The sequence below is a fragment of the Talpa occidentalis genome, unplaced genomic scaffold (assembly GCF_014898055.3).
Source record: "Talpa occidentalis isolate TD23 unplaced genomic scaffold, MPIMG_talOcc4v2.1 talOcc4.7, whole genome shotgun sequence".
NCBI classification, from domain to species: domain Eukaryota; kingdom Metazoa; phylum Chordata; class Mammalia; order Eulipotyphla; family Talpidae; genus Talpa; species Talpa occidentalis.
Window position 1 is genome coordinate 97,197,288 of NW_023605083.1, and position 144,179 is coordinate 97,341,466.

At 40.4% G+C, this 144,179-nt stretch overlaps 2 long non-coding RNA genes across 4 annotated transcripts; both read left to right on the forward strand.

Moving 5' to 3' along the window:
- Window positions 1–49,882: 49,882 nt before the first annotated feature.
- On the forward strand, window positions 49,883–91,300 carry LOC129144841 (uncharacterized). 3 transcript variants are annotated; one of them, XR_008549558.1, is made up of 3 exons: window positions 49,883–49,969; window positions 72,312–72,382; window positions 91,286–91,300. It is a non-coding gene; the product is annotated as an uncharacterized LOC129144841 (long non-coding RNA). The 3 variants fall into 3 exon arrangements; XR_008549556.1 differs by lacking the exon at window positions 91,286–91,300 and adding an exon at window positions 73,714–73,789; XR_008549557.1 differs by lacking the exon at window positions 91,286–91,300 and adding an exon at window positions 72,756–72,768.
- On the forward strand, window positions 91,299–92,857 carry LOC129144842 (uncharacterized). The gene is made up of 3 exons (XR_008549559.1): window positions 91,299–91,396; window positions 92,017–92,102; window positions 92,822–92,857. It is a non-coding gene; the product is annotated as an uncharacterized LOC129144842 (long non-coding RNA).
- The last annotated feature ends 51,322 nt before the right edge of the window (window positions 92,858–144,179 follow it).

Below are 144,179 nucleotides of genomic sequence, written 5' to 3' on the forward strand. Positions count from 1 at the left end.
CATTGTTGGGGGGGGGGGCGGATTGGGGAGGGGGTGGAGGCCTGCGGGGAGGTTTGGTGGGGGAAGTGTTCATGTGTGAAGCACAGAACATATGAAGGGGTCTGCATTACTGTACACTATGCGCTTTAAAATCCAAAGGGATTTTAAAATATCTCTTCTGAGCACATTTTGAAAGATACAGAGCTGTGGGCAGATGTCAGGCTGTTGGGGAGAGAGGTGGTCAGGGGAGATGGGGAGAGTAGGTGGCAACTCACAGCCAGGTGGGATGGACAGCTTGGGAGCCGAGTGCTGGGAGGAGAGTGCCTAACCCCAGGAGTCCATCTGGAAAGACCCAGGACTTAAGGCCTCTGCATCAGACAAGTGACCAGGCAGGAGGGGACAGGAAGGGACACTGCTTAGCACCCAGGTAAAGAGGTTTGAGGCCACAAGAGCATAAGTCTGCAATCAGCACCTCAGGGCTGCTGGGACTGGCTCCATGAAGCAAGAAACAGGCATCTCCGTGCAGCTGGTGCAACAGGGAGACAGGAAAATAAACAGAATGAGCGTCTCATTTCTTCGGCACACTGGCGAGGAGTTATCACTCCTTCATTACTGAAAAGAAATAGGAATGACTAAAAATTATGGAGATTATTATCTGAAGTATGTATATGGTAAAGTATATGTAAATATAATATATAAACTATAATGATATAATAAAAATAATGTATTAGGTATATATATTATATATATAAAGAAACAGAATATTATTAAAGTGGTAATAAAATATTTTATTGATATATATTTAAAGCATATTTACTTTAAGTAGATGTCCATAGACACTTTACTTATATATAAATACTAAATATATGTGTATGTATATTTATATTTATCGTTCCAAGAAATAAAGTTTACTAATAAACACTTTATTTCTTGAAAGCTTTTTTTATTTACAACAAAAATTGGCAAAGATAGTATAGAGAGTTCCCATATAGCCTAGTCAAGTTCCCCCAGACAGATATCAAATCATTTTATTATACATCTGAAACTAATATAATGTTATGTTATATCCAATTATTTAATAAAAAGGCTTAACGTCAGGAAAAGTCCCTGTGGGGGTGCTCTGATTCCCAAGCTGCGTCAGTGTCTGCCGGCCTGGGGCCTCTTGAGGCTGCAGAGCGGGAGAACCGGGTGCACGGGTGAAGCCTGCACCACAGATTGGCCAATAAGTCAGAATAGTCCTAGGGACCCTGTGCACTTTGACTGGAGTCGCTTTTGGCTTTACTAATGTGGAGGTCATTTGCCTCCCGCTCCGCCAAAACAGGAAATCAAGGTCCTGGTGAGGACTCTTGCCTTGAGTGTTAGAAACCTTTGATCCACTCCGGGCACCCTGGTTGGACTTTCCATTTCACATTTTTTTTAAATGGGTATAATAATTGCCTTTTCCCCTGTTGTGTCAAATAAAAGAATCTATGCCTATAAATATCTTGGCCTGGTGCTTGGCACACATTTGCTCCAAAAGAGGAACTCTTCTGAACTCTAGCAGCTGGTTACTTTGTAAAATGGCAATGCTGCCCCCTGCCTTGTTCGTGTTGTGGGCAAGCAAAGGATTTGAGTTAAGATCGCTGCTGGCTGAGTACTGAGAAAGTTTTAGGCTCTGCCTGGGAGGCACTGGAAAGGACAGTGACTCTTGGGACAAGGAGAACAGACAGTAGGCTACGTGGGCAGCAGCAGAGAGCCAGGAGTGACTTCTCTGTAAGGGCACCAGGCGGGCACACAGAATGAGACTCCTGGTGTTCAGACCTGTTGCCAGAGGCAGTGGTGGTCCCTGGCCTGACATGGTCGTCAGGATGTACTGACCCGTCTCCGCTTCTCCTAAGAGCCTGTTGTGCACAACCTAACCGAACTGTGTGCACAGAGACATCAAGTGGGTAGCTTGAAATAGGCCATTTAAACCACAGAAATTGGTAAACATTACAAATGAGGGTTTCTTTTTTTTTTTTCTTTTAATTTTAACAGGTTTACCTGCACATCAGTTTGAAACCGATCCCAGCCTGATACTTGGGTGGCATGTTCACAACCCTTCAAAACAAAACACCGTGTGTGTGACAGACATTGTTAAGCATTTTGTGGCACAAGCATCTCTGCTATGGGCCCCCATGCAGGCACAGGGGAGAAACTTTCACCTGGGCTTCCAGCACCCTGCTCAGCAGTCCCGCTCCAGCAGGGCGCAGAAAGCCGGCCTCGGCTGACCACCAGCAGATGTCCCTTGGGGAGGGGTGTGGTGGCAGGCTGGGCAGAGTGCAGAGGCCAGCCCTTGGAGGGCACCGTGGAGGGTGCAGGGGACTGTTGCTGCCTGAGACAGAGCTAGGTCATGCTGGAACTAGGCACATTGTCCTTAGAGGCTCTCAGAAATTCTTGAGCTAAGGGGCTAAGTATTTCTTTTTTAATGTGTGAAAGGATTATTAATAAAACCATGTTCATAATTTTCTATTTTAAAACTGCCAAATAGCCTGAGAACATTTCAATAAACTGAAAACCATTTTTGAATTAACAAAGGATACCCTTTTATAAAAAAATAAATAAGTGCCCTTAGGATGGATCCAAAAGGAAACATACTTTAGAATCAACTTGTGTAGAATGACAAGGAGTCTCATATCTCAACGAAAGCCAGGACTTGCCCGTTTGCCCTGTACAGACTGGGATGGCCTGAAGCCAGAAATACAGTTCATCAGGGTGCTGAGACCTTCCTGCTTGTTTACTCTCTAGGCCCTAAAGGAAGTGCAGGAGAGCATGGGGTGGGGGAGAATCCAGAAAAAGAATGAACATTTCATCAACCAAGTGACTGAACAGGCTAGCAGAGAGTAGCCAGAAGATTCTAGGAGGGACCCGGAGGTGAGAGTGGGGATGCTGAGAACCTAGCCAGACAATTGGCAGCAGAGAATCAATAACAGCAGGAGGCTCACAAGCCAGGGACAGCAAGAACAAGCCAGGGTCTGTGGTTCTGGAGAGGTGTGAATTCAAGGACTTTGGCTAAGTGAACACAGCACAGCGAGAGCCCAGGGTGGGCAGTGGGCTGGAGGATGAAACAGAGTTCCAGTGTCAGGTCTGGCACATGGAGGTTTCCTTGGGGACCAAGGAAACATGCTGCAGAGACCCAGGGCATCAGACAAAATATGTTTAAAATGCTTCTTCCCAAAGCCAGCACAGACTTGGGGAAGTTTTCCCAAGTGGACATAGCATCTTGAGAGGCGAGGTAAGCAGGCTATCCTCACTTTGTATGTTTCAAAGAGAAAAACCTCAGGATAGAGCATTTTTAGGGTTTTTTTTTTTTTTTGCTACAGGGCCCCTGGAACCTGCTTCTTGTTTGTGTTATTAGGTTACAATGGTCCTTGTCGGTTGGTTACCTTGCAAACCTGGGCCAATACCCTGCTCTTCCCTACCCAGCCTTACTGATTAACCCCAAAAAACCAGAGCCCCCTGCTGCCCTCAAGACAAGGGTGTGGCTGGGCACCCTCCTATCCTGTTGCCCCTCTCTTATCCTGTGATCCACAATAAACATTCCTCCCTTAAAACCACACAATTTCATCAATTGTGTGGGATGAATTGGTGGAAGTCAGACAAGGACACTTTCAGAATGAGTGACATTTTCATTGATGGGGTAATTTCAAGGGGGCTTAAGTTATTGGCTTAGTACACCTTTGTTGTTGAAAGAAAAAAAGGAAAGGTAACTTTCAAAATTGCAATTATTTCAGAAAATTCAGAGAAATGAAGAAATGCTCCAAGAAACAAGTCCATTTGCATTGAAAAGCGTACATGCAAGCATATGTACATGCTGCACTTCATAATTTGTGTTTGCTTTGTGTACATTCAGTTATTTATTCAATGATCATCACTTCATGAGCATTTGAAAGGCCACACAATATCAGTATATATTGACTACCTAATATTCTAACATATGAATGGCTATCTAATATCGAATAATCCTCCCCTGTGAGGGAATTTAAATGTTTTCCTGTTCCTAGTCTTATGTTACTGTGATCAGCACCTTTGATTACTTTCATAGATAGTGTCTGAGATTGAAATCGCTAGGCCAAAAGGTGTATTTTTAAAGCTCTTGTTATCTATTGCCAAGTTGTCTTCCAGAGATGGTGTTAATTTACACCATTTCCTTTGTGGCATTGAATAACACTATTAAAATACAAGGTGAAAAGAGGTAGATGTTGTCTTATTTTTGCATTTGTTTGTTAACTCAGAAGGATGAGTATACATTCCTGATTAGTATTCCCGTCAATTTTAAGAATAAGTGAACACATGAATGTATTCAGGTCAGCTGTATCCCAGATCACAATATGTGAGCTGAAGGCCACATAAGAAATGCTGGTGTGCTCGCCCTGGGTGAAGCGCCACCTTCTCTATGATGACAGCGTTTGGGATGACATTGAGATGACTGGTTTTCCAGGCACAGTGGTGTGCTCTTCCACTCTTCCTTGACGCTGGCAAATGCCCAGAGATTAAGCTGGAACCTCAGAACTCAGCATCCTGCCACCTCCCACTTCCTGACCACCCCCACCTACTTTTAGATCTTAATCTATTCAATCCTACAGATGCTAAGATTGCTCTCATTCCGCCCACACATCTGGTTAGATTAGTGTTTCCCTGGCTGGCTTGCATATCACCAGCATCTGTCAACCCTATTTAGTCTTAATTGCTCTGGGGCATTTGCAGGAAAAGCCTGCCTTGGGATCTACACACTCACGAAAACAATTCAAACTGCTCGCAGGCAGGAATGCATTTGCAAAGGGTGGTTAAAGTTGATTTTTTATGATTTATTGCTGAATTCTTGAGTCATCATGAAATCAGTGTCCAGCTGACAACTCGCTTTGGTATTGTTCAGCCAGATGTCCTCCTGGTGGAGTGCTGGGTGCCTGGTAGGGCACAGGCATGTGAAGAAGGCAGAAAAAAGAGGGAGGCCACCAAGTTCCCCTGAGGCCATTATTTGTTTTATGATGCAAACACCTGTCTTGTTTTATATCGGCTACCCTGTGACTGTGGCACCTAAAAACAAAAGCAGCATTTGTAACACTTCCAGGTGCCAAGGCATGGAAAGGATCTGAATACAGCACCAGGGAGAGGACAGTTATAAGTCACCGAAGATTGGCTTTGATGCCCAGTTGGGTGGAAAAATAGGGATGCTCCCCAGGGACGGCTACGGGCACTGGTCTTGTTTAACTCTTTTGCCTCCCAAGTAAATGACCCAGACAAACAGGCACCATGAAATCTTTAAATGAGCAGATGGCACAATGTTCTCCAGCAAATGCCCTGTCGTGCCAATGGGATACGACAGGAAAAGCCCGGGAGGCTGTGTGGTGGGTAAGAACATGGAAATGCGTTTCAATTAGATGAAGTATCACGTAATGAATTAAGGCAAGAGGAACCCACTGCGTGGACTCCTCTTGACAGCATGAACTCTGGGGTTTGGGGTCCAGCCTGAAGAAGGAGTCTGGCAACACTGGGCTGGGCTTGAAGGATAATCTGTCATGGCTGTCAGGACTATCGTGGAAGTTTCAGGAAGCACCAAAATGAGTACTGGTAACAACAGAGAGAATCTTATTCTACTTTGTCATAAGATCTGTACTGCTCTGGGTAGTTCTATTTGTTCCATTTCAATGATGATCTGATTATCAGGATTTTCTGGTGATCTTAATAACCAAGTCAGTGAGAAGCCACTCCAAGTGTGTGCACGCCTCTGACATTTCTGGGTCCATTGTGTCCAAGCCTCCTCCACCAGAAGGGCATATAAGGCACATAAGGGCCTATAAGGGCCTACATTTATATGCCCTTATATCCCTTTTGCTTCCTAAGACTAACTGGCTGCTGTGTTGGGCAGAGGACTCAGGGTCTCATGGCCCTCTCTCCTTCCTGCTCCTGGGTCTCAGGGAGCAACAATGTAGCAGGAGAAGACAGCACAGAAATTAAGTGTATTGTACCTGATATTGTTGATTGCCTTCCCACATCCGTTGCCTCATCTTTCTGTGCTATTGGAACCTCAAATTTTAAAGCCATATGACTTCAGATAAGATTGATCCCATCCTCAGCTCAAAGGCAGGCCCTGGTTACTTTCATATAATTTCTTCATTCTATTTCCCTGGCCTCTGTATTTGGTTCAGCATTGAGCATTTCATTTTAAACCAAGCAACTGAGAGGAGATTTTGTTAGGGGCTTCTGGGAAGAATTTTTTTTTTTCCACAGGAAATGCAATGCACTGCTCAACCAGCCTTTGAGGGACACTGGCATGGTAAAAGCAGAGAGGAAAGAGAAAGAAATGGAAACTGGGATCTAGGTGACATCACTGAGCTTCTGGATCAAGTCACACCTGAAGTCTAACATCACTAGACTTTTCGCTGTTATCTTGAACCATAAGAAACTGGCAATATCTGACTATTATTGTCCTGATACATAAGTCAGTAAAAAACAGCACAAGGGATTATTTACAACAAGCCCTTTCATGTACACATGAACCATATCATTCCAACAGCTACACACATTGGCTCCCTAATCTTAACTTAGCTTCAACAAAGTTTGTGTTTTGACTGCCGCTTTTTCCATGCTTTTGCTTCAAAACCAACAACAGTGCTCTAGTTTTCTGTATAGGCTTCATCTGACCGTAGGTCTTGCCACATTCCACCACAAGTCTATAATGAATGCTCTTCTACTTATATATTCTCTTTCTCTCTATATACCTTCCTTGTATACATTCTATTTAAGACCATCTTCATCACCTGTTTTTTTGTATTTATTTATTTATTTATACAAGCACTGTGTACAGTCAGAAGCGTGGGAGGGTGAGAAAATTCACCAGAGCCAGAGGGGAGAGCAGAGCAGGCAGACTGACAAAGTACACTGCTCAGGGGAGCAGCGGGCGACAGGAGAGTTCTGCGCGCCATGTGGGACCCTCACCTGGCAGGGATCGAACCGGTGCTGCAGAGGCTGTGGACAGATTTGCAGCCCAGTGCTCAACCAGGGAGGCCCTTCATCACCTGTTTTACCACATTTTTAACCAGAACTTTCTCTCCCCACAAAATCCCTGTCACTCTTGAAATTCATACCATGCAATTTGTAGTTAATTATATGTTAATGATTTTACACCTATACGCTCAGGCTAAGGTAGCATGAACCATATATTATATCCATTTTATAAAGTTTCTAAACAGCACAGTCAGGACACAGCAGGAAAAGAGCATAAATATTGAAAGACTCACAGTTTTTCAGAGTTAAACATTTAGGCAATTAAATTTAGCATTGGATAAAAATGAGATCATAACGCCAGCAAATGAGGGCTTATCCAAGCTGATGTTTGGAACTTTTGACTTCTGCATATTTCCTAGCAAAGCTTCATCCTGCAAGACTATTTATCTGACATCAGTGCTGATTCTAACACAGTCTTCCATGTACAGACTAACCGATTGGTTTCAGCACAGACAATGAGAGGGAAACATTGATACTCAAACACAGACGCAGCTTGAGAACCATTGTGGATTGTTGAATTCAGACCCTGCTCAGATTTCTTGTGCTGTGAAGAGAGAGCTGAACCAAAGTTTTTTGCCATTTGGCTTCTGTTTCAATCCGAGCAAATGGAACCTCTCAGTTGAGAGGCAACTTCCTTTGAATCCCACAAGACATCTTGGACAATGAACAGGCTTACAACCCCTTCTAATGAGCTCAGTGTAAATGGACCCAGAAACACCAAACCTATGTTTTTCTTAAAATAAACAAGCATAAAACATTTAGAGGAAAAGTTCTCAGGGGCAAACCACAGTTGGATTTTAGCAAATCTGAAAACACTTGAAAAATAGTTGAAGACTTTTTGCTAATCCCAAGATATTTGCAAAATGCTTCAACATTTTTGTGGTCTCCTGGCTCTTCAAAACCCCCATGTGTACACCTGTTTACCCACAGAAAAATCCCCACTCGCTCAACAAGAATGAACTCATCAAGGAAGCATCAGGTGGGCACTGGCTAGCACAGATGGGTAGTGGGGACCATTCAGTTGACAGCTCCTTATTTATTCTTTTCCACCATCAATCATGACCTTGAACACATACTTTATGTCTTACACTTCAAATTCTCAAAAGAAACACTGCTACACATATCAGTAGCCTACCCTGGTATTCCATAAATCTTAAACTGCCAGGAAGTATTCTTCTACGTTAATATCTTAAAAATCCCATTTTCTCTTTTTCATACTTCTTTGAATATTTGAAAACAGTAATATTTAGGCCATCCTTTTTGAGGGGATTTAAATGATCATAATATCTTTTTCTCTTGGCTCTAACTTTCTAACACTATTATAATTTTTCCGGCTTCTTCTATTTTTGCTGCATACGAGAGAAAGCGAGTTTACAATAGACATTAACACCTATGCCTCTGAGTATCAGCTGTAGGGATATTTTTGAGTGTTAATTACCAAGGCAACTCTTTGAGCTCACCCTTTCTCTGTAGCTTTGGAGAAATCCTATATTTATTTAGTTTTACTGCCACTCTTGGTATAACTGGGTTAAAATAATCTTATTAATTGAACTCTCTGATAGTAGGTTGGATTTTAGTTTAACCAGAACACTACAAATAATCCAGGAGAATAAGACATCTGAAAAACCTGCATTTTATTTGGCACTTTTAAATAGTTCCCAGATCTCATAAAACAACACGGGGAGGTGACAGAATAAAGAAATGGAATCCAAATCAAATGGAATCTGAAGGAGTTTCTTGCCTATTGCTAATCTCCATGAGTAGAAGAAAATTTCCTTTACTTGGCTGTACAGAATATTACACTGAAAAACCCTTAATTTTAGGTGCTGAAAATCAGCTATTTCCTATAACATACACTAGCCCATACATTAAAAAAAACTTATTTTTTTTCAATTACAAAAGTAATCAAATGTTTTTTTCCTGGGGAAAATTTTTGAAGAAACAAAAGCAAAAAGAAAAAAATGTAAAATTGCCCAAATCTTACCACATGGAAAAATATAACTAAAAAATTATCTAAATATCTAGGAGTTTCTTTTTATTTTATTTCTATTCTCTCTCACACATTCTTTATATTTTTCTTTCAAAAACTAGAAATTGAAATCATATTAAATTTGCTAGTTTGTAAGTTACTGTTTTTCATCATAGAAATGATTCCTAAACAGGTTTTTATTTTTTATTTTTTTGCTGAGAATAAGATTATATCATAATCCCTATAATATATAGAGATAGAGGCATATTTTATACATGCAAGTATATGTATCTACCTATATGCATATAACAATTATATATATAAATATGTGCTGTAGATATAAGAATTAGGTATATATAGATGGTTTTCTACCATAAACAATGCATCCTTATATAACATACATCCCTGGGTTTAAATCTTTATACCAAGCCATTGTCATTCCTTACAATGCATTTCTGGAAGAAAATTTGCTGGGTCAAGGGAAAATTAAAATTGTAGGGCTTCTGGATACTAACTGCATTCTGGAAAGATTAAAGTGTTTGGTATACCCATCAGTGTTTGGTATACCCACAAATTCCGGTTATTTCCATTAAAAATTCTACACTTGATCTTAGTCAAAAGGCTGAGAAGCGATCCATTAAAAATTCTAATGGAGAAATATAACACAATAGTTCATTGTTTTTATTTCATAATTAATGAATTTGAATATGTTCATATAAAATATTGCCATTTATATTTATGTTCTTTGCTTATTTATCAATAATAAGTTATATTTAAAAGTGAACTTGTTAATTAATTGAAATTTCATTTATTATATAGAGGAACTATGTTTTCTTTTGTATGATGAAAATATTTATATTCATTTCAATTTTTGATTGTTGTTCATGATGTTTTTGTATATACTATAATCAAAGCATGGGCATACTCTTAATTGAACCATAATACTATCAATGATACCACCTATACATCTTCTTGGCCTCATCTGTATTTGGAGAAGTTTTGGGGGGGATTTTTTGACAGTATTTTCAATTTCTTCTTTAGCTTTTTTGCTTGGTTAGTGAATTTCAATAATTTGTATTTTCATAGAAACTGTTCATTTTATGCAGTCTTAAAAATGATTAATATAGAATTTAGTAGAGTTTAGCTTACAAAAATATTTTCAGACTCCTTTGTGTCTGGACTAGATGCTTTCTCTTAATTTTGTTGCAAAACTTATTTCCTTGGGTTTGATTAAGAGTTTGTCCATTTTATTAGTTTTTAAGGTCTCAGTTGCTGAATTTTCAAGAATCAGTTCCATGATTTAAAAAAAAAAATTTGTCTTACTCTTACTCATTTACTGTTAGATGTTTATTGCCCTCTTCCTGTTTCTTTCCTAAGTTGCTCTTTTGTTTTCTCAAATTATTTTGGCATAGATATTGGGGTCAGCTTTCCCGGTGTGCCCTTTAAGGCCTCAGCCCATTGCCTGGCCCCACCTCACACCCTGAGAACCCACTCCGTTTCCTTATTTCTTCTTAAAATGTACCTTCTCAATGTGATCTTCCAGGCCATTTAATCTAAAAGGTTAATAAATCCCTTCTCCTTCTGCCAGTTTCTCCCTCTGCCTTTGTGCTTTTATTTCTCTCATTAACCCTTAATCACTGTTGAATACAAATAATAGATTCATCTTGTTTATTTTCTGTCTCCCCCACCAGACTAAAAGTTCCAGGGATGTAGAGATTTAAATCATCTTGTTCAGTACATTTCTCCAGTTTTGAAATTTCTGGCTCATAGTGGATCATTATAGAAATTCGTTGACAGAGTCAATGAATGCATGAATGAATGAGTGAAACAGCCCAGGGCACTTCAAATCAGGAAACTTTGAATAGTAGGCCCAAAGCATCAGCTCTGTTGATGAGCATCTCCTTCATAAGCTCTGCATTTCTAACTGGTTAATTGCACATCTGACTTAGTCCCACCTAATGTCTAAGAGTCTTGAAGTAACTTTCACTACTGATGGATGTTAATGACCTATGATAGGACCCGGAGTCTTGTAACTGAGCCTCTTTCTACTCTACCCACCATATTGGTCCTTGGGCCCAGGACACGGACACACAGGAGGAAAGGTCAGCCACACTCCTGATTCAAATGATGCTTGTGAGCCAGAAGATAAGATCCCCTGGTGAGTTCTTCTGGAGCATGGGAGAAAATCCTTTCAACATGAGAAAGGAAGCTGACATTTCCTCTCCTTCCACCCCACACTGGAATCTTGACCTTTGGCTTTCCCTCCTATAATGGTAAAAGAACAACCCCTTTTTTGAAGACACAACAATCAGCAAAGGCAAACACCTAGGGCTGAGCTGATCACCTCTAGGTAGGTGAGTCTTAGGAGTTCCTGTCCTCTCAGACCTGAAAGAGATGTCTAAGACACCATGCCAAGAGGCCCAGAACTTAGCTGCCCCAAATCTCTCTTCCTCCCACTACTTTTCTGTGCCCACAAACATGGGCACTAGTGAGCGAGTTTAAGGTCGACACTCTGAGGGTCACAGAGTCCTGTAAAGAGGGGATTTGGAGTCTGGGAGAAACTGCACCACTTCTAAGGGGCAGCCTACTTCATTATCAAACAGCTGTCCTCCCTGGGAGATAGGCACCCACGAAAACTCTACATTTCCTTTCTGCAGCGACCCCTTGAAAAATGTATCTAATACACTTCCCCCAAGGGAGGTTTCCACTGGTCTAGTTCTTTTTAGAAGGTAATTCCCAGGAATGGACTGAGCATCACACATCTCCTGCGCAGAGCAGAATAACTAGTCTTTTTGGATAAGAACGTTATCCATCAGGATCTGAGTGTTTCTAGAAGGAAGAAGCTGGCAGACTGAAGGAAAAGTGTGGCATTCATGTTCTCACAGAAAACCTGGAAGCATTTGTACTCCAAGGGTGACATGTGGTGACTGTCTGAGTATTTGCAAACCATTATGTGCATTTTCCCAGTGTCTTCTCAGAAGGTGGAAAGAGCTCAGTGGATGAGGGCTACAAGGAGGTGGTTTTAGCTTAAAGGAATAAATGTGGCACAACATGCTGGACAAAGTTACCACTCAAGAACAGAGCTTCTGCCATTGGGCTGCTTGAGCCTCTATTCCAGAGCCTGCAGAGGGGTTCATGCAGAAGATGAGCTTGAACTAGTTTACTTCTGAATTCTTTTTTAACATCTGACATCCTTCCTCCTTTTCTAATCTTAGAAATCATGCGACCCACTTCATTAGGAGAAAGTCCAGGTCAGGGTGTCCCTGTCACCATCTCCTCAGCCTCAGCAGGCTGGGGTATGACAATGTGGCTCCACGCCACCTGCTCACTCCTAGTCTGTGGGTCCCACCGTGCCTGGAAGGTGCCTGACAAGTGGAGCATGATGGAGTCCCTCCTTCCTACCACTCGCAGGTGGCCATCAGCTGAATCCTCATACTGAGTCTCCTAGCACTGCTGTAACAAAATGCCACAGGCTGCTTGAAAGCTCCAGAAATTTATTCTTGCAGTTCTGGAAGCCAGAAGCTCTAATGGAGGGGACAGAAAGGCCGTGCTCACTCTCAGACTCTGAGCAGACCTCTCCCTTGCCTCCTGGTTTCTGGGGGTGACCGTCAACCTTTGGAGCTCCCTGACATGCAGTCTCTGTCTCTGTCCTCACACAACCTCCCTCTGTCTCTGTCCTCACATCCCCGTAAGAGCTCCCATGTCACAGAAGCACCATCACCTCATCCACACATCTCTCCTTAGGCCATGAGCCCCTGGCTGTCAGGGTCCAATTCCTCCTCACGTCTCTCTCCCCAGAAGCACATCCTACACAATACAGAGGGAGATCTTGGAACATACACTGAATGAAGACAGCATCCTTGCTTCTTGTTCCTTGCTCTTCCATCCAGTGTCAGCAGAATTACCTTCTGGAGAGGTTCTGAATGTTTCTCTTGCTCCAAACCTCCCAAGCTTGTCAGCTTCTCCTCCTTGTGGTGGCGCTAAGTAGTATGGGTACTAAGCCCAAACAGGAGGGATACTTCAATTTATTCAGCTTGATTTGCCTTGTTGGACAGACCCTCGTGCCTTTGCTGTAGCTACCCTGTTTCATCTCACGCCTCTGGGGCCCTAAGTTTTTCAGGAGGTGCCACAGCATTGCCAGAGACACCTAAGAGAGGTCATCTTTTTGACCTCATGAATTTTGTGTAAACTCCTCCAGGGCAACCATCAATTCTTGTTTAGCTGCACTTAGCACCAAAAGGGGCGACAGGCACCTCTCAGGAAATCCTTCTGAAAGAGTGGGTGTGAGAAAGATAAATAAATTAGGAGAGGCCCCCTTGGCGAGAGCACAGAGAGGGCAGCTCTCCGAAGCTGCCCAAGCCACAGCAAGCTCCACAGCAGTGCCCGGTGCGTGATTGATGGACGCAGCTTGCGTCTGGGCTTCCAACCCGAAGGGCCTCTCCTCACCTTGAGGAATGTGCCATTGAAGGCTCACGTTGCTCCGCGAAGCCAGAGGGTTTCCCGGTACGAGGCAACATCATGTTCTACTTACTGAGTGGTGGGCTTTCCCCTCCCCTGCGATTCTGCTCTGAACCTGAATGGGCTGCGCCCACGGGAGACCCCTTGATGTTCATGCTCCGTGTTTCCGTTCAGCGCAGCATCCGATTACCAACGTGGACCAAGCTGTGCTCGGCTCCCCCTCCCTTGTTATTGCTCATGATTTTCATATGTTTTGGGTCTGTTTTCAAGTTCCCCCACCCCCAGTCCCTGCTCAGCAGAGCTATAAAAACGGAGAGCCTTTCATCTCTTCGCCAGCAACAATCCTCCCTGCTCCCTTGATCATTTGGCGAACTTGTCTCTGAACTCAGGCCAAACTGTCTGTCTACTCAGGATTCCTTGTCTCCTCAACCAAGATCAGCCTCCCAGGTGTGGCGGATGATTAGTACAGAGGAAGGAGTTATGTACACTGTGATTAGCACAGTAATAACAGTGATGTTCATAAGAAGAAGAGCCTGGCGCTGACAGTGCACCTGGGCTGAGGGAAGGCAAGGAAGATGCTAGTTCAGCCTGGGAAGCTGCTCTTTCCTTCTTTACATTGTAACCTTTATGGCTCTTCCTCTCATTCCAGCGGTGATATGTGTTCATTGTGGAAAGTTTGAAAAATGCAGAAAATTATAAAGGTTCAATGTAAGTTGCCCATATTCCTGCCATACACAGGTAACCACTGTGAACAGGTTGGTTTTTTGTTTTTTTTTTTTTGTCCAGGTATGTGTGATACACATATGCTCAGATTTATAAATAAATACATTGACACATAAATGCAGTGGGCTTCAAGCTATACTTATAATTTGGTGTTCTCCTTTTTTCTTTAATACGATGTCACAAGGACTTTCCTACATCATGAGATACTTTCTGTAGAGTGTTTTCAATGGTTGTGTAGCAGTCTGCCATTTGATGTTTGGCCATTTTCTGGTTGTACCTGTCGGTTGTTGCTGAGCTGTGTCATTATGAAAGTACTATGGAGGAGGCACTTGGGATGGAGCAGTGACAGCGACCTGAAGGAGCAGCCTGCCATCCAGAAAAGAGCTCACCTTCTACATTCCTGCTCACCAGGTGAAGGTGGTTGGCTAAGATTTGGCCCAGTTGGATGGGAAAAGGGAAGAGCTCCTTGATTGGGTTAGGAGTTTGGAACAATTTTTATGTCTCTGATCATATAACCCCTCTGATCAGTATAATCATACACTGCCCACCCACCTCTGGGGTGGGTGGTAGAGATCCACCCACACTGCACTGCTAAAGTGGGATCCCCAGCAAGCAAACCCATGACCTGCTCTCTGAGAGACAGTGAGAAAATGATTTTGTGGGGCCAATATCCTCCAGAGCATGAGAATGTAGCAAGTCAAAACTCTTCCAAGAGAAAAATTAATCTGCTTCTATTTTACTTTTCTTTTCCTAGCTGGACTAGACATATCCAATCCTTTCTAAGGAGTTGGGATGAGGATTAACTTTATTTTTTTAATTTTTAAATTTTTTTAAATTTTTAAATAATATTTGCTTCCCCCCACCCCCTCAGATTGAGTCCCCATAGAATTTCCTCCCCCAAGTCACTTGTGCACCATCACCTCAGTCCCCTGTGCTCCTCCCTCCCTCCCTCTGACCCCTCTCCCTCCTCCTCCCCTGCAGGATGTCTCTGGTTTATAATTGTCTGTTTTTGCTTTGTTGTGTTTTGTACTGTTATCATTTTTTTTACACTGATGTCTTATTTGGTTCCCCTGTATTCCTGCTATAAGTGAAACCGTCCGATATTTTTCTTTTTCCTTCTGGCTTATTTCGCTGAGCATAATTCCTTCTAGCTCCCTCCATGTTGCTGCGAATGGCATGAGTTTATCTTTTTTGATTGCTGAATAATATACCACTACCTCTCACCATGCACAAAAATCAACTCAAAATGGATGAAAGAACTGGACATAAGACCTGAAACCATAAAATATATAGAAGAAAATATTGGTAAAACACGCCAAGACGTACATCTCAGAAACATCCCTAAAGACTCATCACCCAAAGCAGGGATAGTGAAGGCAAAGATAAACACCTGGAATTACATCAAACTGAAAACCTTCTGCATAGCAAAAGAGACATTAACCAAAACAGAGAGACACCCCACTGATTGGGAAAAAATCTTAGCACTCCATTCAAATGATAAGGGACAGATCACAAAGATTTACAAAGATCTCACAAGGCTCAACAAAAACAAAATAAACAATCCAGCCAAGAAATGGGCAGAAGAAATTAAAAGACATTTCTCCAAAGAGGAAATGCAAATGGCCAACAGGCTTATGAAAAAATGTTCAACATCCCTGATAATCAGGGAAATGCAAGTCAAAACCACACTGAAATACCACCTTAGACCAGTAAGAGGATTAACTTTAAAGGGAATCAAGGGGTCTTAGTGCGAGGATAAAAATTATCTAAAACTGATTTATGGTGATGGTTGCACCTCTCAATAAAGTGATTGATGCATATTTGAATTATACACTTGAAACAGGTGAATGTTATGAATATGTCAAATACTCTTCCTGCAAAGTTATTTAAAAAAGGAAAATTAAAAACACCTAGCTTCAAAAATAAAGTCTGTGTGAAACAAAGAAATCAGACATTGCAGAGTTGACTAGTGATTGTGAAGCCAGAGGATGTGTGGAAAACAAGATGGTGGCCGTGCAGTTGGTCTGGCCCCATGTGGCACCAGAGGCAGGAGACTGCACACAGCTGAATGCGGTAGAAATTCCCTTAGCCATCCTTTCCTCCTGCTCTGTGATTCCTAGAAAATAGCTCTCCATTTCTCAGCCTTGTTCAGTGGTCATTTTATCTTTAGTTACAGAGATGATTACCTGGAATGAGAAGACTTTGACCTTGGCCTGCTGCGTGACTTTGGATAAATCATTTTGCCTTCCTGGGACGTCGATGCCACGTGCAGGGAGTGAGCGATAATGGCTGGTTCTCAAAGGCCAGTTTAGTTTGAACATTTCTCTAACACCATGATTCAGGCTTTACAAATGGTCATAAACAGATTTTGCAGTCAGTGTTCTACTTTCTCTTGTGCCCAAGGGCAAACGTAAATCATGTTAATGATGAGTATTCTTACATCTAGGTATATCACAAGATTAAATGAAACAGTAGATGTGAAAGGAATTTGGTGGGGAAAAAACCCTAAAACACCCTCACAACATAAAATATTAGCACAGGTACCACTCTACCCTTCCCTGTAAATTAACCCTCAGTACTTTGCCAACGACCTGCTTCCTACATTTGGAGAAATAGTTTCATTCACTGGAATTTACAACATTAAGTCGAAGGAACTTAGGTGAGTACTTAATGGAGGCCAAGAATTCCAGAAAGCAGTTGAGTGGCAGAGATGAGAGCCTTTCCTTCTGTGAGCCTGTAGAATAATACTCGATTGCCTAATATGCTGGCTTTGGCAAGAGAACAGACTCTAGATATTTGTCATGTGGTTCTTTACTTAATTTTAATTTTATTTTTTTACATTTTAAAAGGACAGCTTTATTAGGAGAAGGAGAAAAAGAGAGGCACCTGCATAGTTAGAGGTGGGCCGAGAGCTGCCAGTTGTATGGTCTTTAGAGTCTTTCTAGAGTGGACCCAGGTCCCACAGGCCTGTGGTTCTTATAGTTGGTCCTCACACTGACAGTGTATCTGCCGCATCCCCTGTGACCATGTGGGAAGGAGCAGTGATGGGCATGAGGAAAGGCTGGGCTGTGTCCTGTGGTTCAAAATGCAAGGCAGTAGGGCATGCCCTGGAGCTAGGCAGATGCAGTAATGCCCCCTGACACATCAGTTTGGCCCTTAAACTTATGTTCTTTCAAATGGCCAGTTGCCAAATTGGCCCTTTGCTTCTTGATGCCTGGGCAGAGCCCTAGAAGTTCTTTTCTTTTTTAAACTCAGTGACTGCTGGTTTCTATTTGTGCAATAACGTTGAATATCTTGGTCTAACAGTTTTTCTGGCTGCGCTCCCACAGCCCTTCCTTGGTGGAGAGTTGGCTGGGCAGCCTAGAACACATGTGAGGCTCTGCTCGTAGCATACAAATTCAGTGGCTGGTGGGGTGGCTTACTCTGGAGGCCAGGTGAGTCTGCAAGATGAGATTGAAATAGATGCAGCCCCTCTCCCCACTCTTCTCTCACTTCCTCTGGGGGTGTGAATGGAGATTTTTTTTCAGATTTGAAATGAATGCAAGCCAAAATCAAAAGTCAGCTGCTTCAAAACATTGGTTCACTCACTTACTCATCCCTCTATTCACATGCTCACCTGCTCACCCATTCTTTCATTTTCCTCCATAGTTTTAAAACCCCTTGTTGACTGCCATCTCCACATCCAGATCTGTATTTGGCTCTGATGCCAAGACACTGAATGAGACACAGTCTAAGGAGAAACAGAAATAAAAACACAGAAATGCAAACTATTGGGATAAGGATGGTCGCAGATTCAGCAAATACAGTGAAGTGTGGGGTGGTTCATCCTGCTCGGAGGACATCACAGGTGTCCATATTAGGCGAAAAAGTGAACTTCTTTGACCACAGGAGAAAGTGAATCTTTTGACGTGGTTTAACTTTCTCACAGATTGAAGCTTTTGAGTTTAGAAGGAAAAGGCATTTCTGAAGAGTTCTAATCTCGGTCTCTCTGTCTTTCTCTTTCTGTCTGTACTTTCTCTTTCTCCCTCTCCTACTCCCTCTCCCCCGCCACAAACACATTTTTGTAAAGGGGGTTCTTCCTTCAGGGCCTCTCTCAAGGTGGTCTACTTCTCTTTCTCAGAAGTTCATCCTAATGATTTCAAAGCCCTGGTGTGGGGAAGATGGTCAAGGGTCAACAGGTGGCAACTGTTCTTAGGAGACAGAGTCCAAACGTGCACATTGCCAGTCACGTCAGGTTTCCATCACACTCATCCTGATTTGCCATTCTGAAGGCAAAAGGCAGATGCTGGCACTATTTCTTTGTGACTCCCATGTTTGTGAATCATTTGGAAGAAAACTTCCTGAAAGTTCAGTAGAGGGATACAGCAATGACAGTTTTCTTGTCTTCAAGAGGCCATTGGCATTTTCCTGAAGAGATGATCATAGGTGAATCCCATTTAGCATGTTCAGTCAATTAATATGAATTTTTATGTGTGCTTTTTTTTTTTTAACCTGAAGTGCTAAGCCCAGGACTCACACGACCACATCCTGAAAGACAGAGAGAGAGCTGCTTCTCCCATGCCTGCATCTAGGACTTTGTTTCCTCTCTCCTACCCCCTTCCCCTGGCCTTTTCTGCTCCATTCTCATCAGCACTCTGCCCACCTATCAGGTGCTACTGCACTGATTCAGTCTCTGCTCTCATTGGATCAATCATTAATCACTCTGCCTTGGGTAGCTTCCCTGCAGGGCCCCTAAATAATGTATGCACTTAGATTGCTCTAGAATAGCTTTGGAGGGCCTCCCCGGTGGTGCAGCGGTTGAGTGCTGGGCTGCGAAGCTGCCTGCAGCCTCTGCAGTGCCAGTTCAATCCCCGGCCGCCAGGTGAGGGTCTCACATGGTGCTCAGACCTCTCCTGTCATGTCCGCTGCTCCCCTCAGCAGTGTGCAGTGTACTTCGTCAGTCTGCCTGTTCTGCTTCCCACTCTGGCTCTGGTGAATTCTCTCACCCTCCCGCACTTCTGACTGTACCCAGTGCTTGTATAAATAAATAAATAAATCTTAAAAAAAAAAAAAAAAAAGAACAGCTTTGGAGTCTGAACCTGGACCCCTGGTGGTGCAGCTGCAGCATGTGCTGAAAATTCAAAGTATTTATGCTTCCAACTCTAATTCTTCTCCAAATGAGGTTGAGATGGAAACTAGACTTTTGGTGGTGTTTGGGGTGATCATAACGCAGTGTATACTGATGTTGAAATAGAAAGCTGCATACCTGAAGCTTAGGTTATAAATGATTGTTGATTCCAAACAATTAAACATAAAAAAAGATTGCATTCCTGGCAAGAGGGAAGCAGAAGGAAGTGGTTTTCTTTCTCTGACACTTGGAGATAAGCTTGAGAGGACCCCTCTGAGTGCAATATTTGATTCATTTGTGCTTCTTCTGAGTCACCAAATGCTGAAACTGGAAGCAACTTGATGTTCTTTTAGACTACGCCTCTGTAGAACACTGGTAGCAGAGGAGAAGATGAAATAGGTCCTGGGAGGATGTCAGAGGTGTGATCTATCAGATCACAGGATCAGCAGCACCAGGAGTACTGTGCTAGACATGCAGACATCCAAGTTCCTAGCCCAGCTCCTTATGAGCGTATGAAACTCAGTCTCACCGTCCCTGCTTTGTCCCAGGAGGCTGCTGAGCTCTCTAGTGACCACACTGAATTATTATTATTCCTAAGATTGAACTAAACTCTTTGCTAACTCTCAGCACCAAAATTATTATCAAACCACGCCTCCCCACCCACTCAAAATGTACACTGTGTTAAGCTATAAATAACAACAAGAAATTCCAATAATATTGTCATTTTCGGATGAGAGCTATTTGAAGCATATTTTGAATTATTAAATTTCTGTGATTGTTATCATTTGTGATTTCTCTTTTTACTGCTATCCTAAGCATGCGCTTGGCTTGCTCAATGGATACTCTAGACTTGATCCATCATTCCTGTCCTAGGGTCAGGCCATCCCTAAACTAAGTAACCAAAGCCCCAGATGAAGCCCTCTGCTCTACACACCAGAGGCCTGCTCTTCCGGATGATCCGAGGTGACAGGCTATAAGGGTCTGACTCACTGGAACCAAAAAACACACAGACCAAAAATGACACCAGAATGCACATCTGGTAATTTACAATGAGTGACTGTTGTCACAATGACAGGAACACTTAAAGTATCTGTGATCAGCACATTCTCTCTGTATGAAAATCCAAATACAATCAGACCAAGTTATAATCAGAAGCTCCTTGCCCAATGTGGAGCCAAGACTGAGAACTTGATGAATCAGCTGGTAAAAGTCATCTATCTGATTTCCCTGTGTGGGCACGGGCACTGCCAGTATCTGGCTCCAGATCTCTCCTTTTGCTCTAAGACTGACCAACTACAGTGCTGACTGGAAATTGTTTAGGTGTGAAAAGAGATTATGAATAGCTGGAAGCTATTCAGTCTGCCCCAGTTGATTTTGTATCTGTGATTCAATCCATCATGTGTTAATCTTAAAATGTGATCCTCATAGGCTCTTATTTTCCTCATTCCCTGATTATTTCAGGGGGAGTTGGGAGAAGGGGCAGGATGGTAAAGAATGATAACATATTGTCATTCCTAAGGAAGGGTATATTTACTCTCATTTCCAGAGAAGGAAACTTACATGATTATAGACATACAGTTGAGACAAGGCTGTAAATAGCATCAAATATGATTTTATTCTTTTAGTTCACATGTGCTAATTGAGCACATTTTGTGTGACAGGTATTGTTCCAGGTTGGGGGAAAACAGGACAGAAGGTTTCAGCCTTCATGGAGCTTGCATTCTAGTGTGAGAAATAAATAAGCAAATTATAATTTCAGAGAGAGAATTAAATCAAGATATGATGGTGACAGTATGTGAAGGTGGGTTATTTCAAGGACTTTCTTTTTAAGATGACATTTGAGTGATGAAGAGAACTAGACCTACAGATGGCCCAGGAACAGGGTTCCAATGAGGTGAAACCAGTCACTGCAAAGATTGCTTGTTCAAATAACAGAAAGACTAAAAAACAGTTGAGATTATAAGAGCGATGGGAGGTTTCAAGGGTTCAAAGCAGATGGGTGATGTCCTCTGATTTGGGATTTAAATGGACCATTCTCACTGCTGTGAAGAGGATGGATTTCAGGGAATTCAAAGCAGAAACTAGTTCAGATTTTGATTTCTGACCTTGTGATTTCTTTCATATCATCTCATGCATGTGCCTTCTGAGAATAAACCTTAGTCTAGGATGCATTAGGACTTGCTCTGAATTACTTACAAGAATTGGAAAAAATGGACTTAGTTAAGATGGCTTAACTAAGCCTTTTGAGACTGGATTTTCAATGTTAGGAACCAAGGAGCACTGGACAAAAATTTCCATTCTCTCCCTGAAGGGTGTGTGTGTGTGTGTGTGTGTGTGTGTGTGTGTGTGTACACACACACATAGTTAAGTATAGTAACTTTGTTCTCTTAATTCTAGTTAGTCTTCAAAACTGTAACGGGAACTATTTTTTTTATATCTACTCTAAGAGTTTTGGATGAAAAAATTTAGGATAAACCTGAGGTAGAATTGGTGCTCTGAAAAACCATCAGCCAAGAGATTTCTGACATCAACTACTATGGCTCAGAAGACTCTATTTCCTCATGCAGCCTCTAATATGACTCAAACCTGTTTGTAGAAGCTTCATGACTTATGCCTCCTTTCGGAATATCAAAGTTTCAAAGTGACTTTAATGAATAATCTTTCCTCAGAGTTACATTCCCACTGATGTTGGCGCCTCACATTCTGTCCTATGGAGCCAAGATTGATAAAGAAGATTCTCCTATGTTCAGGCACTGCTGTTTGTTTGTTGTAATGGTCTCTCTTGCTTGTGATTATTCCACCACTATTTCTACTTTATGTCCCTGGAAGACCAATTAATTCCTTGTGAAAAGTAGGAGGGAGTTATTTGAACTAGGCCGCAGTTCGTGGGAACATCTTTTTAAGCATACTTCTCTGAGGGCTGGCAGGAAGATTTGGGGGACGAAAGCTGCAGTAATCTAATCTGGTCATTGGGGGAAAATAAATTACTGCTCTCTGTAGTGTACATGACCTTCACCCCAGTTATATTTTTGAAATAATTACATGAGTCTGTCAGTAGTGTCTATGGGAGAGTAGAAACAGAATTTACAATGGGCTGGTCTGTTCACCCTTGGATGCAGCTCAGTGTCTTGAGATAAATTTGCAGTTCAAATAATAAAGTGTCTGAAATTTCTCCAGAGGAAGCAGTTCATTCAGAAAAGTCATTAAATAATATACAAATTGGAAAGAACCAACCTCTAGAGGGGCTACTGACTGGATTCTTATCTAATGGCTAAATATTTTGATTTGTTACATCTAACCAAAATTGAACACTTGTTTAATTTTTCTGATGTATCATTTCAGTTGAACAGTAGATCCTAAAGCTCATTACAATTCATGCTGGATATAATTATATCCATAGATGGATATAATTGATTATTGTTTTGGTCAAATGTGGACTCAATCTTATATTACCTTTTTGTGCTAATGATGTTTGCCCATAGCTCTTAACTGACTGATACTGATGTAGGGGAAAAAAGCCAACTTTCTTAGTTGAACTTTTTTTTTTTTAAAGATTTATTTATTTATTTATACAAGCACTGGGTACAGTCAGAAGCGCGGGAGGGTGAGAGAATTCACCAGAGCCAGAGTGGGGAGCAGAGCAGGCAGAAGGACCGAAGCACACTGCTGAGGGGAGCAGCGGGCGGCAGGAGAGGTCTGCGCGCCATGTGGGACCCTCCTCCTGTGGCCAGGGAACAGCCGGGGATCAAACTGGCGCTGCAGAGGCTGAGGGCAGCTTCGCAACCCAGCGCTCAACCGCTGTGCCACCGGGGAAGCCCTCTTAGTTGAACTTTTTAACATTGAAGTTTATCTTTGTCAGTGGTCTTAGAGATACACATGAGATAAAGTTGCCACAAAAAAATGTGTAACTATAGACCAAATACGTATTGCTACAGGGGACACATCTTAAATACAATCCATGTAACCGATAATCCTAAGAAAGCATGAGTGCCTATATTAACATCAGAAAAATGTAAAGTTCAAGACAAGCATTCTTATAGATAATTTTCATAATGACAAAAACAAAATCTGACAGAAATAAAGTGAGAAATAGACAAATACAATTATAACGGAGAATTTTAACAATTCTCTTTCAATAATTGTTAGAAAAAGAAATGGCATGATAAGTCAGAATATAGAATATTCGAGCTTCAGATCATTCAACTTAATCTAATTGACATTTATTAAATTACACCCAATCCTAGTAGAATATGTATATGTATAAATACATACATACACACATATATATATATATATATATATATATATATATATATATATTCTTTTCTGGGGTACATGGAATATTCACTAAGATAGGCCATATGCTGGGCCATAAATCAAATGTTCATAAATATCAAGGTGTGGGATTATATGGAGAATGTTCTCTGACTACTATGGAATTAAAATAGAAATAAAAAATCATAAGAAAGCTGGAACTCCCTAGCTACTTAGAAAATGGGCCATGTACTTGTGCATAACTCATGTGTAAAAAGAGAAATCTTGAGAGAAATATTTCCAATTAAATGATAATGTAAAGTATAACATATTATACTTTATACATATAAAGTTTGAGGGATGCAGCAAAAAAGGAATTTACAGGATCATTTATTATTCTAAATGCTTATATTAGAAGAGAAGAATGGTTTAAAACCAATCACCTAAGTTTCCACTCTAAGGCATTAGGAAAAAAGAGCAAATGAAACCCAAAATAAAGGTAATAAAGGAAATAATAATATCAGAGACTAGTGAAGTACAAAATGATCAAAGAATAGAGAAAAATCATTAACAGCAAAGGCTGATTCTTTGAAAGATCAATAAAATTGGAAAACCTCTGGTTAAACAACTGATAAGTTGTTACTCCTCTAACTATGCTGGTAATAGATGAGAGAAAATATAAGCAACTAATGTCAGGAATGAAGAGAGGCATCTGTACATTGTCTATAGATATTAAATGATCATAAGGGACAAACTGGATGACAAGGAGCATATTTTTGAAAGACACAATTGCAAAACAGAAAAAAAAAAGAAACTGAAAATGTGAGTAGCCTCAAATAGGGAAAATTAAATTTAGTTCAAAATAAAAATTTTCCCTCCAAGAATATTCCATGTGAGATGGCTTCCCAAGTAAATTCCTTGGAACAGTTAAGGAAGAAATAAAACAATTTAATACAAATCTGAAAACATGAAGCCAGACTAATCCTGATTTCAAAACCAGACAAGAGCATTATTAGAAAACCACAGACCAGTATCTCTCATGAACACAGATTCCAATATCCTTAACAAAATATTAGCAAATTGAATTCAGAAATATATAAAAATGATAATACATCATGAGTCAGTGAGTTTTCTTCTCCAAGAATGCATGACTGTTTTAACAGTCAAAAGTCAATCAGTGTATTTTGCTACAACAGAATAAAAGAAAACATTTCATTATCAACTCAATCTATGCAGAAAAAGTACTAGATAAAATTTAAAAGCCACTCATGATAAAAATTCTCAGCAAACTAAGAATAAAAAACTTCACTTGCTAATGGGTAACTGAAAAATCTATAGCTAGCATCATAATAAATGATGGAAAAATGAAACACTGTGCTCTCAAGATTTAGAACGAAACAAGAAGTAACCATTCTCTTAGCCTTTCAAAGTATTATTCCCCTACTTCTTTTTTACGTATATGTATGCAGTTTAAAATTTTTTAACCGCCAGTATTTTCTTTTGCTTATTTCAGAGTTTTATGTATCAGATGTAATTCAGGGATTTGCTTTTCATTCAACACTATACTTCTAAGATTCATGTATATCATTACTATAGTTTTAATCACTTGTTTTCCTCTGTGTGTTTTATTCCATTGTGTGAACGTATCACAATATACACGGTAAGCTCATCGCCAGATGTTTGTTTGTGCTTTTTTGGTTTTTGTTTTCATCTCATTGTTCTTTCAAATAAAACAGACTATCTTGGTATAAGCTAGCAATTTAAATCATATTTAAAGACAAAAATTGCAGAACTTATCAACACTGAACATTCCAAAGTTGTGTGCTTTTGTCTTTGACACCCTCCCTTGGCCTCCAGGGTTATAGAACCAAAATGAGCACTTTTTATTTTCCCACAAACTTTTTACCAGGCTGAATACTTTCTCCTACTAATTCCCATGTCAGGTTTAAACTGTCACTTGTCCTGACATTTTGGGGTTTTAATATGGCTGCACAGGTAGCCTAGAGTGACAGATAAATTTCTGTAATACTTATACATCTTTTCTAGGGAAGGGGTCCAGGGAACGGTCTATTCTGCTATATATTGGAGACTACAATTATCCCATTTTAAACGTGAATGGAATCTTAGCATAATGTAGTTTATTTCTAACAAATGAAGAAATTGAGTCCCAGAGAGAGAAAATAATAAAGTCATGAAGGTTATTAGAGGCGTAGCCAAGACCCCAGCTTCTTTGGGGTGAGTGATTGTCTCTAGATACCCAATTAGCATGCAAATAAGTTACATTAGGGAGAAAATGCATGAACCTGCCAGGATCATTAATGCATTAACAGAATTACTTTTATTAGATTGGCTCACTGTTACCTAGCAGAGAGCAGGCCTGAGGGAAAGGGTTGCTGGAAGGGTCAGTTTTGACTGTTTCTTTAGCATGTCCTATTGTCTAGAATGTCAGACTTGGAGGGAAGGCCCAGGAGAGGGCCTTGGGGTGGGTCCCAAGGAGACAAATAAATCCCTGACTCCTTTGGAGGTCAGGGTTGGAGTGGGAGCTGAGGGCGCAGATCTGCATCCAAAGAGAAGAGACAGGATATTTCGAAGCAGGATAAATGTGTGTGTTTCTGCATGTACGAACATTTCTGGGTGAAGAGAGAGAAACTGCTCCTTCGTGTGTTTGTATAAGGCAGGTTGCAATCATCACAAAGCCAGCTCCCTGACAAAATCTCTTTGTTATAGGACAGGGAGAGGGGCATGCCAGAATCCCCAAACCTGCCTGTTCTAAATAGGTTCTGCCATCTGCCACATCAAGACAAAACATATAAGTCATTTAATGGACTTATACAATTAGTGTGCAATACAGAAAAGGGGAAGAATAGAGTTTTCAAATCAAGCACCCAAAGTTACCCATCCTCTCATGGGTAAATGCCCAGCCAGACATGGTTGGCCCAAAGCAGGGCTACTGAGGCCCGAAAGCCTGCCACAAGTCTAAGGCACCTTCCAGTGGGGACCCATAAAAAAGGGTCAGAAACAGCCAGACAAGTCTGGGAGGAAAAGAGCAAAATCAAAATCAAGATAAAAGCTGCCATTTGTTAACCTCCCCACGGTCTCTCACCCTCGTCTGTTTCGCCCAGCCCAAGACCAAGAAGCCAGTGCAATTTCTTCACGTGTCTCTCTGCTCCATGTGCCTTCTCCAGGTCTCCTTCTGGCTCAATCTTGCTTCCTTCTTCCATTCTCCTCTCCAGCTTCTTCTCTTCTCTGCCCAGCTCCACTCTCCCTTGGGTGGGCCAGGGAACCTGGTACCTCCCTTTTCCTGGGGACCACCCTGTTACGCAAAATCTTGAGTTTTGGGTTTTCATTCTCTATATTCCTTCATTGTCATTTGTTCTCTTCCTGCTCCCTTTCCTTCCAAGGCCTCTGTGCTCTTCAAAGCTGCCACCAGTTCTATGTTGACTTTTGACAACTTTCTTAACCAGGCTACTTGCTTTATCCTCCCCTGCTGCAAATTCACTCCCCCTACCCCTCTCTGCCCCTCCCCACCCCTCCCCGCCCCTCCCTGCCTCTCCCCGACCCTGCTGTTCCAAACTCTTCTTTGGCTCCTCCTCATCATTATAAAGCAAGCTGCCATGGCACTCCAGGACCACCAAACCTGCCTGCTGTAGGGAGTCCTGCCATTACCTTTCTGTGGATCTCACACTATTACCCCACTGCTTCGCAGTCAAAATGTATGTCAAATGTTACCAATGACAGCGGACATCTCACTCATGCCGGGCTTTACACCCCATCAGACTCCCTCCATCCTTGTAACCTCTCCTCCACCTAATCATCTCAAAACCATCGCTGTGGACAGCTGGTCTTCTCAGTCTAATCGCACAACCCAGCCTTGCCCCACTGAGCACATCACATCTGGGAGCCTCTGCTGACTTCTGTTCTGCGCACCGCAGAAGCGAAGAGGGCCCCAGGGCCCAGCTGGCCCAGCTCAAGGTCTGTTTTGTCAGCTGGATCTCTGTTGAGCTTTCTATGATATACTTTCAGTTTTGCCTTTTAAAGGCCAATAATAACTAATTAAAACAGTACTAATGACTGTTTATTGAGTGCCATGGAATGCAGACACTGTTCTAAGTGCTTTCCCTGCAACCTCACCTTCTGTAAGCTCCCCAACAGCGCCCGAGTTAGGTCCTGTTATTTTTGCCCACATTTTACAAAGATGAACACTGCAAGGGGCAGAGGGGGCTTTAGAGATGGTGTCTAACTCAAAGTGCTCCAGTGTTACAGGAGAGTGAGAGGGGAGCCCCAGAACCCCCAAACCTGCCCATTCTAAATGGGTTCTGCTATCTGCCACATCAAGACAAAGCATACTCTAGTGCAAAAGACCTTCAATGGAGAGGAACTTTAATACAATTAGTGTGCAATACAGAAAAGGGGAATAGAGTTTCCAAATCAAGCACCCAAAGTTACCTATCCCCTCTTGAATAATGGTCCATCCAGACAGGGTTGGCCCCAAAGCATGGCCTCTGAGACCCGAAAGCCTGCCACAAATCTAAGGCACCTTCCGGTGGGGGCCCATAGGAAAGTGTCAGAAACAGCCAGACAAGTCTGGGAGGAAAAGAGCAAAATCAAAATCAAGATAAAGGCTGCCATTGTTAACCTCTGCAGGGAGCTAAGCAGAGAGAGAAGCTGGAGAGGTTTGGGGGTTCTGGGATGCCTCTCTTCCTGCCCTATAACAGAAGCTTTCCACAGTTCCAGTTGCTACTTTCTTTCTTTGTACTCTTAATGGCCATTCCCTAAAAAAAGGATTTTTTTTTGGGGGGGGGAATCAGGGATGGGGGGGCTAACAGTTTTCCTAATGCCTGAGCTCAAAGGTCAGAGAAATATGTCACTTCTGCTCACACTTCCTTTTCTGACATTAATACACAGGCCTAAGGAGCTGCAAAGTGCCAAGGCAGGAGAGGAGGGTCAGTGTAATTGATAGGCAGAAAGGATGTCCTGAGCAAACTCCATACAGGCTTTGCAGATTCCATCCCCACGACACTGGGAACTACAAATCCCATGATCAAAAGGGAAGGTTGCGAGGACCTGAGGGAGGAGTTAAGCAACTAGGCTCTCGGTTTGGGTATTTAACTGGCCATGTGGCTGGGGGTGGCTGGCTTGGCCACAAGGTGTGCTAGGTTTTTGCCAGCTCGGCGGGTCATTGGGATTCCAGGTCAGCGGAACAGGCAGGATGCATTTACGAACTTATCTCTCTCTTTTTTCTCTCTGAGTTATTTATTTCCCATTTTCCCTTCCCCTTATCAACCTTTTGTATGTATCTGCAGTTTAGCATTAATAAGTCCCCTTTAAGTGCGCGGGTGAGGACCCACAGTCAGACAACCTCATTTTATATCGGGGTTTGCCCTGTAACATGACAAGCCTTACCTCAACTGTTGATAAATGTAAGGGAAGGGACACAATCTGACTAATAGGAGATACAGAAGACCCTCTTTACACAAAAGGATATATACTGAAAATTCGTTATTCCTGAATAACACTGTGGTGTATAGTTTGTATCAGTAATGTTTTCCCTACAGCTCAAGGTACCTTTTTCTTCTCTTTCCTCACTCTGATCACCAGCAGCAGTGAATACATTCTCTGAGATTCAAATTGCATTCTGTGGTCTGAAAACAGAGAAGCTGTGTTTTAATTTTTAAATTTCTCAGGGTTACTGGGTACCTGCTTGCTAAGCAGTAGAACCCAGCTGAATCCCAGAAAGAGGGAGGTGCTAGGCCCCAAGCTGGCTGCCACTAGATCATCTCCAGCTCATCTCTTTCCCCCTGTGTGATTCAAATTCTTGGCTCAGAAAAATAGCAAATTGCTACATGACAGGGACCTTCAAGGTTACTCTTAAATAATGGAAACCACACAGATTAAACCCTTGAATGCTCTATTGTGGAGCTATAATTTGAGGGAGGGGCTTATTTCAATTATGTATATTTTTTGAATTCAATGTAGCAAATATGACCTTTTGGCCCTTCATGGGTTATGTCAAAGCAAAGAGAAAAGAAAAAAATATGCACTTAGCTTTGTACTTCAGTGGTTTATGTGTTCCTTTGTTACCTCTGAAATAACCAAAGAATGAATCAACAAAAGATGCTTCATGAGGGTGGAGAGGCCCCTGCCATGTCATTCTCCACCCCCTTGGTGGAGTCCTGCAGTCCAGGCCCCTTTTAGTGGGATCCTTGCTCAGCAGCCTAGCCGAGGGCAGTGCAGGGGCCTGGCAGCAGCCCGGTTCCATTGCTCAGTCCTCACGCACTGGCCATTGTGAGAAGCAGAGAAATCTGCCTGTGTGGAAGTGGAAATTGTTAGCTGTTCCCCTAGTCCAGGACCTTGAAAGGACTGGAAAATAATACTGCACATCAAATTAGTAGGATACAATTCATGGTATCTTCATTTTGATCCAATTTCCCTCCCCATTAGCATTAATGTTTCATAGTTGATTAGCTTTAAAAATACAAAACAAAACTATCGTGTTGTGTTATTTTTCCGGCTGTTGTTTTTGTGACACTTCTTGTTTGGATCATAAAAACGCTGCCTTTCACAAAAACAATAGCCGAAGACTTAGGGGTTGATGATGACGCTCCACGGAAAACATTCAGAGTGAGTCTGTTTTAGGCAATTTAGAAATACAGAAAGGTATGCGATAAGCAGAAATATTTTTTTTTCCCTATTACTGAGGTCATTTGCATGAAAACTACTAATTGGTTTAACTTGGCTCTTCTAATATGTGCATTATGTCTTGTCTTCATCTTCAAAGTGTTCCATGAACAATGGGACTGCTTATTCCACAAAGCTCCTGCTAAGTTTGTCCATGGTGAGCAGCAAAGTCCCGGGGCTCAGTTCCCTGCACTGGGCGGAGTCTAGGTGGGGCCTGAAGGCCCGGCTGACAGTCAGCTCCACTGATCTCAGCTGAGGACCAGGAGAGAGCACCCCAGGCTCCGAGGGGTGTGTCACCCAGGGATCCCACATCACTCAGGAGACAGTGCCCCAGGCCCGGAAGGTTGTGTCATTCAGGGCTCCCGCAGGGGGAGAAGGTCGAAGGTCACTGGGACTACATCCCCCGCCCATGAAAAATAGGAAAAGCTATGGGCATGAGGGTTATTGAAGCTGAGATTGGGAGGACATTTTTAGGTGAGCTTGAAGCAAAGGAAAAGAGGTCAGCCTGGGAACTCCTGAGAGTTTCTAGTGAGTTCCAAGCCTCAGTTCCTTCTTGCTTGTCCAGCAGTACTTAGGAAAAATGTGCCAGCCCCGATACCTGTATATCCGTGTATCTGACCTTCTGTCAAGTGCAGTTAGTCAGGGTCCTGATTTAAAGCCCAGGTCAAAGATGGCTCTCTCTCAGTATTGTTAAAAAAGAAAAAGAAAAAAAAAAGAAGAAAAAACAGAATTCATCCGCATAAATTCAAAGATTTAATTGACTTTATGAAGCAATTCATGAATTGGGCAGTATCCAGTCTAGCAAGTGGAAAGGAGTTCTGAAAAGTTGTATAAAATGCAATGTATAAAATGGGCAGGAGGGGGCAGAGGAAAAGGTGATCTTGTTTCAAGCAAGATCACCATATTTTAGGGGATGAAGGAGGGTCTATAGGGCAGATTATCTCACTATCGCTAACCGGGTTGCCTTTTTTTTTAAAGATTTATTTATTTTTATACAAGAGATGGGGTACAGGCCAGAGGCATGGGAGGATGAGAGGATTCACCAGAGACAGAGCGGGGAGCAGAACAGACAGCGGGACCGAAATACACTGCTGAGGGAGCAGTGGGCGAGACCGGAGAGGTCTGCCATGCCATGTGGGAATCTCCTTGGCTGGCTGGGAATCGAACCCGTGCTGCAGAGGCTGCTGACAGCTTCACACCGCTGTGCTCAACCCGCTGCGCCACCAGGAAGGCCCCCTGGGTTGCCTTTTTTTAGAGAGGCTGAGACTAATTAAGTGAGGTATTCAGTCCTAGTTTACTAACATGAACTAGGTGTAAGGAAGCCACATTCACCAGAATGCAAGATAGCCCGGTGGCTGCCAGGGCCTGGGGTGGGTATGGTGTGGAGGGAATGGGGCCTGGGGTACACGGGGTGTTTAAAGGGAATGGAGCTTCAGTTTTGCAATATGGAAAGCCTTCTGGGGATGGATGTTGGTGATGGTTACACAACAGTGTGAATATTCTTAATACCACGGAACTGTATACACTTAGAAATGGTTAAGATGTTGAGTTTTATGTTGTGTGTATTCTGCCAGAGCTGGGGGGTGGATGGGGAAAGACCTGTCTCTTAGCACTTATGACTGACCACTTGGGAAGATTAAAGCCATATTAAAAGAGGGAGAGGAGAAGAATGTGCTTTTGGAGGGAAGATCAGGTGGAGAAGAGGTTTATGGCACCAGAGGGCCACAGGAGAATCCTGGGGAAAGTGTCTATTGGGCTCCTTCTCACAGTCAGTTCTGGATGCTTCTTTTAAAAGCACCAGGTAGTCACCCCTCCCATATATGCATTTAGAGCTCATTGTTTCTCTACACCTTTACCCCAAAGGGCTCTCAACCTCCCCATTTCTAGTTGTGGATTCATTTGTCTTCCATCTTTGTGTTTCAAATTCCCCACCAGGCAATCTGAAGTCAGCTCTATGTTTCATTGTACACTTTGGGGAATCTACAATTTTGTGAGGACACAGACCTGTGTCCTAAGTTCTGTATAGCACTTTGTAGCACAAGTGACTCAGGGGTAGTGGGGTGGCTGTGATGGGGGTGCTGGGGTTGGGGAGGTGGTGTTGCTACAGAGACTTGCTGAAGCACTCAGTCTCTGGGTCCGACTTTGTCTCCACCAGCCAGGCTGCAGTGCCACCCTGAGTCGTCTGGCTGTCCTTCTGGGCTCAGCCCCTGCCTTGTAGAGAGATTCCATCCTTTATCCTCCTTGGAAGAGAACGTGTTTTCACTCTTGTTTTCTCCTTCATTCACCTTCCATTCCTTTTTCCAAGGATTCTCCCTTATTCCAGGTTCATTGCTAACATCAATATTTATTTTTTTAGTCAGAAGACACCCCCCCCACCATATCTGATCTGTCATTTCTATCTGCTTGGGCAGGGAGGTGAGGCAGGCTCGCCCTCACTCCGACCTCATCAGTCTTTCTGTAGAGCTCAAGTTGATTTGCATGCAAAATAATGTTTTATTAAATAATGATTTTTTTTCTTGCAAAGAAAAACTGGTAGTGCAGTGATTATTTCAGGGGTCTCAGCAATCATTCCTGGTGAGGGTGCTTCGTCTCTTCTGCAGATGCTCCACATCCATCAGCCTCTTCTGAAGTCACCCCCCACCCCTGGTCATCTTGCAAGTTGGGATTTGCCAAGACTTGACACCAAGTTTCTCATTCTCCTTCTCCACACCCCGTGTCAGAGTAAATTTCAGTGGCTCCCGAATTTGCTTAACAACTGCCTACCTCTTCTGAGCTACTAACTGGGAATGCACTATTTAACATTAAACCTGCTAAGACTTCCCCACAAGCTTGTTTCTATTTCCATGGGCAGTATCCCTTGCTACCCCCAGCAGATGATTTCTCTCCAAGTCCTGTGATCTCACACACCATGTCCTGAATACAACGTGACTTTTCTCTCTTCTGTCCCACCGTTGAACCCACAATCTGGTCTCTGCCATAGCTCCCCTGTTTGACCCACTCCCCATTCCTTCTCTGCATGGTGACCAGATTAGTAGTTTTCAAATGGTTCCTTTATAATATTGAAAGTATATATCAAATAGATGCTTTTGAACAGAAAGCATACTTCTTTTCGCACCTCTGAGTTCACTAATTACATTCCATACTTTTTTTTGATACCCATTTAAACATTTTTCACAAATACATTTACATTTTTTTTTCTAGTTTTAACAAACTGCAGCAATAGTCTGCAAGTTGCCTTTTTCGGGTCTAAAAGGTGATTCTAAAATACCAATCTCTTCTCTGGTTGGTTCCCATAGTTTATTGCTGCCCCTGTACCTTCTGTTGCCCTGCATCTCCTGGTTCCTCCCTATTTCTCCAGCTTAATCAGCTAAAACTCCCTGCTGCTCCCTCAGCTGGCAATACTGACAGACTTTGTATTCTTGGAATGCCCCTCCATCCTGTTTCTGCACATATGGTTCATCATGAATAGAATGCTTTTTCTTGCTCTACTTGTTGATCCCTCCCAGTTTCCTTTGACGACTCAGTAAAGATGTCACCTCCTGTCTCCCCAAAGTCAGTTTGGTTGTCCGTCCCCCTTGTAAGACCATTGCCCCATCAGAGAATTACCAGATTGGATTGCACTGTTCAATTGTCTACATTTTCCCTGAGTCTTCAATTTTGTGAGAACGCAAATCATGTCCTTTTGTGGGCTTTAGTACTACACAGAACTTTACTTAGGTGACAGTAGGCACCCAATGAATACTTGTTAAGGAAATAAGTGGATTAATTAGTAATAAAGAAACAGACCATCAGATACCAAGACCAGATAACTGGGAGTTACCCTGGATTCTTTCTTCCTCCCATTATCTTCTCACTTATCACGAATATTGTCTACTCTGTTTCCAAATTGCAGCCCAAATCAAGTACTTCTCCCCACCCCATGACTTCTGCTCTGCTCCAAGCATCTGTCCTTTTCTTAAACCACTCAGGTATCCTCCTCCAAACTCATCTTTCTGTTTCTATCCTTATCCTAACAGAACCCATTTAATTCTTCACATAGCAGCCAGGGGGAATCTTTAACAATTTTAATCAGATATTAGTTCCTGACTCAAAGCTTTCAATGCCTTCCTGCTGCAATTGGAATAAAGCCCAACTCCATTACCATAACCTGTCAGGCCTCACATGAGAAGACCATGGCTTACATTTCCAGCTTCCTTTACAAAAAAATTAGCATTCCCATTTTCTCATGACCTAGCACACTACTCATCTTATTGTCCCAGGAACATGCTAACCTTGTTCCTGCCTCAGGGCCTTTTCAGCTGCAATTCCTCTATGCTGGAATATTCCTGCCCAAGATTTTCACATAGCTGGCTTCTTCTTGTCATTTGGAGCTGAGTTTAAATTCAAATTCAATCCTGAATTTATGATGACATTCACTAAGGCAGTTCTAATTCCCAAGTCATGCTCTGTCCTATATAGCATTCTCTGTAATTTTATTTATTTATTTTTAAAGACTTATTTATTTATACAAGAACCTGGGTTCAGGCCAGATGTGCAGAAGGGTGAGAGGATTCACCAGAGACAGAGCGGGGAACAGAACAGGCAGATTGAGCAAAATACACTGCTGAGGAGAGCAGTGGGTGAGACAGGAGAGGTCTGCCATGCCATGTGGGTATCTCCGCGGCCGGCAGGGATCGAATCATCACTGCAGAGACTATGGACAGCTTCACAGCACTGTGCTCAACCACCTGAGCCACCAGGGAGGCACCTTTATTTATTTATTTTGCATGCTCATTTTCTATCTCCCTGCCACTGGAATGTGAACACCCCAAAGGCAAGGACCTCATCTATGTAATTCAGTGTGGTCTCCCCAGAGTCTAACATAGACCTGAGTTATAGCAGGTGCTCAACAAAGAGTTGCCAAATGAATAAATACATAGAATTGTCCCGAAAGAAGGAAGAGAAAAGACCACCCAATTTGGCGAGAGACATTTTAAATTCTATCACTATCCCTGATACTCACTAAGCTATGTGACCCTGGGCAAGTTTCTTAAAATCTTGAATTTTATGCAATATGGCAATGAGTATATGATTTTCCCTCCCTACCTTATGGATTTCTACAAAGTTTAGGTTGGCTCATGGATACGAAAACACCCTTCTAGACAAAGTAGAAATGTATATCACCAGTCCTAGAGTAGGTCAATAACTTGAATTACCTGAACCAGAGTCCCTTTGATAGCAAATAAAGTAGGTTTCTCTGGCCTGTAACTGCTGTTCCACTCACAGAACCATTAAAAATCCCCAGGAGCTGTCAGCACTTAATTTAAGTTTGCAATTATGAGAGTGGGCCAGTTCTCCATGGGAGAGAGTACGCAAGATAGAATAAGTGCAAAAAGAAGACCTGGCTTATTTGTCAACTCTTAGTACAACAGAACATTTTCCACAGAGGGAGCCAGAATAGCATTTTCGAGAAGACACCATTCTGAAACATCAAATTACTCCCAAATCCAAAATAGAGACAGCATGACTAGCCTGCCTCTGTCTTTGGAAATGCCAAGGATGGAGGTGGGATTGTATGAACCCTGCCACTAGTTGAAGGCTTGGGATCTGAACTAATGAAAGACGCAGGATCCCCTCATTATTTATTCATCAGTTTTTTAGTGGCGTCAGACTGGCTGAAATTGGTTATATTTTCTTCTATTTATATTTTGCAAACCACCAACCATTCTTAACCAGTGAGCCCAGCAGACATTTGTGGCTGTTTGGGTCTTGGGTTCCTTCTAGAAAATAAGTACATTGAGATGTTGCAGAAAATGGAAAAGAAAAAAAATTCCAGCTCTGTTGGATGGAGGAGGTTGTTCACATAAAATAATAAACAGATGCCTGACTTCATCCTAACTTCCAAGGAACCCTTTAAAGTCCTCACTGGGAAACTTTTGAGAGGCTTTGTTTTTGCCATTCTTGTTCCTTCCACAGTGTCTTGAACATGGTGGGTGCTTAACAGTATTTTAATGAATTACTCAAATACAAGTTCTGCCTTCTTCATACTTCCTCTCCCTACTCTGGAGTCATTGGCTGTCGGGAAAGATAGTCTTTGCTTGGATATATTTTCTCAAGTGTCTGATTGTTTTCTATCCAAATTATATTTCATTTACCATGGAGCTGTCAATAAGGGAATGACATATTTGTGAATGTTCTGTTAGAGCTTTTAAATTTTCGATTTTCATAATTTGATAAATGCTATTTTAACACCATTTTGAAGTCTGAAAAAGAGGTGTGAGAACTTAAATCTTTAACATTCATCATATTATCTCTCTACCTGGATTTTGACAAGATTTTATAAAGAACGTTTACTATTTGCTTATTATAAAATGAATAAACATTCAATGTAGTAATATGTGATTTGGGAAAGAGTTAATGCATTTTCTTTATCTCCGTGCTCTGTATTTTAATTTAAACTATAGGCTTGTACTTCTGAGTTGCTTAGAATCCTCTCACTGGACACGGCCTTGTGACTACTTCCTCTTTATTTTCTATTCCTCAAGATGCAATCTTAAATGGTTGTGTGATATTGCTTTGGGTGTATGTATCGTAATTGTTTAACCAAGCTTCAACTTTTATACATTCAGGTCAGTTCTAATTTGTGCTGCCATTACATCCACCTATAAGCACCTTTGTTCATACGTTTTATTTATTTATTTTTTTAGATTTTATCTATTTATACAAGAACTGGGGTACAAGCCAGAGGCGTGAGAGGGTGAGAGGATTCACCAGAGACAGGGCAGGCAACAGAACAGGTAGTCAGACTGAAAACACTGCTGAGGGAAGCAGCGTGCAAGACAGGAGAGGTCTGCCATGCCATGTGGGTATCTCCCCAGCCGGCTGGAAATCGAACCGGCTCTGCAGAGGCTGTGGATAGCTTCAAAGCGCTGTTGCTGCGCCACTGGGGAGGCCCTGTTCATATGTTTGAGTATGAACCTTACAATTTCCTTAGGATAAACTTCTAGGAAGGGAATGAGAGTGGCTGCTCCACTTCTGAATATTTCTGAATAAAGAATAATGAGTTTTGTATCTTCATAGTGAGTGAATTGACCTATATAATGCTTTTTGCCTTTGATTCTACTTTGAGTGCTCTTAGCCTTTCATCATCTGGTTTATTTCAATTTGCATTGGCCTGATATTTCTGCTCTCATGCTTTATCTCTTACCCTTCTTGTGTTATTTGTTTACTTCTGCATTCTGCACTCCACAACCATTAGGTTGTATTTTTTTACATGTGAAAGTTTAGCCCATGTCTCTTTGTTATATTCACCCAGGTCTGATTTTATTCTTTGCTCTTTCCTTGTTTTTGTCCATGTTTTTCATAGGTTTGCTAAATTGCTCATTCTAAAACATCCTGTGTCTGTTTCTACTAGGGGATACTTCATTTTTAAAAAACTCTACTTAAACTTGTATTTCTGATCTGTATCAAGAATGGTAATATATAAACAACATTTGTTTAAAAATGAACAATGATGTAAAAAAATTAATGTAAAAATGAAATTTTTAAAAAAAGAATGGTAATATTTTTGCTTCCCTCCTATTAAAAATGGTCTTTTTGAATGTTTTCACTTTCTCTCAATCATGTCTGCAATTCTTTCCTGACTTCTGTGGTTAAATTCTGTGACTTGACACCCATATTTATTACTGAATCATTGTGTATTCTTATGTAAGCTTTATGCATTCATTTGTAAAATTTTTTTGTATTTGTAGTCTAATTTGAATTCTCTATTTTACCAGTGTCAACATTTCCTCACAGGTACTGTATATCCCACTGTCCTTACTCTTGAATTCTACATTTTGATGCATCGTTAGATTTTTATTTATGTTTTGGCAGGTTTTTAAAGCAATGGGACATGGATGATAATTTTTCTGTATTCTTCAATATTTTATGTTAACTCCAGTCAAATGATTATTTCTTGGGTCACAAGCATTTTACCATAGAAATCTAAGAATGATATCCTCTTTTTCACCCAGTGTTCAATGTCATAGAGTAGAAGTTTTAGATTATACATTGAAAAGATGATTTTACAGATAACCTCTTTAGGCTTTGTTTAGGAAGATTAATAGCTTTTTTCCTTTATCTTTAAAATACAGTAATTACATGAGAATATGTTCCTTTGATTTTTAATTAATTTTTTGGCACTTGATCAAACATTTGAATCCAAAAACTTTAATCTGTTTTGGCTCTGTACAGTTACTTTCCACTCTATTTGTTCTAACATCTTGTTCAGAAATAAAAATCATTTCAAAAATTTAATTATTTTAGTTATTTTAATAAATAAAAGAAATATTCTCTGTTTTTGTCACTGATTCCTTTTTTGGTCTCATTTCCTATAATATTTTGAAAAATTTCTTGAGTTTCTTTCTTCAAATCAATAATTCCTTTCACATCATTGCTTCCATGTTTTAATTTATCTTACTAGATTTCCTACCTTGTCCCAGTCTTTATTTTTTGTTCAAAATCTGTTATTTCATATTTTATGTTAGTGTTCATTTGCTTTTTAAAAGTTTATTTAGAACACAAATCAGCTGATTTCTCATACTTCTGTCCTGCAGCAAATCATTTTTAAGGCCCACTAGTCCTTGCATTGTTGAAAGGTCTGAACTCTCCTCCTATACACTAAATCTTCATTGTACATATTTTTTGTATGCATTTACAGACCCCATACTTAAATAGATGTTTATCTGAGAATGATGTTTTCTCATAAATAGAATAGGTAGAATTTTCTTGGATCCTCATCCTCACTGTCTAGTTCCTAGATTTTTCTCAAATCAAAAGAAGAGGTCTAACAAATATCTATAGTGCTTCTCTTGTCAAAAAGAGTGAATAGAACCCTGGGATTCCTGCAACGCTCTGCTTTGTTACTTCCTTGTGTTTCTGTGCTTTTTAGGTTCTCTGCCCCAGAGGCAGAGAAGGTTGGTGTCCACTGCCTTTTCCCAACCCTTATTGGCTATTGTTATTCTGAAGGACAGGTAGAAAGATGGGGCTGGGGTGAAAGATGGGGTGGTTGGAATAGGATTAAATAGCCTCAGATACCTTAGGTAATAGCTCTTCTGTGAATGGGGACAGGTTTTCAGATTTGGGGTTGGTACAGATCTTCTGTCTCTGGACAGTAGACAGTAGGAGGAGAATAAGCACATTCTTAGCTGACAACTTGCTCATTTTTTGCTCATTCTGCAGCAATAGCAGGTTTTAATTTTATCTTTGCCTCATATGTCGTCTTAATTGGGAAATACCTCAGGCCTTGCCCAGTGGCGCAGTGGTTGAGCACTGGGCTGCGAAGCTGCCTGCAGCCTCTGCAGCACCGGTTCGATCCCTGGCTGCCGGTGAGGGTCCCACATGACTTGCAGACCTCTCCTGCTGTGTCCACTGCTCCCCTCAGCAGTGTATTTTATCAGTCTGCCTGTTCTGCTCCCCGCTCTGGTTCTGGTGAATTCTCTCACCCTCCCGCGCTTCTGACTGTACCCAGTGCTTGTATAAATAAATAAATAAATCTTTAAAAAAAAAATTTGTGGAAATACCTCCAAGAGTCTCAAAAAAGTTAGATTTTCAGTTGTTTCTTATGTCATAGAAAGATTGTTTTCTTTCTAATTCATTTTCATGGTTATTATAGTAATAAAACAGAAGACTCAGTTATGAGCTTCTATTCTGATTTCAACTTAAACTAGAAGCCCCAAATCCACTTTCAAAAAAATATTATTAAAAGCTGAGACTTAGAGTTCTTACTACTTTGTTTAATCATCATCAAGAACAGGTTCAATGCCAGCTCTGTCAGCTACCAAGCCAACAGCCATTCCTAGTCTTCTCCAACAACCCACAAATTTTTTTCCCAAGCATTTATGAAGTGAAAAATGTGAGACTGAAAGTAAAGATGCTGAGAATGCAGAATAAATGGAAAGGAAGAACTTGGACCTTGATGATGTATTTGAGCCAGTGGATCAGCCTTGCAGTACTTGTTAAATAAGCAATAAGCGCCTCCATGAATTAAGGCACCAATAGTCAAATTTTCTGTAAATTACCACAGAAATAATCCTAGCCAAAGAAAAGGCTAATCCATATCATGATTTATGCAGTTAGCATAATTTCTATAGCACATTTAAAATTGATCTTTTTAGGTAGAAAGAAAATTTTAATGTTGTATAATTTAAAAGTAAAATTTTCCTGACATTTCCATATAAGATGAGTCATGGTTAGCATTTTACTCTGAATTTTCACATGTAGTAACTTTGCACAGTAAATATTAAATTGTAGTGACTAATAAAAGAAATTCACATTCCATTGCTCTCAGTGGTTCTCAAGAATGCTGACTTTTAATGTGTCTGGATGCCTTTGCCTTCTCTTCCCTTTAAGCTCAGTCTCTTTATTCTATGCCTCTTGAAAGGAGGGTGATTATCTCACTCATCCTTACAAGTGGGAGGCTGCCAAGCAGCCTGTAAGTCCCCTTGGAAAAGTTGGAGCACACTGAATTCAGTGAAAGTAGCCATCCAGAAGACTAAAGGAAAACTTGGTGATTAAGGAGGAAAATCAGACTTGTGACTGCTGCCTGATTAGCAATCTGATCTTAAAAGCATCAACATTTTAAAAGGTTTTATCTCCAAACTAATCTCCACTCTGAACTGTCTAAACTATTAAGACTGTGTCTGTGTTAATAATTCTTTGCTGTCTCTAAATTAGATCCATATCCTATGGCTAAAGCACCCCATTTGCCACAATATAGACTCCTCCAAATCCCACTGTCAGTGGTCATCTTCAGGATCAGCTGACTTCAAGCCATCCTCGCTTCCTAGGCTTTCAACTCCTGTGGGTCTTCACATTCCTTCAGTCTCTTCTTCCTAGGGCTAAATGTCCCTTGTCTCTTTAATTGCTCTTCTCAAGACATCATTTCCCTGTCTTTTGTTCCTTAGGTCTCTCCAGATTGGAGGCAACCCTTCTGGTCAATATCCTTAATGCAGTGTGGTCCCCTGATAGTGGTAGTGCTTTAGACTGGGCTCTGCCAGAAGCAGACCTTTGAATGAGACCTGAAATGCAGGTGGATATTTGGGAAGTGAACCTGAAAAGCACAATTAAGACATAGAGCCTAGAGGCAGGAAAGAAAAGAAGCTTGTAGAGGCTGCAGGAGTGAGTGTGTTACTGCTACAGGCAGTGGGGGGTCAGTCCTGCTTTTGACCTCTGGGACTGTGATTAGAGCTTATTCTTGGAACTGCCCCACTTGTGGGTGAGGACGATGGGATATCTGCCTGGATCCCCACCTATTCTTAGTATTCTAACAATGCTCTGATAAGCATGCATGATCATACATAGTCTCTGCCTTTGTTTTCACAAGTTACTATTATTTTGTTTGTTTTAAGCAGTTAAATTATACAGAGTCCTTTTATATATGTTACCAATCCAAGTCAAATGGTCACGTGAAGTGCAAAAACATGCTTGGGGGGATGGAATGTGCTGTGGGATGAGTAGTCTTTGCCCCTGCCCAAATGTTGAAACCCCTGTATGCATGAACGTGAATTTATTTAGAAATAGTGTCTTTGCAGATGATCTGATAAATTAAGATTAAAACAGTCCCTAATCCAGTATTACTGCTGTCCTTATAGAAAAGGGAAATTTGGACACAGGGTGGATGTGCAGGGAGGGAAGTTGGTGTGAAGATGGACGAAGGCCCTTTACAAGTCAGGGAGCCCTTGCAGCTCCCAGAAGGTGGGGAAGCAGCCTGGGACGGGGTCTACCTCACAGTCATGAGAAGAAACCCGCAGCTGACCCCTCGATCTTAAACTTGAGCCCCTTGATAAACAACTGTGAGGTAATGGATTTCTGTTGTCTAAACCACACAGTTTGTGCTTTTTGTTACAGTAGCTCTAGGAAACTAATGCAAGATTGATACACACCAATCTCAGGATGGTGGTTACTCCAGGGAGAGAGAGGGTTGCTGGGCAGGAAGAGGGCTGTAGTTCCATGTGGCTATTTCCTCTCTCTAGGAAAAAGAAAGGTCCACATAAATACAGTAAAATGTCCAGTGTGCTAGGTCAGGGTGATGGGTGTTATATACGTGGATGACATACCGTTTAAAGTATTTTTTGTGTGTGTTTGAAATACAGCAAAGCCCGTGGTATTTAGCATACAGATGATTGGGTTGTAGTTCCCGTCCTGAACAGTAGGCTCAACCTGGTTCCTTCATTAACCTCATGTTGCATGGCCTGAAATTGGCACTTTCTTAACCCTCCAACTATAGTGTGATTTGGAATTTCACATCCAAAATATCCACTGCCAGTCATCATTGAACATTTGAAAACTATGATGGCACCTTTCAAAATGAGCAACAGCAGCAGCAATAGAAGCCGCTTTCTGGGAGGAAGCTCAGCCAGCTTCGGCATGTGGGTGGATAGCAGACAACAGCAAATGCCCTGTTATCAGCAAGGCTCCGCTCAGCTTCTGATGGAGTGGGCGAGGGACCTGACGCTCCCAAGCACCCAGAGGGAGCACTCAAAGGTGCCCAAGGCTGCCCTGAAGGATGGACCATTTTCCTAGACTTCCTGAAGAGGGGTGCTTGGGGCCAGTTATCATCAGCAGCATTCTTTTCCAATTCAGAAGCAGATCTGTATAATAATCATTGCATTTTTAGAAGAAGTTCCACAATATCAGAAACATATACTGCACACTTGTTAGAAATACATTTTTAAAATTCTGAAAACACACACTGGATGTCCAGGGTTTTGACCTCAGGAAATCACCACTCCAAGCCTCAGTATCTTCATCAGTACTTTAGGGATAGTGACAGGACTATGGCACAGGATTGCTGAGAAGGGGAAGTGAATAAATAGTTCTAAAATGTGAAGCAAAGAGTTACATAAGTTTTTTTTTTTTCAATTTTTCCTAGATTTAATATGCATTTTTCCACTTTGAAAGTATTTTTTTCTTTGGTTAACTAGGGTTGCAACGTGTCTTATAAATGGCAACTATTAATTTCTCTTTGGAAAGAGAAAATTAAGTCCAGAGAATTTAAACATATTAAACATATTATTTTTAATCACACAAATATCAAGTAGAAGAGACTGCACTGGTTCTGAGGTTACTGACATAGCCTGCAGATCATCTTTATGGCTCTCGAAACAAGTGAGAAAACCAACAGTTTATGTACTCTTTCCATGGGCTTGTGTTATGATTTCAGAGAGGAAGTCTGCCTTTTCAGAGATGATGTACATGCATTCCTGATGGGCCTGCAACTGGCAATGTACCCCAAAACTTCATTGTGAAATGCCTGACCCTTCCACTCTTCTGTCAAGTGTTAATATTGTGTATGAGATGTATGTGGTGGGAGACTTGCAATAATTTCTTTCATTAAAGAGAGCCATGCAGCTGGAAATGGAAAGAACCACATCTCTATTGTCTGTGCTTTGGGTTTTGCTTAAGTAATGTGTTTGACGCTCAGACTTGGAAGCTGCGTGCATTCAGAATCCCTGCCTTGCTTTCGTAAGTCTGAGTAAGTCTTAGTGCTAAGTCCCATCCCTTCATCCCAGAATGGGCGTGATCCTGGCCTGTCTTGCTGAGAGTTGTGAGCTGTTCCTACACCGATGCCAACTTTCACAGATCCGAACAGTCTAACAAATATCCAGATGTTCAGATGAAAAAGAAGAAAACCCCACTTCAACAGGCAGAGTTGAAGACCACATAAATAGTGGTAAAGTTGCTAAACCCATTTGCATTTCACACCCAATAATTTCAGACTCCACTCTGAAACCACTGCCTTCAATTAGAACGTGTGTCTGTTCAGCCCCAGCACTTCCTAATCACCACTGGTGTGAATAGTAGGGGGAAAAAACCCAAAAAACAAACACAACAGATAACAGCTCATATCTGAATGGAGATACACAGGCATTTGTGTGCATTGATTTTCCTCTCCTCTCATTAGCTGAACACTCAAGCCCTCTTGGCACCCCTCTGCTCTGTGCAAGTCAACACTGGCCTGTGGGGGCGCTGGGGACAGAGTTCCCCATCTCAAATGTCAGACATCACGTACTCAGAACATAACGTGAAGTTTCCCGAAGGAACAAGGCTCTGGGTGCCCTTTGGTTCTAGGCATGAGCTCACTGTCTTGCAGGAACAGTAAATTATTTTGTGCTGTGGAAGCATCGTATGAGTTTTGAGTGGGAGGCTCATAAAGACATAATTTATAATTAAATTAGTTCTCAGGAAAATGTTCTGAGTTCTATCTATTTGGATTTCTCTGGCTTTCTTGAAAGTCCCACAAACAGACTGAATGGAAATTTCACTTAAGAAATTGTTGTCATAAAATTTTATGGAACCATCTCGATGGTTAGGGAGCTGTTAAACATCCTTGCAGGGGGAAAAACCAACACAATTAGACACAGACTAGATGCTCTGTTTGGAGGCTGAAAAGCAAAGTCACAGTGAAAAGGACACATGCATAGAAGCAGGGCATTCAGCCTCGACTGGATTTTCTGATGCAAGATTACCATAAAAATTCTATCAGTTTCTGATTTTCGATTGTGTTTCTTTTTTTCTCTTTCCTTCCTCCCTCCCTCCCCACTTTTTAAAAGTAGACATTATTTTAAAGAGCATTTTAGGTTCACAGCAATAATTAAGAGAAAGTACAGATTTCCTACACTCTTCCCACCCTACATCTGCTCCCACTGTCAAAATCACCCACCAGACTGGGGTATTAGTTACAACTGGCAAACCTACATTGACACATCAAAATGTCCTGGGGCATGGAATTTGCATTAAGGTTCACACTTAGGGCTGTCCCTTCTGTGGATATTGACAAATAAATAATGACAGGTTACCACCGTTATAGTATCACATGGAGTAGTTTCACTGCCCTAAAAATCATCTGTGCTCTGTTCATGCCCTTCTTCCTCCTTAAGCCTTACAACCACTGGGCTTTTTACTGTCTCCCTGGTCTTTCTTTTTGAGAATGTTACATAGTTGGGATGATAAACTATAATATAGACTGTTTGGATTGGCTCTGCTCACTTAGTAATAAGTATTTCTGGTTCCTCCACATCTTTTCATGTCTTTGATAGCACATTTCTTTTTACTACTGAATAATAATGTCATTGTATGGATGGAACACCATTTGTTTATGCATTCACTGCTCAGGGAAGCTTGGTTGTCTTGGTGTGGACACCAATTTTCAACTTCCTTGAGTAAATACCAAAGACCTTGGTTGCTGGATCATATGAGTATGTTCAGATTTTTTAAGTAACTGCCAAACTGTCTTCGTGGCTGTACCATTTTGCATTTCCACCGGCAAGAATGAGAATTCCTCTTACTCTACATCCTCGCCAGCATTTAATGCCATTAGTATTCTGGATTTTGGCCATTCTAATAAGTGTGCATTGGTATTTCGTTATTTTAATTTAATTAATTCTCACTAATTCAATTTAATTTAACTTAATTTATTTCCCTGCTGACATATAATATTCATCATCTTCAAATGCTTATTTGTGACTTGTATATCTTTGGTAAGATGTATGTTAAGGTTTTATTTTTAAACTAGGTTGCTTTCTTATTGTTGAGTTTGAAGTACTTTTTGTATATTTTGAGTAACAGTCCTTTAGCATGTGTCTTTAGTAAATATTTTCTCCCAGTTCTTGGCTAGTATTTTCATTCTCTTGGCAATACCTATCATAGAATAGGAATTTTTACTTTTAATGAAGTACAGTTTATCAGTTCTGTCTTTCATGTTGAATAAAAAGTCATCACCCAAGATCATGTAGATCTTTTTCTGTTATCTTTTAGGAGTTTTAAGCTTTGCATTTTAATTTAGGTCCGTGATTTATTTTCAGTTAATTTTTGGGGATGTGTGTAAGGTTTTGTTAATTTTTTCTAAATGTGGATGTACAATTGTTACAGGGCCATTTTTGAAAAGACCATCCTTTCTCTATTGTACTGCATTTGGTTCTTTATTAAAGATTTGTGGACTGCATTTCTGTAAATCAATTATCTGGCTGTTCATTCTGGTCTATTGATCATTTCTTCTATTCTCTTTCAAGTACCACACTGTTTGGTTACTGTAGTTTCATATTACGTCTTAAAGTCAAGTCAAGTAAGGCCCTCCAGCTTTGTTATTCTTCTTCAATGTTATGTTGACTATTCTGAGTCTTTATCGCTCCATGTGAACTTTAGAATCAGTCTGCCTATATCCAAACAAAAACTTGTTGGGAGTTTGATCGGGATTGCGTTGCATCTCTAGATCAGGCTGGGACGATTTGACACCTTGACAATATTGAGTCTTACTATTCATTATCCTCGAATATCTCTTCATTCATTGACTTACATCGTTTTTTCTTTTTCCTTTTAGATCTTGAACAAATTTTGTTTGATTTATACTTAAGCCTCTCATTTTGCAGGAGTGCTAATATATATTAGATATTTTGTTTTAAGTTTTGAATGTCATTTGTTGATTGGTGGTATATAGAAAAGCAATTGACTTTTGTATATTAAATTTTATCATGCAAACTTGCAATAGTCATTTATTTCAATTATTTTGTCTGTTGACTCTTTTGGATTTTCAACATAGGTGCATTAGCTAGAATGCAATCAATAAGATGTTAACAAGGAGTGGAGATGGGACATCATCTTTGCCTCATCCTTGATCTTACTGGGAGAACTTCAAGTTTCTGCACTCTAAGTATGTTAGCTGTAGATGTTTTTAGATAGTCTTTATCAAGTTAAGGAAGCTCCCCTCTATACTGATAGTTTTTATCATAAATGGATACTGGCTTTTGTTAATTTTTCCCCTGCCTCTACTGGTATGATTATGAAACTTTTCTTCTTTAGTCTATTGATTCATGGATTACATTGGTTGATTTTCAAATGTTAGACCAGCCTTAAATACCATGGATAAACCCACTCAGTTTTATACAGTGTTGGATTTTGATTTGCTAATATTTTGTTGAGGAATTTTGTATGAGAGATAATTGCCTACAGTTTCCAATTTCTTGTAATATCTTTGTCTGGTTTGGTATTAGGCCAATACTGGCCTCATAGAATGAAAATGGAAGTATTCCTTCTGCTTCTGTTTTGTGGAAAAGATTATAGAGGATTGGTACAATTCCTTCCTCAATTAAAAAATATTTTTCCTCTTTAAAAAATCATTTTTTAGGGCCTCCCCGGTGGCGCAGCGGTTGAGCGCTGGGTTGCGAAGCTGCCCGCAGCCTCTGCAGCGCCGGTTCAATCCCCGGCTGCTCCCCGGCCACCAGAGGAGGGTCCCACATGGCGCGCAGACCTCTCCTGCCGCCCGCTGCTCCCCTCAGCAGTGTACTTCGGTCCTTCTGCCTGCTCTGCTCCCCGCTCTGGCTCTGGTGAATTCTCTCACCCTCCCGTGCTTCTGACTGTACCCAGTGCTTGTATAAATAAATAAATAAATCTTAAAAAAAAAAAAAAAAAAAGAAAAAAAATCATTTTTAAAATTTATTTCTCCATATTTATATCATTTTAAAATTTTACATTATGGAAATATATACATAACACAAAATATTCTGCCTTAACCATTTTTAGGTGTGCAGTTCAGCAGTGTTTAAATATAGCCACATTGTCATGTAACCAATCCTCAGTACTCTTTTCTTCCTAAAATTCTATATCTGTGGAACACCTCCCTATTTCTCTCCCCTTCAAAGACCAAGTTACTGTGCTAGCTTCTCTCTCCTTAGAAATTCCAAGCCCCCACTGGCGCTACTGGTCAAGGATCAGAAGCTGTGGCATCATGTTCTTCCCGCTATGTCTTTTTCTTTCTATTCTGTCTTTTCTTTACTCTTTCTTTCTGTAGCAACTCAGTGCATGGGAGGCAGGCAAGGACTGCTTGTGAAACAGAATAGAAGTCTTCGTTTTATCTTTTTCCCTTTTTTAAGGCTAACATTCTCTTCATTTTCAGACACTCCCTGAAGCCTATTCCTAAGAAGCCACCAGGGAAATGTATTCATCTAGCTATGGGTTCTCCAGGACCAAGATATTTCTGTTCCCTATACTCAGCACTTCAGATGTTTGATGTAAAGACTCTCTAAAATAGCAGTCCTAATGCAGCAGGAATCTTTAAAGTGGGGTGCAGGGACCTTGGGAGATCCACCAAGCACCTTCAAATGCTACATGAACATTGTATGTTTTGGGTGAGCAAGCACATAGCTCTAAATTTTCTAGGGGGCAGTAACCCACTTAAGAGACTCTGTAAGACTCGATCTGAAGGAAGGCTCAGTCATGATTATTCACAACATTTCCACTTAAGCCACTTCATCCTACTCAGCAGAGAGAAAGGGAAGCAAGGCACAGATTTAGAAGAGGATCAAATGTAATTTTCATCAAGTTTTTATTCTTCTTCCCTCCCACTGTCTGAAAAGCCCAGTTTCCACCCTCAGTCTGCCCTGGGGCCTCTCACCCAGACTTACTTGCATACTGGTTATGTTTGGCCCATAGGAGGCAGGAAGACGAGAGCAGAGTAAGGCCTACTGTTACCTTCCATTGCCTACTCTCTGCATTGTTCAGGTTCTAGAAGAGACTAAGGCATCTCTCTTCCAATATAGCTCTTCTGGCTGGTCTTTTCTCCATGGCTGCAGATCTCCTGCTTATTAGTCTTTTCTGTACTTCTTCAGCTCTAAGGAAATTATGGTTTCCTTGTCTCTAACCTCTGGGTACCTTGACATGTGTCTCTAACTGCTCACACCTCTGAAACTAGCCCTTTTCATTAAACTCTCTTCTCTAGGACCCTGAGTGATTCCCTCCTAACTCATAAACTGTGACATTTTATTATAAGATGGGTAACACAATATGAAATTGATGGTCCCTCATCAGTAAATTAACTCTCAGGAACACAAACTCCCCAGAAAATGACTGAGATCTTTCCCTCCTACAACTGTCATATTGCCTCGAGTCAGAGGTCTCATCACTTCAGGTGAAAGGCACACATACCCTAGTACAGATAAAGCAGTTCAGTTTCTGAGTGTTTATAAAATTCAGTAATGGAGACATGGTGCTGGAAGCTGGAACTTTCTGTGGCAAGAGCTGCACTTTTTAAGAGTGTGCCTCTTGAGCCCAGAATGACTCTGGATCTGGCAGACTTGGGGGATAGAGTTTCTTCCATAAACCACAGCGCACAATGATGTAAGAGAACTTTTTCAAACTCAAAGCAGATACAGCGTGGGGAGGCGGCGGACAGAGCCTAGAGAGCATATTTAGCAGTAAAGTCAGTACCTCAAAAAGAACCACTGACAAGTCTCTTCATCAAATCAAAGCCTTGAGGAGAACTGAGAAAACTGAGGATTTTAGGGAGTCACAGCGCAAAAGCAGCCTGTTCCTCACGTTTCAGGAAGAGTCCACAACAGCCAGGAGCCTTCTAATGGATCCCCCCTTCTCTGCACCTAGGAGAAAGAGCCTCATGAAGTAGAAACCATGACATGGCACAGTTTATTTAGGAGGAGAACATCTCATGTCAATCCCCTCCTCTCAGTGTCCCGTGACCTCACAGCAGTGCTGGAGGAACCAGACTTCCCTGCACCTCCCTCTAGGGAGGGTTGGTGGGGAGACAGGCAGGGGCAGCTGGGAGACCCATGAAGCTGCCTACTGGAATGAGGCAATACAGATGGACTTGTTACCAAACAGAGGGGTTGCTACACAGCAGGGGCAGGAGCCACATCAGTGTCAGCGTGGAGTTCCCGGATAGGATGAGACCAAAGGTGGAGGCTGGAGGCACCCCTCCCACTAACACCTGATCCCAGGTCGCTGGCAGTGAGAAGGGGAAGGTTGAGGTAATGGAGGAAAATCCTAGCTAGATTGGGAGTTTATCCAAAAGAGATTATACACCATCTAGAAGCAACCAAGTTTATCTTGAAGTGGAAAGTTTCCATTTTTTACCACCCTCACGTTATGGTTTGATAACGTTGTTAAGTCCAATTATAGAGGAATGAAGAGAGTAATTTTTTTCTGCCTAAGATTTTGACTGTGACATTTATAGCCTCTGCAAAGGGTCATCAATCTTCGTGATGATGCTCCTCCTTACTTTTCCTCTGGGCGAAAGAGCCTCTAAGTAGGTGAATCAAGGAGGGGCCGCTCAGGAGAGAAACACTCAGGACACAAGCTTGTGTGTCAGCGTGTGAGTGTCTGGTGTTCCCCTCCCTTCCACTGTGGGCTCTTCAGGTTCACACAGAACAGTATTTCACTTATGGCTAAATTTTATGTCATTATTGTTTCATTCACCTTCGCCAGATGCTAATCAACAAAAGCTAAATCCTCTTTGAATTTGAAAGTGTTCACAAAATAACGCTGCTTTTCTAATTAGCATTTCTTGTTTTATTAATTTTAAAATTTTTTTCTTACATCATTGCTCATTTTTGTGCAGGATTTTATTTCTCCCCTCAGGTGTAGCCCCCACAGGTCTCCCCCCTCCATAGCACCTGTGACTATCACCATAGTCCTTTGTACTATTGCCTCCCCTGTTTTGACCCCTTTTGCTCTCCCTCCCCTGCTATATGCCTCAGATCTATGGTTTGCCTGTAAGTTTTTTTTCCCCCTGATCATTTGTTCAGTTTCCCTATAGTCCCCCTGTAAATGAGACCATCCGATATTTTTCTTTTTCTTTCTGACTTACAATATTTCACTGAGCATAATCCCTCCCCCACTCTATCCATGTTGCTGCAAATGGGATGAGTTTATCTTTTTTGATTGCTGAGTAGTATTCCACCATGGATGCATACCACATCTTCTAATTAACATTTCTAGTAACTTTAAATGAAATAACTTGTTTTGAAAGTGGGATAAGAGAAGACTCTTCCTCTGTGTTGTCAGATTATATGGGAAACATTTCTCGTGCTTCTCAGCTCACTGTGCGAGGCAGGCGTGACCTGGCTAGATATCGCTGAGGGGAGGAAAGGACTAAGTTTGTTGAAGATTAGGTGGGACTTGAGACAGTATAGTGTGAGCAAATTCTGAGAAAAAGCATATTGTATAGGAAATAGTCTAAAGAAAGGAAGATTCTGAAGGCTCATAAAGACAATTTTTAAGTTACTAAAGGCAAGTGGATAATGACGGATTGGGCTTTGATATGTGCACATCATAAAAGTAAACCCCAAATTTAGAAATGAATCAGAGTTTCTGGTGAACTGCATTCCTTAGGAGACAGGGAGTGAGTGGAACTCAGTGCTAAGATGTTGCTGAGGAGCCCCCAGCCTTGCTAGGCCCCTAGTTCCTTTATCACAGCCACTTCGATTTGATGAAATTTCCATGCTGTGTGAATTCAAACAGGACCAGGACTTCTTTACTCCTTTTACGTTTTCTCTTGGCCTGTTAACAAAGCTTTAATGACTTACTAATGCTCGAGGCACTCTTGAAAAACCACCATCAGATTAGCGCTTGGTTTTTAAAAAATTAATCTCTTTCTTTAGTTGTTGCCTTTTTCCCCAAGGAAGATGCATGGCTATATTTTTCTCCCCACCTCTGTTTTGGGAACTGGGTGAGATAAGATTTGCCTGTGTCGAGCCCTAATAGAAGCATGAAGTCAGGGGAGGATTGTGTACTTTGCACTCAGAATCGCACTCCCTCCTTGGCACCCAGCTGCTGTCTCCCTCCCAGCCCCATATCTCTGTCTAGTTCCTGGCAAGGAACAGGGAAAGCTAGAGGGAGCTGTGGCTTCCACGGTTTCCCCTCCTGCCTGTTTGGATGTCGAGAAAGGCCTCAATTTTAACAACCAGGAGAAGAAAATTTAGAGGGAGTCTGTGATTTTAATTTGCTACAACAAATTATTCTTAAATCCAGCCATCAACACAGGCACATTTCAGTGTTTCCTAATGGGGGAAAAAAACAAAAAGTGGAGTTCTTATCTGGGCTTGTGCAGTGGTATTTGCCACGTGGTTTCTAGTTTTTGTAATTTTTGCAAAGATAGAAGCTCGAGCCTGGAACATCTTCGCCATCTTTCCCAAACATCTAAATCCTGCTCACCTTTGTTCACGACTGAGGAACTTTCCACAATCAACCCCCCCAATCAGAAAGGATCTTATCTTTCTCACAATTTCCACATTTTGCTTTTATGCCTGTCTAGCAAAATGTGTTATTGTTTCCATCACCATTGTCGCCATGAGATTAAACATTTCACATACGGAGGAGTAAAAATGTAACCCCAAAGTTCTGTCAACATGTCAATGACTGGCAAATTTAAATGAAATAAAAAGCAAACAAACAAACAAAAAATCTTCAAAAGCCAAAAAGGAATTGCACACTTCGTAGCCTTTTTGTCTGTCTCTCCCTCCCATGGCACTCTGTGATGGCTGTTCCTTGGCAGGTCATGGGTTATTTGGGAAGGGAATAGACTACAGAACCTACCCTCAGCCCCTCAGTCACCACATTCTGCCTTTTGTTGGGGTAAGGCAAGGAGGAACAGCCCCCAGAGCAGGAGGAAACCCCAACACAGTAAATGACTGAGATACTTGTCATGCCAGAAAAATCTTCACTTCAGTGATTCTGAGCACTGTGAGCTTCAATGTTAGAAAATCTTTGTTCTTAGATTTTTTCCTCCACTAAAAGAGTCAATACCTCCTGCAACATCAAAACCAAAGCTGTGAAAAGGTTCAATCTCTGCATCTGTACTACGAGCTCCTTGAGAACCAAAGCTGTCTGGTTTGTATTTTCCCCTGGACATACTTGGCCTCATCCCAGGTAATTGTGGGTCTTCTGTAAATATTTAAGGAATTTCTGGAAAAAAAAAGAGGAAGGTAAGAATTCATTGTAATGCATATTTTACTTCATAAGATGCCAAGATATCAATGACTAACTATTTACTTCCTAACTATTAGCATAGGTTCAATCTCGAGGCTAAAAGACATGAAACTGAGAAAATGGGCCAATGTTTGGTTCCTTTTAGCTAGTAGGTTAGAATTATGACAGAGCAGTAATAACAACAACAAAAATAAACTAACAAAATTGTGGTCGATTCTGTGGCCTTGTGTAGACATAGTTAAGTAGAATTGCTCTAGTGAATAATGGATGTGGGGTGATGGCCATCTACTGTTTAATCGTTTCCAAGCTAATGTTTAAAGGGAAATGAAAGGTTTATACCAGAATCCAAATCACATAGTTCTCAGCCAATAGTATACATGAGTGTTGATCTTGGATTAGAGATGGTAATATATTAACAAGGAGGCTGAAAGATTATATTATCTCTGTGGGTTTCTAAAGTAGATTTACACAGCATATCTTGTTTTGTGTGTGGAATAATAAGAGTAATATTATGTATGGGTAGTGGGGAAAGCATTGTATTTAGAGTTTAGCGGTCTGGATCATTTTCTTAGCTCTATAACCAACTCACTCCCTCCTCTGGAAACCTCCAGTTTTGTCAGTCTATTGCATGGCTTGCAACTACAGTATGGTTAATTGTATAAATATTTGTATTCCATTACCTCTTCTAGGTCAGAGGCTGTCTTGTTTATCTTTGAATTCCCAGTGCTCAGTAGAGTATCTGGCAATGAGGATGCTTGATATGTATTTGGGAATGCACTGAAATGAAAGGGTTGAATAAAATCATTAATTTTTACTTCTAAGGTTTTGAGATTCTCAAGATCAGAGAAATTCAGCACACATACAGTTTAAATTATGGGTTCAAAGATTTTTCAGTGGGAAAGCACTGAGGCTATTTAGCCAATTCTTTCCTACTCTCCCCCACCCCCACCCCCATGAAGAGTGTAAGAGCTCACTCCCTAAGCTTCACAAATACAATAGAACACACCAGCCAGGAACCCTTCCAGGTCTCTGGTATGAAAAGTACAGCCTAAACTCATCAGTACACATCTCATCTTTTTTTCACTCAGGACCACAGTATCCGATACCTCTGCCACACCTCTCTAAAGGACTACCCTACTTTGTCCCATATGTTACTATTTTCCTGTTCTTTTTGGGCTATCCTGATGTTTTTGTTTTTGTTCTAAACATTCTTCATCTCTCTACCACTTTAAAAAACAGACAACTGCTTAGCTTCCCATATCTCTATCCATCTCAGCCAAATTTCTTAAAAGTATTGCTTATGCTCACTGTCTCTATTTCCCCTCCTTCCACTTCTCTAACTCTTACATCTGCTGTTTGCTGCCACCATATTATTATAGTAGCATTTGCTAAACCTAATAATGATTTGTTGAAACTCATAGAATTCTGCTTTTCTCTTTTCCCATGTCCTCTTCAGATCCTTCCTCCTCAACAGTGTCTTGAAAGCTGGGGATTCCTTAAAGCTCAATACTAAGTCCAATTCTCTTTTATTTTCCTACATTCACTGTACTATTTCATGCCCAGTCTTTCATATGTGTCTTAAATATGACCCTTAAATTTATATCTCCAGCCCAGATCCTTCACCCTTCACACCCTTTTGGTTGTCTCAAAGTCATCAAGTTGAACATGTCCCAAAAGCATTTCTTCCTGCCACCAAAAATGTTGGTCCTCTTTCAATATTTTCTTTTTTTCTAAAGGGTCCTGACCTTACATCCAACTCACTCTCATGTGAAATCCTTCACCAAATCCTATTGATTTTTATCTCCCTAATATCTTTAATCTGTTATATCTCTTCATCTTCACTGTCAAGGTTCTAGTCCAAGCTATCATTATCTATTTCCTGGACTACATACTGCCTTTTAAATCATTATGCACATTTTCTGTTGCCTTCCTCCAATTCAATCTCCTAGGTGCAGCCAGATGAATTTTATCAAAACCACTGTCTGCTTAAATTATTCATCCTGCTTGTAAACATGTCAGAAACTTCCTATTGCCCTTAAAATGAAAACTAAAATGCTTGACAAGATTTCATATTGTGCATGGTCCAGTCCCTGATTCAACTCTCAGCTTCATCTCCCATTGTTCTCTCCTCATTGCTGGCAGCCTGGACACTTGAATTTACTAAACGCCCGCCCCGCCCAGCCCCTGCCCCCAGTATACTTGCTCTCCTCTCTCTAACCACAATCTTTTATGATGATGTAGAACAATTGCTTAAAATATGGCTCTCTATAAATACAAACACAAAACCCCTCCCCCCAAAGAAACTCTGATATTGTAGAATTTGCCAGTGTCCAATGTGATATCAACTGGCTTGCAAGATACCTGAAAATTTAACAACCTGCTCTTGTGAGTCAGGATGCACCCTGCACATGATTGCAACTGTTTTTTCTCGGTCTAAATTCTCTCTTCTTTTGCTGTAAAAATGTCTCCTTTATTTTGAGAGCTCAACTAAATCATCACTTCCTCAGGGAAGCCTTCCTTGATCTCTTAAATCCTCTGACCAGATGTTCTCAGAGCACATGCAATGCCTCTTTATAGTACTTATCACATTGTACTTTTACATTTATTTGACAGATTTAATTAATGCCTGTCTCTATGAGTAGACTTTTAAGCTTCATGAGTAAGAAGAACATGTCTGTTTTTGGTCCACATTGAATCCCCATGGCTCAACACAGTATCTGGCATATAGCAAACATGCAATAAATATTTGTTGAATGAATTGGTCAAAAGGGATTTTTTGGCAGAGAGAGCATCTTGGTTTGCTCATCTCACTTTCCACATGCATCCAGATTGGAAATGTTTGGAGCTGGGTCACTAAATTACTCACAGTGCACTCAGATAATGTGTCTTACAATCTTTCTCTAAAACTGACAGATTCTTCTCAAGACCCAAATAAGTTGGGTGGAGGAAGAAAAACATAACTGGGTTGAATCTGTTTTGTTTTTTTGTTTTTTTTTTAGGTCAAGTGATAAATTTAATTCTTTGCTTATTCTTAGATAAACTATAGTTCCTCTGATTTCTTTCCCTTCCCTTTTCTCCTCCCCTACATAGAAAATCTGGATGCAAGGGGGGAAGAGCATGCCAGATGTCACCTCTTGACAGTACAAAGAAATGCTTCATCAGCTTATCCTTTCAAAAATCCATTTATGATTTTCACTAGGCCACTAAGCTCTATAAACCTTCCATAGTCCCCATGAAGGGTGGAGTAGAATATAAAAACTTGTGGTTACCAGGACTCTCATTAGGTCATGTCAAGACTTTTCTCACCTCAAACTAGAATGATCTTAGTATCCGTTGAACATGTTTTGACCTTTATTTCTTTATCTCCTTATCCATTTGCCTTGTCATTCTTCTTACTTAGAGTATTTCTATGCAAATTTCACTCAAAGCTCTCCTTCTCCTGGAATTTTCCTCTGTAATCCCTCTCCAGGGGACTGAATTCACAGAGATGTGGCCAGTTATTTAGCATTGAAGTCTGTGTAGACTGAATTCCCAGGTGAACTTCTAACTAGTAGAGTTACTTTGGGCAAGTGACTTCACCTAACTAGGTTGTATTCCCTCATCAAGATTGCAGATGAGTAGAAGAGTAGGATGGGAAACAGATGTTTAAGTGGCCTCTAAGAGTCTTCTGAAGACTATTCTTTTAAGACATATTTTATAGTTCATTACCCAAAGGTCATATACTTTTGAAAGCATTGAAGTAGTAGCCAATATTTAAAAAATGGGAGATTTCATATAAATATCTACATTTCTGGGTTCTTCTAAAACAGATGTAACAATACAGGGCTGGCAATTCCATCTGGTAACAGTAGGTTGGTTCTACTTGGCCTTCCTATTGGATGGGACCCATATTTCCCGGGCTCCAAAGCCCTACTGCATGTTGGTAAAATTGCTTGGCACCTGTAGATGCTGAGTTTCTGACTTGTTTTTAGGTAGTTCCTTGTGCTATTTCTTATGCCAGACTATACTTCTTTTTTTTTTTAATTTCTAAATTTTATATATTTTTACATCATTTTTCATTTTTGCACTATGTATTTTCATCTTGGTTATAGTCCCCGTACAATTCCCACCACCCTTGTTTTGATCCTGCTCCCTTCTCCCCCCGCCCTCCATAGTGTGTCTCTGGTTTATAGTTGCTTGTTGATTTTGATTTTTACTTTATTATAATTAGTCTTTTTCCTGGTCCCTTATTTAGGTTTTCTAAATTCCTGCTATGAGTGAGACCATCCGGTATTTTTCTTTTTCTTTCTGGCTTATTTCATTCTTGAATTGTTGTTTAATGGTTTATATATAACTGGATTGTTTCCTCAGGCACCCTATAATTGCCTTAAGATCAAGACTTCTATCTCATAATAATGGTAGTTAACATTTTGAGTTCTTATTATATAGCAGACACTGCAATAAGCATTGTAAATGTATTAACTCATTTAAATAAACTTCGTTATTCCCTATAGCAGCTAGGAAAATGTAGTGTGTAGTGTATGTAATGGCTGCCAAATGTATTTGTGGATTATTTCATGAACTATCTGGCATTAGTTAGATTTGAGTTAGATTTGAGTCAGGCTCCCTGTGTTCATGTTGTGCTCAAATTCCATTTCCACTATAACTGCATAAGCTTGAGAAAATGCCTCAATTTTTAAACCTTCCTGCATACTTTGCATGTTCTCTCATCATATGTCATCTTTCAGTACCCTTTACTTAAGATGAGATTTTCATAAAATAAAATGCATAGTTGAGTGAGTTTTAACAACACTTGACAAAGACCTATATCTATTAGCCACTGTCTTATTTGTGATATAGAACATTTCCAGAAAATTCCTTCATGTGGACATATAACTTTTCCCTTATTTTTCCATCTGCCAAATGGAGACAAAAATATATCTACCTCTTGTCATAGTCCAAGGATTAAATGAAAACTTGTTTATCAAGTGTTAACACAAACCCCAACACATAATAAAATTTTAGAATTAATCCTACCTACTATAGTTTTACCAGGGTAACTAAAATATAAGTTTGCAATGGACATATAAAGAGTTAAGGTACTAGTCCTTTCATTTGCCTACCAAAATGCACACATCATTTCAGATCATCCTTTACTGGAGATCATTTGTACTACACAGATACTTAGGTTTGAATTATCTGGATAATGTCTGTAACTCAAATTCATAGGTATTAAATTTTGATTTAAACTCCTCACGCAAACACATGCAAAGTTGAAGGGCGTGCATAACAAGCAATTTGAAAGGACTTGTTTATAAGAAGAACTAATACCAGACTTGTATAAGAAGCTCAGATAATTTTCTGGACTTAAAATGAATCTTATGGGATAATGTTTTGATAAGTTGAGTAGAAGTGAATTAGGACCATGTGGGAGTATATTTTCTGTGAAAGGGACTTGAATGTTTAAATATAATGGAAAAAAGATGCTTGGGGAAAATGCATTTAAAGCTTTGAGAAAATCACAACTTGTAAGAGTTGCATAAACATCAAGGCCATTACTACTCAGCTTCCCACCAACTGGCTGAAATGCCCTCTCTCACTGGCCTCTTTCTCATAGTCTTGATAAAAACACACTGTGTTGGCAAAAGACCTAAGCATATTTCACCGTATATTGACTTATCAGTGTTTTACCTCTGTCAGTGGCTCCACTGGTTTACATATGTGCTGAACACCTGTTGTGGCTCATGTGTCCTTTATTCCAGCAGGTTCTCTGAGGCAGGCAGGCAGGCAAGGAGGTAATGCAGGCGAGGAGGTAACGCAGGTTACCAAGGCTTTAACTACTAACTCACTCCAGGATAACCCTATTGAAAAGAATTACAGAAATTTACATAGTTCAGTGTTCTATGCATTCATTACCTCATTCTCCACTATTATAATTACTAGAAATACCCATCCAAAGTTTTCCTGGAAGAATGGGTTAAAGTCAGATCTAATAGATGTGGACTTTTTTATACATTTTTTATTAACTTTTTTCTTACATCCTTGTAATCCCCAAAGTTCTCCTGTCACCATATAAATGTGAATATTTGTTTTTTGTTTTTTTAAAAGGATTTATTTATGTATGCATACAAGAGCTGGGGTACAAGCCAGAGATGCGGGGGGTAAGAGAATTCACCAGAGACAGAGTGGGGAACAGAACAGGCAGATCTACTGAAGTACACTGCTGAGGGGAGCAGCGGGCAAGACAGGAGAGGTCTGCTGCACCATGTGGGTTTCTCCCTGGCTGGCTGGGGATCAAACTCATCCTGCTGAGGCTGTGGATTCCTTCATAGCGTGGTGCTTAATCCCTTGCACCACCAGGGAGGCCCTAAATGTGAATTTTTGATTAAAGAAATTTTATACCAAACACAGAAATGAGAAGGTAAGTCACATGTACATAAAAATTATCTAACTTAAGACATAGTAGGTGCAGTTATGTCTAAGTTTCTTCTTTCTTTATTCCTATTACCTTTCAAAAAATTCATATTTACTTTTTGTAGTAATTTCTATTTCTAAAATTTCTATTTCTTTGAAATCTTCACATAGTTAAGATCCACCAAACCATCTCTGTTCTCACTGAATATTAATAACACTTTCTGGTGCAATTAAAATTTAAATGTAATTTATAGTAATTGTATACCTTTTAATCATATGCATCCACGATAGCTCCTTTAAATATTTCATTATTGTTGAGTATTTAGGTGTGTTTCCTATAGTTGATCATTATAAATAAATATCTTCGTAAAGCTTTTTTCCATGTTTTATATTGGATCCTTAGTCTTATCTCTCAGATATAGAATTAAGGGAATCAAATTGTCTGAATATAAATATAAATATGAACTGTATGTCCATATTACCAACTTGCTTGCACTTTCATCAACAGTTCATGTGATACTTTCAGCAGTACCACATCGCAGGCAAGAGCTATGGCATTCGGATAATCTTGGCTAATCTGATAACTAGAAAATAATCTCGTATTTAGTTTCTAGCACTCTGATTACTGATGAGGTTGAGTAGTTTTCATACATTTGTTGGCTATATTAACATTTAGAAAACCACTATTTTTTTTAATCAGTGTGTATTAAAATCCTCATAGCCCCCAAATGGAAATAACTTTATGTCCATCAATAGATGAATCAATAAACAAAAAAGCAGCCATCCATACAAGAGAATGCAATTCAGTCATTAAAAAAGGAGTTGATGATACATGCTACACCATAGATAGATATTATAAATATGACAAATGAAAAGAAAGTTTCAAAATGTTACATATTGCATGATTCCATTTATATAAAATATGCCAAATAGATATATCCATAGAAAAAACAGTAAGCTAATGGCTTCAATGGGTTGGAGTAAGAGGAGAATGGAAAGTTACTGCTAATGGGTATGGGGTTTCTTTATAAGGTGATAAAAATGTTCTGGAATTGGATAGTGCTAATACTTGTATAACATTGTAAATATACTGAAAACCACTGCATTATGCACTTTAAAAACTTTAATTTTGTTATGTCAATTATATATCAATTAAAAAAATATTATGTGCCAGGCATTAGACTAGTAGTCAGGGATACCAGGTAGGCTCATAGTGCCTTGGGAGAAGATACCTTATTTTTTAAGGACACAGAAAGGAGGGCATATAAGTAGGTCTTACACTATTTTTAAAGGTCAACAACCTCTTTGGACTAGTGTGTAGATGAACAGTTTGGGGTAAAGATGTCCTTTATGGATTTCCCATAGATTCTGTGATTTGTGTTCAATTGTTGTTTCCTTTGGGAAATTAGTCTTTTCCGTTTGTTTTTCTTGGTTCAGCTAAGATGACAATGGCTACTCTCCACTTCACTGTGGGTTATGAAATACACATAGGAAATAAATCTTGATATCTGTGCTCCATTTCCTTAGTATCTACGTATGATATTAAACTAGATGTTCTCCTTGAGAACATTTTTGTACCACAAACCCTGACTCATCAGGGTTGATCGATAGCAGCTGATCCATAAACTGATAGATAGTAATTGATCCATAAATACTGTTTAAACTTTATTCAAGATATTAATAATTTGCCATCACTTAATGTGTTTTCTCAATAAATGGAAGAAAAATTTTGGCCAAGTTATTTATTTCACTTTGCTTCATTCTGTACAGGTCTATTGATTACAAATCCTGCCTTAATGCTGATTATGTTAAATTTGTTCCATGATCTATAAGGGGGGATGGACTTGAGCAAAGTTATATTTCTCAAGTAGCCCGGAAACATGAGTTGAGGAGGAGGCTGTGAAATTGTCCTTGAGACCCAAGTTTAGTTCCTTGCCATTCACCACTCCCCTAACTCTTCAAGAACTTGCATAATGCTAAACAAGACATATCCTTTGGAATTAAGTTATTCCTCTGAAAAAATGTACAATACCTACATTAGCTATTTCACTGAATTCCTTGTAAAGGTTAAATGAAAAACAAATGTGATATCATTGTGCAGAGCAGAATAAGCTAAAACATCATCATCATTACCATCATCGACTATCATAATTTTCATAGTAATTCTTTCAGATGCAAGCACCTTTCACTTGTTCAAACATGGTAAAGAAAGAAATGAGAATAGAAAATTATTTTCTTCTCAAACCCAAACCAGATAGGGTAATATTGGTCACTTTCTTTATTATTGGTCACTTTCTTTATTATTATTGTACAGTAGAATGTACAAAAACAAAGTTTTTATTTCTGGACAGACTGATCATTTGATGAGCTGATTTATTTGAATGTACCGTAGCTAGGTTATGCTGTAACCTCCAGGTAGTGTATATCTCGTTATTTGGTATTGCCCCATGACCATTTTCAGCAAAATGGGGCTGAGTTATGGCTGCTCCTGGCAGGCAGTGTCATTTTCATTTGCTGTCAGCAGGCACTAGAGAGTGAAGAGCCACCAGGGCACTATATTTTGTGTCATAAGAGATTGCCCTGTGATGAATGATCCCTACCCTGTGATCTGGGACTGAACTAATCAGTCACCGGAGGGTGGTATTGACAGGCACCCATCATCCTTGCAGCACTGAAACAGGGAAGGGGCTGTAAGAAACTATACTTCACAGCTCCTTTTAAGAGCAAACCATTACCTAGCGATGGAAAAAGAAGGGGCAATGGTGATCCACCACCACCTTTGAACCTTTGCTGAGTGACCTGATATCAAGGAATATTTCCAAGGCTCTTGGTGAAAAGCACATCCCATAATGCTAATACAGTCATATGGAAATGATTAAAAAATTAAAAATAGAATCAAGAACATCTGGTTACTTTGCCTGGCTGTGAAGAGATGGCTTTATGGGCAAGCGCAGGGGTTCTGGGCTCCACTTTTAAAATGCAGTCATAAAATGCCCTCTTCACTTAGTTTCTCAAAAGCATTAAAGGATACTTCTTGAAGGGTGAGATTTTTCTTAAAAGACAGTAGTGTCCCAATGGCAGATGTCTTCATGGGCATTGGATTTCCCACTTTTTTCCTGCTATGATTGTGATTCACAGATGTTTTAGGCTTTTTTGATCCATAATTTCACCTTCCTTCTTATAAGTTGGTATTTAAAATTCTTCCTTAGAGAGTCATTATTTGTGAACATTATTTCTTTGTTCCTCCCTCAAATAGAGGTTTTTAGATCACTTTTCTTACAGCATAAAGAAAGATGGAGGAATGTCATAGGGAAAGGAAGGAGTAGGGTGCCCCAAACAAACTTTGCTTTCTTTCCATTTCTTTTATCTGAGCCTGCCCAGATTCCTTTCATTTGGAAAAAGATGGATCGATAGGTGTGACCTTCTTGGGGAGGAAGGGTAATTGGGGGTAGAACTAGATAGCTCCCAGTTTCCCAGACACACCTTGGGAAGGACAGCAGGCAGGTACAAGCTGGCCTCACCCTCTGTAATGGTTGCCTTCCAGATCCACCCAGAAAAGGCTCAAAGAAATGGGCACTCAGGGATCAAAGGGAACCTCCCTTGTTTGTTTTTCACCTAAGGTAATGGAGCAGTTCCCACACCCTCTCACAGAGCTGTTCTGAGTTCTTAATTCCTTAACCGGCATGAATAATAATCCATTTGACCCCCTTTCAAGGATTAGAGCTGACTAGATGAAAGGTTGTCCCCATTTCAGAGTGGGTGCTATATCAGGGAGAGTTGTTTCTTCCTAGTCTTTTGTTTTATTACATGCAATTGTGAATTCATTTTACATAAGTTAGAAACAAAAAAGAATATCATTTAACTAAAATAGCAGCACCTTGAGACAATTATGATTGGTATTTTGAAGTATCGCTTTTAAGACCTTTTCTCTATGTAGGTACACATATACTTTATTCAAAGCTGGACTATTTTATAGACCATTTGCAGCAAAATTCTCTCATTTACCTGGTTTGATATGTATTATACATATCAACATAATCTTGTTGATAAATATCTATGCATCTTAATTTATTTAATTATTCCCATATTGTTGAACAATTATGTTTCTTTTAAATTATATGGGCACATCATTATTTCCCTAAAAATGAAATTTCTAGATAAAAGGAGACATTTAACTTACCAATGTGCCACAAATGAATTATATCAAAATCTCGATGTGAGAGGTCCAGGCATCAGTATTTTCAAAAGGTTCCCAGCTTCATCAAATATACAGTCAGGGATAAGAAAGTTACTTGTCCTGGGTCAGTGTTCTTTTCTTTATCTAGTGTATTTTCATGGAAGCCATCTTCAATGGAAACACTCTTTTTTTCAAGCTCACATTCTCCATCCTTTACAGAATGGCAACTTTAGATAGCAGCTCACAAATGACATTGACTTGACATGAAGTCGTTCAGATCTTCTGTGACTCTACTGACATTTTTTGAATAGTTATCCTATCAATTGTTGAGAGAGGGTCTTAAAACTTCCTAGGCATGATGATGGAATTATCTGTTTCTCCTTTAATTTCATTCTGTCAATATTTGTTTTATATAGCTCCTAGTTTGTTCATTAGGGACATACCCATTAATGACTTTATTCTTTTACTCTTACTTATTGATTCTTTTATTATTACAGAATATTTCTCTTCATCAGTGCTAGTACGCTGTCTTGATTTAATATAACAAATCCAGTCTTCTTATGTCTATTGTTTGCATTGCATATCAATTTTCATTAATTAATTTTACTCTAACCTTGTCTTAGTGTGGCTCCTGTAAATTTTATTTAGTTGAGTCCTGTGTTCAGCCATTCTGATAAGCCCTGACTTTTAATTGGAGTTGATTTGCATCTACTGCCTTATTATTTATTTTCTGTTCATCTTCTCTGATTTATTATTCCTCTTTTCTGCCTTCATGAATTCTTTTGCACTAGTTGAATGCATTTTTAAAATTCCATTTTAATTTGTTCACTAGCAATATGCTTTTGCAATATATTTTTTAAGGATTTATTTGTTTATACAAGAACCGGGGTACAGGTCAGATGTGAGGGAGGGTGAGAGGATTCACCAGAGACAGAGTGGGGAACAGAACAGGCAAACTGACTGAAATACACTGCTGAGGGGAGCAGCGGGCGAGACAGGAGAGGTCTGTCCTGTCATGTGGGTATCTCCATGGCCAGCGGGGATCAAACAGGTACTGCAGAGGCTGCGGACAGCTTCACAGTGCTGCACTCAACCACCTGCGCCACCAGGGAGGCCCTTCAATATGTTTTTAGTGGTTGTTTGCAGGGTTACAATACAGGCCTAATTCAAGAAACAAGAAAAATCTCAAATAATCTTGCATCACACAATAAAGGACTAGAGAAAGAAGAATAAATGAAACCAAAAGCCAGTAGAAGGAAGAAAATAATAAAAATTGGAGCAGAAATAAATGAAGTAGAAGTTTAAAAAGACAGTTCAATAGATCAATGAAAGCAAACTTTGAAAAAATAAATAAAATAGACAACCCTCTAGCTAGATTCACTAAGGGGAAAAAAAGAGAAAATCCAAATAAATAGAAGCAGAAATGAAACAGAAGTCACAACAGACATCTCAAAAATACAGAGGATCATGAAAAACTACTATGAATGTCTTTATGCCAACATATTGGAAAATGTGGAAGAAATAGACAAATTCTTAGAAGCATACAATCCTTCAAGACTGAATTAGGAAGCCCTAGGAAAGCGGAACAGTTCAATTATAAGGAAAGAAATTGAAACAATAATCAAAAATCTCCCCAAAAAATCAAAAGGTCAGCACTAAAGTGTTTCCCTAGTGAGTACCACCAAATCTTCAAAGAGGAACTAATACTTATCCTCTTCAGACTCTTTCAAAAAATTAAAGAAGATGGAATGCTCTCAAACACATTCTATGAGGCCAAAATTACTGATATAAAAAACCAGACAGAGATATCTGGGCAGGCAGGCTGCTATCTCAGATCCAAGAAAGGTTGTCTTTTAGTGGTGTTTCCACAGATTGTGCAGAGAGGGGTCTGTGGTGAGACAAGACTGAAGCCCAAGAGTCTATATCTGGTAAACTCAGTAACTTTTTACTTCTTAAGGGGCTGAGTGTTGTATTTGACAAGAATATATGCTTTTCCCTTAGCAAATATTGGTGCCTGAATTTCATAGGTAGAGCATTCATTGTTGGAGGTAGAAGCTAATAAAACCCTCCAGGCAAGTTTGGGTGTTTATTATGGGAATCAAATTTAAATCCCTCTTCTTGGGACATTTTTTTCTTCTTTGGCTTGTTTTCTCTTGGGTAAGCGGAATATGGTTCAGGCATAGGGCTTATGGCAGGATCTTAGAAATAAGAGGTCAATCCTGCCATTTCAATTAGCACTTAGTTAATTCCAGCCCTGGTTTCCTTCCCAGAAAAAAATGCAACTTGCTCTAAAGGGTCTGTAGGCTCTAAACTCAGATGCGGCTGCATCGCCATGGACAACAGGGCCTGCATCCATGGTGTTTTATTATTTAGGAGGTCAGGAGACTCACTGTGACTGCATCACCCAGTGGGGGGGCCATTCTTCAGCCTGTTATTACTACTCAAAAGGTCTGACAAAAATCTGTGTCTGTGGTGTATGCAGTTTTCCCAGTGTTTTCTCCTTGAGTAGTGGATAATACTGTTGAAAGCTATGAAACATTTTTAAAAATGCACCCTTAGAACAGACTAAGTAATTTACAGTCAGGCTTATTAATATTTTTTTGCAATTTTAAACTTACTATAATCAATGCTTACATATGACGTCAATTCTAGCATCACTGTTAATGCAGATAAGTAGTCTTCAGTGGGCTGTTGAGACAGCAGGTAATAGTACAAACACTACTAACAGACCACGTGCCAGTCACTTAGCTCCTCTGGACTGTAGAGTCCTTCTCTGTAAAAAGACGGAGTTGTAAATAATCATTGAGTTTCCCGTTCTGTATCTAGCGAGATGCTGGACTCAAACAAATGCAGGTTCCTGTGACAAGAATAATCTTGGAAAGAGGGAAAATACAAAGAACAGGAGGAAGCTGTAATAAACTCTAGGGGGATGAGGTTACTGTAGAAACTGCCTGGTGAAGAAAAAGAGTAATAGTTACTAGAGTTCTCCTGCTTCTTCACTGAGATTGCCTTGGGACAAACAAGTCCCTGCCCTTTATTGCTTTATCTCGATAAGGAGTCCTCAGGGGTCAATTTGGGGCAACAATGAAGTCCAGGACTTGTGACAGTCTGAGAAGAACAGATGTGTGGTCATTAGTTACAAGAGTAATTTAGCCAAAAGCCCACAAAAAAATGTCAGGGAACCCATCTTAGCTACATAAAAACAGATAAAAGGTACAAGAAGACTTAGAAAGGAACTAAAGGAATGTTAGGTGTAGAAACTAAAATAGTTGAAATAAAGCTAAACTGTTTGCAGAGAGGGAAAAGTGGAAGAATGATTAGTGAGTCGGAAGACAGACTGAGATCTCCCAGATGGAAGAAGAAAAATAGAAAGAAATACAAAGCATCAGGAAAAATCAAGGTGGAGGAAGCAGTGCTATGATCTGATAATGGAAGTCCCAAAAATAGAATGAAATTTTTAAAAATAATGAGAGGAGGAAAAATGAGCAAAAAACTTCTTCTGCATTAAAAAAGAGAAAGAGGAGATACAAATGAAGAGATACTAGAAAATCTTCATGCCTAGATACATTACAGGTAATTTAAAATATCAATAAACATCTAAAATGTTACATAAAGAAGAGTTGATTATTCTATAGAAATAAGATTGACTGGAACTTTTCAACAGCAACATTAGGTAAAAAAAGACTGTAGAGGGATGTTTAGAAAAGTTACAGAGAACATAGAGCTTCTAATTTTATTGCCAGTCTGATAATCACTCAAGCATGAGGGCAGAATGTAAGACAGTCTTAGGAATATAAGGTCGCAGAGATTTTGCCACACAAAGCCCGCATTACAAATACTTTTGGATTAATTTCTTTCCATAAGAGGGAATGAACAACAAGAAATATAAGAAGGTAGTTCAATACCTTGGTAAGTTTTATTTATATTCTACACCAAAACTAAAACTAAGAAGAAAATATTTTATCTTTATCATAGAAAGTGATATCTACTCATAGAGAAAAATTTTAATAGCTCAGGAATAAAAGTCTGTATCTCTACATGATATCAGGAGATTCCAGAGAAAGACTACAGATGAGAGAGTACTAAAGCCCCTGAATTCCAAGAAAAAAAATTATGTGATCGTCTCAATAGATGCTGAAAACATTTTTTAAAATTCAACTCCCATTACAACAAGAAAGGAAAGGTATCAGGAAGAAAAGGAGATATTCGTAGCATGTTTACACATACACACATCTATGTGTGTATTTGGAATAAACATACAAAGAGAGAAAACATTGCAAAGATTCTCTTTAAAAGTGGGAATGTAACCTGGACATATATGATTATTTAATATTAATGGAAATTCTAGCCACAATACTGACAATATAAAATAATTAGGCATGAAATTTGAAAGAAGGAAAAATTGTCTTAATTGGCAGAGGTCTGCTCTAAAAAACTCAGAAGAATTTGCAAATTATTAGATATAAGGGGAGTGTTTACCTTTAGCAATTTGGCTCACTATGATTTGTATATAAAAGTCAATTAAATTTCTAAACTTAGTAACAAGTAACTATAAACATTACTAAAAGAAGCTGTAATTTATAAATATATCAGAAGATATTAAACATCTGGGAATAAATCTAACAGCAGATTTACAAAATGCCTACAGGGAAAGTTATTAAATTTTTTGATATATTGGAAGTCCTACCCAAAGAAATGCACCAAGTTTCTTGATAAAACAACTCAATATTCCCTCAAATATTCCCCCAAATAGCCTATGGATTCATTGCGTTTACAAACAAAACATGAATAGGATTCTTCAGGGTAATACACATAGAGGGTAATGCACATAAAATCATCTTGGCAAGATAATTTGAAAATTTATATTAATGTGCAAAGGATAAGAATTATTATGATGTTCTTGAAAAACACAAGCAGTAAGAGGGACTTGCCCCTACATTATTTTAGGACTTCTTATAAAGTTACAATTATTGAGGCAGTTTGGTATTGGCATTGGAAAAAGACGAACTGATCAGAAGATAGAAGCGAGAACAGAAAAGAGAAAGAGGCACATATGTGCCCGGTGCTTTCCTATTCAGAGAGGTAACATGTCAGCTCTGTGGGAAAGGAGAGATTTCCACACTCTGCGCAGAAGTCAACCTGAAACGGATTAAGGTTTAAAATGTCAAAATAAAACCTTAACATCCTTAGTGGAAATTATAAATATCACTTAGCCCTTGAGGGAAGGATAACAGTTCTTAAACAAGGCACAGAAAACATTCACTATAGGAAAAAAGACTAGCATTTTTTTGATTATTAAAGATATTAAAATGTGTTCATTAAAAGACACTTTTATTTATTTATTTTTTAAATGGGAATTTCTTATTTTTGATTTATTTATTTATTTATGCAAGCACTGGGTACAGTCAGAAGCGTGGGAGGGTGAGAGAATTCACTAGAGCCAGAGCGGGGAACAGAACAGGCAGAGTGATGAAATACACTGCTGAGGAGAGCAGCGGGCGCAGCAGGAGAAGTCTGCGCGCCATGTGGGACCCTCGCCGGAAGCCAGGTATCGAACCGGCGCTGCAGAGTCTGCGCTCAACTGCTATGCCACCAGGGGAGGCCCTAAAAGACACTTTTAAAAGGGAAAATACGGGGCCTCCCCGGTGGCGCAGCGGTTGAGCGCTGGGTTGCGAAGCTGCCCGCGGCCTCTGCGGCGCCAGTTCGATCCCCGGCTGCTCCCTGGCCACCGGAGGAGGGTCACACATGGCGCGCAGACCCCTCCTGCCGCCCGCCGCTCCCCTCAGCAGTGTACCTTGGCCCCCCTGCCTGCTCTGCTCTCCGCTCTGGCTCTGGTGAATTCTCTCACCCTCCCGCGCTTCTGACTGTACCCAGTACATGTATAAACAAAAAAAAACCAAACAAACAAAGAAAGAAAGAAAGAAAGAAAAAACATGCCTCTATATAAAAAAAAAAAAATAAAATAAAAGGGAAAATACCTAGGAGTGGAATTGCTGGATCATATGGGAGTTCTACGTTTAGTAGGTCCAGAAATCTCCACACAGCTCTCCATAGTGGTTGGACCAGTTTGCACTCCCACCAACAGTATAGAAGAGTTCGTTTTTCTCCACATCCTCGCCAACATTTGTAGTTGCTAGTTTTTTTAATATGTGCCATTCTCACTGGTGTAAGATGGTATCTCATGGTAGTTTTGATTTGCATTTCCCTGATGACAAGTGATGTTGAACATTTTTTCATGTTGTTGGCCTGTTGGCCATTTGCATTTCCTCTTCAGAGAAGTTTCTTTTTAGCTCTTCTGCCCATTTTTTGACACAGAAACATCAATTCCAAAGAGCACCTGCACCCCTATGTTTATAGCAGCACTGTTTACAATAGCTAAGCTTTGGAAACAACCCAAATGCCCAAAAATAGATGACTGGATCAAGAAGATGTGGTACATATACACCATGGAATATTACTCAGCATTCAAAAAAGATAAACACATGCAATTTGCAGCAACATGGATGGCGCTGGAAGGGATCATGCTCAGCGAAATAAGCCAGAAAGAAAAAGAAAAATACCAGATGGTCTCACTCATAGCAGGAATCTAGAAAACTTAAATAAGGGACCAGGAAAATGAATAACTATAAGAAAGTAAAAATCAAAATCAACAAAAAACTATGAACCAGAGACACCCTATGGGGGTGGGGGCAGGGAGGGGAGGGGTTGGGGTCAAAATAAGGGGGTTGCAATTGTATGGGGAATATAAAAATAAAATTTAATTAAAAAAATAAAAGGGAAAATAATTTACAAACTAGAAGATATTTACAAAGCAGAAATAAACACTAGTAGCAAGAATAAATAACCTTTATAAATAAGCAACAGGAAGACAACAAGAAAAATGGGCAAAAGTCATAACAGGCAGTACACATGTAGCCAGAAAACATGCTCAAGATGTTTGATATCACTCTGGTAATAGAAATGCAAGTCGAGATTACAATAACATATCATTTTTTTAAAAGATTTATTTATTTTTCTACAACAACTGGGGGTGCAGGCCAGAGGTACGGGAGGGTGAGAGGATTCACCAGAGACAGAGCGGGGAACAGAACAGGCAGACTGACTAAATACACTGCTGAGGGGAGCGACTGGCGAGGGCGAGACAGGAGAGGTCTGTCCCACCATGTGAGTTTCTCCCTGGCCGGCCAGGAACCGAACCAGCGCTGCAGAGGCTGCAGACATCTTCGCAGTGCTGTGCTCAACCTGCTGAGCCACCAGGGAGGCCCTGCAATAATATATCATTTTATTGACAAAAATTTGTAAGACTGACAAAGTCAGAAAAGATACAGACCCATAAGCTCTCTGAGAGGCAATAACATTGAGACTTTTATTCCTAACACTGAACATTCTTATACATAATAACTCAACAACTCAGGGCCTCCTTGGTGGTGCGGAGGTTAAAGGCAGCTCTATCAAGCTATCCGCAGGCACTGTAGCGTGAGTTCGAGCCTTGGCCAGCCAGGGAGCTAACCCACATGGCACAGCAGACCTCTCCTGTCTGGCCTGCTGCTCCCCTCAGCAGTGTATTTCGGTCAGTCTGCCTGTTCTGTTCCCCCACTCTGTGTCTGGTGAATCCTCTCACCCCCCACACACCTCTGGCCTACACTTACTGTGTACATAAATAAATAAATCTTTTTTTTTTTATATTCCTGTTTTTTTGAAGATTTATTTATTTATTTATACAAGCACTGGGTACAGTCAGAAGCGCGGGAGGGTGAGAGAATTCACCAGAGCCAGAGCGGGGAGCAGAGCAGGCAGAAGGACCGAAGTACACTGCTGAGGGGAGCAGCGGGCGGCAGGAGAGGTCTGCGCGCCATGTGGGACCCTCGCCCGGTGGCCGGGGATCGAACTGGTTCTACAGAGGCTGCAGGCAGCCTCGCAACCCAGGGCTCAACCGCTGCGCTACCGGGGAGGCCCCATAAATAAATAAATCTTAAAAAAAAAAAAAACAACTCAGTAACTCCTCTTTGGATGCATACAGGAGAAATGCGCAGGACTCTTTCAAATGGCGCGATTTACCATAGCAAAATAAAAACAAAAACCAAAAAACCAACAAAAAAACAGGAGACAACACAAAGCCCCACGAAGGGAGAGTAGAGGAATAAGCCGCTATGTTGCTATGCAATGGAATATTCCATAGCTACCCAAATTGTCGACAGTCTGGAAGCATCTCAGCAAAACATTATTAAATGAAAACAATGAGTCCAGGAGCTTTACACAGAGCTCCACATACTTTGTGTAAAGCGAAAAACAATATGTATTCATAATATTGTTAGAAATGCATATAGGTGTAGTAAATGGACAAAAGAGGGAGCACAAGGACCCCATGAGGACAGGATTCAGGATGATGGTGACATCAGATGAGGAAAAACTAGGGAGAGAAGGGGAAATCCCTGTCTGCAGTGATGATGGCTCTATGTAGGTTACTGCCCATCACTTACTTTTTGTTTGGGATAGCAGCACTAGGGATGTTTCTGACATCGTTATACGGTAGTGGACATGGCGTGGAGGAGGGCAGGGGAGGGCAGAAGGGAGGGGAGAGAGGAAAGGAAGCCAGCTCATTTAACTCTGAGCGCTGTCTTGGCATCTCAACAAAACAAAGTTCTCAAGCAGGCCTCTGAAATATCTGCAGAACATCACCTGATCACTTGTTTCCCAGTCTCGGGCCCTGGTTAACTGTCCTCTTTAAGGAGCATAAAGACAGCACTGCTGTGCTGGGGATGCGTGTGTGGGACCAGCGCCAACACCCACGCCATCACCGCTATGTGTTTCAGAAACGCACAGGATGGATACGCACAGGACAGATAGCTCTTGTGAGCTGAAAAGGCACCCCCCTGCCCCACAGGTTTGTGTTTTCCCTTTGTCTTTCCCATCTTTCTCTTGGTTTGTTTTCTTTCTTACCCTCATTTTCTTTCTCCTAAATCTCCACACACCACTCACTCTCCTCTGAAGGTGCAATTGTGCAGTGTTCCCTCAGGGAGACGAGAGTATTAAGTCTGTCCTTGTGGCATCAGACTGCATTTTGTTTGGGCAATTTATATTTTATGGCACACATGTAAATTGCTATGTGGAATTTAATAACCCAATTGAGCACCTTCAGTTGGAGCCAAATTGGCATTTATTTCCTGATTTCTGAAGGGGGTTTCTGAGCTTCAGGATGGGGGAACTTCTTACAGATGGCAGCATTTTGATTTAAAAGACTTTTTTTTTCTGCCCAGAGATCAGTTCCAGACTTGCCCAGCTCATAGAGCTTGGGGGAAGAGAGGAGCGGAAGGTGGTAATTTGCTAAGAAAGGAAGGAAAAACAATAATATTTATTTGATTACATTTTCTCATGTTCTAGTAGGGGGTAAATTACAGGCCTAATGACTTCAGTGTTGAGGGTTTGCCTTGAACAAAGCTTCCTAAGATGTTGAGGGCTTTGGAGTTAAAGAGAACTCACCGAAGAAATAGTCCCTGCTGTCACCACTAGGGTTGGATTTACAAGACAAGCATTTCCAAGAATCCTGCTTGGTTCCACACATTTTTTTCCAGCTCTTATTATACTGACTACAGATGAGAAATAACAGTGGAAAAAAAATTTGGCTTATTAATGATGGATATAGCAACACCCAGCATTAGCGTTTCAAAGATCATTTATTATTGGTCATTTGTAACCTTCACAGCAGCTTTGGGCAGTAATACTCTTATTCCCATTTTCTAAGGGAAGAAACTCAGACCGTCCTTTGCATATGATTTACTAGTTATTTAGGCTTGGGTTTTGTACAAGTGCTGCCTCATATCACTTACCGAAGGCTGAAATCCCTAGCCTCAGCACAGGAAGCCCAGGCCCTTCTTTTAAAAGGCTCTGTAATCCCAGAAAAGACAAAGCACCATGAGTCCAGACCATGAAGCTGTGCTGGGAAGGCCACCAGCTAGGAGGGAGCTCTGCTCTGGCCCTGCACTCTGGCCCAGCCACCTCCCAGGCGCTCGCCTGTGCCCTGGCCTGGCTCACTTCTCCCCTGCTTGGCAGGTCTTGGGATCTGTGCCCTGGAAGAGCAGAAGCATTGAGAATTGGCCAACTTGGGTTCAAATCCAGATCACCTCCCAGAGGAGTGATCACAAAGGGATTATTTACCACTTCAAGTTTTACATTCTTCACCCTTAATTTAAGGAAATTAATATCTACCTTCCCCAGTGTGAAGATCAAATGCAGCAGCAGACGAAGGGGAAGCAAGCAAGGACCCTAGCTCATGAAGAGCCTCCGGCCCAATGGTGTTGCTGATACTGCTCAGCTCCAGTCGGGGCCCGTGACTTTGTCTTAATGAATGGCTGGGTTTCTCATTCTCTTTTTCATAAAATAATAGAGTGTGTGGGAAGGAGGGAAGGAGAAAGGAAGGAAGGAAGTAGGGAGTGAGAGAGGGAGGCAAGACTCCAGATCTGCTTGGCATTTTCCCTAAGGCAGAGGCAGAGGGAGACCGCTCCTCTTTCAGCAAAGCCCAATCCTGCCCTCTGTTAATGATGCTGGAAGGTAACTGCAGTGGCAAAAGGAGCACTAGATTTAAAAAAATCCTTGTGGCTCTAAATCCCAACTCTACCTCCTAATATCTGTGTGACCCTGAGCCATTTCCTTGACCTCTCTGAGTCATATAAATAATACCTGCTCTGTCTACTTTATGGTGTGGAAGAAATTTAAGAGACTAGCCTTGTAGAAAAGATTTTTTTAATTATAAAGCTGTATGATCTCCTGCTATTGTAATTATTCATATTCTATTCTACAACATATATTTCTCTACTAAGAAGACTAATAGTTAAAAAATCTATCTAAAATAGACCAGAAGATTCTTTGTTCGTAGAAGGCCCCACTCCTTCTGGCCTCGACAGCCTGGTCTCTGTGGTCAGGAATATCAGAGGGATCTTTGTTACTGTGAATCACTAGGAGATTTGGGGGATTTTCTAATTGGGGGGACTAAACAAGAATAAAATTATGTGCTTCCTCCATCTCAGCAGGAGAGAAAAGCTTTCCAAACACAGCTAAGGACCTTCAAATAAATGGCTTCTAGTGAGCAGGTATTTGTAAAAGGTTAATTGAAGGTACATCCTACAGTTTCATGAAATCTCAACCCAGGGACATGATTGTACTTGGCTCAATCTACCAAGTTTTCATCTGCCTTCTGCTTGCACTCATCTGATGATAAAATGCCATCTCTCCATTACGGCATTCGACCTTTAAATGGCAAAGAGCCGCTCTGTCATCAGATAGAGTCATGAGAAGCCATAAAGGAGGAGACGAAGTTAGAATACTAAGGCATCTGAAGTCAGCACAGAGCGTTATAAAGCAAGCGTGACTTCCGGGAGCGTGCAGAGGAAGACGGGGCTTCCAAACTCCCCTCCGGAGCCCTTTGCTCAGGGCTCGAGGTTGCTTATTGAGAGTTGAATCTGCACCCACCCACTTACAGCCTCCCCTTTTCTAATTTAGAATTAAACCTCCTTTTTTAAAAACAACACCATCCTTTCCATCTACTTCTTCCAAGATTTAAATAATAATAACATACATCTGATTGCCAGTTGCATCCAATGCGTGGCACTCTTTACTTGGGCCATTTTAAATGTCCTTCATCACAAACACTGAAAATTCTCCAGTGCTTGGACATTCTCGGTAAGATCCTGCCAGGCAGGCTCACCTGCAGGCAGGGTAAGCAGGAGTTAATGCACATCTCTGCCATCAAATTGCTGGGTGTTTCTGCCAAGCCACTTAACCTGTCTGTGCCTCTCTTCCAGAGCTACAAGGTAAAATGAGTTTAATAGCATCACCTCACCTTCTAATGGGTGTGTTTTCAGGAAAAACTAATGCTACACCTGTAAAACACATGGACAAGTAGGAAACATGACACGAAACCTTCATCCTAAGTTTTCATCCAGGGTGATGGAGAGGAGAGGGATGGTAGGAGGAGAGGAATGGAGACAGCTGACAGGCAGATGGAGGGAACACAGCACTTCAGTGTCATACTCAGAACAGCCACGTTCTTCAATACTTCTGCACACCAGAAATCAATATGTAATATCTCTGGCATGAAAGGCACACTATGTCGTACATAAAGGGAGAATGAATCGATCAATCTGGCAATTTTAGCTTCCTAATTCAAGCTGGCTTCCCTGACATCTCAGAATTCAAAAATGACAACTGTCCTTATTATTTGTGAATTCATCTTCCTATTCTCGGCCACCGTAGCCCCTTTTTGCCACCCTTCACACTAATCTTTGTGCAGTGGGGAGGTATCACCAAAGGGGACACCTTGAGGAATCGCAAGGTTGTTATCATCAGCATCTTAAGGAACTTTGCTGAGGCCTTGGTGGTTTCATTTAAACCAGTGCCTTATACCATCTTCAAATCAATATCTCCACATTTATCTGTTAAGTGCACCAAAGTTAGAACAGGAGTTAAGGAGATGCAGAATTAGAGGGATAGGAACCTATACTCAAAAATCAGAAATAAGGCTACAGGTATGGGACAATTCAGACATAAAATGCAGTTCTAAGTAAGTCAAGGTTACGGTATGGTTGCCAATCTGTAGGGCTTGGGAGAAGGAGAATTGTCAGAACAACCTTTCCCAATAAATGAAATTGGGGTGTGGGCTGATGTGGGAGATGATGAACCTGTACAAAGAAGAGAGAGGTTTGGCATTGAGGGGCAGGGCTATGAAGGTGCCTGAAATTGGATTGGAGAGTGTACTGGGGACAGTGGTGTTTGGTCATCTGGAACCAAGATTATGGGGGAAATTGACAGCCATGTTGTTTGTCTTATTTTATGTAAAACATTTAATAAAAGAAATCTTTTTTTCTGGACCAAAATGTATGGAACTTATAACAGCCATCTGTGACTCCAGTTTATTTTTGACAGATTTACAGAAGTCAAACTTTCAGCTAAGTGGGTTTTTGTTCCCATCCCTGCAGGGGCTGCTTCATGGTATCACCACCAAAACCTCTGCCTCTGAAAGTATAGTTAAAATGCCATTAAGATGTAAAATAGAGTGTAAGGTAGGCAAACCCCAAATTCTGCAGTTATACAGATGACAAAATTTACACAGAACAGGGAAATGCCTTTTCGCAGCATAATTTCAGGGATTTTGAAATGTGTCCAAAGTGTCAAGGTAGACAGTCCTCCCCCACCTTCTGGCAGACTGAAATTCCACTAACAGCACTTAATCCCTTTAGTTGAAGGCATTGATCCCTGTTAAAATGTCCATATCCATGGAAGCGTTAATAATTTAAGCTGTCCCCTCAAGCTACTGTCCCATCTTTTTCTTCCTTTCACTGTAAACTTCTTGATTAAGTGGTCTACACCCGACAGCCCCCATTTCCTTACCACCCACTTTCTCCTTAATCTCACAAAATCTAACTTTTGTACCCATCTCTCAACAGAAATCATTATCCCCAAGGTCACCAAAGATCTAATAATTACCAACTTTTCCTCATCATTTTTTTTTCAAAGATTTATTTATTTATTTATTTATTTATTTATTTATTTATTTATTTATATAAGCACTGGGTACAGTCAGAAGCACCGGGGCGGGGGTGTGTGAGAGAATTTACCAGAGATAGAGCGGGGAGCAGAACAGGCAGACTGACAAAATACACTGCTGAGGGGAGCAGCGGGCAGCAGGAGAGGTCTGCGTGCCGTGTGGGACCCTCGCTGGCGGCCGGGGATTGAACCAGCGCTGCAGAGGCTTGGGGCAGCTTCGCAGCCCAGTGCTCAAGCGCTGCACCACCAGGGGAGGCCCCTTCTCATCATTTTTAACCCTTCCCTTTGCCCTCTTTGGAGCTCTTCTTCGTCAACCATTCAGGATATGATGACTGTGAGTCTCTAGATGTTCGTTCCAGCTAGTTCTCTCGGTAAACTTCAGTGCTTCCTCTTCCTTCCCTCAGATGCTAATATTTGTAAGTTACTCTTACTCTTCCTTCCCTCAGATGCTAATATTTGTAAGTTACTCTTACTCTTACTAAACATGTTCATCCCTATTATGTCTTATTTTCAAAACTTCATGAGGTAGGTATATAATCGGTCTATTAAGGATGAGAAAATTGAAGCCCAGAGAGTTCCTAATAAGTATAATAAGAAGTAGACTTGATGAGTTAACCTAGGCTTCCTGAGTCTAAGTCTGTGCTCTAAATGTGGACAAATCTTAATGGCTTTTCTCAATCCACTTGTCTTTTCTCTGTGCCCCTCCCCTGCCCCTTACAACATTGGATGCCATTGCTTCCATCACTTGAACTTATCCATTCAACAGGAAAGAAGCTGTTCTCCAGGATCTCAAAAATCAGGACCTAGAATATGGCAAACACATCTCTAGTCACAACCCAAAAGGACAGAAAGCCAGAATGAGGAAAGGTTGAGTTATGGGTTAGAATTGTTAACTTTTATTCTCATTAGTCTTATAATGATGGACAAGGTATTTAGTCCTTTTTATCCTTACCTTCCTAGTTTGTAAAATCCAATTTTATGAGGGCAAAAGGAGTTAATTTGGGATTAATATTTTAAATATGGTATCTGAGACATCTAAATGTGAGATACTGTTGTTGGCTCTAATACAGAGACCTGAATAGATGCTCTTGCGTTCCCATTCCTTCATTTCCCCTTCTTGGGCTTCTGTCTTTCTGTCCATGATATGAGCATCATTCATTCTCCTAATCACCTAGATTTGAGATTGTGTCCTTTCCCTTATCCAATCAGCTTCCAGAAATGGTTTAATCTGTCTTCACTGCATTGTTCTCATCTGGATCACCCATAAGCCCTCACTGTGTTCTCTCAGCATTTGACCTTTCCTTATTCCAGTTCAGTCTTTCTGTGTCAGCAGAACTGAGTATTTCAAATATACAACTTTTATTATCTATTTTTCCAGTCTGAGAAACTTCTGGTGGCTGTCCACTGCCTACAGGTGAAGTTACAGACTGTTCCATGTAGAATTCAGTCATCCTGGACCTGACCCCTACTCATTCTTTTTCTCTCTTCTTCTCTCTTCACTCCTGGTCCCTATCTTCTGTTCAAAGCTACTGTTCTAACCAGAAGTTGTATCTACAACATTAGACAGTTGATTTATAGTCCTGCCTTCCCCATTGTTATGTCCTTATCCTCTACTAAGGAATCTCCTGGGATACCCTCTGTTAGCTTCTCTATCTAAATTGGCTGGTTCTTAGCTCAGCTTCTACATGCTTCTTCTCCAAATGATACTGACCTACAGTCATGTCTCCTGTCTGTCAACAACTGTTTATTAATCACTTGCTGTATGCTTTACATATATAGTATATCATCAAATACTTACCATACCTTACAAAGTGTTATCGTCTGCATTTTATAAATGCAGGAATAAAGGCTTTAAGTGTTAAGAAACTTTTATTTTAAAGATTTTTTTTATTTATGCATGCAAGAACTGGGCTGTAGGCCAGAGGTGTGGCAGGGGCAGGGGTGGTGAGAGGATTCACAGTGGGGAGAATAACAGGCAGATCTACTGAAATACACTGCTGAAGGGAGCAGCAGGTGAGACAGGAGAGGTCTGCTGCACCATGTGTGTAAGCTCCCTGGCCGGGAATTGAACTCACATTGCAGTGGCTGGTAATAGCTTCATAGTGCTGAGACTTAACCCCTTGTGCTACCAGGGAAGCCATAAATGTTAAGAAACTTGAATAAGATCTCAAGGTTTCTAAGTGTTAGAAGAGTGGGTTAAAGTAACTCTGAGTACACACTTCATTCTTAAAACCACTGCTTCCCAGCACCTACTCCCAGTTTAAAACTAGCATCTGCTACATTGTATAAGTATTTAAAAATATTTTTATTAGAATCGTCCTTCCCCTAAATTAGACTGTAAGTTTCCAGAAGGCATCATCTTACTGTGTCTGTAGATGTGGATAACTGATGTCTAGAGGTTCCACAGAAAATGAAAAAGATTGGCAAACCTGACAGTCTCAATATCCTAAGACATCTAAAACAGGCAAAAGGAGCTTCTACTGACCAAAAGGAACATGGTCGTTCATCAGCCAAGTTCTTGTACTTACCTAAAGAGAGGGAAGGTACTGATTGTAAGACACCTTCCATGAATACATCACTTCTATGAATACATCACTTCCATGAATACTCACTTCCATGAATACTCACTTCCATGAATACCTCACTTCCATGAATACTCATGTCCATGAATACATCCACCATGAGTAGCTCTTGATACTCTGGGCAGCATGTCAAAAGTTAGAGTTCCTAGCTCAGAGATTCTGGATTATAATATACAACCTTTGGTGTCATTCTGGAAATGATCCAGGGACTTCCTTGGGTATTAATACTTTAGAATCAATATTTCTGATCAAATTTTTTGTCACAGTGCATCCTGTTGGTAGGGACATGGTCCTGTCCTGATGGAACACCCAATTGCTTGTGCATGTAACAGGCAATAATGTTCAAACTCCCACTAAACCCCTGATACATAATTATGGGGAAAACATATACAGGAAACCTTAAAATATTATCACAAATGGCTCTTTTTTTCTTTCTTCTCATTACCACACTCATCCAAATTTTGGAAATAGCCCAGTCATTTAAACTTAGGTCCTTGGGTGGGGAATTGTAGGACTGGTTTTCCAATAGGGGGAAAAAAAAAGAACTTCCGTAAAAAAAAGGCTATTGATAAACATGAAAGACACTGTCTTTAAAAAGACATATTTCTAGGCCAATCTTAAAGAAATGAGAATATGTAGGTACAAGTAGGTAGCTTTCTCCTTGATCTTTAAGCAGCCCTGTTGGTGTTGAAATTCCCGGCTGAACACCTTTTGTAGCCTCCATGGGTCCCTCCGGCTCTCTGCAGTGAGAGCCACTTTTGTTGTCCCTCTCTTGTTCTCTTTCTCTCTCTGATTCCTCAGAAGCTTTTATCCCCTGCCTCCTTTCAGAACTCAACTTTTCTCTTTCATGCAACTTGGCAGAAGCCCCAAAAGGCTGAAGATTATGGTCTTTCTCTGTATCTGTGTGTGAATCTTTGTAATTATATTCTCAATCAGAAAGGAGTAATTTTCTTTACACCTAAGCCCTGAAGCTCCCCTCTAAAATTTACAACTTGCTTCTGACTCAACCTGCTTTAAGTTACTTACTTACTAAATTCCAAGCCTGCAATAACATAATTACTTTTAAAGTATATTTAGTCAGGATATACAGATACTAAAAAAAGGCATATGAAGCGTTTGCTGATAATTTTATTCCATTATATCCAGTCAAAAGAACAAATGTCAACTGCATATAGTCTTAGTATCCCTGATTCACAAGTCTGTTGAGAGAAGGGTGGTGTCTGCATTGCTCTCCCTTTTGGTTTGTGAGTCAAAATTAAATTTTGAATCCAAAACAAAGCAAGCAGTGAGGGCCTGTGTCAGGCACTGGGGTAGGCGGGGTATAAATGTAAAGGATATATACTTTCTACATACTCAAATCACTGAGCTGCAAAGTAGAATTTTGAGGAAATAAATAAGAGAGAAACTTGGTAGGGACTCAGTGACGACTTCTTGAAGGAAGCAGTAATTGGGCTGTACTTTCAATGACAGAGAGGATGTCGATAAGCAGAAATGATGGATGGCCATTCTGATTGTAGCAAGAGTGTGATCAAGGATGATGGATACTGAAAAATCCCAGCCCTGATCTTAAATAATAAAAAAAAAGTCAGATTTGGCTAAGGCAAGCTAGAGTGAAGTAGACTAGTGAACAATCATCCTGAAAATGTAGGTTGGAGTCGTGTAAAGTTGCTACCACAATGTAAGGGAACTTTATTCTTTGGTAATAAGCCTCTGGAATATCCAGAAATGATGCAATATCAATCCTTTGGTAATAGAAAATACAAAATCACCTTTGGTGTAGAATCTTCTCAAAGTATAAATATTTCCCTCCCCTTAGGGATGTAGGAAACCTTTTAAAGCTCATAAACAAAGGGGGAAAAGCATAAAGGGAAAGATTAATAGAACGGGGATGAAGGAGAGAGGGAGACCAGGCATCCTTGGTGGATGTTAATGTTCCGTTTCACGGTGCAGGATGCCAACTGCATCAGTATCGTAACGATGGATATTCGGGCCTGATGTTGGATTGGGTGTTAGGCGACATATTCCAGAGTCTTTTTGTTCTCCAAACGGCTTTGCCATCCATGGGGGGAGTATGTGGCCTCTCCCAAAAATCCAAGTACAGTCTTTACAGGCATTTTGTCGGCATAACAGCAGACTGTTACCGTACAAACAGTCATTAACCACAGGCTGTGGGCAAAGCTAATCCTGAGTGTGTTGCAACCCATTGGAACCAGGAAATCTGAGCTGCTGCTAATAGGCTTTCAGCAGCTGAGTTCTTAGCCAGTTTTGGCTCCTTTTCCCATCTATGATAATGGGGCTCAACTCTTGCTTGTGCCCTATTGTTTGGGATTTTTCACTGGGGTAAAGAAAAATCATAGATTGATATATATATATATGATATATATATATCATATATATATATATTTGCCTCTGAAAATAAGTTAGCGCTAGATGGGGAATCATAATGATCTTAATGTTCAACATTTTGTACCTGGACACTGAGACCCAGAAGAAGGGGGACTTATGCAAAGTTATATAGCAGTTTCCTTACCACCTCCCCATTTCTCAGTAGTTCTTTCAGCTTTTTGTGTTCCATAGAGCTCAGAAGCAAATGTTCTTTCCTCTTGGTTTTTAATTGATATCCTCCCTCCTCACAACTTGGCTTACACATCTAAACACATAAAATATTTCACTTGGTGCTAATCCTTCTCCATAATATTTCTTGAATGCAGCCCTTCATGTATTGCTTGACAAAATGAGTATCAAGGGGAAAAGCAGGATCCACAGACCTGAAGGGTGGGAATAGTTGAAAGTTTATGGGAATATTTGCATATGGAAACACAGCTCACTTAACTTGATGGATATCAAAGACTAATTGTGGAATGTCTGTCATTTTAAGGCCATAATGAATACAGTTAAGGATACCCAATTTCAACACTCACCTATTCATTAAATACAATATGAAGCCTCCTATCAAATATGAGATATTGAGCTGACTGCAAGGATAGATCATCCTTTATTTTATCTAGGAAGTTCAGATATTTACAACACAGAACCTGGGCCATACAGCCATGTCCTAGTTGCAAGCTTTCGTCAATCAAACCTCATAAGGGGCAGAATTTTATAAGTACAGCAATGGGGGTTCAGCTCTTAAGTGGCCAAAAAATAATGATAATCTTTGCATGCAGATGAGAAATTTTACTATTATGAAAAAAGTCATTCTGGCATTGGATATGAACAGTAGCAGAGACCCTGGACTCAGGAGATGCACATGAAGATTGCAGATCAAAGAAGGGCAAAGTGAAATATTCTGAGTACCACTCCTGTATGCCCCCCTTCAACCCAGGAAACAGAAAGAGCAGTACCCTGGCACATTCAGACTGCAGAGCACCAGCAGGTGAAATGATCATGACAGGATTATGGCCTCATATTGAGAAAAATGAACCATATGAGACACAGCCTTTGCTATTGTATAGATCCAGTGAAACACTTTTATGTGGAATTTTACCTCACCAGTGGATCTTGGCATGAAGATAGTGCAATTATTTTGTTTTTATTTTGTCATTATTTTGTGTATGTTTATGTGTGTATGTGTGTGTGTTTTGGTGTTGGGGCAGGCAGTAGTAAGTGTACCATCTGAAAAACTAGGGATAATTCTTTGGGGTGAGATAATCTTTTTGTCATAACAATATGCCAAATGCATAATTCTAAGACAAAAAACTTAGATTAGCCTCTCTCTCTAGTCAAAGATGCCCTTTATTACTTATTAAAATTACCTTTACATGAATTGTAGACTGTTGTCACATAATATTAAGATATGTACTCTACAGCTTTAGTACTGTACCAAAAGGAAGATCATTTAAGAGCCTGAATGGACTGGACTTTAGAAATTATTTTACTTTTCAATGATGGGTCTCTAGGAGCACAAGGAATTTCTTTTGCACACACATTGCTTTTGAGGGGGATGTTGGGCAATTGTAATTGCAATTTATTTTCTTCTTTGGGGAAGAAATTATGGTTATAAACTAGTGTATCTCTAACTTATTGGGGCACCAAAGGGAAGTTCTCCCTCTAGCTCATGGTATATGTATATATACAGATATATCTCATGACACCATGCAAGCATGATTTCTAAACAAAGAGACTTTACACAGGGAAATAATAGACAAGACATTCTGACTCTTGTTATAGATATGAAGACTATTTTCTGTGAAAAAACTTGTGATTTTCCTACCTTGCATCATAACAATGTGCAATATTCATGTCTGTCATTCGACTGTTTTCTATAAGAAGAAAAAATAATTACATGTTAAGTTAAAGATTCTTGACCTCCAGAGGGCATTTTTTGCCCTGATCTTATTTATTTGGACATGAGAGTATTTGTGTATAAGAGAGATATTTAATTTTTAAATCTGCATTTTCTAGTCCTCAGGAAATGCTTTCATTTTTGGGAATAAGGTATACTGCCTAGCATCCTGAAACTCATTACCAAACACAAATTCAAAAAAATGAACTATTAAAAACTTTTTAGGGTCTCCCCAGTGGTGCAGCAGTTGAGCGCTGGTCTGCGAAGCTGCCCATAGCCTCTGCAGTGCTGATTTGATCCCCAGCCAACAGCAAGGGTCCCACATGGCACGCAGATCTCTCCTGTCTCACCTGCTGCTCCCCTCAGCGGTGTATTTCGTCAGTCTGCCTGTTCTGCTCCCTGCTCTGGCTCTGGTGAATTCTTTCACCCTCCCGCGTTTCTGACTGTACCCAGTACTTGTATAAATAAATAAATAAATTTTAACAAAAAACCTTTTTAATGGTGAACTGAATATAGTAATACACCTGTTGATTTTTTTAATGATGCACTCCTGAAACTTAAATGTTATAATACAATGCTACTTCAATAAAGAAATAATAAAGAAGTAAAAATTAAAAACCTTTTCATTATCACATGCAAGTAAATTCTAGCCCTGAAGAAGAAAATTTGTAGATTCAAATTAAAGTGTAATAAAGCAAGGGTATTCTTCTGAAGGAGGAAAAATTGGGGCATATAAATCCAGGTTGCTAAGAGAACCCTGGGACCACTATTGTCCCTGGGGAAGTTGGTGTCAATCAATGTAATTTACGACCACAACAAAAAGAGTGGGAAAAAACCACATGGTCATATCAATAGATGCTGAGAATGCATTTCATAAGATTCAGCATCCATTTATGATGAAAACCCTTGAAAACTGGGATAAATGGAACACATCTTAACATAATAAAAGCCATATATTACAAACCCACAGTAGGTATCATTCTGAATGGTGAAAAACTGAAAGCCTTTCCGCTAAGCTCTGGTACAACCCAAGGATGAGCTCTTTCACCATTACTATTCAACAAAGTATCTGATGTCTAAGCTAGAGTGATTAGGAGAGAGAAAGCTATAAAAGTAATCCAAACAGGGAAAGAAGTATAGTTACAATTATTTGCAGATGATAAAGTACACAAAGAACCCCAAAGACTCCATGGTAAAATATATAAAAACAATAAACCAGCTCAGCAAAGTGGCAGGATACAAAATCAACACACAAAAAGCAGTTGCCTTCCTATATACAAATAATGAACTAGAAAAAGAAAAAAAAAATTAAGAAAGCCAACCCATTTATAATCTTTCCAAAAAAAAAAAGAAATTAAATACCTAGAAATAAACTTAACAAAGGTGGTGAAGGACCTATAGAAGGGAAACTATAAACCATGGTTAAAAGAAATAGAAGAAGGCATAAAAAATGTAAAATTATTCCCTCCTTATGGATAGGAAGCATTAATATTGTCAAAATGGCCACCCTACCCAAAGAAACTTATAGATTCAATGTCATTCTTCAAAGAAATAGAACACAGATTACCAAAATTCATGGGAGATAACAAAAACAAAAATCAAAGCAAATAGCCAAAGCTCTCCTGACTAAAAGGAGGGAAATGGAAGCATAATAGTTTTGGACTTCAAAATATATTATAAAGTCATAGTTATTAAAATAACATGGTACTAGAACAAAAATGGATACACAGGCCACTGGAATAGAATTGAGAGCCCCAAAATAAAACCACACATTTATGGACAACTGATCTATGACAAAAGAGCACAGTATATGCACTGGAACAAGGAAAACCTTGTTGTGGTCCTGATAAAACTGGACCTGTCACATGCAAAAGAATGAAACTTGACCACTATTTCACACCATACATGAAAATCAACTCAAAATGGATAAAAGATTTGGATGTAAGACCTGAAACCATAAATGTAGAAGAAAACATAAAAAAAAAAACACTCCATGACATAAAGTTCAGAAACATCCTTATGGATTTATCTACAGCAGCAAGGAAAACAAAGGAGAAAATAAACAACTGGGACTAAAAGCTCTGTACAGAGAAAAAGACAGTAACCAAAACAAATTATCCCTACTGAGTGGGAGAAAATATTTGCACACCATACATCTGACAATGGATTAATATCAAAGATCTATAAAGAGCTCATACAACTCAACAAAAGGAAAATAAACAGCTAATAAAAAAATGGGCAGAACTAAAAAAAAAAAAATGAAAAATGGGCAGAACTAAATATAGACACTTCTCCAAAAAAGACATGCAATCACCAGTGGGCATGTGAAAAATGTTCATCACCACTTATCATAAGGTAAATGCAAATCAAAACCACAATGAGATACCACTTCATATCTGTGAGGATAGCCCATATCAAAAAAACCAAAAACGACAAATGCTGGCAATGGTTTGGAGACTAAGAAACCCTCTTATATTCTTGGTGGGAATACAGACTGGTCTGGCCTCTATGAAAAGAAGTGCGGAGATTCCTCAAAAGACTAAAAATGGTTCTACCATAGAACCAAGCAATTCCACTCCTAGGAATCTACCCAAAGGACACAAAAATGCTAATTTGAAAGAAAACCTGCATTCCTATGTTTATAGCAGCACTATTTATAATAGCCAAGATATGGAAATAACCCAAATGCCCCAGAACAGATGAGTGGATCAAGAAGATGTGGCATATATAGATACAATTGAATTTTACTCAGTGATTAAAAAAGATAAACTCATGCCACTTGTAGCAACATGGATGGAGCCGGAAGGTATTATCCAAAGTGAAGTGAGCCAGAAGGGGAAAGATAAATACCAGATGGTGTCACTTATATGTGGAATATAGAGAAAGCAAACAAAGGATCAGACAAAGATAAACTTTAAAATTGATCCTTAAAAGCTGACCATAGATGTGAGGCATCCAGGAGGGGAGAGAGAAGAGGAGGGAGAGCAGGAAGAGAGAAAATGAGGTGACGAGAGCCCAGTGGACTATGGGTGGTTTGGTGATGGGAAAACTATGGTGACCACACTGAAGGGGAGAAAACCTATAGTTTTCTATAGGTTAACAAGGAGTTAAAATAGTGATATATCAGTAATAAAATAAATAAATAAATATGGGTAAAGAAAATGGTACTGGCGGGGGTGGGGGGAATGTAAAAGGCGTTAATGATAGAAACAACAATGGGTGTGCTTAGTGATTTTAAAAAATACTGAGCTAAAATACTGAGCAAAGGATGAAAAGGGAAATAAAGGAAAAGAAGATTTCCTAGTGTGGGTTGTCCCCTAAAACAAAACCTGAAATTAGGATTAGCTTATAGCCAGTTTCTTTGAAGAACTGATCTAGGGAACTGCAGTGAGAGATGGAAATGGGTGAAATGGGGTGATGGGGAGCCAATTTAAGGATCTATTATTTTACATGCTCATCATCACAATCCCACCAGGCACTCTCTGGGAAGCCCTGAACACATGCCCCACAACTGTCCACCTGAGGAATGGGAGAGGGAGTGTTATCTGATGGTTTCTAACCATCACCCATTAGCTAGAGGGTATTAGCTACTTTGTGAGTCCAGATTTGTGCCTGCATCAGAATACTGAGTGTATTCCCGGGGATATCCCATGTGGTGGCAACATAGACACCCCAAGGGGAAGGGAGGAAAGATGCATAAAACAGCTGAGGTGAACTGCTATCAGATTACACCTGTGTGCAACTGGTTGCCACAACAATAACTGGAATAAAATGGTGACGCGATATGCTTTAAGGCTGGTTACAGCTGTCTGATCAAAGTTCAAATAGGAAGCAAAAATAAGATGGTGGAAATGAATACAAATGCATCAGAATCCACAACAAAGGCAAAGAGGCTCAGCTCTTTAGTGGAAAGGTATCATCATCAGTCAAGATTCAAATACTAGTTCTGTGTTATTTACAAGAGACACTTTGAGCACTGGGACAAAGAAATGGTTGGTGAAATTTATAACATTGACCCAACCTCCTGTCTCCTGGATTGTTGCTCTCCTCGGCAGACCCTGCAAGGTCTAGTTGCGGGCAATCTTGGGTCACCTCTTCCCTCTGGACTTTGGAGAAATTAGAAATCTTTCTTTACAAAACAGGAAATTGATGCACAGGGAGGCAAAGGAAACTGTTCAAATTCACAAAAATTCATAGAGGTAGATGGGGGACAACATGCTGGATATATGAACTCCAAGTTCATTTCTCTCCGCTATACCAAAGGGGTTGACCAACATTTTTATGGAAGTGGTGAGATATTTTCACCTTTGCAGGTCACTAGATCTCTGCTGCTATCACTGCAAACCTGCATTGCAACACAAAAACAGTCCTAACCCACAGCTTAGTGAAAGGCCATAGTTATATTTCAATGCACCTTTATTTACAAAAACTGCCAGATGTGGCCCACAGGCAATGCATTATTTTCTCAGTTTTTCCAGAAATAATATCAAGCAACATCACTGTTCAGATCACACAGTCAAGAGAAAATCAGCCTTGTGTCTTCAGGACATTCAGGTTTCATCTCGTCATCTTGGCAAATGCGAGCCATTTCCTCCACCTCACTCCCATCCTGCCACAACAGAAGAAACAGGAGGAAAACAGAAAAAGGTGGCTGACAGTTCTTTTCCGATAGCCGTTTGAGCCATACCTTATTGCAACGGTCTCTGAAATTCCTTGGCAGGACGTGGTCCTGGTGGTCTTCAATGTGGGGAGTCATGCTAGGCAAAGAAGGGGTGTCACTTCAGTTAACAGCACTCATTTTGGTAATAAACTTCCTAGACCAACTGACCCCACTGCTTGGAGATGTCCCTTACCCCTTTTTAAGTCTGTTTTCCTGCATTCTACACAAATACAAAAGAGATCATCCATGCTAATAGACTATATATACATTTTTTCCTCTTTCACATTTGCCCAACTGTATGGAAACTTCCCCTTTTGTCATATATATATTTTCTAGTATTTCTACAAGGATCATCGATTTCTTTCTTAAGACAGAGAGAGAGTGGGAGGGAGAGAGAGATCAGTACTGCTAAGAAGTACTTTGTTATCCTCTTGCCACGAGCCTCTCTCTCTCTGGACACGACAAAGATGGTTTATGCTTGTTAAAATACAAAACTTGGCACTCTCAAAGTGAAAAAAGGACAGAATTTAATTTGTCCTTTGTAGTTCCTCTTTTTTATCCCTTTTGGTAACATTTCATTAACTCTGTGCTTTTCTCAAAAGTCACAGTGTATTATTCTTTGTTTTTGAAAAAACAAAACAAAACAAAGCAAAACCCAGAGCTAACAGCCTTTCTACAAAGAACAATAAGAAATGAACGGCCAAGGCTTGCAGTGATGATTATTATTATGAATCTTTGTGAGAAAATGTCATTGGGACTCTGCCATGCAATTGAATTCCTCTTCCAAATTTTATTGGCACTTATTGGGTCTGACAGTTTGATGAGAGAATTGTGGATTATTTAGAAGCTCTTCCATCAGTGATCGGATCCAGTTTGATAAAAAGCATTTATTGAGTGTTAGTTACAACCTCAGTAACTGTGAGAAGGAAGGAGAAAAATTAAATCTGCTGTCTTTCCTCCAGAAGGAGAGGAAAGAAGACATTCATGAAAGACATTCATCTTTTTATTCATTTAACCAAGATTAGTCCTCACTTGTTATACAAAGGAAAAAAAAAAAGGTACACATTATTGCAACGGAGACTTATTTAAATGGAGTTTCTCAACAGGGATGTGGAAATAGTGGGGAAATTCTTCCTGAGAAATGAAACTGAGCTAGATTCTAAAGGAGGAAAGAGAGAGTGGTTGATATAGTTACATCTGTGGCTTTGACATTGAAACAAATGTCAAAAGATGAACATTTATTTTCTCCTTAGAATGCCCCTCTTTTTCCAAAAAAAATTTTAAATTCCCAGCTTAAAAAAGATTACTCCTCTCTACACCACTGCTTTTAAGGCTTACTCTCTCTTCTCTTTCAAGCCTTTTGATATTAAAATAGTCAAATTTAATAATATTTCAACTCATACCTACATAACTTTATTCCCTGGCACACTTACTCTGCTATAATTTTTCTATATCTTCTTTTAAAAGATTTATTTATTTATACATACAAAAGCTGGCTGTAAGCCAGAGGTGTGGGAGGTGAGAGGATTCACCAGAGACAGAGTGGGGACCAGAAAAGGCAGATTGACTGAAATACACTGCTGAGGAGAGCATTGGGCAAGACAGGAGAGGTCTGCTATGCCATATGGGTTACCTGCCTGGCCAGGGATGGAACTATGGTGGCTTTGGTGGTTGGCAATAGCGTGATAGTGCTGAAACTTAACCCCTTGCACCACCAGGGAGGACCCTAACTTTTCTATTTCACCAGTACTTACCTACCTCCTTCTAACCTTCTATGAAATTTGTGTATTTTGTTTATTATCAATAATAATAAAATCCACCAGGATGCCATTGCATGAAAGGGATTTTTTTGTTAAGCTATGTCTAGCGCATAGTAGGTACTCAAATATATTTCACACATAAATAATGATTCACACAATAGAAGAGTTCACTATAGGACAAGAGTGAGTAAAGCATTGCAGCAGGGCATGCTGGGTAATGAAATTCACTTAATAGATAGGGTGGTGTCAGAGAGGCAGGCAAAGTGGTGAGCCATAGCCCTTAGAAAGGAGGACTTGTCCCAGTGAAAGTCAGCATGAGCTGCATCTATCAGCATGTCCTGCACCATAGAACTGTGAACCATGTAAATGGATTTCACCTTCAAATGTCAATTAAGACCAGTGGAAGCATCCTGCCAGTTGACAGTCTCTTGGTCTGGATAGTTATTGTTTTAGTCAAGGGTAAGATTTAAAAAAACACCTTAACAAAATTAAAATACAAGTTACAAGATGTTATAAGCACTCTTGCGACATTTACTAAAGACAAACCACAAATATCCTTGAGTTTTCCAGTGTACAGACAAAAGACAACACTAATACTGGAAAACAAAATGAGCAAAAGAAGTAAATTTCAGCAAATCACATAGAGATAGAAAGTTCAGTTTATCAGTATCCAAAGAAATACCAGTAATCAAAATCATGATATTCTGTTTTCTATAGTCAGATTTTAAAAATGGGGATTGCAAAATTGTTGCCCAGAAATGTTGTGCCATGTTATAGAAATTTTAGTTTTGGTAATCCTACAGATGGCATTTATTTCAAGGAAATCATTAAATAATTGAGGAAACCATTAATGTTTACTGCAGATTTGTTTAAAATGGAAACAAGGTGCATTCATACTTAATCAGCTATCACAATGGAAAGTGATATGCGATCTGTTGTCATTCTTGTATTTGAATTCCAGCTCCAGCTCTTCCAAGCTGTGTGGCTTTGGATATGTTAATCCTTCTACACAATCTACAGAAATGAGCCATGAAAGAACATCTACTATTTTAAGAGAGAGAAGAAATACACTGTGAGTGTGCATTACCGATTCCCATGGTAAAGATGTCAGTAGAGGTACATCTGAGCAAGCAGGTAGAGTTCAGGACTTAAAGGGTGTTTGTTGACCATAGGAAACAGTAGAGGGATTCTAGGCAAGGAAATCCCCTGATCATGTATACAATTATATGATTTTGTAAAGATCACTTTGGTAGATTTGTGGAGGTTTGGCCAAAGGAGGAGATCCTAGACAATGCCTCAGTTGGGAAATTGTCATCACCATCAGGCCACTGGACATGAGGATGATGAAAAATTCTGTCCTTTCTCACTCTAATTCTGTCCTCACTGCCTTTCCCATCAATGTTGATAAACAATGGGGCTGGGGAATGAGGGCTTGTGTGGGCATGAGAGGAACATACAGAGATGTTGAAATGATCCAGTGACATCGGATTATTTGTGCAAAAACCCACCTCTCTCTCTTTGATTGGAATCATAAAGGCAGTTGGGGTTCAGTTTCATATCACACAGGATAACAACCTAGGTAATTTAGACACCAGTCCTAGGCAAGCACATGCTGGTGTTTTCATGTTTGTTTTCTTTTTTAACTACTTAGCAAGAAAGAATTCATTTTTATGCTTTTCAATCTCTGTGCAGAGATCAAGAGAGCCAGCGTGGTTCAAGCAGTGGTCAGAGACAACTTATGGATCTTTTACTGCCAAGGGAATGTCAATGCATGATTAGTAAGCCAGAGCCAGAACTTCAAGTTCAGAAGTGTGTGTGTGTGTGTGTGTGTGTTTGGGTGAAGGCGGGAAGAGAGAGAGGAAGGAAGGAGGTAGTAATTAAAGAGAGAGTGAAAGAAGAGCCCCAGAAGGAAAACTGTGTGTAAGACCAACTTCAGAAGTCAACAGAGCCACTTCCTGTAGCTCTGCGTCCCACTGTAGTTATCACTCACAGAGAACAATATTCAGTAGTCTTTTTGATCAGTTGCTGAGGCTTCAAAATGTGCCTTTGAAACAAGAAGCACCATCTGGAGAAAATGACTTCCAGCCCACCCAAAGGCCCCACAGGCTGAGCGCAAGCTCTGGAGTCGGATGTCCTAACTCGCCATGTCACTGCATTACTCGCTTCTCTGGGTGAGCCCCCATGAAGCAGTTGGCCTAGGATGCCCCAGAGCACTGAGTCTATTTCAGCAGACTTTGTTGCACAGAAGGGAATATGGTTTCTATGTTTCTGCTCTGGGGTTTCTGGATTTAATTAAGGGAATATGGCGAGTCAGGTACAAATTAAATTACTCCTTACCACAACTCCAGTTTCCCTGTCTCCTCATTCTCCTCTCTCCTCCTCCTTACAACTCACCTCCTACGTAGTGTAGGGGTGACTTGGGAAGCTTGTAAATTGGGATTAGGTTGGTGCAAGTGACAAAGGTGACTAAACAACTTAGATATCTCTCTCGTCTCAGGGAGTTCCGTACAGTCCATGGGAACCCATGTTTTTCTCAGCTCATCAGTTCATGACTCTGAGAATGAAACCTCATTCTCATGATCAAGTTCATCATATCTGAAGCTCTCAGTATCAAGATGGAAGGAGAGAAAGAAAAAATAAAGGGTAAATGTCACATGTCCACAATCTTTTAAAGACAGCTTAGAAGCAGCTTCACTCACATATCATTGACCAGAATATAAACATATTTTTTACACTAAAATGTAAGGAAAACTGGGAAAGGAAGACTCAGTCAAAAATCCAAGATATTCTGAGAAAGAAAGGAAAGGGAAGAAAGGAGTATGTTTAAAGATAAGTTAGCTCTCAACATGCCATCATAGAAGCAGGGTAATGACAACGATGCCCAACTCCAAAACTGGGAGAATGGGAAAGGCAGCAATCCTGTTTCATAACAAGCTCAACCCAGTCTCTCCCATAAGCCAAGCGTGCTCTGGAAAAGAAGAACTTTCCTCTGTTGGAGAACGTTCCTGGTACTGGGCTCTGGGAGGGACATCCTCATCCATTGTCACCCATAGCCCCTGGTCCCCGGTTTGTCCTTGTATGTGATCATCCGAAGGTTGGCTGGGGAACCACTGCCCTTGAGAGAATGACATCCTTGTGGGTTGTTCAGCTTTCCAGACCCATTTTTGCTAATGCTAGCTCAGGGGAACATGGGTTGTTATATATTAATAGCCACAGGCTTTTGCAGGATGGATTCAGGGTGTTGTCAATACTATTAACTTTAAAAACAGTAAGGTTTTGGAGTACTTGCTTTCAGTTAATTTTAACTGCGAGTAACCAAACCAAAGAGCTTGCCCTAAGCTAGTGTTTGGGCCTGATGTTTTTGTTTACAGGCCAGTGTTTGCTCATCGGGGTGCAACTCTGGATGCTGCTTTGAAGCATTTGAAATGAGGGGCCCATGAGAGAGGAGGCACCTTCCTTCCCACTTTGCCAACAGGTTCCTGGTCTTTCTATGGCAAAGCAGCAGCCCAGTCTTCTGCTAAACATCCGAAGTCACCCCATAAGATGGCTTCTGCTTGGGCTGCAATAGCAGAAGTCTTTTCTATCTTTAAGACTCCAACCTACAGAACATGGCAGCCTGCAGAACAGGACTCCACACTCGGAGCTGCCTTCCCTTTCCTGTGTCAGCAGACGGGGTCGGTACCCAAGTTCATGTATCTCCAGTAGAACTTGGCTAAAAGTGGAACACAATAGTCCATCGAGGTCACTATTCTGAAAATTTCAGACCATTTGCGCTCAGAAGACAAACTCACTCAGCTCGTGGCTTGCCTTTAAGCTCTAGCAGGTAACAGTCTGAGCAAATATATCACTGCTACTCTACTTGGATTACAAACTTTTCACCACCAAACAGACTTCTTGTCTGTTTCATCATTTCTTCTTCTAAGCTGATGTCATTGTGGGTGTTGGTCTTATAACTTAGCACTTCCAGGAGTTAAGTTCTGCATCAGATAGGAGTAGCTTAGGTGTGGTTTAAGCAAGGTGGAAATTTATTTCTCAGTTAGGGAGCTAGACTTTTTTCCAGCTCCTAGATACACCATCCCTTATCCTTAAGGTTTAAGGCTAAGGCCAGAATTCCAATTATGTGTCCCAGTTCCAGGTAAGGAGTTGGAGGAAGGGAAAAGAGGAAAAGAAGACTAAGGGCACAAGGGAGGTGTCTTTGAAAGGGGCTTCTTAGAGCATCTACTGACATCTGAATGGGCAGATGAAGTTGTATGGGGGGCTCAGGAATTGGTCTTTATTCTAACTGGGGGAATGCCCAGCTGGAATCAAAGGTTCTATTACAAAGTTACTAGTATTAAGGTAAAAGGAGCACATGAATGTTGCCCTAGCAGCATCAGCCATTTGTCATACCTATTTTAAATCAATTTCACACAGAAAAAATGGGAATATGAATTGGTCAAATGTCAGAAGAGGGCAACTTAGCAATATTTACTTAAATGTAAAGTGAGTAAATTCTTTAACTAAGAGATCCACTTTTAGGAGTTTATGTGAGGAAAATACAGAATATCCTCACATACTGACATGAAAATCAGTATTTTAATGATGTCAGTTCTTAAATTAACCTATAAGATAATGGAAAAATAGAATTTATTTATTTATTTATTTTTTTAATAATAAATTTTATTTTTATATTCCCCATACAATTTCAACCCCCCCAATTTTGACACCAATCCCTCCCCTCCCTCCACCCACCCCCCCAAAAGTGTCTCTGGTTCATAGATTTTTGTTGATTTTGATTTTCACTTTCTTATAGTTATTCATTTTCCTGGTCCCTTATTTAAGTTTTCTAGATTCCTGCTATGAGTGAGACCATCCGGTATTTTTCTTTTTCTTTCTGGCTTATTTCACTGAGCATGATCCCTTCCAGCGCCATCCATGTTGCTGCAAATTGCATGTGTTTATCTTTTTTGAATGCTGAGTAATATTCCATGGTGTATATGTACCACATCTTCTTGATCCAGTCATCTATTTTTGGGCATTTGGGCTGTTTCCAAAGCTTAGCTATTGTAAATAGTGCTGCTATAAACATAGGGGTGCAGGTGCTCTTTGGAATTGATGTTTCTGTGTCCTTTGGGTAAATACCTAGGAGTGGAATTGCTGGATCATATGGAAGCTCTATGTTTAGTAGGTCCAGAAATCTCCACACAGCTCTCCATAGTGGTTGGACCAGTTTGCACTCCCACCAACAGTGCAGAAGAGTTCCTTTTTCTCCACACCCTCGCCAACATTTGTTGTTGCTAGTTTTTTTAATATGTGCCATTCTCACTGGTGTAAGATGGTATCTCATGGTAGTTTTGATTTGCATTTCCCTGATAACAAGTGATGTTGAACATTTTTTTTCATATGCCTGTTGGCCATTTGCATTTCCTCTTCAGAGAAGTTTCTTTTTAGCTCTTCTGCCCATTTTTTGACTGGATTATTTTCTTTGTTGTTGTTGAGTCTCATCAGCTCTTTGCAGATTTTTGTGATCAATCCTTTATCATTAGTGTTGTGTGCAAAAATGTTCTCCCAGTTGGTGGGGTTTCTCTTTGTTTTTGTTATTGTCTCTTTTGCTGTGCAGAAGCTCTTTAATTTGATGTAGTCCCAGCTGTTTATCTTTGCCTTCACTATCACTGCTTTGGGTGATGTGTCTGTAAAGATGTCTTTGATGTGCAAATCACGTAGTGTTTCGCCTATATTTCCTTCTATGTATTTTATGGTTTCAGGTTTTATGTGTAGTTCTTTAATCCATTTTGAGTTGGTTTTTGTGTATGGTGTGAGGTAGTGGTCAAGCTTCATTCTTTTGCATGTAGCGGCCCAGTTTTCCCAGCACCATTTATTGAACAGACTTTCTTAGCTCCAATGCATAGTCTTTGCTCCTTTGTCAAATATTAGTTGACCATAAATCTGTGGGTTTATTTCTGGATTTTCTATTCAATTCCATTGGTCTGTGTGTCTGTTCTTGTTCCAATACCATGCAGTTTTGATGATTATGGCTTTGTAGTATAGCCTGAAATCTGGGAGTGTGATGTCTCCATTCCCTTCTTTTTTTTTCAGGAGAGCTTTGGCTATTCGGGGTTTTTGGTGATTCCATATGAATTTCATCAATAATTGTTCTATTTCTTTGAAGAATAACATTGAAATTTTTATTGGAATAGCATTGAATCGGTATATTGCTTTTGGTAGGATGGCCATTTTAATAATGTTTATTCTTCCAATCCATGAGCAGGGGATGTCTTTCCATTTCTTTGTATCTTCTTCTATTTCTTTTAACAGTGTTTTATAGTTTTCTTTGTAAAGGTCCTTTACCTCTTTTGTTAGATTTATTCCCAAGTATTTGATTTTTTTTGTTTTGATAATAAAGGGGATTTTTTTTTCATTTCTTCTTCTTCAGATTTATTGTTAGTGTATAGGAAGGCTTCTGACTTTTGCATGTTGATTTTGTATCCTGCCACTTTGCTGAACTGATTGATGAGTTCAATTAGTTTTTCTATGGAGTTTTTGGGGTTCTCTATGTATATTATCATATCATCTGCAAATAGTGATAGTTTGACTTCTTCTTTTCCTATTTGGATTCCTTGGATGTCTTTCTCTTGTCTTATTGCTCTGGCTAGGACTTCCAGTATTATATTGAAAAGCAGTGGTGAGAGTGGACATCCTTGTCTTGTTCCAGATCTTAATGGAAATGCTTTCAGCTTTTCACCATTGAGAATGATACTGGCTGTTGGCTTGTCGTATATGGCCTTTATGATGCTGAGGTACGTTCCTTGTATCCCAAGAATTTCAAGGGCTTTTATCGTGAATGGGTGTTGCACTTTGTCAAAAGCTTTCTCGGCATCTATTGATATTATCATATGGTTTTTATATTTCTTTTTGTTGATGTGTTGGATAACGTGGATTGATTTTCAGATGTTGAACCATCCTTGTGTCCCTGGAATGAATCCTACTTGGTCGTGGTGAATTACCTTATGGATACACTGTTGGATTCTGATAGCTAAAATTTTATTGAGGATTTTTGCATCAGTGTTCATTAGGGAGACTGGCCTATAGTTTTCTTTTTTTGTGTTGTCCTTGTTCGGTTTTGGTATTAGTGTAATGTTGGCTTCATAGAACGTGTTTGGTATTGTCCCTTCCTTCTCAATTTTTTGGAAGAGTTTGTGAAGGATAGGCACCAATTCGTCTCTGAATGTTTGGTAGAATTCATTTGTAAATCCATCAGGTCCTGGGCTTTTGTTTTGGGGGAGGTTTTTGATTACCATTTCAATTTCGCTAATTGTAATTGGTCTGTTTAGGTGTTCTATTTCTTCTTTATCTAGCTTTGGGTGATTGTAGAGTTGTAGGAATTTGTCCATCTCCTCTAGATTGTTAAACTTGTTTCCATATAACTGTTCATAGTAGTTATTAATTATTCTTTTGATTTCTGCTGTGTCCGTTGTGATTTCTCCTCTTTCATTTATTAACCTATTTATTTGTGCTTTCTCCCTTTTTGCCCTTGTGAGCCTGGCTAGGGGTTTATCTATTTTATTTATTTTTTCAAAGAACCAGCTCTTGGTTTCATTGATCTTTTGGATTGTTTTTTTAGTTTCGATTTCATTTATTTCTGCTTTGGTTTTTATTATTTCTTTTCTTCTACTGGTTTTAGGGTTTTTTTGTTGTTCTTTTTCTAGATCTTTGAGCTTCGAGATTAGGTTGTTTCTTTGAGTTCTTTCTTGTTTCTTGATATGAGCATCTATTGCTATATATTTTCCTCTTATTACTGCTTTTGCTGCATCCCATACATTTAGGAAATTGGTGTCCTCCTTGTCATTCAATTCAAAGAATTTTTTAATTTCTTCTTTTATCTCCTCGTTAGTCCAGTGGACTTCCAGTAGTGCCGGTTTAAATCTCCACGAGGTAAGAGAGTACCTTGCCTTCTTTTTATTGTTTATTTCTAGTTTGATGCCTTCATGGTCAGAAAAGATGGTTGGTATGATTTCAATCTTGGTGTATCTGTTGATGTTTGTGTTGTGCCCCAGTATATGATCGATCCTAGAGAATGATCCGTGTGCGCTTGAGAAAAATGTATACTCAGATTTTTTTGGGTTTAGTGTTCTATATATGTCTGTTAAGCCCAAGCACTCTAGATCCTTATTTAGAGCTTTAGTGTCTTTACTTATTTTTTGTCTTGTTGATCTATCCATTGTTGATAGAGGTGTGTTGAAGTCTCCCACTACGTATGTGTTTTCTCTGATGTCTGTTTTCAGAGATGCCAATAGTTGTCTGATATATTTTGGTGCTCCTTCGTTTGGTGAATATATGCTAATGAGTGTTATTTCTTCTTGAAGTATTGTCCCCTTGATCATAATGTAATGACCACTGGGGTCTCTTTTTATCTTTTTAAGTTTGAAATCTGTTTTACCTGATATGAGTATAGCTGTTCCTGCCTTCTTTTTTGGTCCATTTGCTTGTAGAATTGTTTTCCATCCTTTAACTTTGAGTCTATTTTTATCTTTTGCAGCTAAATGTGTTTCCTGGAGACAGCAAAAGGTTGGGTTTTGTTTCTTAATCCAGCCTGCAACTCTGTGTCTTTTTATTGAAGAGTTTAGTCCATTTACATTTAGAGTTAGTATTGATATGTTAGCATCTGTATTTGCCATTGTGTTTGTCTTTCCTTTGATTTTATTTATTTATTCTTTTAATAACTTTCTTTGGCCTTCTTTTGTTGTTATTCGTCCCTCTGAGGTTCTGGCTTTAGGACTCCTTGTAGTATTTTTTGGAGTGGGGGTTTAGTCGTAATAAAATTCCAGAGTTTCTGTTTGTCTGGGAAGGTCCTTATTCTTTCTTCAAAGAGGAAGGAGAGCTTTGCGGGATAGAGTATTCTTGGTTGGCATCTGTTTTCTTGGAGTCTGTTGACTATGTCCCTCCACTCTCTCCTTGCCCGTAGTGTTTCTTCAGAGAAGTCTGATGTCAGTCTGATTGGTTTCCCTTTGAATGTTATCTGTTTCTTCCCTCTTGTTAGTTTCATTATTTTTTCCTTGTCTTGGATTCTTGGGAGCTTTACTATTATGTGTCTTGCTGTATTTTTCCTTTCGTCATGGAAGTTTGGTGTTCTTCTTGCTTCTTGTATATCAATTTTCAGCTCCTTCTTCGCGTTTGGGAAGTTCTCTTCAATTATATCCTTGAATATTTTCTCTGTTCCTACATCTCTCTCCTCTCCTTCTGGGATTCCTATAACTCTTATATTTCCTTTCCTCATGGAGTCAGATATTTCCCGAAGTCTTTCTTCGGTCTTTTTCCTTCGTACTTCTCCTTCCTTTTCTGTTTTAGTTCTTTTTATTTCTGTGTCTTCAAGAGTACTTATTCGTTCTTCCATTTCATCTATTCTGCTTTCATTGCTTTTCCCAGAGTTCTTTAGCATCTCCATTAATTCTTTGATCTCCTGCATTTCTTTTACTTCCCTCTTTAGGGACTCAATTTCATTCTTCTGGTCATTAATTATTTTCCCCTTATCATTGTTTTCCTTTATGACTTCTGTCAGTTTTTTAATCACAGCAATTTTAAATTCTCTATCTGGAAGGCTCAGAAGTTCTTCCAAGTTACTGTTGTTGCAATCTGGTAGATGGTTTTCTTTTTGCGGTGTGCTTTTTTGCTGAGGAGTTGCTGGGTTGCATGTGGTTTTTCTACTCCCTACTGCCTGTTTTCTAATTTGCCGTATTCCTTGTGACACTGTGTTGCTGGTACTGGCCGGCATCTTGGGCGACCTTCCCAGCTTACCACTGGCTCCTCTGGGGAACTTCTGCTGGGTTCACAAGTCTCCAGCAAAGAAAGGTCCCTGCTGCAAAATGGCGATGCGGGAACATGCTCCCCTGTATGCCCGGTCTGCCCCAGCGATGGGTGCTGCTCCCCTCTGGGCTGGAACTGCAGGCTAGAAGGCGCCCGGCATGGGCAAGCCTCCCAGCTTACCTCTGTCTCCTTGGTGAGCCTTCTGCTGGGTTCACACAGTCTCCAGCAAAGAAAGGTCCCTGCTGCAAAATGGCGATGCGGGAACGCGCTCCCCTGCACGCCCGGTCTGCCCCATTAGATTTTTTTTTTGACAAAATGAATCTAAAGCTTTTCTCTAAGAATAATGTAGATGTGTAACTAAGAACATTTTTTAGAATGACAACTACATGGAGATTTGCCCTGGCAGATATTAAATTTATTTTTATAAAGCTATAATAATTGCACAAGCTCAGTAATCTACAACTGCAACTATGACACTGCTCAATCAATAGCTAGCAAAAACAAAGTTTGCTATAAACTGAGAGTACAGCTTTATTTTTTCAAAGTTTTATTTACTTACACAAGAACTGGGGTAAAGGCCAGAGGCACTGGAGGCTGAGAGAATTCACTAGAGACAGAGTGGAGAGCAGAACAGGCAGACGACTGAAAACACCACTGAGGAGAGCATTGGGCACGGCAGGAGAGGTCTGCCATGCCGTGTGGGTATCTCTCTGGCCGGCTGGGAATTGAACCCATGCTGCAGAGGCTGAAAACAGCCTCATGGCGCTGTGCTCAACTCACTGCGCCACCAGAGAGGCCTAGACTACAGTTTTAAAAGTCTAAGGAGAGCATTGACAGACGAGAGTTTATCTAAGAAGGGAATGCTGTGTTGGATTTCATCAATAGTAGAAACTTGGCCTAGGGGGGATTTCTGGCATTCCTTTCCACTTCAAGACTGAAAATGAAATAGAATGTATGTAGATGGATGTGATTTCAAGTCTTAAAAATCTCTTCATCACTGTATTGTGCAATATGAAATGATTTCCCCAGTTTACTAATTTTGACTAGAAACAATTAGCATTATATAGTTATTATAAAATAAAGGACACCTGTAGTCATTGTCATTAATTTTATTTTCATCAGAGACCTCATATTTCATCAGAGCACTTAAGGGGTCCCCATAGCAGGTACATGGGAGAAGAAATATGCAACTTTAATCTTTTTAGAACTTTGTATTATTTTTGTCTCATCTATTCCTCTCTCCCCCTCTTATTTTTTTTTTTTTTAACTTCTTGCTGGGAATTTAAAACTAATTTTCAGATGTTAAATAATGTCACCTATAATGTGTTTCTAAGGACTACAGTAAGGATTTTAAAAAATTAACTACAGTACCACTTAGCACACCCAACAACATTAATAACAACACCTTAATAGCATGCAATGCTCTGATTATGTTTATTTTTCTCAAATTGTCTATGTTGGAGTACAAAAAATAAATCCTCTCCTGTGTTGATCTTAGACTGGGCAAGTAATCAAAACAAAAGAAAAACAATCAATTTAATAACAAGTATGGAGAAATTGCACAGTAATGAATTCTAAAGAATAATGGCGTGAACCAAGAATAAACATTTTGGGACCTGAGATGGCAAGGAGAGAGAAAGGGGAAGACTTCACGTGACAGACGTGGGGTAGGGCGACCTCATTCTTAACCTGAGAATAAAGATGTGATTCTTGGAAAGGACATGTTTACCGATAAACCTATAATTGGATGACACCCTCCAAACTACATTCTTCCATTCTTCTAGGTATCTCTTCTTCCTTTAGGGAAAGAAGGGGAAAGGACTTAGGCAAGGACAGAATGTTCTACTAGCCCTCAGGACCCTCACTATTCTTAAGCCAAAAAAATCATCATTCTCTCAATAATGGCAACAGAACTTCTGAGGCTTGGGCCTCCCCTGGTGGCGCAGTGGTTGAGCGCTGGGCTGCGAAGCTGCCCGCAGCCTCTGCAGCGCCAGTTCGATCCCCAGCCACTGGCGAGGGTCCCACATGGCGCGCAGACCTCTCCTGCTGCCTGCTGCTCCCCTCAGCTGTGTATTTCGTCGGTCTGCCTGTTCTGTTCCCCGCTCTGGCTCTGGTGAATTCTCTCACCTTCCTGTACTTCTGACTGTACCCAGTGCTTGTATAAATAAATAAAATAAATCTTAAAAAAATATAACTTCTGAGGCTCTTGGGTCCTTGATTCTTGATTGACCTCTAGTTCTCTTACCAAGGTGCCAAGAGACACTCTGGGACTATTTACAAAAGCCTATCCAACTCTTTTGGGCAGATCTGGCCCATACCTCTAAGATATCCTTTTTACTGACTGTTCAGATTGAAATACAAAAAAGTTCCAAATAATCATTTGATATGTTTCCTAAACCTCTTTTAATCTATAAAAGAAACTTTCTCTTCACATTCCTTGCATTTTTTTCCCTATTGTATTCATTTGATGAAGAAATGAGATCATTTGTCTTGTAGAATTTCACATCATCTGTGATTAGCTGGCTGCTTCCTGTATCTCTCCTATATCTTATAAACAGATGGCTTGAGCTGCAATTTTTATTAGATTCGGTTTTGCTTGTTGTTTTGCAGAGGACAAGAACAGTTCATAGATTCTACCCATTGTTTAGACATGGTAGTGAGTGTGATCCTATTTTTGTGATGTGAGAATTGTCGACATGATCCTTCCATTAAGTTTGCATCAACATTTCAGTTAATGATTGAAGGAACATAGAGAACTTCAATTTGTCACTAGTGCTTTAATTCTTAGAGCTATATTGTATTAGCAAAATGTACCCAAAACAAGTAAATAATATCTACACTAATGTGATGACATATTAACATGTATCCATTTTTGGTTATTATACTAGTATTCTTATTTTAAAGTTCAAGGGCTCTGAGAATAATTTCAAGAAGAAAATTTATCCCTCATAAAAATTAAAATGAAGCTGGATGATTTCAATCAAATGATGATAAAGTATAATATTAAATTTTAAAGCATATAATGTCACAGGTCAGTTTTTTTTCCTCCTCTCAACTTCAAATTTGTGAAACCTACTGGTTGGCCATCTTTAACGTCATTATATTAGAGTTTACATTTCCATGAATTGAAACCACTACTTGGTTCAATAGTAAGTGATATTTAGACTATTTCTAATATGTTTAATGTAAACTTTTAATGTTTACTGTAAACCCAGTTTTTAAAATCCATTTATAGATACAGTACTAATAACTTTTCAGTTACAGTGTGAAATATGGAATCTGTAGTCCATGACAATATAAGAGCAATGATTAGCTGGATGGAAGGTGGGAACAAAAATATAAAAAGAGGGATGGAGAATAATATAAGATAGCTAAAGTTTACATATTGTACAATATGGTAAGCCAAAAGAGATTCCCTAAAATTTATAGGTTTAGAAATGTTGATTTGTTATTGTGAAGCTCCAATGGTAAGTATAAGTAAGCTAAAAGCTTAAAAATATAGGTGACAGGTAGAAAATCAGAAATTTAAACACTTATCACAAGGGCACTAAAATTCTATTATTTATAATTAGAATCCACAGACACTTCCTATAGATAATTAATCAAGAAACAGAGATCCAAGAAATTATTTATAATTCAACAGAAATCATAGAATTTGGTGACCCTTGTGCTATGGGACTAGAGGTGGGGTTGAAGGATGTTACTAATTTTAATTTTATACTTTCCAGTTTTAATTGAATTTTTTAAGCCATATCTGATTATTGGCTATAAAAAAATCTAATAGAGCCCAGAAGAAAAAATACCAGAAATCTTTACTTCCGAAATGGACAGAGAAAGGCAAGAAGGTAGAGAATATTAATGGGGCTAAGGCCTGAAATTCTGGGTAGAGAAGAGAGAAGATTTTGTTTTGTTACTTCACATAAATCTTCATTAGTAAAAGAAAGATAATAACAAGTCTATAGGATTACAATAAAGATTAATACATATACAGAACCTAACTATGTCTAGTCCATAGTAGGTCATCAATAAAAATTGGTTCTTCCTCTCTTTGAATATTGGGTCCATGACTCTGATAGCTCTATCCTTTCCATTTATTACCTATTTTCTACCACTATGATTCTGTTCTTGCCAGCCCTGGCCACATATCAAGCAGGGAACTCAAATGAAACACAGAGAGTTAATGACTTGCATCCCATGCTAACTTGTGATTTGCTTTCCCCTAACTCTAACGCATGGTGTGTACACTTGTTAGCAATAGAAAACCTGCTGTTTCTGCCTGCCTAACATTTCAATTATCAGAGAAAAACAAGGACACATCATCTCCTTTATGCCTTTTCACTGATATGATAATATGGAAGTATTTCATATTAAATTTCAAATTATTTACACCACCATTTCTTCATAATTTCCTTCTGCATTGTTCATGTGTGAGTTTTTATGTTGGCCCTTAGCTGCTGGTCCTTTGCATTTTCTGTCTTCCATGTTGGTCCTTATTATTGTTTTTTCTTCTTCTTTTTTTTTTTTTTTTTTGCTCTGTGCCTCTCAGAGAAACTCACACTTGTCAGACAATAAGAGAACTGAGAACTTAGAATAGAGAGGCTCAGTTGAAGACACCTATGGAAGATGTGAACTTGAGGTGACCACTGTCCTTGCATTCTCACCCCCCATGTCACAGAAGATTAAGACATATCTGAGTGATTTTATACCCTATCTTTCATGCTCTTTCTTATCCTCAAGGGCAACTAAAAACTGGCTTCACCAGCCTGTAATTCATCAGCCGCTATAAACCATGTCTGTCTTCAGCAAGGACTTCCCCTTATGGGATACTTTACAACCATGGAACATGCCCAACATATTAATGACACAAACTCATTGCTCTAAGTACACATTCTGAAGGCACATTGCATAGCTTTTGGGAAGAGGATATATGAATCAGAGTCTGGCATGACCAGTACCAGTTATTCCTAACTTTAAGGATGAGCTAGATTAGCAGATTTACCCCACCATCCAATCTTAAATGAAAGAGTTTTTAGTGAAGCAACTTCACACAATCCCTTTGGAACGTCACAGTATCCAAAGTTGGGGGGAACAGGACGATTTGAAGTGACAGATCAAGCTCCCAAAGTCACATTACACAGGAACTAGTCAATACATCCAAACACTGTGTTGCTTCCATATTTTATGAATTTTCTGCTTTGTGCTATTAAAACATTTTAGCCATAATGAGAGAATCTTAAAATGAAGGAATGGACCATGCACAATCTCATTTTACATGTTTCCCTTTCCAGATATAGTTGATTTATGGAAAGAAGTTCACATTGTTATGATCATGTCACAGATTACATTTTGATCTCCGTACATTTACAATGGCAGGAACTGTTAGGGCTCCTATTTTAAACTGTAACTGTAAGTGCTGAAAGGAAAGCAATCATACACTTCATGAAGAGGAGTGACTGTTCCAAAATGCACCCAGTGACCCCCAGTTGGTGCCACACTCTCTCTGCTGGTTGACTAATATAAACCCCACCATTTCTCAATGTCCTTTTCAGCTACTCAGGACTCCACATGTTGATCTTGCTGCATGAACAGTAAGAAAATTCTGTTTTTTTAAATATATAATTTCCATTTTATTTTTCCTCAGAGGACAGTTTTCTCCCGTCCTTAAGGATTTAACATCTTCACCTGGGCTTTGGAGGAGGTCGTGGGGCAGCACCCACAAGTCTAAATCAGGGTGGGGGTGTTGGGGCTTTGGGGCTTCTCCAGAATGACAGCTGATTCCCTTGCTGTGAAGGGCACACTCCCACAGGAATGCAATCACACAGAGGGCTTGGGAGGCAAACGGGCATCAAGGACGTTGACCTCGGATGTGTCCCTGATGGCTGTGGCCGCTGCTGTGCTTTGCATGACAATTGCTTTTAAAAATTTTTTTATTTATTTATGCATACAAGAGCTGTGATGTAGGCCAGAGGTGGGGGGCGGGGTGAAAGGATTCACCAGAGACAGTGTGGGGAGCAGAACAGGTCGATTGACTAAAATACATTGCTGAGGGGAGCAGCGGGCGAGACAGGAGAGGTCTGCTGCATATGTGGGTCAGATCCCTGCCCGGGGATGGAACTCGTGCTGCAGTGGCTGCAGATAGCTTCATAGTGCTGACGCTTAACCCCCTTGTGCCACTAGGGAGGCCCCTGCATGACAATTTCTTAATGCCTTGTCCTCAGGCATGCATTGGGTGCAGCTGGCACAATGCATAGGTTGTGTGCAGTAGTGACCCTTTTGGGCACAACTGTTATTCCTTCTTCTTCTGGTCATCTTAGAAGCCAGGAACTAAGAGTGCAGAAAGGTAATAAATTCATCTGGACAAATGGATGCCATCATTCACTGAAGGAGAAAGTCAGTGTGCATGAGTGGAGAAACAGGACTGACTTTTCTCAAACATCACACAAGCAAATTACACTGCAAGGCTATACTATAAGATGCAATGGGCCTAAAATGAACATTATTTTTGCTTAAAAGATATATATTACTGAAACCAGTCTATTTTCGTGGGTCTGTGGCATGTGTAAACCACAATCTGTCCTGAAAATTCTAAGTTGATCTTTAATTAAAATGATTATTTTCTACAACCATCTTATTTAATTATAAAAAACCATACATGAAGTCATCAAAGCTAGGGCTGAAACTTTGAATTCATTAAGACATAGAAATTGATTTGCCTGATGGTGAGGCTGAATCTAGTGACTCTTTCCTTGGTCAGAATAAATGGTTATGTCACAGAAACAAAGTAACCTCAAATCTCAGAAACTTATGCCAGTAAAAGAAAAAGGCCAAAAATTTTAAACTGATCAAATGACTCATCTCAGTTGTAACTCTAGGTTCAAGATGCAACTGGTTGTCCGTATAGACATAGTTTTGCTTTTCGTACCCGAAGTGGAAGGTGAAGACGATGATGACATGGCTAATTTGCTCTGAATTATTTAGAAATTATTTAGCCCACTTTCTGCTTTGCCTTCATTGAGGAGGGATTGTAAAAACCAGGGCAGTAAGACCCAAAGAATTCTACCAGTGTCACTGGCTTATGACCCAACAAAATGTTACACAATTCTAAACAGATTCGTGCAAAACCTGAACAGATGAAATGCACAGAGTGTGTGGGATTAGGTTAAGAGAATGATTTCCTGCGCAGAATATCATTATCCACAATTTCAGGCCTTTGAAAATAGCACTTATGGTCATTTTGAGCCCATTAAAATGCTTTTTAGACATGATGCTGAACTAAAAAGTACTCATTGCTACAAATCCCAGTGATGAGCTGATTGCATTACTACGCAAATTACAGGCTTTGGAAAACTATTTGCTGAAACTCCTTCTAGCATTGGTTGTTGAATAGAACTTCAGGGGCTTTAATTTAATTATGATTAAAGCAAATTCCTAGGTGAAATGAGGGTGCGAGAGAGGAGAATTGGTTGTTTTTGTTTGAACTAGGAAAAAGAGCTCCAAAAGCTTTGTGGAGCTGGTAAATAAAGAGTCAGTGACGTGACATTTTCAGTGAGAGAACACAGAGGGTCCCTGTGTGCACAGGCATCTCTTATCTCTGTCGGAATGACTGAAAAAGAAAGAGATGGACCAGTAATTATTCTTATTTAACGAATTAGACAAGAATTGAGCATAAATGGCACTTTTTTCCAAAGGTAATTAATTTCATCCTGCTAAAGTTAATTGAGTGAGAAGATAAGAAATCATTTACAAGCATATGATCTTGAACAATTGGAACAAATGTTACATTTGAACTCATTTTAGGTTTGGACATTGCATTATGTTATTTATCACCATTTTGCAACTCAAATTACCACTTGGGAAATTGACTTAGAGATGGAAAAAATCAAAACAAAGCGTGAACTGAAAGGGCTGTGTCATCAGCACTACAGCACACACGGTTTTAAGTTACAAAATCACTGGGTTTTTCTTCTAACTAGTTCTCACTAACTTGACCAAGGAGATGTCAGTCACTCCCCACATTTTAATGGCTGTTTTTAAGTGATACAAACACATAAACCTCTGTTCACTTTTGCCTTCAGAAAGCTTAGTAAATGTTTGTGATTCACTAAAAGAAGTGACAGCATAACACACATCCTCCCCATACTTCTAGTCATGTAACTGTCTCTACTTCAAACAGGGTCACCAGTCACTGAGTTTAGGGCACCCCTTAATCCAGTATGGTTTCATCATAACTTAGCACATCTGCAAAGACGGTACTTAAAAACAAGGTCAGATTCAGAGGCTGTGGGTGAACATGAATTTTGGGGATACACAATGTAACCCAGTAAAAGACTAATTTTATAAACAAAATGTATGTGGACATCTTATTAGAACCAAGCCCACAGGTCTCACAAAAGATAATTGTGATTTTGGGAGAGGCTTCCATAGTTTTGATCCTACCTTCACATCTTCCTATTCACACACTCTCTCAACTCCTTTTCCCTCATTCACCTTCTCTAAAAGTCTCTTCCTTCTAGCTAAGGACTATCTCTACGTTTCTACTGCATCCATTCTCTTGAAAGCCACCTAGAACCTCCTTTGACTCATTTGAATTCTTCTTGAGGGTAAAAAATCCAGCTCTTGCTTTGTATCATTTGTACATTTTAAATAATCTGACTGAAAGACCACTGGTAGCTTTAGTTTCCTTCTTACTACTTATCTAAAGGATGTGTGATTTTTTTCCCTGAAAATGTATTTTCCAGAGCTTCTTGACCATCTTCCTTTTTAGTATCGATGTAGAAGTCACAAAGTGGTGGTCCAAATTAGAACAGTACAACTTTAAAATAAACAGTGATTGTTGTCCTCAGATAACACTGTGTGCTCTTGTTTAGCTAATCTTCACCACTTCTTACTCCCTGTCCCCAAGATTCCCATTATATCTTCTGCTTCACACAAGTACCTATCACCCTTGGAGATACTTGAATTGCAGTCCTATTTTGAGGGGTCAAGATATGAATGATGTTTATTTTTGCCTAGAAATTGTGATGACCAAAAACTTGAAGCTTTTTTTTTTTTTCTCATGACTTAATAATTCTTAGATATGTCCATTAAGATCATTTGTCTTTCTGTCAGGGAGGAGAGATTATTTTCTCTCATTGATTTATAAGAATGTGTGTTATATATTAAGGCTATTAAGTTGTTGTTTGCTTCTTTAAATTTTACCCTGTGTTCAACAGTTGCCATTCAATTACTCCTAAACTGCAGAAGTTAGGTAGTTTCATTTAATTGTCAATTTTCTTTAATGGCTTTTCATTTTAGTACCATGATACAGATTTAAAAATTGCATAATTGAAATGAAGTAAAAATGCATAATGTGTAGATGAACTTTAAGAAAATTCTAAAGCCTCACTATATTCATACTAGTTCATATATTTTTATTTTTGCTTTTCTTACAAATGGAATATTGAACATACATTGCATTTTTAAAATCACCCATGATGATTACAAAATCAGAACATTGCAAAATACAGAGAACAAAAATAAATACATAAAAGCATTATATTCTACTACTCACAGAATGCCCCTTTTAAGTTCATGAAGGATAGATGCTCAGATTTTTATGACTTTTATACACAAATGAGTTCATATTGTACATACTTTGTGACTTTTTTGGTTAATATTTTAAAGTCAATAATAATTCATCTTATCCCCTTGTTGTCATCAAGAGTGTTTTTAGCTATTTTTTTCAAAATCATTTCCAGTCCAGGACAATACACTGGACTTCCTTGTGTCCCTAAGTCTCTTTCAAACAGTGTTTACAGGTTTAAAAGATCAAACCAATCATTCTCCAGAATTTTGTTTCTTCTGTAATTGATTGCTTATTCACTATATGATTATTTACTTACAAATTTTCAAAATAATGGGGTGTATTCACAGAATTACCAAAGGTGATCCATTTCTTTAATATTATTATGAGCTTGTCCGTTTAAATATATTTGACATACTTAATCCATTTTGTTACTATTTTTAAATTGTTTTTAAAGATTTATTTATTTGTGCATACAAGAGCTGAGGTACAGGCGAGAGGTGTGGGGGTGTGTGTGAGAGAATTCACCAGAGACAAAGTGGGGAGCAGAACAGACCAGACTGAGTGAAAGATACTGCTGAGGGGAACAGCAGGCAAGACAGGAGAGGTCGGTTGCACCATGTGGGTTAACTCCCTGGCCAGGGATCGAACTCGTGCTGCAGTGGTTGCAAATAGCTTCATAGTTCTGAGACTTAAGCCCTTGCTCCACCAGGGAGGCCTATTGTTACTATTTTTGATGCTCAGATTGTCTGATCATAGAGACGATAGGATAGGAGCCTCTAAGTTGGTCCAGGAATCCTTTCAACAAGACACCAATACATTTTGTTAGTTTCTTCATTTTCTGACATCACAAGAGTCACATTTTGTACATTTCCTTCATACCTGGAATCAGCCATATTTCCAAGAAGCCCTTGAAAACATTACTCAGAAAACTTAATGTGGGACCCAAGGGTAGTGGGTCATTTTATTTTTAGTTGGCTTTGCTAGTTTGGATAGTTAGAAAGCAGCCACCCCATAGTCCTGCTATTAGTTCGCAGAGCTTTCATTGGAGTCTCTTGGAATGCCCCAGTAGATGACATCATTTATAAATATAAGTTCATTTTGATTTCTTCTTTAAAATAGTTGATCCACTTTCATGTCTTCATATCCTACTATATTAGAATGAATTCTCAGAACAATGATAAATAGCAATAATAATAGTTATTAATGTATTATTAGAAATAATTGTTAATTCTAATACAGTGAAAATTGTTAATTCTAATACCTTAAGGATAATATTCTAAATTATTATGCAATTATTATTTTATTATTTTGAATCTATATATTTAGTTTCTCAAGACTTTAAGAAAGTAATTATGGCTGAATATTTAATTGTACCAAAGCCACTTCTAAAACTTCATAGGATCCTAAGTTTTTCTACTTTGACCAAGTGATGTATATCCTACTATTGAGCCATTATCACAATTTCATAGTGAGTTTACTTAGACATGATGTATTATTCTTTAAACAGATAACTTGTTTTGATTTGCTTATATTTTATTTGGGATCTTTGTAATGATATGCATATTCAGAAAAAGGTCTATTATTTTTCTTTATGTTCTTTGTCAGGATATGCACCAAGATGAACGTAGTTTTGTGAAATGAATTAATAATTTCTGTCTTTTCCTATGAACTAGAGCAATTTAAATGGTATGGAAATTTTCTCTTTTTTTGAAACTAAAAAAAAGCAGTGGGTAAGTTATCTAAAATAAAAATGTTCTAAATTATTTCACTACTGGTGACCAAGTCCAATTTTCAATATTTTCATTAGTCAATTTCTGTCATTCACATATTTCAGATTTACTATTTCTACAACTAGAAACAGTTGCTGTATTCACAGATTTTACCTGTGTAATATTTTAGAATTTTCTGAGGTTTTCTTTGTGTCCTAGAGTATCAATTATTCATAGAAGTGTTTGAGGGACTTTTGAAAAAAAGTGTAACCTCTTGGTTTGATATGTAAACATGTTATTAATTATATACTAAAATCATCTATGCCATTTTGTATTTTTCATCATCTATCAATCAACTCTAATTGATTAAACTAAATAATCTGTATGCCTTTAATCACACAGATATCTTTGTACAACTAATAAAATTTTAATTTGTATATTTCAATTCTAGGTCACTTGGATTATACAGATCCATGACTATGTTTGCTTTATAGTGGGTTTCTTCCATCCCAACTTTTAAAGTTAATTTTGATAATTTTTCTTCTTCCTGATATTATATTTTTCTATATCTACTTTTCTCTTCTTTACTTTCTCCTTTGTCCCTTATTTCTTTCATTCCTTCTTTCTTTCTTTCCTTTCTCTATTTCAAAATTTATGATGCCAAGTTTATATATGAATTTTATTTATTTATTTATTTTTAAAGATCTATTTATTTATTTATACAAGCACTGGGTACAGTCGGAAGCGCGGGAGGGTGAGAGAATTCACCAGAGCCAGAGCAGGGAGCAGAGCAGGCAGAAGGACCGAAGCACACTGCTGAGGGGAGCAGCGGGCGGCATTGTGGGACCCTCCTCCGGTGGCCGGGGAGCAGCCGGGGATCGACCTGGCACTGCAGAGGCTGCGGGCAGCTTCGCAACCCAGCACTCAACCGCTGCGCCACCGGGGAAGCCCTATATATGAATTTTATACTTTATAGTTTATAATATAAATACAATTCTTTCCAGCATCTGTCTAACTCTCTATTTTTCACCTGTACCTTTTGAATTAAAATTTGATTTTTTAATCTAAGATGCGAATTGTTCATTTCAATATAGGTGTCATTAGTAACTTCAACATAGGTGAGTTCTATAGTTAGTGATATAAATACCTTAATTTTCTTCTGTTATTTTGTATTATGTTTTCACATTTTTATGTTCCCTTTGCGATGTTGCTCATTTTATTTCTTGTATACATTTCCCCATCGTGAAATATTTTTCAAAGAATTTTTGCTCATTAATCGTTTGAGGAGATGTTAATCAATGTTCTTGGTGGGGGAACACATAGCACATTTCATTACTAAATAAAACAGGAAAACATTAGGGGATTGCTTGGAGGGAAACACAATAAATTTTTAAAAGTAGAATTCCTAAGAATCTCAGCAATTAAACAACATGTTCACATGTTTAATCATAGTTCATAGCCTTATTTGCACTTAGAATCTATTTTTCCCAATACATCTAGTGACATCCTATATGATTGTAGTTTGTTGGATACCACTTTGTAAATGCACTCCAGTGACCTGGAATCTGTACATCCTATTTTTTATGTCACTGTTCATCTCTGAGTATTCTGCTCATACACATTGAACATATTTTTTCAGTCCTACTTTTGAGCTGACTGCTATTTTGTGTGTGTTTTCATGTGGACTCCTCAATTGATTCCCTGGATTTACTGCTGCTCATGACTTGGCATCATGGTGTAATTCAATCACCATTAGAGTTTGCCAGTTGAGACATTTTATTAGCAAATGATTAAATTGAGCTAGTACAAGAGAAATTTATAGTGACAATAGCTTGGTTTCAGGTAGATGTTCAAATTGCTATGGGTAGGAATGGAATGTCTAATGGATAGTAGAAAGAAGCACATGGAATCTGAAGCCTGAGTGAAGATGGACAGGAGATTAACACCTAAGACATGGAGATTGACTTTAAAAGGAACAACATCATCACAGTAAGATGAAACTTTTATTCTAAGAACTTCAAAGACCACATGACGAAAGTATTTTATTGTTAACCCCCAATATTATATTTAGCTTTGAAAGAAACATCAATGGTTTGATCATTTATTAGTTTTCAAGGATAGAATAGCAAGTCTGTGAGAGGAAACTGCTTGAATTCAGAGAACAGAATTCTACAGGCACCTCAGCACCACTCAGGGTGTCCTAGACTAAATCATTTCCTTTTTCTCACCCTCAGTTACTGCAACTATACAAGATAGCACGGAAATTGCTGAAATGACTCAAAATTCTCTCATCCTAGGGCCTCAGAAACTCTACAAATCTGTGACTATGAATTTTGAGGTGATGTCTCGATAAACTTCCTTGTACACAAGCCTGGATGTTTCTATTTTTCTTGGGGTGTATTGACTACAATCCAGAACTGATTGTGAAATGAACTTAGCAAGTCACTATCAACATTTTTTAAGAAAGATTCGCATTAAAAATGTAACAATGTAGGGCCTCCCCTGGTGGCGTAGGCAGTTGAGTGCCGCGTTGTGGAGCTTTCAGCAGCCTCTGCAGCACTGGTTCGATCCTGGCCGGACGGCAAGGGTCCCAGATGGCGTGGCAGATCTTTCCTGTCTTGTCTGCTGCTCCCCTCAGCAGTGTATTTCGTCAGTCTGCCTGTTCTGTTCCCCGCTCTGTCTCTGGTGAATCCTCTCACCCTCCCACGCATCTGACCTGTACCCCGTTCTTGTATAAATAAATAAATAAATCTTTAAAGAAATATATAACAATGTATCACATGTACTTAGGGTTAAAAGAAGTAGCATGAAATTGCATTTTTTTGTTTCTTATTGACTTATAGGAGCTTTAAACATATTCTTGGTACCTCTTGAGTTAAATTCACTGCTTAACATTTTAGTTAAATCTGCCATATTAAGAAGCACAAAACTTGGTGTCTTGCCATTGAAAACCTTAAAACTTCATATGGTTGAGTTTTCTTTATGATCTGTGCATTTTAGTTCTTGCTTAAGAAATGCTTCCCTATTTCAGGTTCATAAAAACATGGTGCTATATATTCTTCTAAAAGTTTTAAAGTTTTTTTTTTTCATGTATGTCTTTGTTCCATCTGAACAGGGTTTTTGTACATTGTGTGAGGCAGCAAGCTATTTTTTTAAATATGAATAGTCAGATTTCTCTACACCACTCATTGAGCCATTTATTCTTTTACTCCATTATAAAATGTTCTCTCTCATATACCAGATTCCCAGATCTAAGTAACTCTTTTTGTTATACAAATGATTGATGTCTCACAAAGCAGAGTTTAGCCTTGGGCACCCCTAATGACTCCTTAAAATGGTTTAGAGGAAATTAGTTTTTAGAGGACTGTAACCTTTTATTAATATTTACAGGATTTCAGTTAGCAAGAAACAGGTAGCCTGCATTAAGTAAACTATATGTTATATTGATGTCTTCTAAGCTGAAGGCATTCTGTTATGAACAAGTGATAGAGAGGTACATATATGGCTATTGTATTGACCAAAAAGAAAGATCTTTAAGGAAGCTATGGTCTGATATAGTAAGCCTTAACCTTATCACACTCAACACTTCCTTTTTCATAACATTGTGTAATCACCCATATTGCTATGCTGAATTTTATGTTTACTTATATAGATAATATAACTCATCTGCTTGCATAACAAAAAACAACATAACACTCTTGTCATGTAAAATAGAAGTGTTGTATAATAAAATAAGATGGATTTCAATATGTAAATGGTCAGACATAGCTCAATATAATAAATCATCAAATGTCACCTTGAATGTGACAGCTGCAGTTGTGGGCTTATTTTATTGCTATTTTTTGTCAACTCAATTACCAAAAGAAACATTACTTCTAAACTAGTGATCAATTAAGTAGGTTTTAAACAAAATAAAGCACAGTCTCCCCTCCATTTACATAGTAGTTGTATTTCTAGAAAATTCAGTGTATGGGCCTCCCCGGTGGCGCAGTGGTTGAGCGCTGGGTTGCGAAGCTGCCCGCGGCCTCTGCGGCGCCAGTTCGATCCCCGGCTGCTTCCCGGCCACTGGAGGAGGGTCCCACATGGCGCGCAGACCTCTCCTGCCCGCCCGCTGCTCCCCTCAGCAGTGTACTTCGGTCCTTCTGCCTGCTCTGCTGCCCGCTCTGGCTCTGGTGAATTCTCTCACCCTCCCACGCTTCTGACTGTACCCAGTGCATGTATAAACAAACCATCAAATAAATAAATAAAGAAAGAAATAAATAAAACATACCTCTATTAAAAAAAGAAAAAAAAAAAAAAAAAAAAAAAAAGAAAATTCAGTGTATATGAAAGTACAGAAATTTGCTTTGTATGTAATTGCGGAGATAGATTCTGGGCTCAGAAGAGTATAAGTTGGGTTTTTGCCTACATGAATGTTCAGCTGAACATGCAAACATTGAGATAGACAAGGGACAATTCTCTTCATGGGCCTGTCCCTTGCACTACAGGAATGCTGAGTGTCCCCTGTAAATGCCAGCAGTAACCTCCAAATCACTGTGATAACCAAAAACACTTCCTCTCCATCTGTATTCCCCAAAATGCCTCCCCGCCCCACCTCTTTTCAACCACATTGGTCTGGAAGTTAGAGCAGGAAATATCAAAAGCCCTGCAGTAAATGCATATGCAGATGGTGGGGGTGGCTGGTGCCCCCAAGGTGGGTGGGGTGAGGTCTGGTGAGCAGTGGTGGTGCTGACAGACCACAGGGACTGAGACAGGGATGACAAGCAGATTTTACTCAGCTGGCCAGATCTGAAGAGCCAGAGGGAGTTTCCCATTTCTCCTTAAAGAAAGTCTCCTTCTTTGGCCTTAGAAGGCCATTATGATGTAAACAAACGATGAAGAAAATTATTCCCACAAAAATGTCACCAAAGCCAGATCCAACACGCCCCTGCCTCCAGGTTTCAAAACATTCTTTGTTGGAGACGGAAAAGATACATCATTTTCTTAAGTTGGAGGAAACAGGTTTTTTTCTCCTGTAAAACTTATGCTCCAAGATAACCCTGAATTTTTGTCATCAGTAATACCAGCCTAACTCCATTGCCTGCCGAGCTGGCAGCTTTGCCTCAACAATATGCCTTATGAGTCTATTTTGTTAACATGTCTCTCCTTTGAGCTGGTTATCTGTAAAAGGAAAGAGGAACCATGGAGAGATCTTTATTCTTTGAAGGCGTCCACTCCATCTATGAGCCTTGAAAAGTCATTTCTCCCCTGATACAATTATTTTAGTATCAATAATCAAGTGATAGAAGAGAAATACGATATTAGCTGAATTATCATGCAGAACAGTCTCTGTACAGATTTATTAGTGAAATGAGAAAATTCACAGTGGGAATAGGCTGTATTAGATAATGCATGCTTCTTCCTCTGGAGAGGTAACAGCTAAAACAAAACTTAATCTAAATGATCCCAGGTGAAACATGTTCAACAAGGAGAAACTTTATCACTAAAGAAGTCAATTCTAGTTGGTATCTAAGTGTTCAATCATAGTGTCTCTGATTATAACTCCATTAACATTCTTCAAAAAAAATTTTTTCTACCATTGCTGGATATGAATTCAGGATTCTGTTTCACCTGGGGCCGTGATTAATTAAGAACAGCATGTCCCCAATGTTGATCTGTGTCTAGTATAATGAATGTTTGCTGAAATAAAGGAAGGATAAATAAATGGTTGACTCCAAGAGATCACACATGTGTACACTCCATTAATTTAGTCTGCTGTTTTATTTCAGCACCCCATGATATCCCCTAAATTTCAACATCTAAGTCTATAAAGAAGACTTAGTGAGTCTGTAAGCAAGAGACCCCCAAGCTAAGAGGAATTTGGAAGTGAGCCTAAAATGTAACTGATGGCCTCTGGTTTCCCATTTTCAATCCATCAAAATACTCACCACTCAATATTTCCATCCAAGTTTTTCTCCAGCATGTTCACGTCTAAGCTGGGCTATATGATAACCTAGAAGAGAAAAAAAAATACTGATACTGAGGCAAATAAAAACTGTACAATCTTTCCCTTCCTGAAAGAATTCCCATGATGATAAAATCAACTGCTGTATTTCCAAGTATTTTTTTTTTCGATTTTTGGTTGTTTTTTTAAAGATTTATTTATGCATACAAGAACTGGGGTACAGGCCAGAGGTGTGGGGGGTGAGAGGATTCACCAGAGACAGAGTGGGGAACAGAACAGGCAGATTGACTGAAATACACTGCTGAGGGGAGCAGTGGGCGAGTCAGGAGAGGTCTGCTGTTCCATGTGGGTTTCTCCCTGACTGGGGATTGAACTCATGCTGCAGTGGCTGTGGATAGCTTTATAGGTTGAGTCTTAACCCCTTGTGCTACCAGGGAGGTCCTCCAAATATTTTTTGAACTGTTAAGCACAGCTCTTTACTGAGGGTCTACTATGTGCCAGTCACAAGTGTATGTTTTTAGAATAGGGATGTGAGTGGTAGTTAATCTTCTATCCTAAAAGATCTGACAATCTAGTGAAAATACTGACCTAAAAATTCATTCTTATTTCAGGACAAAACTAAGTCATGTTAAGAGATTCCCATAAAGGGATTGTAACATTTGCAGTTTCAGTATCTTTGCATGTAACACGATATCTCAAGATTTATGAGGCAATCAAAAGTCAAATGATAATGACTTGTGGAAATTCATGGCAAAAATAATTGAGCATAGTGTTGCCATGTGCTTATATATGATGTACACTGAAGAGTACACTGTGGGCTCAGAAATCAAGTTCTGTTCTTACAAAGGAATTGGTGGTAACCCAGGTGACTAAGCCAATGGCCTTGGTTGGGCTAGTTTGGTCCTGTGCTCCTTGTTCTTTTTCTTCTTGTCTGGATTTTGCTGGAGTGTCCACTTCTTGTTGGAGGGCTATTCCTGAAAAACTTTTATTTTTGCCTACAGAATTACTGAAAATGCAGAATCTTTATTGATCAACTGCTTTCACAATCTTCGTTTCCCTTCAATATCTGCAGCTGACATTGACAACAGCTTTCCAAGTTTCTCTAATCTGAATGTTGCCTGTTTGTACCTGTGGTTTTTTTGGTAACTGTGTTCTGGTAAAAACCATTTACCAGCCTCCCTGGTGGTGCAAGGGGTTAAGTACCACACTATGAAGCAATCCGCAGCCTCTGCAGCATGAGTTCAATCCCTGGCCAGCCAGGGAGCAACCCACATGGCAAGCAGACCACTCCTAACTCGTCCACTGCTCCAGTCAATCTGCCTGTTCCGTTCCCCTCTCTGTCTCTGGTGAATCCTCTCACAACCCCTCTGCCCCCGCATCTCTGGCCTGTACCCCAGCTCTTGTATGCATAAATAGGTAGATCTTTAAAAAAAAAAAAACACCATTTATTAGAATTTCTTTGCTTTTGGAGGGATGTTTGACTCAATGTAAATGACAAAAGCACTAGCTCAGAAGTTGTGCTGTCCATTTCAAGAGAAGGCCAAGAAATTCCTCTGAAACCTGTTTCTTTCTTGTCCTCAACACCTTTTAAAACTAGCCATTCCTCCTTTTCCTTCTTTATAATCTGGAGTTCTTCCAGCCAGTGCTGCAGAGATCAATCAAACATTCTCTCCTGGTAAAAGCATGAGGTCAGTGCTAGCTTTGGAGCTGGAAGGCTTTATGGAGGTCAAGGCTGTTATTTGTGCTATTGTGTCAAACCATCATGCATAATCAGATGAGTGAGCAATGAACTCAATCTGCTGAGAAAATTGAACAGATGAGATTTAGGTGGAAAAAGGAGTAGTTGCTCTGAGCACATGAGGAAAGCTACTATGTCTTCATGACCCATGGTGGGGACAGAGGAGGTGCTTTAGGTTTACAGAAGATGGATTTCAGAACCATCTCAGGTGTGAAGCTGATGGGCCCCTATTTTATCCACAATAGTACTTTCCCTTGTCAGCCTGTGATTTCTCCAGCTAGTAAAATAGTGTCTCTCTCTCCCTACATGTTCAAGGCTACCTCTCACCCCAGGTGTTTGACCTACATCCCTCAACAACGGGTTTCCCTCACTGTAGGGGCAGGAAAGGGACAGAGCAGGTTATCTATGATCCGAGCAGACAGGCCGGGTAAAGGAGAGTCCTGGAGCCCTCAGTGGCTTTCTCAGGCTTTTACTGAGCTGTGACATATAGAGCAGCAACCAGGTACATGGCAGGCAGGGGTGCCTGGGGGCCAGGAGGCCAGTAGGCCTCCAAGCCCCCAGCACATCTTCACTCTGGGCTTCCCTGGCTGTCTCTTCTCCCCTTCTCTCTCCTGCCTCTCTCCTGCTTCTGCTTCTCTTGGTGACTATCTCAACACCCCTCCCATGGCCCTCAGAAGTAAGTAAGACAGTTTATAACAATGTAACAACTGCAGGTGCCCCATCAGGCAGGGCAATCCTAATGGTGAGAGGGCAGAAAAGCCTGAAAAACATTTACCTTACACTCACCGTCACAGCAGATTCCACTCTCAGATACATTCTGTATCCATCCATGGGTTGGGGAGGAATTGTGTAGCTTCATAGCACATTGGAGCCAAGAAGGTCTCCCATATGCTGTCAATTTAGTGTCACTGTCATCCTTTCTGAGTCTCATTCTGCAGACAGATAAGCTAGAACCTGTTTTAAAAAATCTTCTTTCTCTAAATGGTCCAGGGTAGAGTCTATTAGTGAGACACAGTCATGGGACATTTGACATTCGGAAGATGGATAAAGAGAGGATTATTCCCCAGGGGCAGTTGCAGCCAGATATGTGGGCAGATCTGCAATGTCTTATGCCCCCTAGTACCCTCTTGATAACCCCCTCATGTTAGTGTTCTAGGCTGGAATCTTTGGGGATGACTTCCTTCCCACACTTTTAGCTCTCCCAGTGTTAGTGTAAGACCCTATACAACAATCCCTCACACCCAAGATATGAAGACTGGCTGTTTTCATGACCTAATCTTCACTGATACGTGGTGGCTCTTGCTAGAAACCCAACAGGAGAGCAGGTCAGCACTCTTCTGCTTTGGGTTTGCTACCCATCCTTCACATTTCCTCTCTCCCCACGAAATTTTGCTTGGAGGTGGAAGCTGTGTCACACATCTCACCATTTCTTTTCTCCTGGTGTTCTTCCTCTTTCCCTCACCATTGGGTAGTAAGGGGTGAGCTATTATTTACTATGTGTAATACTATGTAATTGTACTACGTAACTCTGCTCAATATTAAAAGATATTTAGATGGTCAACAGAATAGTCAATAGATTTGAGTAGGAATAAATATATTGGGAATGAGGGAGAAGAGATGGGAAATAAAGAAGAGTAAAATTGTCATCTCTCAAAGCAGAGAGTAATGTCTACAACAGACAGATCAAGAAAGAGTAATATTTATAAATACTGAGGTACCTGCTGGGATCAACTAAATAAGTCAAAAGGTATTTGGCTGGAGAAGACTAAGTGAAGACTAAGTGGTATGGAAAAGTGGGGCAGAGAATGGCTATTTTACATCTTGAACCTTTTGATAAATTTTAATTTTTACTCATGTATGTGGATTGCCTCAATTAAAATGTTTTTGAAAATGAAAAGCAACAGATGGTGAGCAGTGGTAGAGAGAAAACAATATGGCAGTTCTGCAGAGGAAATGTGACTCCATTTACTGCCTTCCATGTCTGAACGTGTGCTGTGCACCAGCACCCAACCTCAGGAAACAAACTGAGAGGGTGACAGGGCACCACCACACTCACTCAAACAGGTGAACTTGAACCCACAATGCAAAGGAAGCAAACAGCCTTCTCCCAAGGTCACTCCCAGTAGCCTGGAGACCTTGCCTTATGATCCCAAGTGAGAAAGCTTCCTCCGTTTGTCTCTTCTCTCTCACCACAAACAGATATTAAATGAAGATGAACAGGAGAGGAAGGGTGTGGCTGGAGCTCAGGGAGGAGGCTATTGAAATTGTCTCGGCAAGGGCTAAAGAACACCATAATCAAGGGGCAGCAGGGTCAGAGAGTCTTGGGGACTGTGGATGATCTGTGAGGGGGGCAGAGTCGCAGAGATGCTGATCGTATGAGTGTGGGGTGGGTGCGCCATTCCAGACAGCCAGTGTAGCAACGGGTAGTGCATAGAAAGGCTGAGTATGTCTGCAGCATGATTGAATAAAATAGTGACTCCTTGGACAAATGAGAAAGGAAAGTTGGCCAATTAGTTAGCCAAGGCTACAAAGTACCACCAACACTGGGTAGCTAAAACAACAGAAACTTATTGTCTCACAGTTTTGGAGCTAGAAGGCTGAGATAAAGATGTTAACAGGGTTGATTTCATCTGAGGCTCCTTTCCTTGGCTTGCAGAGGACTGATCAGCTTCTTTTAAAAAAAAAGATTTATTTATTTATACCACAAGAATTGGGGTACAGGCCAGAGGTGTGGGGGGTGAGAGGATTCACCAGAGACAGAGTGGGGAACAGAACAGGTGTACTGACTGAAATACACTGCTGAGGGGAGCAGTGGGCGAGTAAGGAGAGGTCTGCTGCGCCATGTGGGTAGCTCCCTGGCTGGCTGGGGATCGAACTCGTGCTGCAGTGGCTGCGGAGAGCTTCATAGGTTGTGTCTTAACCCCATGAGCCACCAGGGAGGCCCTGATCAGCTTCTTGTGTTTTCACACAATCTTCCCTCTTTACACAGCTGTCTCATCTTCTATTCTAATGGGGAGACTAGTCATTGGATGCCTCCTCTTCACCACAATAGCCATGGTGCCACATCAGATATGACATGACACTTTCTGACTTCCAGATTCCAGGTCTTCTATAAACATCCTAAGGTAGCTGTCTTTTTAGGCCCTGACTGTTTCAAATCCACACCACTACCAACACATTCCCATTACTAGGATTTTCTTTTGCACATAACATGTCTTCAGAGATGCAACATTACAAATGCACACTGCACAGTTCTTGCAGATCTGCACTTTCAGAAAACTTCTCCTAAAATAAAATCCATCCATGATAAATAATGAGATAATCCTTAGAAATGCATGTACATGTAATTTCGAAGTATAATGTGGTTGCTCACTGATGAAATCCTGGGTGTAGACAGGGCACTGCAGAAGTCATAGTCCTGATGGTGAGAAAGATCATAGTTTGACTGCATCAACACTGCAAGAGCGGACAACAGCCACCTTTTCCATCTCTGCCCTTCACACATAACAATTAGTGAATTTCCTTTAAGTAATATGCAACACATGGGTCAAGACATGTCTTACATGCTTCAAGGTTGAAAAATATTTGGTTCTTTTAAGCTGAGCATTTTATGTGCTGTGTGTTTTTGTATCCATTGAAAGCAAATTTCTAACATAAAAAATAGTGGAGTTTTCCAAAACATGGTCTTTTTGACTTATATTGTTTCCCAAAATACAAGGTATGCATGTATTAATGTCATCCCCTGATAGCAGGAGGACTAGGATGATGGTCACAATTTGGACTGTCACCAAAGAATTGCCCCTCCACATCAGACTGGAAGTCTGCACTGTTAGCACCCAGACAGAACAGAGGCTTTCTGCAACCCCCCTTGCTGCTGACACCCTAGGGAATCTTCGTAAAAGCAATGCATAATTATGAGCCTGGAATTTGTACATTTTTAAATGAACTTCAAGGTGACAAAAGCACTATTTTTTAAGAAAAAATTACATGAAGCCAGATTGAGGAGAGGCAAGGAAAATTTCCCTTCTATCCTGGATCACTGCTTTGAAAATAGAACATGACCCTGGCCAGGACTGACTTACTGAAAAATTGAAATGCAGAGAAGAATCTACAAGATTCTACAAGAGCATAGAATCTACAAGAGCATAGAAAACACCACCCACATAGTACCTAAGCAAAAGCTCGATTTTTCCAAACTTTGCATAAAACTAATTGTTTTTGTCTTTTGTTGTTGGTTAGTCACACTTTTGACAGATAGAGAACAGATGTTTATAAATGATTTAATCTCTTGGCTTAAAAAAAAGTAAAGCATCAATGGGATGAATTTTATCTTAATATTATCTGACATTTATTTTAATTCTTACCTGACATTTTAGAATACAGACTTGTGAGGGGCTTCTCTGCATTTCAATTTTTCAGTAAGTCTGTCCTGGCCAGGGTCACATCCTATTCTCAGAGGATTTTTTAAGGAAGGTAAATCTATCTTGAGGGTCTTTGGTTTTAAAGAACAGAACTATATAGAGCCTTTCCTAAAAGGGAAGCTATTATAAAGAAATGAAAATGTTACCCTTCCCAAGTGTGAAAAATACTGACTCAACCTCACCAGCCTGAGAATTGGATCTGAGATCAAATTAGAAAGATACTCCCCATGTGTCCCCGACACGACGACAAAACAGGGGGGGTCTCTGTCATCAAGTTGTCCCCAAGGAGAAATCAGAAGAAGTTAATTACTCAAAATTCACAAGCATAATTCCACTGAATTACAAGACTGTGGAAAATATTATCTCACTAGATAGCCACAGGAACCAAAGGGGGTGGCTTATCATCCAGGACATCAAAATGAGCACATCTTTGAGAAAACACCAAATTAAAAAAAAAAAAATGACAAGTGGGAACAAGATCAAGTAGATCTTTTGAAGCAATAGGAAATTGCTCCTAAAGGCTTTTCCAATTAGATATCAAAACATTGTAATTTTATCACTGTCTATATACCTGGACCACTTGGCAGGCTGCCCTGCAAATAGGCAAGAGCATGCTGGAAATGGAAAAAGATAAGAGCTACCCACAAGCTTACAAAACCATGTTCCATCTAAGTGATAATTAAGAACTGCAGGTTTCAGTCGCACGTCTGGGTGACAGTTTTTCAATGAACAGCAAATGCTCTCAATTGAATTCAGAATTCCTTCAGCAGAATTCCAGATTTGGAAATTGATTCTAAAGAAACAAATAGAGAGCAGAGTAAATATTTAGCAGAGGAACGCATATCACAGCATTCTGCATAAAAGTAAAAAATTTATAGCCATCTAAATGAACCTGAGCAGAGAGTACCCAATAAGCCCACATAGTGAAATTCCATATAACCATTAAAAATGATGTTGGAGAAATGTTTTCTTTACATGAACAGATGTTCATAATGTATTTTGAGTGAAAAAATAGGCTATGAAATGAAATGTAATGTGATTCCATTCGTGTCTAAAATATATACGCAGTTGTGCACACAGGGAAAACCCTGGGAAGAGGTAGTGTTCACAGTGTATGACTCTGGGTGATGGGCAATAGGGAATTCATCCTATTTTGTAGAATTCTGTATTTTCTTTTTTTTTAAGCTTAAGCTTTATATTTTTTCCAGATTTATTTATTTATGCATACAAGAACTGGGGTACAGGTCAGAGGTGTGGGAGGTGGGGGTGGGGCAAGACAGAGAGGTCTACTGTGCCATGTGGTAGCTCCCTGGCAAGGGATCGATGACCTGGTGCTGCAGTGGCTGTGGCATAGCTTCATAGTGCTGCAAATTAACCCCTTGTGCCACCAGGGAGGCCCCCTGTATTTTCAATTTCTTTTATATTGAATAAGTTAAATTTTAGAAAGGAAATAGCAAAACTTTCTATAAATGGAAGAATTCTTTTCCTTACTCATATTCCCCATTTCTTTATGGGGGGGTATTTGCTCCCTATCAAGGGCCCCTCATCTGCAGATGAAGAATTAACCATTTCTAATATTTCTACTAGAGGTTTTCACAAGTCTTTTATTCAAGGAGAGGTAAATTTTCTGTAAGTGGATTTTGTGTTTCCAAAATGGACAATGTTCACAAATCATTCAATTTCCTTCCATAATGCAACTGTGGGGACACAGCTTTGGGTTTTCTATTTTGAGAAGGTGTTTGAGCCCCCCTAGAGCGTGCCCAGGTTGAGGCATCAGCACATTGCAACATGCGTTTGCCGGGTTCTGAGGTGGAGAATGCAGCCCAAATGAGCAGAGACCCCTAAAGGGGTGTGGAGGATGGGGCTGGTACCTGCCAGCGCTCCACTCCCCAGCCTTCAGCATCTGCCCCTGCTGGCTGTATTTCTTCTCAATACTCGCAGACCCTGAAAAGATTACATTGGAAAAAATTCTTTATAGGTCAGTACTTCTATTTTTGACAGATGAACTTCTATTGACCTCCCCGGAATTCTGCCTTTGTAAGCTGGGCTAATGCTGCATTGTGCAAAAAATAAATAAAAAGAACTGTTTCATTAACTGGGCTGAAAGAGGTAGCACCCTAATTCTTGACGTGCTAATGATTGCTGGTTCTTGAAGGTGTTAATTTTCAAACTCCAGTGTGGAAAATGTGTTCACTCTCCCCGGAGATTCAGCATTAGCCTTTTTCTTTTGTTTTTCTTTGCCTAATCCTGATATTAGTTCCCATTTGAATTTTGGCGTAAATAAGATATAAATACATTTAAAAATAAATGCATGTTTCCTATTCTCCTCTTTATTACCAAGCACATTTGCACAAAATAGTGTTTGATCTTTCAAAACAGTAGCCCCTCTTTCATCTGAGAATGGCAAGGGAATGAATAGCTTTTGTCATATGTCTCAAGGCCTTTCTATTTTAGGGAGACTTTAGCTTTAATTCCCAGTGTGTGTTGCTCTTCATTGCTTATGCTTCCCTATTTAAATTTTTTTCATTCTTTATTTGTTTTAATGCAAAAGAAAGATAAAGATATGTAAATATGGGCCTTTCCCCTTCAATTCTGGAGCATACTGTGGTGTTTTGAGTTTTCCACTCTTGGTGGGAGTCATTCATAATATCACCTCTCTTTGCTAAGCATCTACTTTCCCAAAAGCTGTCTGTTGTTTAAAGTTCCTTTTATAAAACTGACTTCAAAAATAAGAGGCTGGAGTGATTGTGTTACCACTTGCAGCAGGTAGCAGGGGGAAGGTTATTGGGACTAGGAATTTCGAGTCAGAGTAAGAGGCAGAAGGAAGAAATTTTGACAGTACAGAATAATAAAGTTAGAAAGAATGTTGATGGTCAAGTGTAACTATCTCATTTTAGCATTTGGAAAGAAAGAGTAAAGAATTGGAGTCACTTGTTTGAGGTCTCCAAGTGTTGGTGAGTTTTTCCCACTACTTCAAATCTCAACTTCACCGCCAGCTCCCTCCCACCCCCTCAGCTTCTGGGTCTTTCTGCTGCCATGACGCAATCTAGTCCAATCCCATTTAACAATTGCAAACTGAATTTTATTGCATGTTGGCACTCTCCCCAGGGCTGGGTAGGGGTGTTGGATGTGGAATATGACCTAGCAGAAAGAATCCAGGCTTCAGACCAGGCAGAATTTGCCAGTTTATATTCCAGTCCTCCAGCCAACCATTGAAGCTTGGCCACATTACAACCTCACCAAATCTCAGCTTCTCATCTGGAATATGGAAATGGTCATCATACTGTCTTGAAGGATTGCAGAGAGAATTAGATGGGACATAAGAAAAATGTGGATAAACAGTAGGTGTTCCTAGTATTACCTCCATGTCTAACATAAATAAAATGTAGTCCCTGCCCTTAGGAAGCTGAGAGCTAAGTGAGAATTCTTTGGGAAATATGACCTTAGAATGTCTGCCACTGGGTTCCTGGATTAGTTACAAGTTAGTCTGCAACTGGGTTAATTACAGTAATCTCAAATTAACCCCTACTGGGGTGAGGAAATTTGCTCAATTTCCCATTCCAGACTCCAGGAGTAGGGAAAGAAGAATGAAAGACCTACAAGTGGGGTAAATTAGACGTGATGTGCCCCAAATTTGCCTCATTAGCCTATAACCTGGTTGCTGGGAGGACTCACTTACGAAACATTCTTCCTCCTAATTCAAGAGCAAACCTCAAAATGTCAAGGGATCAATTTGGAGCTTAGAGAGAATGTAACTACTTCCTCAAATAACCTGTGATTGTGTGCATAGGACGAGTTCTTCCTGCTGGGCAAACAACTTGTTGAAAAGCTTAAATTTTACAAATAAATTCTTTTACATGATATCTAGAACGATCCTTGATTTTTTTTTTCATTGCTCTGTCCACATGATGGATAGAAACAAATAGTAGCTTATTTACAGTGGTCAAACTGGTGTTGGATGATCACAAATTTCTCATAATAGCATAAAACAAAGAGAAATAATTTTCTGTTACTATTTTGTCTTACCTACCATTTTTCCACTACTCTAAACCTGAATGTTAAATATCTGCAGGTGAACCAATCTGTGCTTGAGTTGAAACAACCTCCTCCCGGTCTTGAAATCTGCCTCCAGAGACCAAGGCCATTTAGTCAAAGCACAGTATTTACTAAAGTCTCCTAATTAACATCTAGGAGCAACCTTCTGATTTCATGCCCCTTGCTCATGCAGGAGGGAAATTCTTGGGCATTGGGAGGCACTGAGTTTGTGAGCCTGCTGAGCTATTTGTTTTCTGACTCAAGCTATCTCCATCCTTCTGGTTTGTTGAAATGTACAAAGATACCATTTTATTCAAATGTATTGAGTTAAAATATTGACTATTCTATAAGTTACAGTGGATTCAAAAGAATGAAAAAATAGGGCCTCCCTGGTGGCGCAGAGGTTGAGCGCTGGGTTGCGAAGCTGCCTGCAGCCTCTGTAGCGATGGTTCAATCCCCGGCCACCGGGCGAGGGTCCCACATGGCGCGCAGACCTCTCCTGCCACCCGCTGCTCCCCTCAGCAGTGTACTTCGTCAGTCTGCCTGTTCTGCTCCCTGCTCTGGCTCTGGTGAATTCTCTCACCCTCCCCCGCTTCTGACTGCACCCAGTGCTTGTAAGGGGAGGATGGGCATAGTGCAGGTTTTCTATGATCCAGCAGACTGGGTAAAGGAAGAATCAGAGTCCTGGAGCTTCAGTGGCTTTTTGCAGGTTTTTATTGGGATTTACTGGGTACACAGCAGGCAGGGGTGCTGGGTGTCCGGGAGGCTAGCAGGCCTCCCAGCCCCCAGCAAGTCTTCACTCTATCTGGGCTCTCCGGCATTCTCTCGGCTTCTGCTTCTCTTGCTTCTCTCTTGGCTTCTGCTGGCGTCTCTGTGACGCCGCCCTTAAAAGGCCAGTCTCTTAGCCCAGGTGTACCCACTTCAGGGGCCCGCCATCAGGTATGCATTCAAGACCACAGGGTTCCCTCCTCTATCCTAATGGTGGGAGGGCAGAAAAGCCTGATACCTTATACCTACCCTACAGTGCTTGTATAAATAAATAAATAAATAAATAAATAAATAAATAAATAAATCTTTTTAAAAAATGAAAAAATACTATTCCTAGTCTTGCAGGTGTTTGAAATCTGACTGGAGAAACAAGTGTAGTTCCAGGATGGGCACCCAGCAGGTTTCTATGATCCAAGCAGATGGGTTAAAGAAGAGTCCTGAAGCCCTCAGTGGATTTCTTAGGCTTTTAGTGAGCTTTACATGCATTGCAGCAACCAGGTGCACGGCAGGCAGGGGGTCAGAGGGCCAGAGGCCAGCAGGCTTCCTAGCCCTTGGCAAGTCTTCACTCTGGACTTCTCTCTCTCTCTCTTCTAGCTTTCTTTCTCCCCTTCTCTTTCCTGCCTCTGCTTCTCTTGATGACTATCTCAATACTCCTCCCATGGCCCACAGAAATAAACAACACAACGATGTAACAACTGCAGGTGCCCCATCAGGCCCTGCAATCCTAATGGGCGGAGGGCAGAAAAGCCTGAGAACCATTTACCCTACACAAGTCATGGGGTAATTTAGTATACTCTTTGAGAGCCTCTGTTGAAGGCAAATATTTTGACTTTGCCTTCAACTCAGTTTGGGGCAATGAACTTAAACTGTCTGCCTCAGCTTTTCATTGCTAAAATGCCATTAAATGTATTGAACTCATAGGGTGAGAAGATAAGAGACTTGAAGAAGAGTATGTACTTAAAGCATTTAAAACAGTGTCTGAACTCACTAATATCAGCAATCAGGTCGAAATTTTTGGTGTTATTGTTGTTAATTGATAAGGATAAGGGGTCTGTTGTGAAATAGGAAAGTGAGTGACAGCAGCCTTTGACTGCCTCAGGTATTAGAAATGGATGTGGCTGGGCCTTCCCGGCGCGGCGGTTGAGCGCTGGGTTGCGAAGTTGCCCGCAGCCTCTGCAGTGCCGGTTCGATCCCCGGCTGCTCCCCGGCCACTGGAGGAGGATCCCACATTGCCGCCCGCTGCTCTCCTCAGAAGTGTACTTCGGTCCTCCTGCCTGCTATGCTCCCCGCTCTGGCTCTGGTGAATTCTCTCACCCTCCTATGCTTCTGACTGTACGCAGTGCTTGTATAAATAAATAAATAAATCTTTAAAAAAGAAAAAAGAAATGGATGTGGAGGCAGCAGCAATGTGTCAGGGTCTGTGGAAGTTGGGTAATAGCGGGTGTCTGAGAGGCTAGATGAATGATCATGATACCAGTCCCAGTGCGCAGATAGGTTAATTAATTGAGCCAAATGCCTTGCTGTATGGTATTGAAATTCAAAATATCAGTATAAGCTCCTGATTCTTGTTAAACATTAGTGTGTCTCAAAAACAATTTTATGTTTTAAGAGCTTCAGAAATGTAAATGCTGCATACTTTCAAAAATATAATTTGGAAGTTGAATTATTTAAAAAATTAATTTTTAATTTTTGATTATAATTAGAGATTGTCATCTTAAATCAGAGTGACTTAATAGGAAGAATGTGTTGCTAAGGTTCACAAAATCAGATAAGCATAATGGAAATTGAAGTAAGAAAATTCTCAACTAGCATTTTATAAGTTTTGTAGTCTTTATTTCAAGTAATTAAGCTTAAATTGCATAAAGATGGTTGGGGCATGACTGATAACAAAATAGGCATAGATTGTGTATAGACAGGCATGTATATCTGTACATGTATACATATATTTCCTACCTCTGACCATGATGAGGGCCTAGAAGCAGGCACCCAAACTCCCAAAACAACAAACCCATGGGGTGGCCAGAATGTTCAAAATACTTCACTAAAAGGAACCAGGGTATCTTGGAGAAATGACCTGACCCAGGGGTGAGACAAACAACTAGAAGAGGACCCTGTAATCTTATGTTAGAATGTCAGGAAGAATTGAGAACAAAGGATACACATCTAAAGGGCACAAAAGTTGTCTTAAAGGATCCAATGACCAAAATCAGGGACAATGTGAGTGTCAAAATTTGGGGTTGTTACCACATATCCAATAAGGAGCTCATACAATTAATAGCCAAAAGTATAAAGCAAAAAAAAGTAAAAATATAATAAAGTAAAAATCAAAATCAACAAGCAACTATAAACCAGAGACACATTACGGGGGGCGGGGAAGGGAGGAGCGATTAGGGTCAAAATACGGGGGGTGGGAATTGTATGGGGAATATATCCAAGATGAAAATGCATACATTGTGCAAAAATGACAAGGATGTAGAAAATATGTAAAATAAAAAATTAAAAAATGGTCAAGAACCTGAATAGGTATTTTTCCAAAGGAGATATGCAGATGGTCAACAGGTACATGGGAAGGTGCTCAAGACATAACGAATCATCAGGGAAATGCAAATCGAAACCTCTGCAAGATGGCAACTCATCTGTACTAGGCTGGCTATCATTAAAAAGACAAGAGATAACAAATGCTGGCGAGGATGTAGAGGCAAAGGTACACTGTGGGAATGTAAACCGGTATAGCCACTCTGGAAAAGAGTAAGGAGATTCTTCAAGAAATTAAAAATAGAACCACCATATGATCTTGATCTAGCCATCCCACCTCTGGGTACACAGCCAAGGGAAACAGAATCACTATCTCAAAGAAATATCTGTACATTCACGTTCAGTGCAGCATTATTTACAATAGCCAAGGTACAAAAACAACCAATGTGTCCATAGATGGATGAATGAGTCAAGAAAATAGGACATATAATATGAATATATATGGATATAATTCATCCATGAGAAGGAAGGAAACCTCCCATCTGCAGCCACGTGGATTAGCCTGGAGGGCATTATGCTAAGTAAAATAAGCCAGACAAAGAAAGGCAAATACTGCATGGTTTTATTTACACACTGAATCATCTTTAAAAATAATAGATGAATTCACAGAAAAAGAGAGTAGAAAAGTGGTTGCCAAGGGCTGGGAGGATGGGGAAACAGGAAGAAGTCAGTGAAAGTACGAAAGTCCAGTTTTGAAATGAATAAGATCTGAGCATCTCATGTATGATATGGTGACGACAGTTGATAACACTATTACATAATTGAAATTTGCTAAGAGAGTAGAACTTAAATGTTCTCATCAAAACAATGAAAAGGGTAGGTATGTGAGGTGACGGATATATTAATTAGCTCAATAGGGGGACACTTATCACAAGGTGTACATATATATTAAATCATTGCATTATGCACTTTAAATATCTTACCACTTTGTCAGTTATATCTCAATGAAGCTACAAAGATATAGGATTGTTCCCACATACTGATACAAATAATTAAATGAAGGAAGAGAAGGGAAAGAAGAAGGCCAGTTAATACATGTAGAAGCAGTGATGGATGTGAAAACTCACTCACTGGCAGCCCTCATCTTAGCAGGTGATTCAGACTCTGTTTGAATTTGACAGCTGTTCCAACCAAGTCTCTTAATCCTTTCTGATCTTATTTAGGAACACACAACACATTTATTTGTTGTGTCTCATCTCCTTCAATCTGGTATCATTCCTTGGTCTTTCCCTGTCTAGTACGTCTTTGACTATTGAAAGAGTGTAAGCCCCTTATTTGCTAGGACAACTTTCACCACGAGTTCATCCAGTAAGTCCCTGTGATCAGACCCTGCCATTATTCTTGGCAGTGATGCCACAATGTCCCTTCTGCTTTGATTTAGACTGAATCTTTGTGTCCCCCTAGAATTTCCTTATTGAAGTTCTAAACTCCAATGTGATGATATTAGGAGGTGGGGCATTTGAGAGATGACCAAATTTAGATGAGCTTATGAATATAGACTCCTAGGATGGGATCAGTGCCCTTCTAAGAAGAGACTGGACACCCTGCTGCTTCTTTTTCTCCTTGTGAGGACACAGCATAAAGGCAGCTGTGAGCACACTAGGAAGGTGCTTTCACCAGGCTCTGAGTCTTCCAGCACTCTTGGACCTCCAGTTTCCAGAACTATTAGAAGAAATGTCCACTGTCTAAGCCACCCAGGGTATGGAATTTTAGTCATAGCAGCTGAACTCATTAAGACTTACTGTCATGAATTTTAGACTTCATCATGTTGGTGTCTCCCAGACTTCTCCCTCCTAAACTCCATATTCAGGCCATTTGTATTTTCCTAGTATTTTGTGGGAGATATTTTTCTGCTTACTTTCCTGCCTGCTTCCAAAGTCCATGTGCTGTGTATTACACTGGAGGTTGAGAGAAACATCCTGACCCCTGTGGTAGGGGTCTTGAAGTTATGACACGGTAGGTTTTAGGAACTCCAGCTGCAATCCTTTTGAACTTGAATGTGGCTGAGAGACACTTTTTCACTGTATTCCTGGGAAGAAAACTACCTAGTGTTGAATTCAGTGGACTCGTGCCCACGAGTTACTTTGAAGCCATCTGTTGGCCTTCCAGGAGGAGAGCGTGATGAAATGCAACCCAAGCTTTGAGGAGGATTTGTTTCGCTCTGCTCACTGGACTCTTCCTGTTTTTCACACTGGCTAGCTAGCCTCGAGCTACTGTCACTCATGGCTTCCCCAGGACTGGCTCTTGTCAGGAGATTGTTTTGCTTATCCTAATTCCTGACCTTTTGAATTGAGTTGAAGTTGTTTTCTTTCTCAATCTTGCAGCAACCCTCAGCTGTTTGAGGAGAGCTCACTAGGAAATGTTTGTTTTTCATTAACTTGTTTCTCTCTCTGAGAGCCAACAGAAAAACAGAACAGCAAAGGAGAAAGGGGTCCCTGTTCAATTAGCCTAATTCGACTTCCCACTTCAGAACTCTGTCCAGTTCTAGGAAACTCACCACAGTTGACCCTGGAAAAACCAAGTGTTTGTCAATGCCTCATTGGTTCATCTACTCAGTGCCTGTTAAGTTCTTAGGATGAGCCAGAAGTTCTCACATGGTATGTCTTAATTATTTTATAACACTGAAGATATGGGTTAGCCAACCCATTTCAAGACCAGGAAATTGAAGTTTAAGGAAGCTAAGCGACTTGTCCAAGAGTCCCCCCTGGAAAATGGGGCACTCAATGTTGAACCTTTCACATCAAGTTGTTCTCTATTCTCACTGTCGACATTGAAGAAGTGGCTCAGGCTTTGGTTTGTGGCTACTTTGGCCTACATGGCACAGTCCTGGGGGTCTTCCCACATGCCCCAGCCTAGCTCAGGGGGATTTTACCTTGGGCGTGGGGGCTAACACAGGAGCTAAGCAGGATTTTCTACTTCTCTCTCCCTTTTCCCCGTGAATACACTTCCCTCCGGGGATTAGATGGGACAAAGCATGGGTTATATCTGCGACATAACCATAGACACTAGTACAACATCATGTCAGTGAAATCCCCATTTATCAGCAGCTTCTGGTTGATCTGAGAATTTGGGGAGAATGAGAAGGATGTTGTGTCCCCAGTTATTGAGGCAAATTCCCCAGTTAATTATTGTCGGAGCAAGGATATGAATCCAGGTCTCTTGACCCCTAACCACTTGAGTAGTTGAAAGTAGAACTAAAAGTCTACATAAGCCAGGGGGACAGTATGAGGAATAGGAAAATTTGGAAGCACAGGGATTTTTCTTCAACATTGTTTTCAGATACTTAATTCTTTTGCTATTGAAACAAATCATAGATATCCAAAGGGCTCAGAATTCTCAGGAAGAAAAAAATAAAAACTTATAAAATCAGCACATAAAATCAGTCTATTGGTAGTGTTGGCATGTAATGACAACTAATATTTATTTCAAAACTAACTAGATTGAAATATGTCTTACAAATCATAAATATTACCTATTCAAATGTACAGTTCAGTGATTTATGGTGCATTCACAGCTATAAGCCAAATTTAGAATATTTTTATTACTCCAGTAAGATCCCTCATGCCCACTCACAGTAATTAATGGTCATTGAATGCTTAATACAAGTTCTGAGACGTTCTATTGCTACCCCCCACACACATACCCCATTTTGCCAATGAGGAAATTATATCATGAGGAGTTCAGGTAACTGCCAAGGTCACCCAGTTCCTGGACAAGTTATATGTCCAGAGTTTGAACTCACACTGTTTTGACTTCAAAACCTATGCTTTTTGCTGCTATGTTCTTCTGCTTCTATATTAAGAAACTGAATAACTGAACCTCTACTGAGTATGCCACTCTTTAGAGATGGCACAGACCCAGTGATATTTCTTATCTATATTTGCACATATGTAAATATAATAACAATTCTCTTTACATAATCAGTTGGTAGGGAGAGCTGGTTGGCAATATTAAGTTTCATATTCAGATGCATTGCTTTTAAGAAAGGCATGGGCAGGGACTGCCTGGGTGGCACAGGCGGTTGAACGCTGCGCTGTGAAGCTGTCCACAGCCTCTGCAGCACCGGTTCGATCCCGGCTGGCCGGTGAGGGTTTCACATGGTGCGGCAGACCTCTCCTGTCTTGTCCACTGCTTCCCTCAGCAGTGTATTTCGTCAGTCTGCCTGTTCTGTTCCCCTGCTCTGTCTTTGGTGAGTCCTCTCACCCTCCCTCGCATCTGGCCTTACCCCGGTTCTGTTATAAATAAATAAATAAATAAATAAATAAATAAATAAACAAACAAACAAACAAATCTTTAAAAAAAAAAGAAAGGCATGGGCAGTGTAAACAGGAGAAGAGAGCATTAACATTAACTCTGTCAGTAATGAATGCTGGGAGTGTGCTTTTATTTTTTTTTAACTTACCTAGTTTTTATTTATGATTAAGAAGCCTTTTAAAAAAGATTTATTTATTTATGCATACAAGAACTGGGGTACAAGCCAGAGGTGCAGGAGGTGGGAGGATTCACCAGAGACAGAGTGGGGAGTAGAACAGGCAGACTGACTGAAATACACTGCTGAGGGGAGCAGCAGGCAAGACAGGAGAGGTCTGCTGTGCCATGTGGGTAGCTCCCTGGCTGGCCAGGTATAGAACTCGTGCTGCAGTGGCTGCAGATAGCTTCACAGTGCTGTGCTTAACCCCTTGCGCCATCAGGGAGGCCCGGAGCTCGCTTTTAGATTTAGTATTAACACAATGAGGCAAAGTACGTCTATTGTGGAGAAAGTAGGAGACCTACTGTCTCAGGGCACAGAGTTGGCCCCACATGAATGCCTCCTAAAGATGAGCTTATAGTGAGGATGCTTATGAAGACACCCTGAAAGAGAGAAAGGGACCTGTCTGAAACCAAGTTCAATCCATTGGACTGGGTAGATGTCTCCCTGTAATCTGTGTTGAGAGTTTAGCTAAGCTCACCCGCGGCACTGCTAGCGTGGCATCCATTGTGTTGGGCCAAGCAGCCCATTGGGGCCTTAAACTGCCCCTTGCCCCTCATGCATGCCCATGCCTTAGCAGCAACCTGCAGAGTCACAGAATTGTAAGTCCTTGACATGACTTCACTTACAGTCCTGATGGTCAACAGTCTCCCCCATCTCCCAGGGCCTTCGGCTTGTGGGACCCTCCGGAAAGAAGTATAACAAAACCCCGTCTTTTTTGGTTTGAATCGATCCATCCAGCATTATCCTGGAAACCACAAAACATTCCACCCACAGACCCTACTACAGGCATGTGCCTTAGGACCTGCCTCCCTCTGCCTTTATTCTGCCTTGACACCCCCCCACACCCCATATGCCCCCGGGGGTATACTTCCTCCAGAAGTTGTGATTAAGAGACTTCTATATTTCAGTTTCTCTTGTGGTCTGATGTTGAATCACAGCCCACCATCTGGCACCCTGTGCTCCACTTAACAAATGTTAATTTAACAAAGTCATAACAGCCTCAGAAGAGCAGACCCCTGAAAATGATTTCCAGGATCCAGAAAAAAGTTTCTGGTGTTAATATTTGGCAGAAATGGCAGGAAAAAAAACACAAATTATTGACATGCTATATTTCCTTATAAATCAATAGAGAAAATAAATGAGTACCTGAATATAAAACAGCAAGGAATTGACTGACCCAGCAACTGACAATTATCCTGTAAAAAAGTTAACTTCATAAGTAATAGAAAATACAAATTAAAATAGCAATGTCTTGGTATATTAAACCCATCAAATTGGCAAACATTCAAAAGAATGATAATCCCTGGTGTTAGCCAGGATGGAGGGAGAGGACCCTTTAATACACTGCCAGTAGGAGTATAAATTGGTAAATTGGTACTCTTCTGGAGGGGAATTTGGCAGCATACATCAAAAGCTTTCTAAATGAGGATACTTTTTGACTCAAAAATTCCATTTCCAAAGGATGTACTCGGGGTGGCCGCAAAGATCCAACGCCTATGATGGAAGAGCTGTCCTCATACATGGGGTTCTCTTTTGAAATGGGGAGCTACTCAAGCCAGAGCTAGAAAGAGGGCACTCGTGGAACTTTTCCACTGTTCGATTAGCTGCTGGCATATAGCCCAGGGACTGCAGCTCCTGAGAGCCCCTCATGTCTGCTCCGCCTCGCCCCACATGTGCTTAGCCGGGTCTCTCTCTGGCTCATTCCCTGTTATTTCCCTGCAGCGTTTCAGGTCACCTCCATAGATCTCTAGCAATTTAGGGAAGGGTGGGAAACTCTGAAGAACTAGGCTAGAGAAACAGTGGGTGGTGCAGGCGGCCAGCTGGTCAGAACTCGGTCACAGCACCCCATCCAGAAACCTGGGTGAGCACATCCTCACAGCTGGCCCTAGGCTCCACATGCCCCTCCTTGCACGGCTGCTTCTAGAGCAATATTGGCTGGGGCTGCCTTGGCTACCTCTGGGGGAGTGAATCGTCGTGCTCCCGAGTGTTTATGTCTCGGGCTCCCCTTCCTTGGAGAGGGCACAGGTGGCCAGTGTAGCTGGAGAGCACCACCCACTTGTGACCTTGCCTGATGGTTTCCAGCTTTCACACACAGCACACGGGGTGTGGAACTGTCCACGCGTGGAAGGGAGCTTAGGGGCTGGGAAGTTCCCCACCCTCCCAGGCCAATGGTTCCAAACCATTATAGATACTATTAATAGAAATGTACCCTGGGACCTGGAGGTGCCTCTCTCACCGCCCATCAATGCCCACCTAATGCTCTCCCTAACCCATTCATATGCACTGTAATCCACGAGCCTTTCTTTTACTGAACTTCACATCACTCAGGGAATTGATGAGCTCTTATAGACTGCACCCCAGTAAGTAAGCTGTGTTTCTAGCATATGAGAGATTGCAAATGGGTTGGGTGACTTTCTCCAGGATGATTCTTTATATGACTAAGGGGGCGGGGAAGCCAAGTGCAGCTATCCAGGGGGACAATGCTACTTGTGCCTATTCGCTCCTTGCAGGGAGGGGCAGTTGCCACCACCACTTCTTAATCTAGTTGAGGCTGTCACTTGATTCTTTTGTGATAACAAAAAGGCCTCTAGGACTCTAAGGTGACCTTCCCGCTCAGTCAAGAGATGACCTTACATCCAGACACAGGCAACTGTATAGAGCCCCTCCCACTAGAGGGTTAGTTTGGAGTGTGATATAATGAGCTGATAAGCTCATTAACAAGCTCAAGTTTGCTGGTTCAGCTCCAGGAGGGCCTGCCCAGTTCCCAGGGCCACAGGGGGGCAGCCCGCTGGGCCAGCTGTCTCTCCTGCAGTGAGTGCAGGACCCTGGCCCTGGGAGAGCCAAGGATGGGAATGTGGTGAGTCAGCACAGACACGGACAGATCCACCTGGGTTGGCTCAATGTTGTGCTCATCCTGCCCCAGGAGGTCCACAGAGAAAATCATGTTGAAGCTTCAAATAGTTGCTGTAGATGGAAAAACACACATTTCTTTCCAGCATGCAAGGTGTGTTACTGTCTACTTCAAAATACCTAATGAGTATTTGAGTATCAGGCAAGTCAAACCTGAGTTCTTGTTTTTTTCAACAAATGAAGTGGCAAAAGACACAACATATATGTTGCCAAATAACTTTGCTTCATTTTAGCAGATGAATTGCATTGCATACAAAACACATCCATTTCTACATTTTCTCAGGAGATTCCTTCTGCAATTTGCTGTGGATTGACTCAAGAGGCACCATCAGCCTCCTCAGGCCCCTCTTAGGGAGCAAAGGTCTCTGCCCACCCTCCCCCCAATACCAGGGTTCCTCACCATATGCCTGTTGGCCTTGTGGTCTCATAAGGGTGTGAACTAGAAATTCCATTTCTGCCTAGGATCCTTTAAGAGAAGGGGGGAGTGAACCAGAGTGTTTTCTATGGTTGTTCCTCTGGTTAAAAGTTTTAAAAACAGCAAATTTCTAAAGTTCTGCTCTGCCTCCTGTGACTGTGGGAGGGAAACTTCATTCTGTTTGTGAAAGCAAGCCTTCTAGTTTTCTCTCCCTCTCTGTCCTTTTAAAGAACGTGAAAAGAAGTATTATGAGAAAATATAGATAATTCAAAGGAAGGGGAAAAGGCCATTAGGAATGTCACTGGCGATTTCTTTCTGACCTTCCCCTCCATGTTGTATGCAGACAGCAGGTGTATGCAGGGCAGAGGGTGTCCTGAGTGCATACATCTCTTTTGGTTGCAACCAACAATGTAGCTGGCAGGGCCACACCTTTCCAACGGGCTGATTTTGCTTTGTGTCAGGCCCTACTGCTCCCCACCTACTTCCTGCTTTGTCCCCGCTCCCCTGAGTCTCATGTCAAGATTTGCTGGGCTCTCACCTACTTACCCCCCAGCCAGGGGGACATTTAGGCCACCAGCCACTTGTGCATGAGCTTTGCCTGCAAGTCCTCCTTTGTTAATTTCAAGTTGTTTCTTTCCGTGGTGGGCCCTTATAACAACAACAACAACAACAACAACAAATTCTCAGAGAGAATTGTCTAATTCTGCTTTAAACAATCAAAAAAAGAAAAAAAAAATGAGAAAGCTCATCTGTAAGAAAGTTATCTGTTATTGTAAATGCTAGAGAGTCAGGAATACTACAACTGAGCAGAAACTGGTTCTGTGCAAACTTTATCTTAAAAGATAGGGTGGAGAGCATTTTCAGTGTGTGCCTGCTCAGTTCTAATTGAGACCAAAGCTGGAGGGCAGCACAGTTCTCTCTGGAGGGTCGACCAGGCTGTGAACCAGGGAAAGTTACTGAAACCCCAGCCCTACTTCTCCATTTTTTTATTTATCTGTGTAGTACATTTCTGATGGAGTTCATCTATGGGCCAGACACTGTGCTGGGGACACAGCACTAAACAAGATGAGGGAGCCTCTGCCTTCATGTTGGGGTGAAGACACATATTCAGGGGAGGCCCTGAGGCACTGATGCTGGGTGGGGAGGTGGGGGAAGGGACATCACAGAAGAGTGGGAACTGGTTAAACAGCACGGAGACAAATTTCATGGGCACCTGGCATTCCTGCTAAACCCAAGAAGACCAGGGTGACTGCAAAAGGGGAGCGCAGGAGCCTGTATGGGCTGGAGAGTGGTGTGGACAAGGCAGGACCTATTGAGATGATTTTGTTCTGGGCTTGGTGCTAAGGTCATGGTCCAAGGCCAAGAGAAGGTTTATTATTTTTTTACTTTTAAAAAATGTGATAAAATGCACATAAACATAAAATTTAATATATTAACCATTCGTGAGTGTACAGTTCATTGGCATCAAGTACCACATTGTACCACCGCCACCACCATTGTACCATCTGCCACCACCATCCACTGCCTGAACTTTTTAATGACACCAAACTGAAACTCTGTGCCCACCACCCAAGGATTCTCTATGCACTCCTGCCCCCAGCCCCTGGTAACCAGCTTTCTCTTTTTTTGTCTATGAATTTGACTATTTTAGGTCCCTCATATAAAAAAATGAATAATGTGATGATGTCACCATTCTGACAATACTTGTCTGTTTGTGTCTAGTTTCTTTCACCTAGCCTAATGCAGGGGAGAGATTTCAAGCCCACAAAGATATAGGTGAGATGTCTCGGGAAGAGACTGACACTGTAACCTCAAATGTCTGTCTTCTCCCATGCCCTCTTCTCATGCCAATCAGCTTTGTAAATATAGCAGCCCATCTGAAGGCCGGGCACCAGCTGTCTTCTGCAAACCTTCTTCTGTTGTTAGCAACCAGAGGGAGATTGTATCAGACTCTTAAAGGAAGCACTAGGTGATTAGTCAGAGGGAATTTTGAGATTCGGCTTTCCGGGTCTGCAGAAACCATAAGATGGATTGAATCAAAGAAACAAACACAACAAGTCAGGTGGGAGCTGCCAGGACTTGAGACACAAGAGCCACCTGGGTGCAGGACATGTTCTTTTTACTCTGGACCCTCCTGAGGCCAAGCACAAGGCGCAATGACCATGAGGCGCGACCAACAGGAGGGACAGGGAAGTGGTGGCATGCATGGCTGACTTTCATCTTCCCTTGACATCTTCCCTGAGGCTCCTGTTTTAACAAGAACACAGCTTTTATTGTTTAATTGATAGGAGCTTGAGACTGATTGATTAGTGTGGAAAATTTAGCCATCATAGTCAGGGTGTTACAGCGACATCTCCATAAAAGGGAGAGGAGCATCTCAGGGCAGGGCACCATCTTCCCCATGCCCACCTTGCCTGCAGCAGGCTCAGGTGATGAGTCCCAGGGTGTGGGGAACCAGACTTCCCCAGGAGAGGAAGCAGGGGCAGAGACAAGCAGCCAGGCAGGACATGTGCCTGAACACATGCAGATTCTGGCTGCTCCTGCTTCTGCAGCCCAGCTTGCACTCTGGTATTTCTGGGACAGAGGCATGGATGGGAACACAGGGAAGAGAGGTGTGACACACGGTGAGAAGCTTGGGGAGGATGGTCTCCTGGTCCTTCGCAGACAGTGGCAGCCATTGTCCTGACTTCATGGTGCATCATTTAGTACCTTTTGGATCCTGACTTTCTCCTTTGTCCCAGCTCTCTAAGACCTCCCTTCTTGTGGCTCCCAGCCAGAAGGTGCCTTAGACTTGTGGCAGGCTCAGCAGACCTGCTTCGGGTAGACCTTGTTTGGGTGGGCATTTGCCCCTGAGGGGATGGGTCATTTGGAGAGTTATTAGAAAACTATTATTAGAAATATTCTTTCTTCTCGTCTCTCTCTACACACAGTAATCTGTTAAAGACCTTTCACTAAGAGCCTGCTTTATCTTTGTCTTTGTGTGGTAGATGGTAGAAACCCTTTATAGCAGGCACCCCTTAATGGTTGGGGTCCCTGGGTGCTGCTTGGCAGCATGATAACAAGGGGGAGAAGGAAAGAGGTTAAATGTTTACAATAGAAGCTAATCTCTTCAAGCGCCTGTTCTCAAACTTGGGTGTGCAGCCTAGAATACTTTTTAAAATACCATTGTTGGGCCTCAGCCCCAGAATGTCCAATTCGGTCAATCTGGGTGGAGTTCTAGGGTGTATGTTTCTAACTCATTTCCAGGTGGTAATGATGCCGCTGGTACTGGGACCACATGTGGAAAAATGATTCTTTTAGAAACTGTAGGGAATAAAGAGAGAACACTCCTGATTTTTAGATAGAGACCTCTCTAGAATGGACATCTTCTTTCCACATGTCTCAACTTGGTAAGGAACAGGGACTTCAAGGCCATTGAGCGGGTTTTTCAGTTTCAATTCACTCAAAGGAAGTGAAGTCACAAGGCTTATTGCTTACAGATCCCAGAGAGAGGATGGGGTGAGCAAGGGAGGGCAGTCTTCATCCCAGGTCACCAGCAAGCAGGAGATGGAGAGCAGGGTAGAAAGCACCTCTTGCTTAGAAGGTGGTTGGGGTAGAGGTCACTGACTTTTCATGGATTCAACTGTGGGTGGTTATTTTAAAAGGCAAAACAAAGGGGGAACCCAGGGAGGAGTCCTAAGCTCAGATCCTTATCTAGATATGCAGAGTGCATGTGAGAAAGGTTGTCAGACTGTAAAGGGCCAAGGCAGCAACTCAAAATGTCTGTTTCCTCGTGACAATGAGGTCTGTGAAGACCCACTAGTTGCACCAGCTGAAGCTCAGTCCCAGCACTGAAGACACCAAGTCTGTTAGCTCCAGGTCATTCATTACTAGAAAGCAGAGCCCCTGCTCCCTTGGCCAAACCATGTTTGCACCTCAGACTTCACAGATGGGGCAGCCGAGGGGAGGAAGTTTACATCCTTAATTGCAAATGATCTAAGTTGTTGGTCAATGAACTACAGTTTCTCCTGAGGAATGGAAAGGATATTTGACCTCTGGGCAGGGATGTAGGGTGTAATCACTTCATCCTGTTCCAGCTGTCATTTCTCTGAGTTATCCCAGAGTGCTGGTGGAAGAGTTTGTTTTCCTGAGGGACAACAGAGGAGGCCAGAGCATTCAGGACAGAGAATGCAGCCTGAGATAAAGAACCTCAATGAGCTTCTCTCTTCCATATTCAGAGATCTTGTCAACTGCAGACTGATGTTCTCAGTCAGGTTTCAGAAGTGAACAAGCAACACAAAAGCGATTTCCTCATTTCCTCTCCCATGCCCTCCCTTGCTGTGATAGCAGCTACAACAATAATTCCAGGAACAGGTACTGGGCAGCACTTAGAGCATGGGCCAGATCCCACTGTTCATGTTATAGTGTGGAGTAAATTAGAATTTATATCTTATTATGATGTACATGCTATAATGAGGAAACCCATTTATCCAGATTAAGCAATGTTGAAGTAAAATAGCACCAGGCACTTGTTAAAGTGGCAAGCCAGATTTTATTCAGACGACTGAAGTAGTGGGCAGAAATCACAGCTAAGAATAAGTTGGCTAAGGTTTTTGAATGGAGAACAGATAGGGAACAAAAAGGGACTGTGGGGAAGAATCTGCTGTGGGCTCCATTATTCCAGAACTCTTAGATCTATTTCCAGCCCATGTGCTTCAGGGGAGCTTAGGCTGCTACTTTGAGGGCAGGGAACAACGTCATTCAAACTTCAATATCCACTCAAGTCACCTGGAGATCTGGTTCAAATGCAGGCTCTGATCTGGGGATGTGGGTAGGTTAGGCTGAGATTTGTTGTTTCTAGAAGCATCCAAGTAATTCTCCTGGTATACCACAGCAGTAGGACACTTTGGTGCTCTCGTTTGTGCTGTCTTTATCTCTGGAGACACAGGAGTCTCTTGATGTCAGGACCAAGGTCTGTTCATCTTTATATTCCTGAATATAAGGATTACCACATGGGAGGGAGGCAGTAGAGCAAAAAGAGAGGAGAGAAGGGAAGCATCTTTTCCACTGACATTGACCTGTTTGAAAGGAGGAGAAAATGAAGTTCAATTCCAGTGCCTTGACACTCACTTCTACCTCTTATTTCTCTCAGTGTGCCAAAACCAAACCAAACAAATCTTGAAACTTCATAATTTTTCAAAATCCAAACAGAGATAGATTGGGGAGGTTTGTGACTGCTGAAGCTCTGGCTTTTATCTGGCACACAGTTTCTGAATGTACAAATGAAGTGTGTGTGGCTATTTTATAATATGGAAAATATGTCAGGTTTGAGGCCTCAACCCCAGCAGAGCCCCTTCAAGACACTTCCCCAAAGCCAAAGCATCTGATTGGGTAGCTCTGGTGTCTGCCTAACATTAGCATTTAGGAGATAATCTCCTTAATGCCATAAATACTAAATCTAAGTACTTCAGCAGACAAGACTGCCTGGGATCTTGTAAAACAGATCTTAGCCATATGGCAGAAATGATCGGCATTGTCAGAAGGAAAGTGGAGATGGACAGTAACATGCGAGTCACTTTTACAAT